The 144,179-nt window shown below is 28.4% G+C and overlaps 10 protein-coding genes and 5 long non-coding RNA genes across 19 annotated transcripts; 10 read left to right on the forward strand and 5 right to left on the reverse strand.

Annotated features, from left to right (window-relative positions):
• Nucleotides 1–653: 653 nt before the first annotated feature.
• On the forward strand, nucleotides 654–1,073 carry LOC114187865. Its single transcript, XR_003605360.1, has 2 exons — nucleotides 654–751; nucleotides 860–1,073. It is a non-coding gene; the product is annotated as an uncharacterized LOC114187865 (long non-coding RNA).
• Nucleotides 1,074–7,967: 6,894 nt separating this feature from the next.
• Nucleotides 7,968–8,595, forward strand: LOC114187862. Its single transcript, XR_003605357.1, has 2 exons — nucleotides 7,968–8,075; nucleotides 8,385–8,595. It is a non-coding gene; the product is annotated as an uncharacterized LOC114187862 (long non-coding RNA).
• Nucleotides 8,596–13,994: 5,399 nt separating this feature from the next.
• LOC114187861 lies at nucleotides 13,995–14,550 on the forward strand. The gene is made up of 2 exons (XR_003605356.1): nucleotides 13,995–14,111; nucleotides 14,343–14,550. It is a non-coding gene; the product is annotated as an uncharacterized LOC114187861 (long non-coding RNA).
• A 3,396-nt stretch (nucleotides 14,551–17,946) lies between these two features.
• LOC114187864 lies at nucleotides 17,947–18,427 on the forward strand. Its single transcript, XR_003605359.1, has 2 exons — nucleotides 17,947–18,056; nucleotides 18,178–18,427. It is a non-coding gene; the product is annotated as an uncharacterized LOC114187864 (long non-coding RNA).
• Nucleotides 18,428–19,651: 1,224 nt separating this feature from the next.
• On the forward strand, nucleotides 19,652–21,625 carry LOC114187857 (ammonium transporter 1 member 3-like). Its single transcript, XM_028076244.1, has one exon. It carries the CDS (start codon nucleotides 19,764–19,766, stop codon nucleotides 21,144–21,146), a length of 1,383 nt encoding a protein of 460 aa, XP_027932045.1. The 5' UTR covers nucleotides 19,652–19,763; the 3' UTR covers nucleotides 21,147–21,625.
• Nucleotides 21,626–21,654: 29 nt separating this feature from the next.
• Nucleotides 21,655–24,237, reverse strand: LOC114187859 (E3 ubiquitin-protein ligase AIRP2). Of its 3 annotated transcripts, XM_028076245.1 has the most exons (6): nucleotides 24,033–24,171; nucleotides 23,683–23,752; nucleotides 23,346–23,496; nucleotides 22,970–23,036; nucleotides 22,595–22,826; nucleotides 21,655–22,094 (listed from the first exon to the last, which is right to left on the reverse strand). In XM_028076245.1, exons 1-6 carry the CDS (start codon nucleotides 24,043–24,045, stop codon nucleotides 21,884–21,886), a joined length of 744 nt encoding a protein of 247 aa, XP_027932046.1. In that variant the 5' UTR covers nucleotides 24,046–24,171; the 3' UTR covers nucleotides 21,655–21,883. The 3 variants fall into 3 exon arrangements, with proteins under 3 accessions (XP_027932046.1, XP_027932047.1, XP_027932048.1); XM_028076246.1 differs by lacking the exon at nucleotides 23,683–23,752 and having other exon boundaries at nucleotides 24,033–24,237; XM_028076247.1 differs by lacking the exon at nucleotides 24,033–24,171 and having other exon boundaries at nucleotides 23,658–23,752.
• Nucleotides 24,238–31,928: 7,691 nt separating this feature from the next.
• Nucleotides 31,929–40,632, forward strand: LOC114187855 (ABC transporter G family member 31-like). Its single transcript, XM_028076242.1, has 23 exons — nucleotides 31,929–32,451; nucleotides 32,686–32,806; nucleotides 33,274–33,362; nucleotides 33,656–33,740; nucleotides 34,158–34,314; nucleotides 34,401–34,477; nucleotides 34,576–34,720; nucleotides 35,127–35,428; nucleotides 35,518–35,799; nucleotides 36,108–36,424; nucleotides 36,514–36,674; nucleotides 36,757–36,860; nucleotides 36,958–37,114; nucleotides 37,260–37,435; nucleotides 37,537–37,869; nucleotides 37,958–38,248; nucleotides 38,337–38,420; nucleotides 38,533–38,666; nucleotides 38,848–39,075; nucleotides 39,179–39,350; nucleotides 39,438–39,525; nucleotides 39,704–39,870; nucleotides 39,973–40,632. The coding sequence occupies exons 1-23, from the start codon at nucleotides 32,114–32,116 to the stop codon at nucleotides 40,252–40,254; spliced, it is 4,290 nt and encodes a 1,429-aa protein (XP_027932043.1). The 5' UTR covers nucleotides 31,929–32,113; the 3' UTR covers nucleotides 40,255–40,632.
• A 745-nt stretch (nucleotides 40,633–41,377) lies between these two features.
• LOC114188875 (iridoid synthase CYC2) lies at nucleotides 41,378–43,091 on the reverse strand. The gene has a single exon (XM_028077532.1). The coding sequence runs from the start codon at nucleotides 42,848–42,850 to the stop codon at nucleotides 41,672–41,674; it is 1,179 nt and encodes a 392-aa protein (XP_027933333.1). The 5' UTR covers nucleotides 42,851–43,091; the 3' UTR covers nucleotides 41,378–41,671.
• A 5,466-nt stretch (nucleotides 43,092–48,557) lies between these two features.
• LOC114187660 (vacuolar cation/proton exchanger 3-like) lies at nucleotides 48,558–51,833 on the reverse strand. Its single transcript, XM_028075967.1, has 11 exons — nucleotides 51,479–51,833; nucleotides 51,260–51,327; nucleotides 51,113–51,141; nucleotides 50,540–50,736; nucleotides 50,221–50,436; nucleotides 49,864–49,980; nucleotides 49,636–49,752; nucleotides 49,492–49,545; nucleotides 49,271–49,387; nucleotides 49,086–49,179; nucleotides 48,558–48,879 (listed from the first exon to the last, which is right to left on the reverse strand). The coding sequence occupies exons 1-11, from the start codon at nucleotides 51,776–51,778 to the stop codon at nucleotides 48,869–48,871; spliced, it is 1,320 nt and encodes a 439-aa protein (XP_027931768.1). The 5' UTR covers nucleotides 51,779–51,833; the 3' UTR covers nucleotides 48,558–48,868.
• Nucleotides 51,834–55,038: 3,205 nt separating this feature from the next.
• LOC114186793 (nudC domain-containing protein 2) lies at nucleotides 55,039–61,881 on the forward strand. 2 transcript variants are annotated; one of them, XM_028074812.1, is made up of 6 exons: nucleotides 55,039–55,207; nucleotides 55,306–55,454; nucleotides 55,555–55,603; nucleotides 56,700–56,842; nucleotides 57,502–57,589; nucleotides 61,546–61,868. In XM_028074812.1, the coding sequence occupies exons 1-5, from the start codon at nucleotides 55,159–55,161 to the stop codon at nucleotides 57,547–57,549; spliced, it is 438 nt and encodes a 145-aa protein (XP_027930613.1). In that variant the 5' UTR covers nucleotides 55,039–55,158; the 3' UTR covers nucleotides 57,550–57,589; nucleotides 61,546–61,868. The 2 variants fall into 2 exon arrangements, with proteins under 2 accessions (XP_027930613.1, XP_027930611.1); XM_028074810.1 differs by lacking the exon at nucleotides 57,502–57,589 and having other exon boundaries at nucleotides 61,546–61,881.
• A 4,913-nt stretch (nucleotides 61,882–66,794) lies between these two features.
• On the forward strand, nucleotides 66,795–74,069 carry LOC114188065 (SMR domain-containing protein At5g58720). 2 transcript variants are annotated; one of them, XM_028076566.1, is made up of 11 exons: nucleotides 66,795–67,575; nucleotides 68,210–68,235; nucleotides 69,186–69,308; nucleotides 69,904–69,989; nucleotides 70,780–71,009; nucleotides 72,514–72,590; nucleotides 72,681–72,737; nucleotides 72,949–73,016; nucleotides 73,101–73,219; nucleotides 73,356–73,426; nucleotides 73,598–74,069. In XM_028076566.1, the coding sequence occupies exons 1-11, from the start codon at nucleotides 66,990–66,992 to the stop codon at nucleotides 73,727–73,729; spliced, it is 1,575 nt and encodes a 524-aa protein (XP_027932367.1). In that variant the 5' UTR covers nucleotides 66,795–66,989; the 3' UTR covers nucleotides 73,730–74,069. The 2 variants fall into 2 exon arrangements, with proteins under 2 accessions (XP_027932367.1, XP_027932368.1); XM_028076567.1 differs by having other exon boundaries at nucleotides 66,796–67,575; nucleotides 73,113–73,219.
• Nucleotides 74,070–75,532: 1,463 nt separating this feature from the next.
• LOC114188927 (peptidyl-prolyl cis-trans isomerase CYP19-4) lies at nucleotides 75,533–78,487 on the reverse strand. The gene is made up of 7 exons (XM_028077599.1): nucleotides 78,337–78,487; nucleotides 78,012–78,090; nucleotides 77,077–77,124; nucleotides 76,972–76,995; nucleotides 76,384–76,566; nucleotides 76,210–76,285; nucleotides 75,533–75,934 (listed from the first exon to the last, which is right to left on the reverse strand). The coding sequence occupies exons 1-7, from the start codon at nucleotides 78,400–78,402 to the stop codon at nucleotides 75,796–75,798; spliced, it is 615 nt and encodes a 204-aa protein (XP_027933400.1). The 5' UTR covers nucleotides 78,403–78,487; the 3' UTR covers nucleotides 75,533–75,795.
• Nucleotides 78,488–85,747: 7,260 nt separating this feature from the next.
• On the forward strand, nucleotides 85,748–92,638 carry LOC114187547. The gene is made up of 3 exons (XR_003605275.1): nucleotides 85,748–86,333; nucleotides 86,767–86,850; nucleotides 92,406–92,638. It is a non-coding gene; the product is annotated as an uncharacterized LOC114187547 (long non-coding RNA).
• Nucleotides 92,639–93,208: 570 nt separating this feature from the next.
• On the forward strand, nucleotides 93,209–97,296 carry LOC114186994 (O-glucosyltransferase rumi homolog). Its single transcript, XM_028075091.1, has 6 exons — nucleotides 93,209–93,684; nucleotides 93,815–94,389; nucleotides 95,308–95,497; nucleotides 95,596–95,660; nucleotides 95,874–96,084; nucleotides 96,790–97,296. The coding sequence occupies exons 1-6, from the start codon at nucleotides 93,583–93,585 to the stop codon at nucleotides 97,042–97,044; spliced, it is 1,398 nt and encodes a 465-aa protein (XP_027930892.1). The 5' UTR covers nucleotides 93,209–93,582; the 3' UTR covers nucleotides 97,045–97,296.
• Nucleotides 97,297–99,946: 2,650 nt separating this feature from the next.
• On the reverse strand, nucleotides 99,947–102,777 carry LOC114187434 (putative serine/threonine-protein kinase-like protein CCR3). The gene has a single exon (XM_028075694.1). It carries the CDS (start codon nucleotides 102,643–102,645, stop codon nucleotides 100,234–100,236), a length of 2,412 nt encoding a protein of 803 aa, XP_027931495.1. The 5' UTR covers nucleotides 102,646–102,777; the 3' UTR covers nucleotides 99,947–100,233.
• Between the last annotated feature and the right edge of the window lie 41,402 nt (nucleotides 102,778–144,179).

The following is a 144,179-nucleotide window of genomic DNA, read 5'->3' on the forward strand; positions in this document are numbered from 1 at the left end:
ACTTTCAACTTTTAAAGAAAAAAAATAATGATACACTAATTAATAATCTGCACTAAATCACGTTAGGTAAACAAGGACAAGAATAAAAAATGAGAATTATAATATATTTTTTATTTTATAATGAATTCATATATATATATATATATATATATATATATATATAATAAATCATATTTTTATTATATTTAATTTTATGTTTTATTATTTATTAACACTAGATATTATATTTTATAAAAAAATAAAAATATCTAATTTAATTTTCACTAAATTTAATATATTACTACCTAATTTAAAAAAATTGAAAATATACATAATTTAAAAAAAAAATTAACACATAAAATTTAAAAAATTTGTGGGGCGGCGCCCCACCTATTCCTTAATGGTAATACATATATTATATTTATGTAATTAATTTTGTTTAATACAATTATGAATTTTTTAAAATAATTGAATAATTATATTAATCTGCATGTTATGATAAAGGATGTAATCAATAAAACTTTTTAAATAATCAATATATTTGTGTCTCAGAATTTAAGGTACTTTATTGTTACAATGGTTATCTTTATAATTTATCTTTATTATTTTATTATTATCAACATTATAAATAATCTTCAGAGACACAAACTCTATAATTTGAAAAATTATTCTAAAAGTCCCTCTAAACACAGAGACACACCAATGGCAAAGGCAAAAGTCTCAGTATTATTTCCTTGTATGATGGTTTTATTTCTCGTAATATTTGCCGCAGGTACGTTGTACTTTTTTTTTTTCTTACACAGTTATCTATATATTTTATTTATTAAGAATTTATGTACGAATCTAAATTTTACTGAATAAAAATGAAAAAAATTTGTAGGTACGGTGAATGGTTGTAACTACCCGTGCCATGGCCCACATGATGGTTGTCCTAATCTGCACTGTCCTGGTTGTGTAAAGAAGTGCGTCAACTCTTGCTGCCTGTGTGACTGCAGTGGAAATCAAAAACCAGAAATAAAGATGTAACAATTTCATGTCTTTGTTAGTGAGATTTATTGGTAATAAATAAGAGAAGTTTAATTCTCCTTCATCCATTGCATTCCATATGACTCATTCTCAAACTGAACTAAAACAAATATAATTTTTCCTCTAATAATTTTATATTGCTTATAGATAAATATACTTATTGAAGTAATTTATTTAAAATAAATCATTAAAGGTGTTATTTAATAATGTAAAAGCATATATTTTACTTGTTGGAACTTTGTAATTTAATCCTTTTGAAATGCTAACACATCTATATATTAACATGCTATAAAATTTTAAAGTTTTGATTATGTATATAAAAATAAATTGTATTTTGACAACGTCAGTAATCGAATAAAATAGTGGAAAATAATTATAAGCAGATCATCAAAATAATCAGATATATTATATTCACAAAATAAATTAAGTTTTATAATAAAGATAATGTTATGTAATATGAAAATTGGTCGGTCAAACATAACATACAACCTTCATTAAATTTAGAGGTATCATGCATATCAAATTTAGAGTATTAATTGTTGAATAATTTTAAAACAGTATTAAATGTTGAAAAGTCAGAGTGTTAAGAGCAACCGCGGATCTTTTAAGGGGTTAGAGGCCATGGCCCCATTTTTTTTTTAATTAATATATTTATAAATTTGAAATTTGTAAAATTCTTTAGAATATTTAAAATATATGTAATATATATATATATATATATATATAAATAAAAAAGTAGCATAAAGTTTATTACTAATAATAATATATTAAAAAAAAGTTAAAGTTATCTTTTCGGGATCACATTCTAAAACATTTCCAAATTCATTATATATATAACTTAGAATATTAAAGAGTTGTTTTTCATTTTTTTCAATTTTTAGATTCTCATAAAGTTTATCAAGTTTATATGACATAGATGTACTTTTTTTATCTTCATTACAAGCCTTCCACTTGAAAAAATTAATTAATTATTTTACTCTTTACCATAATTTTTTTAATATAAATTTGTCACCTCTCACCTATTTAGAAAAATATTAAATTATGAATATCCTAACTTAAATCTTAAAACCAAAAGTCAATATTCTAAAAAAACTAATAACTTCTATATTATTACATTCTCTTACCTTAAAGATTCCTAATTTTGTTCTTTCCTTACACGACTTCAAAGCTTAAAATAGCTTTATCCACACAAAGAAGAGTTTAATCAATAATCAAAGCATGATTTTATGATCTCTAACAGAATGCCTATAGCGTAAAAAAAGGCACATATTGCTTCGGAAAAAAGAAAGTAAAAAATTAATTTACTCAAAAGAAAAAATTGTTGAGTCCAAAATTTTCCTTAACTCCTCAATTTTTTCCTTGTGCACTTTGATTTCAAAATAATAAGAAATTGATGATAAAGATTGAGATGGAAATAAAAAAGAAGAAAGAGATAGAGACACGAAAAAGAAAAACCAAATAAAGAAGTAACAAAAATTACAATAAAAAAGAAAAACATGATTTTTAAATTTAAAAAATATTTTTTAAACTAAATTAATATAAATAAAATAATAAAATATAAAATATTTTTTAAAAATATATAGAAAATTAGAAAAAAAAGTGTTGGGGAGTCATTGCTCTCCTATGTCAACACTATGTTCTGCCTTTATATATATATATATATATATATATATATATATATATATATATATATATATATATATATATATATATATATATATATATATTGCTTCGAAAAAAAAGAGTAAAAAATTAATTTACTCAAAAGAAGAAATTGTTAAGTCCAAAATTTTTCTTAATTCTTCAATTTTTTCCTTGTGCACTTTGATTTTAAAAATAATAAGAAATTGATGATGAAGATTGAGATGGAAATAAAAAAGAAGAAAGAGATGGAGACACGAAAAAAAGAAAAACCAAATAAAGAAGTAAAAAAAATTATAATAAAAAAAAACATGATTTTTAAATTTAAAAAAGGTTTTTCAAACTAAATTAATATAAATAAAATAATAAAATATAAAATATTTTTTAAAAATATATAAAAAATTAGAAAAAAAAGTGTTGGAAGTCATTGCTCCCGTTGGTCAACACTATGTTATGTTCCGCCTTTATATATAACACAATATTTAATAATAAATAATAAAACATAAAATAAAGTATAATAAAGAATAAAAATATTTATTAAAATATTTATTTATTGTTTTATTATGTAATGAGTTTATTATATTTATGCATTTTTTATTCTCACATGATTATTTTTCTTTTCTGAGAAAAAAGTAAGTTAAAGACAAGATCAATACTTTTACTCTGATCTTTGTTTTCTTCCGTTCTTGAAGAAAAATAAAATAATTCTTATTTTTCTCACTTAACAGTAAAGTATTAGTTTAATGTTAGCATTATCTTTTTAAATAATCCCATAAGCCGATGTATATTCATTTTGTATGAATATAAAAGTAAAAATATTATAATGTGTTATTTCATAACCGATATTTAATTGTGGTTTGTTTATCATAAATTTTACTTGTAGTGATTGTCTATTTAGATTTTTTATTTGATTATGATAAATTATTTTTTAATCTTAAACTAAAAAAAATATATTGATGAAAAATAAAATAATAGATTTATTTTTTAAAAGAATATATTCAACCTCTTTATTTATTAGAAAATGTAGCTCTTTCTCTAATGTTCCAAAATTAATTACATGTGAAGATTTTATATTGATTTTTTGGAACGTGATATGAAAAAACCTCTTCAAATATATATTCGTATAATTTTTTTTTGTAGTTACAGTTTTCTTTGGAGGTGTATTTTTTTATTATTATATTAATGACAATAAATAAATATATAAATATTGAGTGTATTATTTTTGACTCTCTTATTATCATTGATGAAGATCTGTCAAGGAATGTCATCACCTCATTCTTATTATTAAATATTAAATACAATAATGTTGCAGAAACATTCATACGTTACATAATTACAAAGACTTATAAATGACAAATAAACTCGTCCATGTAAGTATTATTTAAAAACGTGAAAAAACGTGTTGTGCCTCTACTAGTTTATTTGAACGAGGCCATTTTAGTATTACAATTTAAATAAATATATTTAAGGCTTAATTACTCGGATCATACCCATTTTAGTTTGAAAATTTCAAAATGGTACCCACTTTGAACTTTGTCTCAATTTAGTACCCAATTTTGATTATTGCATCAATGTAGTACCCTTTGTTAAGTCTTCACAAACGGCGTTAACTACCTTGCCACGTGTCAGCCTCTGGATATTTTAATTTTTTTAATTTTTTTTTAATTTTTTTTAATTTTTAAAATTTTTTTTAATTTTTTTAAAATTTTTTTAATTTTTTTTAATTTTTTTTTATTTTTTTTTAATTTTTTTTTGTCACGTGTCAAATCCTTGATGTGACACGTGGCAAGGTATCGCCACGTGTCAAGGTACCTGACAAGTGTCATTGTCTTCATTTCAACTTAGTCCCCACATGTGTCTATTTGTATCAATTTAGTACCCATATATATTTATTGATTTCAATTTAGTACCCAATTTATTTGTTTTAATTTTGTCTGAATATTTTTTTATAAAATAGAGAAATATTATGTATCCCTTAAGACCAAATTTATTATTTATATAAATGTTATATTTATATTTGTTATTAAAAATGACTTACAAATATGTTATTCATGACTTTTATCATTAACTTTAATATAAATTTCAATACTTAATTTTATAACTCACTTTTAGTAATAAATATCAATATAACATTTATATAAATAATAAATTTTGTCTTAAAAGAGATACAATATTTCTCCATTTAAAAAAATATATTTGAATAAAATTCAAACAAATAAATTGGGTACTAAATTGAAACAAATAAACATATATGGGTACTAAATTAAAACAAATAGACACATGTGGGGACTAAGTTGAAATGAAGACAATGACAATTGTCAAGTACCTTGACACGTGGCGATACCTTGCCATGTGTCACTGACAATGCCACGTGTCACATCAAGGATTTAACACGTGGCAATTTTTTTTTTTTTTTAAAAAAATAAAAATTTAAAAAAATTTAAAAAAATTTAAAAAAAATTTAAAAATCCAGAGGCTGACACGTGGCAAGGTAGTTAATGCCGTTTGTGAAGACTTAACGCAGGGTACTACATTGATGTAATAATCAAAATTGGGTACTAAATTGAGATAAAGTTTAAAGTGGGTACTATTTTGAAATTTTCAAACCAAAATAGGTATGATCCGAGTAATTAAACCTATATTTAATGTGGTTAAACATCGGTGTTTTTGTCATCACTTTAATGTTATAAAAGTTGTTTATGAGAATAACAGTGGTGCGCACAAACAGTGTTTTGGTGGTTTTTTTTTTTTTGTAGAAATCCGATGAATGAAACAGTGGTTCTAAAGAAATTTATTGTCTTCAAAGTTTAAAATAACATTTCTTTTAAAAAATTTCTTCAAACTTTATTTTTGACAAATGTAAATAATTTCGAAATATAAAAAGTTATAAGGGTAAAATAAAAAAGTAATAACTTGAGTATTTAGGTGGAGTGATTTAATGTATAAATTCAAAAAAATTATTTTAATATGTATATATAAATTGTAATTAAGTTTGTATACTGATTTGGTCTCAAATGGGAGAAGACAAAATTAGATCGTTTAAAAGATAAAAATACTAAAGTGAACCAAAAATTTAGATAAAAGAATAAATTGAATACAACTATTATCACGTGTCACAATCGTAAACTATCATGTGACATGTGTCATGTACGGATTTTAACTTAATAAAGAAGATCAAATTAAACCTTTTTTAAATAATTGAAGAACTAAATTGAACCAACAAAAAATAAAAAGACCAAATTAACTCAACCAAAAGATTAGATGGCTAAATTAATAATTAAAACTAAAGTTAATATATTATTAAATTAAGAAAAAATTGAAAGGGGAAACTCCAAAACACTGTTACTTTCAATGAAGAATTTTTATAACATTAAAGTGATGACCACAACAGTTTAACCACTAAAAATATTTAAATCGTAGCAGTGAAACGGTGTCGTTCGACGTGGTTCAAATAAGCCAGTGTAGGCACAACACGCTTTCTCAAAGTAGAAAATATAACTCTAAAAGAAAATTTTCAACTTTCTTAACTGGGTATGAAAATGTAAATATCTCCGTTATAATATATGTTTCCCTCATATTTCTATTTTTATTTAAATTATTAAAATATTTATGAGTAATCAAGTAATCTCATATATATATATATATATATATATATATATATATATACACGTTCTATTTTTTTTTCTTCCAATTAATTGGTTTGTCATAAAACTCATTCGCATATCCAATATATTTTCATTTTATTATAACTTTATGTAATTATGTTAAATAATGTATGTCAATTAAAAAAAATCATATTTTACATTTAAATATTTCTATTATTTTTTATATTTTTATTTATATTTTTCTTTCACATGAGAATATTTAATACTCTCAATTTAAGTGTTTAATAACATAAATCTTTCATTTACTAGGTGATATAAATTTTTTTTTACTTATTATTATTAATTTTTGTTTCATTTGAAGATCTATTTTGATTCGCTAAAAAAATTTTCTTTAAATCTCAACTATTGAGTATATATATATATATATATATATATATATATATATATATATATATATATATATATATATATATATATATATATATATATATATATATATATATATATATATATATATATATATATATGTTGATATTTGATAAGTTTTCTTATATCTCTAAGGTATTTTTCATCTTATCATACCCTTAATTATACATTTTTTTCTTTGTGCGATTTCTTTCAATAGTCTCTCAAATTGTTTCTAAGAAACACATTTGTTAATTTTTTAATATTTTTATTTGTTATTTATTTTCATCATGTACAATATATTTCAATATATTTTATCTAATTATTTTTATTTTCTAACTCATTATCAATCATATTGTAATTTTCACTATAATTGTATAAATAACTTTTATTTATTCCAATATAAAAATTTAATGTAATCGTCATGAATATTTTTTTATCACCATCCAACATATATTGGAGTTCAAAAGATACAAGATCTATGTTAAGATTTTATTATTATGTTTATTATTTGTTCTTTGTGTCATTTTGATAAAAGATCTAGTGATGTATTATCAGTGTATAAAAAAAGATTCATTAAATTTTAACAAATTGAAGTAAACAAATATTTAAAATATATTTTAATTAGAATATTTTTTTTCCTTTTATATTTTCTTAAAAATATTTTTAAATTTTATTAACTAGGATTCATTAATGTTGCACTTTGCAAATTTAATAAATGTTTTGATTCTCATGAAATTTTATTTGGTATTTTAATCTAAATATAAATAATTATATTTTATTTCAAATTATTTGATATCGAAGAAACAACTATCCTCCTAATATTGAATATTTGATAATATTATGTTTTCTTTACCGTAATTTTTATTATTTTATAAAAATTAATTGAAATTAATATTGAAGTAGTAAAAATACGGGTACAAATATGAATACGAGATTATATCCATTACCCGATAAGAATGAGGATGAAACAAAAGTTTGTTGCATGTTGAGTTTAGATATAAAGATATAGATAAATTTTTTTCTATGAGGATGAGTATGAGATAACAAAACTTGTTCCCGTCTCGTTGTTATTTATATGTTAGTAAAGAACCGTAATACATATATTATATTTACGTAATTAATTTTGTTTAATACAATTATGAAATGTTTTAATTAATAGAATAGTTATATTAATCTGCATGTCATGATAAAGGATGTAATCAATAAAACTTTTTAAATAATCAACTTTAACGTATATATTTGTGTCTCAGAATTTAAGGTACTTTATTGTTACAATGGTTGTCATTATTATTTTATTATTATCATCATTATAAATAATCTTCATAGAGACAACTCTGTAATTTGAAAATTCAATGACAAGAGTTTCAGTGTTGTTTCCTTGCGTCCTGGTTTTATTTCTTGTAGTATTTGCATCAGGTATCTTCCACTCATTTTCTTTATACAATTATCTGTATTTTTTATTTATTAAGAATTTATGTACGAATCTAAATTTTACTGAATAAAACAGAAAACTAATATTATATAAAAAAATTTATAATCTTTTAATTTTAAGATTTTATATCAGAAGGGACGTATGATAAAAATTAAATAAAAATGTGATTGATGGGAGTTTTGTGAAAAAAATAATGGATAAAACACCAATTTGATTCAGAAAAATGATGAGATCCTTATTATTTTTACTATTTGTATAATTACTAATTGGAGGAAGATGAGAAATTTGTGTAGGTATGGTGAATGGTTGTAACTACCCATGCCATGGCCCACATGATCCTTGTGGTAATCTGCACTGTCCTGGTTGCGTAAAGCAATGCGTGAAGTCATGCTGCCTTTGTAATTGCAATGGAAATGAAACACCAGAAATAAACATGTAAACATTTAATGTCTTTGATGTGAGATTTATGAGTAATAAATAAGAGAAGTTTAATTCTACTTCATCCGTTGCATTTCATATAACTCATTCTCAAACTGAACTAAAACAAATATATTTTTCCTCTAATAATCTCATATTGCTTATAAATTAATCATAATAACAATAATAATAGTAAATATGTTACTTAAAACATTTATTTTCATTTCAACGACTCTTTTGTTTCGTTAATTTTTTTTATTATATATATATATATATATTTTTTTTTTATATTTGATTTTTTTTTTAAATCTCTAAGGTATTTTTCATTTATCATATCCTTAATTATACATTTCGTTTGTGCGATTTCTTTCAATAGTTTCTCAAATTATTTCTAAGACACACATTTGTTAATTTTTTTTATATTTTTATTTGTTGTTTATTTTTATCATGTAGAATACTATTTTGATATATTTTCTAATTTTTTTTTCTGACTCATTGTCAATCATACTGTAATTTTTTCACTATAATTGTATAAAAAAAATTATTTATTATAATATAAAAATTTAATGTAATTACCATGAATATTTTTTTATCACCATCCAACATATATTAGAGTTCAGAAGATACAAGATCTATGTTAAAATTTTATTATTATGTTTATTATTTGTTCTTTGCGTCATTTTGATCAAGGATGGATCAAGTGATGTATTATTAGTGTATAAAAAAGAGATTCATTAAATTTTAACAATTTGAAGTAAATAAACATTTAAAATATATTTTAATTAGAATATTTGTTTTCGTTTTATTTTTTTTTAAATATTTTTAAATTTTATCAATTAGGTTTCATTAATGTTTGCAGTTTGCAAATTTAATAAATGTTTTGGTTCACATGAAATTTTATTTGGTATTTTAATCTAAATATAAATAATTATAATTTATTTCAAAGTATTTCATATCGAATAAACAACTATCCTCCTAATATTAAATATTTGATAATATTATGATTCCTTTGCCATAATTTTTTATTATTTTATAAAATTAATTAAAATTAATAGTAAAAAAACGGGTAGAGGTATGAGTACGAGATTATACTCGTTATCTGATGAGGATGAAGATGAGACAAAAGTTTGTTACACATTGAGTTTGGATATAAAAATGAGAATAAATTTTATCTAAAAAGGTGGATATGAAATAGCGAGACTTGTTCCCATCCTGCTTCGTTACTATTTATATGTGAGTAAAGAGATGTAATACATATATTATATTTATGTAAGTAATTTTGTTTAACACAATTATGAAATGTTTTAATTAATAGAATAGTTATATTAATATGCATGTCATGATAAAGGATGATAAAGGATGCAATAGTTAAAACTTTTTAAACAATCAACTTTAACTTATATCTTTGTGTCTTAGAATTTATGGTACTTTATTGTTACAATGGTTGTCATTATTATTTTATTATTATCATCATTATAAATAATCTTCATAGAGACAACTCTGTAATTTGAAAAATCATTCTGTAATCCCTTTAAACACAGAGACATATCAATGACAAGAGTTTCAGTGTTGTTTCCTTGCGTTCTGGTTTTATTTCTCGTAATATTTGCATCAGGTATCTTCCACTCATTTTTTTTAATACAATTATCTGTATTTTTTTATTTATTAAGAATTTATGTGCGAATCGAAATTTTAATGAATAAAAATGAAAACTAATATTATATAAAAGATTTATAATCTTTTTATTTTAAGATTTTATATCAGAAGGGACGTATGATAAATTAAATCGAAATGTGATTGATGTGAGTTTTGTGAGAAAATAATGGATGAAACACTAATTTTATTCAGGAAAATGATATAATTCTGATATTTTTTTCTGACATTATATAATTTAGTGTGAATTACTCATTTTTTTAAAATAAAAAATAATAATAATACACTAATCAATTATCTACGTTAAATCACGATAAAATGAAAAATTAAAGTTATGAAATACTAGTGTAAACACAGGCGCTATCGCGTCTGTGTGTACGCATTTTTTGAATTATATTAAGAATTGATGATATTGTAATGTTATTAATTTAATAAACAAAATAAAAGTATATTTATAAAAAATAAAATAAAATGTACGAAGAAAATAAGAGAAAAATAACTATTGATGAATAGTAAGAGAAAAAAAGAAAAAAGAGATAAGTAAATAATTTTATAAAAACTTATAAAAATAACCGTTAATTTTTAAAAATTTAATAAATAATTAAATTATAAAGGGTAAAGTTGGAATTATGAAATGTGGACACAAAAGAGGGAATCCCCTTTATATATAGTTATAGATAATATATATTGTATAATTATTGATTGGACGAAGATGAGAAATTTTTGTAGGCATGGTGAATGGTTGTAACTACCCGTGCCGTGGCCCACGTGATCTTTGTCGTAATCTGCACTGTCCTGGTTGCGTAAAGGAATGCGTCAAGTCTTGCTGCCTTTGTAACTGCAATGGAAATGGAAAACCAGAAATAAAGATGTAACAATTTTATGTCTTTGATGTGAGATTTATCAGTAATAAATAAGAGAAGTTTCATATAACTCATTCTCAAACTGAAGTAAAACAAATATATTTCTCCTCTAATAATTTCATATTGCTTAGAGATTAATAATAATAACAACAATAATAATAGTAAATATGTTACTTAAAACATTTTTTCATACATATTAATTTTATTGATTAGCAGCGGAAATGTTTGCTTACGTGTAAGTATATATATATATATATATATATATATATATATATATATATTTATCATGATAAAAGAAAATTATCATATGATTTTTATATTAAAAATATTTAATTGAGTTTAGAAAATATTAATAGAACTTAAAAATAGTGTAATAAAATGAAATATATTAATAGTAAATTTGAGGAAGAGTTGTGTATACTAAAACAACAGTTACAAAATGTTATAAAAGTAAATTAAAAAAATATTTAGAAAATTTAAAAGATAAAATAAAAAAAAAAATTATTATAGACAGAGAACAAAAAACGTATATTGTTATATATAGTTATAGATAAATATCTATGATGCAACGATACTTCAACTTGGGTCACGTATCTAAATCTGTATTGTGTTCGATACTTTAGGATACTTTATCGATACTTATCAATAAAGTATCTAATTTATAAAGTAATAGTATACTACAAGTAAATCTTTGAATAATGAACAATTTTAGTGACAAAAAATAATTAGTCACTATATAGTGATCAAATTAACAACTAAAATAGTTCCAAAAAATTATAATTGATCTCTAGATTGATGATTAAAATAGTTTCAATTATGAATTGGTTTCTAAATTGGTTACTAAAATTAGCTGTCAAATTTTAGCTACCAAAATAATTAGTCTCTAAATTGGTCTCTAGCATATTTTTGATTACTAAAATTGATCATTATATAAGAGTTTTCTTTAAATAGTATTTCTACGATGACAATAATTTGTATTGTTATTTTGACAACTTTAGTATATATAGTTTTAATGTTGATTCACATAAAAACAATCCTATATTTATTATGTTTTTAAGAAATATTGTATATTTTTCAATATTCATATACCACGTATATCTCACGTATCTTATTTTGAAAATAAACGTAACTGACATATCAGATACGTGTCGTATCCAATACACATATAGTATTTGTGCATCATAGATAAATATAATTATTGAAGTAATTTATTTAAAATAAACGATTAAAAGTGTTATTTAATAATATAAAAGCATATATTTTACATGTTGGAACTTTGTAATTTAATCCTTTTGAAATGCTAACGACATCTCTGTATTAACATGCTATAAAATTTAAAATTTTGATTATGCATATAAAAAAAAATTGTATTTTGACAACGTCAATAATCGAATAAAATAGTAGAAAAAATTATAAGCAGATCATCAAAATAATCAGACATATTATATTCACAAAATAAATTAAGTTTTATAATAAAGATAATGTTATGTAATATGAAATTTGGTCAGTCAAACATAACGTACAACCTTCATTAAATTTAGAGTATTAATTGTTGAATAATTTTAAAACAGTATTAAATGTTGAAACTGTAGAATTAATCTTTTAAATTATACATAACCTCCTTTAGGACATTTGGAGTGAAAAAAAATTGAATTTATAGATAAAATTTGTAAAAATATGATGGATGATTCGAATAATATGATAGATAAAAAATAAAATTTTAATATATTAAAGTATAATATTACAATTTTATTCTTATATTTAAAATAAATATTATATTAATATTTTATTTTATTTTTATTATTAACATTATTATTATTTAAAAATATTAGTTATTATATATAAACACAAACCCAATGGAATCGGTTCAACATTATTGGAATCGATTCCTACCACCAAAAACTCAATATTACTATTATTATTATTAATTATTATTATTATTATTATTATTATTATTATTGTACAAACTTTCAAAACCGTGGAATCAGATCTAGTAGACGGGAAATCAGATCCAATTATATTTATTTAATTATTTTTTGTTTCTAGTAATATTATTAATTATTAATATTATAAATTAATTAAGTATTGGTTTTTTATTACTTAATCATATTATCTATAATTACTTTATATATTATTATTTTTCTACTAAATTGTAATTAAAGTTAATATTACTATATAATTAATTTAAAATTTGTTAGTTCACATCGACAATATGATAAAATTATAATATTAAAACATGGTATAATAGAAAGTTAGTGTGTTTAAAGGTCTCCACCTCATTTTTATCATTAAATATTAAATATTGTTGAAAAAAGTTACCCATATACTAAACGGGTACAAAGATTAGTGTAAACAAATAAGGTTATGTATTATTTTTTTGCTTAATTTCAATTATGAAATGTTTTAATTAATAGAGTAATTATATTAACTTGGATGTTATGTAACAATTAAGACTTTATAAATAATCTTCAAAGCTCCAACTTCAACTTTAACCTATATCTTTGTCTCTTATAATTTAATGCACTTTATTATTATTATTATTATTATTATTATTATTATTGTTGTTATAATTATAAATAGGGTTAAATATGGTTTGGTATCTTAATTTTAAGTGAATTTTGAAATTAATTCATTTGAAACTTTGGACCAATTTAATTATTTTTTGAAATACGTGGATTTAGTCATTTTAATCAAATTTTGTTAAGTTTATTTGAAATTTCAAACGCGTTTCACATTAGTATTTGACTTAACATTCAAAAAAATGTATTAAACAATATAAACAACTCAAATACAATCCTGAAATGCGTACCAAAACATCAAATAAACCTAATAAAATTTAATTAAAATGACTAAATCCACGTATTTCAAAAGATGAAAAACTAAATTGGTCCAAACTTTCGAAATAAACTAATTTCCCTGAAGGGACAAAAATATATTTAACTCTTATAAATAATTTAAGACACACACAATTCTCTAACTTGCAAAACTATTCTAAAAATTCCTTCAAACACAGATACACACCAATGACAAGAGCTTCAGTCTTGTTTCCTTATTTAATGATTTTATTTCTCGTAATATTTACCATAAGTATGTTCCATTCTCTTCGTTTATAAAGTTATCTACATTTTATTTTATTTTTATTGAGAATTTATATGTGAATCTAAATTTTATTGTGTAAAAATTAAAACTGAATATTACGTAAAAGAAGGTTATATATTTTTTATTATTATTAGATTTTATATTAGAAGTGATGTATGATGAATTGAATTGATATATGATTGATGTGAGTTTTGTGAAATGGATGAAAATTTTTTGTAGGTTTTGTGAATGGTTGTTACTACCCGTGCCATGGCCTACATGCTTGTGGTAATCTGCACTGCCCTGGTTGCACCAAGCAATGCGTCAACTTTTGCTGTCTCTGTACCTGTAGTGGAAATGAAAAACCTCAATTAAACGTAACAATTTAATGTCTTTCTTGTAAAATTTATCGGTAATAAATAAGAGAAGTTCAATTCTTCTTCATCAATTGCATTCCACATAACTCGTTCTCAAATTGTATAAAACTAAAACAAATATATTTCTTCTCTAATAATTTCATATTATTTATAGATTAATAATAAGAATAATAAGTATGTTATCATTTTTTTATACATATATTAATTTTATTGATTATTAGCGGAAACATGTGCTTACGTTATAATATATATAATGAGATTAGAAGATCATCTAATTATAAAAGAAATAAGTAAAATAGATAAAATAATATATGTTTCTCAAAATAAAAAAAATGTACGTAAAAAATCAACACTTTTTATCATCTCCTCAATCATTCTCTTTCTTTTTTGTAAAATATATTTTTGGTCTTGAATTTTGGAATTAGCCCATCTCCGAAACTTGATACTAATTTAGTCTTTCATCTTTATAAATGTGTGAATTTACACATTTCTAAAAATAAAAGACTAAATTGATAAATTTCGAAAAAAAACTAATTTCAAAATTCACTAAAATTTGATAGACCAAAACATATTTAACCCTTCTTTTTTGTATATGTGTACACGAACACTTAATGAAACCAGTACATCAAATTACCCGTAGGGAACACAATCCCGTTCAAAAATACCTTTGAACTTACAACAATTCAGTTTTTTTTTTTCTTTAGAACTTTGTTTTCTCCCAGGTCTATCTATGTATATGTATATACGAATGTCGGTATCGGTTTATTTTACATTATTTTAATTTAATTTAATTTAATTTATTAAAATTTTATATATCCTATATTATTTTAATTAAATAAAAAATATTTTTGTAATTAACAAATAACATAATTTTAATATATAGTATATAAAAAATATTACACTATAAATCTTTGAATGTTAAAAAAATATGATTGTAAAATGAAATATAATTCCTCTAAAAGTGAATTTGTGAGAAAATATTGTATAATAAAATAGAAGTATTATGTTACTATATATATATATATATATATATATATATATATATATATATATATATATATATATATATTATAACTGTCTTTTTTCGTTTATTTATAATAGCGATGATGTAAAAAAACTCGTTAAATTTTGATGACATGAAAAACATTATTTGGTAATAAAAAATTAAAATTTTAATTTGTTTGATTCTGGTATCATTGGATTCCAAATTTTGAAGCTTCAATAAACATATAATTTGTTGGAATTGTAGTTCTCTACTATTTTTTTACATTTCTTAGAAGTTGAGATATATTTGTTGAAATTTTATAAAAAAACTCCTTATATTAATTTTTGTTTATATTAACTTAAATTTTTATAATTGGATTTATAGTTGTTATTAGAGCACATTATTAGACCCACATTTTCTTCAATACTTAGAGTTCATATAATGCCCAATCGTGCTTAAAATAAGTTGACAAAAATCATTTTTTAAATTTTCAAACTATTTTTATTTTTGTCTTCTCAACTTTTTTTGGTTGTATTTCTGTTTTACAATAATAGATAACTCAACTCAACCTTTGAGGATCAGCGAATGGAAACAAGATTAAACAAATCGAATGGAGTTTTGTACTAATCATTCATCATTCTAAGTTTGTTTTTCTTTTTTCTAATTTTCTTTTTTTTTCTTTGTAATATCACATTGTGTGTCTGAAATTTGAATTCAAATTAGAAATCTAATGAATTTTGATAATTAAATACGAATGAGATGGAATGACATTTAATTTGTATAATCGTTTTATTTGATTAATTATTCATACTTGGATATGAATCTTTAGAGATCTATGAAATTTTGGTTGTTTAATTCTTGCATTTGTTGTTGATCTGTTTTTGTTTTCTACAATTTTCACATTTGATATTTGAATTTGTTTTCCAATTTACATTTTGTCTTTTTCAATCACTAAGCTCTCAAATTTATTTATACCGAAAAAATACAAAAAACTGAATACAATTCTTGGAGAATTAATTTAGTTGTCCTCTATATTGCAAAATTAAAAAAAAAACTTAGTATCTTGAATTTTATTGGACATTGAAAATCACTTTTGTTAGGTCAAGTTGGATTAGACCCATGTTGGTAAAGACTATGTGTATTTGAGTTAATCTAAGGTAAAGATGGACAAGAGTGTATTGGATTGAAGTCAAGTAGATTGATCCCAAGTCAAGATGAATAAGGTTGAGTCACACCTAGATCAAGCCGAATTGAGTTTTTCCTGAGTTGGGATAAGTTAAGTTGGTCTAAGTTCAATTAGATCGAGTCAGACTGGGAGAGGTTGGATTTATACCAAACCAAGTCGAATCAAGGTAAGATAAGCAAGTTAAGACTTTCTTAGGTCAAATGAGTCAAATCAAACCCGAATTAGTCCAAGTCAGGGTTGGGACGAGTTGGGCCAAATTAAAGCCTTGTGTCAAGCTAAGTCAAGTTAGATCAACATCGAGTCGAGTCATATTGTACCAAGTCGAGTTTGTCCCACACTGATTAAGCAGAGTGAAACTTACAATGGGCCACATAAAATTGTGCCATGTTTGACCGAGTAGAGTTGAACTCACCCCAAATGGAGTCAAGTCAAACCCACATTAGGTTGAGTTTAGTTGGACACCAACAGGCTAAGTCAAGTCAAGCTTACCTCGTACCAAGTCTAACAGGGCCTACCTTAAGTCAAGTGAAGTTGGACCCACCTTGTACTAAGATGGGTTTGACCCACCTTAGGTCGAGTTACGTCAAGTCTACATCACACTGAGTCGAATCGAACTCCATGTTGGCTCTAATCGAGTCATAACCATGTAGGGTTGAGTTGTGTTAAGGGTACATCAAGTTGATTAGTTTTGGTTTCATGTTGACCTAGTCAAATCGAATTATCTCGAATCAAATCAAATTAGATCAAGTCAAGGCAGATTCATATTAGACCCAATTCACATTAGCTTATGTTAATTTAGCCTTAGATAGGGTTGATCTAGAAGTTAGATGCAAGTTTGACAATATCACAAGTTAGGTCATATCCAAGTTGAATTAAGTCCATTCGATCAAACAAGTTGACATTAATCCTAACCTTCCAATTAAGTTACAAATAATAAAAATCAATTATGGACCAATTTATAATTGATGTATACTATTTTGTACTTACAAATATTTTAAGGAATCGGTGCACTTTATATGTTAACAATTAATTCTTGATTTTGATTTGTTTTTGTCATATGAAAATTAATGAACTTACACGCTTAATCGGTATTTCTTTCTAATTGTAGTGCTACTGTGATAACACTACCCCATGACTTAATGCATTCCGAAAAGTATACATTTTACCCTTATTGTTATTATTAGTGTACTTAATTTGAAAAGACAAAAAGCTTTTATTATGAAGAATTAATGCACTTGATTATTATTACTATTATAAATAATTCCAATAGACACACAACTCCACAAGTGAGAAAAATTGATTATAAAAAAAAAAATTCCCTTTCAACACAGACTTACACAAAATGGCAAAAGCTTCATTGTTGTTTCCTTGTTTGATAGTTTTATTTCTGATAGCACTTGAAACAGGTATTTTCCTCTTTGTTTTTCTTTGTCTGTGTATACAATTATCTACACTTACGTTATCTGTGTGCTCTCATAAAACATTTTTTTTAATGAAGGTTTTGACAAGGATAAACAAATTTTGCAGGTTTTGTGAATGCATGTCAATTCAACTGCCAAACGGCAAATGATTGCAAAAATTTACGATGCTTTAAGCCTACTTGCAAAAAGTATTGCCTCAATGGATGTTGCATTTGCGGTTGTACCGGACTCGGTGAAAATGGGAATGTTTCATAAATAATTAATGATAATGAAATAAAGTTGAGGTTTAATGTAACAATTTCATGCCTTGTCGTGGAATTTATATAAGAGAAGAAATAAGATCTTGATTCTCTTCATCGATAACATTCCATAAACACTTGTGGAGTTTAATTGAAAATTATAAAAGTTAAAATCTTGAAGTAAAATTTTGAAGAATCAAAATATCTCTGCATCTACTATATTCATATCTTCTTCTATATATAAATCCATAAATTGAGGCATTCCTGTCTATATTTACTTTTTAAAATTAAAATAATTATTTTATTAATTTCTTTTTTCTTTAAATTAAATCATTTTCTAATTTGACTGTCTTATAATTTAAGCCTTTTTTTAATTATAAAATTATCTATAAATTTTTGATTTTATGACTTTTTAATTTTATAATTTTTAAACATTAAAAAACGAATGAATAATCATTTTAACTACATTACTTGAAAAAAAATTTACGTGTTAAGTGTGTTTTTCGCTTAGATTGAATGGAAACATATTAAATGACATAAACAACTTAAATATTATTCTGAGATGTATTTGACATGTAAAATAAAATCAATATAACTGAAAATCTCTTCTAATTATATTCATTTATTTTAAAATTTAAAGACTAAAATATATTAAAATTTTGAATATAAATATATAAACGAATTTGAATTTTACAAAGCATAAATCTTTTATATAAAAATCATGCTTAATACAAGTAAGCAAGTACACAAACTAAAATATATTATACTAGCGTATACACATCACATATGTGTGTATGCATTTTTTAAATATACATGATATTATATTAATAGATGATGATAATATAATATTATTAAGTTAATATATAAAATAAAATTATACTTATTAAAAATAAAGTGAAATATATAAGAAAAGATGAAAAAATAATTATTGATAAATAAAAAAAAGAAAATAAGTAAAATAGATAATTTTATAAAAAATTTTAATAAATAATTATATTTTAAAGAATAAAATTAGTGTTTTGAAATATGGACACAAAAGAAAAAATCTATTTATCTATCTATATATATAATACAGATAATTAAACATTAATTTCGTCTTACTTCCAGATCCTATAGGAAGCACGACATATTTCTTGAAAGTTAACACTCAATTTTCAATTATGATCACTCTTTATCTACGGCTAACTTAACAACCAACACAACACGATTCAAAGTATATATGCATTTTGCGTTTACCAAATAGTTAGGGTGACCTTGTTTAGAGTATATTTTTTAAACCATTAATGATGAAAAAGAAAACGTAAATGAAGTTAGTTATATAACTCAATTTTTAATCATCTCCCTTAGAACGGTTGAGCACAAGGTAGCTACATAACTACCATTCAAAGTTTACACATATCGCATATCTCTATTAATATACCAATTTTCCCATTTCTTAGTGCTTCACTTCACAATGGGGGTTTCATGGGAAGAAAGTGTGACTTATTCCATCAACGCAATCTACCTTCTGTTCTCAGCGTACCTCGTCTTTGTGATGCAAATTGGGTTTGCCATGATATGTGCAGGTTCGGTGCGTGCCAAAAATGCTATGAACATAATGCTCACAAACGTGGTTGATGCAGTGGTTGGTAGCATCTCCTTCTACCTCTTCGGTTTTGCATTTGCATATGGCACTTCCAACGCTTTCATCGGCACTCATTTGTTTGCTCTAGCCCACATTCCAAATGCCACTTACGACTATGCTTTCTTCCTTTACCAATGGGCTTTTGCTATAGCTGTCACAGGCATCACAAGTGGATCCATAGCTGAGAGAACTCAATTCAGTGCCTATCTTGTTTTCTCGTTTTTCCTCAGTGGCTTTGTGTACCCAGTTGCGGTTCATTGGGTGTGGTCATCCAGTGGTTGGCTCAGTCCAAGTTCAACTCACTTGTTGTTGGGCTCAGGAGCCATTGACTTTGCCGGGAGTGGAGTGGTGCATTTGGTTGGTGCAGTTGCCGGGCTTTGGGGGTCCATCATAGAAGGCCCACGGACCGGAAGATTCGATGCTTCGGGCAGGCCCATGCCTCTGAGAGGCCATAGTGCAACACTAGTTGTGCTTGGAACGTTTTTGCTGTGGTTTGGTTGGTTTGGATTCAATCCAGGATCCTTTGACAAGATCCTTGTATCCTATCCCGGCACGTCGGATCAGGGTAATTGGACCTCGGTGGGTCGAACTGCCGTGACAACCATATTAGCTGGTTCGACGGCCGGGATAGTTACCCTGTTTGGTCGACGGTTGTTAGTCGGCCACTGGGATGCGATGGATGTGTGCAATGGCTTGCTTGGTGGGTTTGTTGCCATCACCTCCGGATGCTCTGTTGTTGAGCCGTGGGCCGCCATTATTTGCGGGTTTGTGTCGGCTTGGGTTCTGATTGGGCTGAACATTGTGGCCCTAAAGTTGAACTATGATGATCCATTAGAGGCAGCCCAATTGCATGGAGGGTGTGGCACTTGGGGTTTGTTGTTTACTGGGTTGTTTGCCAAAGAGGAGTTTGTGATTCAAGTGTATAATTCTGGTGAGATTGGGGTTTCAAGACCCTATGGTGTCCTACTTGGAGGTGGTTGGGGATTGTTTGGAGCCCAAGTGATTGAGATTTTGACAATCTTTGGATGGGTAAGTGTAACAATGGGCCCTATATTCTATGCCCTGCACAAGCTTGAGATATTGAGAATTCCTGTTCATGAGGAAGTTACTGGCCTTGACATTTCTTGTCATGGAGGCTATGCTTATGCTCCAGAAAACTATCATCCCAGACTTTATGGAGATTACATGCCTATTCAACATACCCTGTCCTAGTTTCATTTCTGTGTGACATGTCTGTTACTTTTTCCTTGGTTATGTTGTGGATTAGCATTTTTTAATGATTGGAATAATTTTAGATTATTGAATAATATTCATTAAACTCTAGCTCTCAGATAAATTTCCATTTTCTTTTCGGTAAGAACACAGATAGAAGAGTGGCACTACATGTGTTTGGTTCACTCGTTTTGGATGAGACTTTTCACCAGGGAACACGAACAAAAAAGGCATTAACATCAAAGTAGATGATGAGAGGGACAAGTTCAGTTGGGTTCGTGTTATGCTTCAACATGCTTCGAAATATCATGAATAAAAGGAATCTTGTAAGTGAGTGGATCCCACACAATGGATAGACATGATTCTGTCACTTTCACGTCCTTTTCAACAGTCATTTGCTGCATCCGTAGTAATGAGTATCATTGAATTTGGATAAAAAGAATTTGTATCATTGACTTATTAGGCCTAACCGTGTTAAGTACAGTTTATGGTTGAATAAAATTTTGGCTTACCTAAAAAACTAGGAACATTATTATATAATATAACGAGTAAATCACGAAATCATAACAGAATACTGGAACTTGGGTTAGGACTAAATCACCCACTTGAAGCAGGTTGGAACAAAGGCAATTAAATATATACAACTAAATTCTGGTCTAAAATGCATGTACAAGTAAGGTGAACAAACACTGTTTTCCAAAATCCTTGGTGCAGCCCACACAACACATCTCAGAAACTCATCTCAGAAATGGATCATAGAACACGTATCTGGGATCTGGAACAATTAAAGGCAACTTCTCTATGTAAAGAAACAGCCTCTTGCAATTCTCTCTGGAAATTGTCCCAATATCAACAACATCATTCATGTCTGTGTAAATCCAAAGGTCCCCGGAGTTGATTCTCTTCAGGCTATTCCGGCAAAAGGGGCAAGACTGAGACCTCTGACACCTGAATCAACAAGCACAATTGTCATAATATGTCATACCAACTAACTAGTATAATAAGTAAACTAATTTTGGTTGGTGGGGTGTGGTGGGTAAAAAAGAGGATGACATTGATGAAATCAAGGATTTGGTTTTTTATAAAGTAAAAGCAATATGATAACAATTTATGAACTTAACCATTCTCAACCTTTTAGTCAACAATTATTCTGTCTTCAAAAAAGTCGGTGAAGAATTAATGCTCCCCACCTATTTTGACATACAACATTTTCTCATTGATATAATTTTGGTTATAAATTTAGATCACAGAAACATCTGCACCACATGATTTACATCACAGAGGAGACAGACATCCTCTTCTTTTAATGTCACATGTTTCATTCATGAAAAGACTTGGTTTTACCTCAAAAATATAATCAGCAGAAAAATATAGAATATGACTGTAAAGAATATAATATTTGTGAGATTATGAAATTGTGTAATAGAATCAGAACCAGAGAAATTTACCAATCTCTGTAGCACTGCAAACACATATGGTGGCAGCAATCTGGCAACACAACTTTAGCTTTCACCTCTAAGCAAACTCCACATTCCTCTTCTCTTTCAATGTCAATATCAGACAGTGTTCTCTCCGTGAAGCCACTCTTTCCTTTGTACCTAAGAGCCACTTCTTTCTGCTTCCTTTCCTCCAAATCCGTGATGCCTTTCTCAAGTTGCAACAGAGCAGGAAATATAACAGCTGTTTATCATCAAAACAAAAAAACAGAAAAAAAAAATGTTACTTTTATGCTAATCATCAAGAACATATAGCTAGCTGCTCCTAGAGTGAGCAACAAGCATAAAGCTATACAAGTATACATTTTCTTCACAGCATATACTTACTGTAAAATTGTCTGATGCTTGCTTTCCTTTCATATATTGACATTGTATTATTCCCATTTCCATAAGTCTGCACATACATATGTTAAACGAAAATTAAGTCTGCAAACAGATGATGACAATTTCAGAACAAGAAATGAAAAACTAGGAAGGAAACATGAACATCAGGTTAGTGTCAAAACAGGGAAAGTGTTTTAAATTTATCAGAGTATCTCAGATTATACTTCAGGATTAGATTTCATATTTCTGAGCAGCTACCATGATAAGTAAGGGTTAGTGACTCAGTCTTTTCCACAAGCACATCATATTCTTAAACAAAGTTATTATCTTTTTTTTTCTCTCCAAAACCTTGTAACTTCAACATTTAGAACATACATACCACATAAATTAGAACTCTGAGCAAACCCAGAGCACCAGCCAAGCGGTAATCAGCCCACTGAACAAGAAATAGAAAAATTGGAGCTGCTGGACTGTAAGATATCCTCATCTGAAAGCACCCTCCATCTCTTTCCCTTGGATGGTCCAATGCCCTAACAAAGAGAGAACAGCAAAGAGGGGAAAAAGAAGAAGCACATTAAGCACAGACTCACATCAGAAAAGGGCCATAGTCTGCTAAAAGAATCTGTGAGACTGATCCAAGTACAAGCATGTCAATGCTATCAAGTTCCAACAAGGAAATTGGGTTTCATACAAATTCAGAGGTGCAGATCATGAACCTTTTCTTTAAAAAAATCCCAGCTTCAAGGTCCCACTTTACCACCTCAAGAAAAACTGAGTAGCATTCAGCTTCAAATGACAAAAAGGCACAATATTTACATGGATTACAGAAAAGGTGTAAAAAGTGGTAGACGGAACAATCAATTCTTAAAAATCAGATAAAAAAAGTGCTGAACTTCAGTGATTAGCATGAGAGACCCTCAATTATGCAGAGAGAGAGAAAAGAAAAAAGATCAAATTTTGATCTGGGAATAGGAAGAGTATGCATATAAGGTTTTGAAGCTGAACTTCTCACTCAATCAATGAATTGCCCCTAAAGAGAAAGACAAGATAGGAAGAGAGAACATACAGAGTATTAGCATACTGAATATCAGCTTCCAGAGCCTTTAGAGAGTCCTTGAAGGAACACTTTCCCATGGATGTTTTCCAGAAAAAGATTCTGCATGCAACCAAGGATAATCCACAAAGATGATGGTATTATACTATACCAAGATATATATGATACCATCTGCTTATAACACTCTAATAATGGCACTGTTACCCTTTTTAACTGATTAAGGTTAATTCAGTTGGTGAAATATATAAGTTGATATATTTTAAGAATATAAAGTTGACTTTGTTTAACATATTTAAATTGATTTAGTTAGTAAAAAAAACACAAATTCGTTTTTTTAATATATATGGTCGGCTTTTTTGGGTTTTGAGAAATTTACTGGTAACTATCTCTTTACGCGTTTTTTATTTGGATTTTAAGGTCTGTTTTAATTTTAGGTAATACTCCAAAATCTAACTTTTTTTTTAAATATCCTTTTTTGTGTTAATTACTTATGTTTTAGTTTGTGATACTTTTTTCATTCCAAAAAAGTTTAAGAACTTTGCTAATATTAAATACATTTTCTTAAATTCGGGAATCTACGCACTAGCTGACCAATTCACTTAAAATTTTTTTTTTTTTTTTCATTTTAACTACTTTTTTTGGTTAATGAAAGTTACCCATATGAGAGAATTTTGTTACCAAGAATACCATGTTATTTAATGTTAACAACCAAACTAATTAAACCCTCTTTTGACAAAAAAAGTAAAACACTCTTTTTCTGTCTCAACTTATCCTGTTTTAGTTAACTGCATTCATTTTTAAAAGATTTAACATCTTAAACCTTAATTACTTCTACTAATGACCCAACTTGCATGAATAGTTTTCCAAAAGAAAATAATAATAATAATACCATTCAATTCTATGTACTCTTTATAGCCAGTGGTATTGAAAAGTGGGTTACCATGTTGGAGATAGCACATTGCATATTTCAATGAAGCAGAAGACGATTTTGCCCCTGCATATCTTTTTTAAAGGGAAAGAAAAGCCCTTTTGATGAGCTTTGATATAAAAGATTTGATATTTAAAAGTGGGATTGTCTGAAGAGGACCCACATTGAATGAATCTTCTTAGGATAAGATTGTACAAAAGTTATAAGTACAAATGAAAGATATCAGACAGATTTTTTTTTTTTTTTAATGTCAGTTTTTTGTTTCAGAATAAACGGAGGGAAAACCTAGCATTTATTTGAAAGGATAAGGTTTGGTGGTTTTTTTAATATATAGTAACTAGAAACTTCGCTCTCTAGATAATATAAATATTGATAGCCATCATCTATATTATTCCAGAGAATAACCGAAGATACACTGCATTAATATTTTCAATAGGAGATTTTCTTAAGAAAATTTTTTTTCCCAGTTTTAGAGTCAAATTATTTTTAGAGGTTTTTTTAACTTTTATATTCTGTTATTATCTATATTAAAACAAAGTTATAATACTTTTAGGAATATATCAATAACAAAACTAATGTTACATAATCTTATATCCACAATTTTAAAAGAATAAAAAACAAACAATTTACAGAAGAGAAATAGTTATCGTTATTCGTGTGTATATATATATATATATATATATATATATATATATATATATATAACTATTTCTTTTATATACATTCGCTCACATTCATTTATCATAATCTCATATTTCAAGTGGTATAATCAATTTAAGGTAATTTTATCTCAAAATATTTATAAATATTATATATATATATATATAATTATTTCTTTTATATATATATTTGTTCATATTCATTTATCATAATTTCATATTTTAAGTGGTACAATGAATTTAAGATAATTTTATCGCAAGATATTTATAAATATATTATATCACCGAGATAAATTATTTATCTAATTTCTTTTAGTGGTGGTATCAAAGTAAGGGATGTTAAAGTGGATTAGTTCGTCAGTCTCTCAAGAAAAGAACAAGTTGGATTGAAGTTTTCAATCCGTTAACCTGCTTTGGTCCGACTCACTTAATCCATCAATTTGGTGGGTCAAAGACAGGTCAGTTCGTCCTGGTTCATTGGTCCTTTTTTAAATATTTTTATGTTTAAATATTAAAAATAAATAAATTTTTTATATCTTTTTTATAAATGTTAATATACAATACTATTATAATTTAAATCATTGACACTTACAAATCAAGTTCTAATTATTAATGATAATAAAGTAATTTAACATATAAATTTAATAATTAGTTTAATTTATCCAATTAAAGATATTAATCGATCAATTAAAAGCTTAAAAAAATATATATGATTAAATATGCTCTAAATATGTATTTATAAGTATATATGTAAACAAATTTTATAAAAAAAAAATTATAGAAATTAAAAAATAAAAGGTGGCGGGTCAGCCCACTTGGAGCGGGTTGCAATTTTGAACCCGTTTTCCAATAGCAAGCCAGTCTAGCCTAGTCTATTTTAGCAGGCTAAAGGCGAGGAGAGCCAAAATATGACAAATTGACTGGTTTTGCGATTTTTTTGTCAAAGTCACTTAACCAAACTTATATAAATTGACTTATTATTGAGCTGCAAAATGATTCATTTAATTCAGTTTATTTTGATAGATTAAAAATTTTATAATTCAACCTAACCTACCACGTATTAGTAAGTTAATAGTTTGACTTATTTGCAAATATTTTATTTTATATTTATTTATATATTTATTGTAATACTGTAAAAGTTTGTACAAAGTAAGAAACTTATCATTACTTGTTGCATTAAGATATAATCAGTGTGATGTACAATGTCAAAAGTAAACCTGACTCAGAATATTGTATTTAACATAAAAAAAATCTAACGTCAAGTGTAATGAACAATTAGTACATGGTACTGTGGTAAATTTAATTATTTGACATTCAGAAACTGTTCAATATACAATGGTGGTCGAATTGGGTGCACTCTGTGAAATAACTATTGCACAAAATGTTTGACTAATTGAAAATGAAAAAAAAAAGTTCGAAAAATATAGTGAGTATTTTGACTCAAATAAAACCTAAGATCTATTTTATCCATTTATCTTTTATGAGCTACCTCATTTCAGTGCATTGTGGTTAGGACCATGGTTAGTGTCATTGTCCAATGCCACAATTCTAAATTGTTGATGGATGATAATGCACTATAACTAAAAATTCAAGAAACAATTCCCATAATACATTTTTGAAATTCTTTATTTTCTCGTGATTAATAAAGATAACAAAAATAAATATTTTTTAAAATATTTAATATCTACATCACATTTGAAGATGTTTAAATATCTAGTCAAACTGATACTTGTATACTTCTATAAAAATCTAAGGTATAAATACACATTTGGTACCTAAACTTTTTCGAAAAGTTCAATGTGGTACTTGAACTTTAGGAATGTTCAATTTGGTACCCCAATTTTCTAAAGAGGTTCAATTTAGTCCTCTCCGTTAAGTTGAAGTTAACACCATGTCCGTACATGACACGTGTTAAACCATGAATTTTTTTTTTTTTTTTAATTTTTTTTCAAAAAATTTAAAAAACTGCCACGTGTCAGTTTATCATCGTGCCACGTGGCAGCTTACAAGCATGACACGTGGCAGTGTAATAGTTGTTTTCAATTTAGTACCCCAATTTAAATTTTTGGTTCAATTTAGTACCCAAATTTTTTAAAATCATTCAATTTCGTCATTTTCCATTTGAGACCAAATTAGTAAATAAGCTTAATTACAACCTATATATACATGTTACAATAACTTTTTATAATATATATACATCAAATCATTTCACCTAAATACTTAAATTATTTTATTTTTTTCATTTTAACCTTTGTAATTTTTTATACATGAAATTTTTTACACTTGTAAAAAATAAAATAATTTGAATATTTAGGTGTAGTGATTTGATGTATAAATTCAAAACAATTATTTTAACATGTTTATATAAATTATAATTAAGTTTATTTACTAATTTGGTCTCAAATAGGAAAGGACGAAATTGGATCATTTTAAAAAATTTGGGTACTAAATTGAACCAAAAATTTAAATTGGGGTACTAAATTGAAAACAACTATTACACTGCCACGTGTCATGCTTGTAAGCTGCCACGTGGCACGATGATAAACTGACACGTGGTAGTTTTTTAATTTTTTGAAAAAAAAAATAAATTTTTTGAAAAAAAATTAAAAAAAAATAAAATTTTCATGGCTTGACACGTGTCCTGTACGGACACGGTGTTAACTCCAACTTAACGGAGAGGACCAAATTGAACCTCTTTAGAAAATTGGGGTACCAAATTGAACATTTCTAAAGTTCGGGTACCACATTGAACTTTCCGAAAAAGTTTAGATACCAAATGTGTATTTATACCAAAATCTAATAAATTTATTTTAACAAAACAGCATACATTAGTAAAAACACAATCTATTTACTATTCTGATTGTCTAATTTAAATTATATATAAAAACGAACATTAAAAATATTTACCGCATAATAATGTTATTTTAAGAAAATATACATTATTTTTTAAACTATAAAGCCTTGAACACCACCACTAATATTTATTATTTTAAATCTTATTATTTACTATTTACAAATTTACATAAAATAATAATTAATAATTTTATTAAAAATCCTTTTTAAATAAAGAAATAAAAAATTCGTGCTTACACCAAGGCTCTCTGAGACAGGTTTATGATAAAAGGTGGTTTCTATCATATTACTGTATTAGATAGCGGCGCCCCTAAGTTTTGTTGGGCCCAAAATGGTATTATGTGAAAAGACAATACTATCCACCAAACAACTACTTCATTTGTGCCAATTTCACCAAACAATCATTAGTTTATTAATTAATAATTCAAATTTGAAAAATTTAAAATTAAGCCCCTCTAATATATATATATATATATATATATATATATATATATATATATATATATATATATATATATATAATTATAAAAATATTATTTTGATTTTGTTTTATGTTCAATTTTTTTGAAATTATTTAAAATAATAATAATAATAATAATATTATTATTATTATTATTTCGAACCAATTGTATTTTCTTCCATGACAGTAGGCACCGTCACCATTTGTTGCTTCACTATAAATTTCACAAAGCACAATTTAATTTTCTTGTAATTTCTAAGAGTTTTTTATGCATTTAAAATATCGTGTTAATTAATCGGTATAAAATTGGTGACATGTGGTTTAATTCTTACCGTTATAAATAAAGATATCTTGTGAAATGTTTTACTAAAGAGAAAACAAAGGAGATAAATCATCAAATTAATCAATGTCATATTGAAAACTTATATCAATTTACTCTCCCTTAGTTCTTTATTTTAATCATGCTAGTTAATCGTCTTCCTTCACTTATGAGTATTTCCTTGATCATTTAACTCTTTTATTTGAAAACATGAAATATATAGCAAATAAGACTTTTAATAAATATAACATTTGTTTAATTGAAAAAGAGTTGTTTTTATGACCGTTAAAATCAAATCCTATAATAATTTTATAATTAATTAAAAATATACTATGACGGCTTTTATCCAACCATTATAAAAAGTGATGCTCTAACATTTTTTAATTAACTACAATATATATTATGCGGTTCTAAATCCAACCTCCATATAACGATAACATTTTGTAATTAATCACAAAACATATCATAAGGTTCTAAATCCATCGGTCATATAACATTTTTATAATTAATTACAAAATATATTATGATAGTTCTAAATCTAATTGTCAGAGAGTGATACAGTTCTATTTCTTTCTTCTGATTATCCTTCATTCTGGACATTCTTGCGTGAAATTAGCTTTTTATAAACATTTTTTGTATTTTAAATAAAAACACATTTTTGAAAGAGTGACAAAAATTACAAAACTTTTGTTTTTGGTTCTTGAAACATATGGCCATTTCTTAATGGTGAAATTTTTTCAAGAGATAGCGCATGCATCTATCAATTAATATATTTTGAACTTCAAAATAAGTATCGGTCAATATTATTAAAGACGAATTTATATTATATATAAGTAAAAATCCTACTTTTACAAATTTATTTTATGTAATAAAATTAGATTTAAAATTTATTTTTTTGAATTAGATTTAAAGTTTACTTTTTAATAAATATATTTTAAAAGTTTACTAGAAAAACAATACTATGTATTATGCAAAGAGTCTAAAACAAAAGAACTACTTATACATATATTATTTCGGGTTAAATAGGTGTGTGGTCCTTGAACTTTGACCCAAAATTAGAATTCGTCTGTGTCTGAAACTTTGATACATTTTGGTCCCTAAACTTAAAAAATGAATGAATATAATCATTTTAACCCAATTATGTTAACTTTTTTTTAGGTGTCAAATACATTTTTCAATAGATATTGAACCATGAATATGTTAAACAGTGTAAATAACTTCAATACTAACATGAGAAGCATTCGACACGTCAAAAAAAGTAAACATAATTGAGTTAAAATGACTATATTCATTCATTTCTAAAGTTTAGGACCAAAATGCATCAAAATTTTAGACAGACAAATTTCAATTTTAGATCAAAATTCAGAAAGTAAAAACATACTTAATCCTGGTATTTTTGTCGACTAATGGTCACACTTTTAATCAACATTTATGAAAATTTATCTTTAAGCATGACACCCAAACAATTGTATGATTATTTTTACCACACATATTCATAAGTTCATCCTATCTCCAACTACAAGAGTATCATATATAAACTGCTTATGTGGGGTACTTCTTCTTATACCTCGACATTTTGTAAATCCAGATTCTTTAATAATTTTTTTGTGTTATTTTCTGCTGATCAATAAAAATATATTATGTTATTATTTAAAAGAAATTAAAATATTTTAAAATTTTAAAATAGTAAACATCAATGTGTTTTGAACAGAAAATCTAACACAAAAAAACCGGGTAAAGAACCCAAATTTTCTCCTTGCACCTCCATAAGTATAGTGAAAAGTCATTTTTGCGCATATCTTTTTCCTTTCATTCTTTTTCCTCCTCCACGCCATGCACATGGCTCTGCCCCTTCTTCTTCCTCCACCGCCCACCGTCGATGCCGACCCTCGGCCAAATCTCCCAAGCCTCCGCCGTATCCACCCTTTTCACCACCGTCCAAGGCTGAAGTTCACAGCAGCGGCTTGTCTGATCTAGTCCATCGCGTGCAAAGATGGTTCTTGAAGTTCATAGCACTGGCTGCCTGATCTACTCGTCCACGGTGTGTTCTTAAAGTTTACACACATCATGAACATCCATATCATCGTATAATCTTTAATCTTAGATAATGATATTTTGACTACTAAATTTTAACAATTTTTTTTTACAAAATGAGATGACATCTTCTAAATAATTTTGAAATATCGAAAATGAGAAAATACAAAGATGGAAAACTACTTAAAAAATGACATCTAAAATTATTAGAGAAACTTATCAAAATTTAGTCGTCAAAAAATTATTTTCCTATGATCTTAAAGAAAAAAATACAACATATTAAAGAAAAGAGATCATATCCATTTTTATATGTTTCAACCAATATGTATATAATACCTTAAAAATGACAAAAAAGAAAGATGTCATTTATATTATATAAAGTGTGAGTTGAATTAAACCTTCTATCAAGAAGATTAATTAAAAACTGAATATTGTTAGGATAATAAGTGTGAGGAAAGGTTTTTTACAAAATTGCATTACAATTGTACAAGCATTATTTGTATCCACGAAAGGAAACAGACTAATGTTACGCTAACTTTTTTTTCTTGGAAACAAAAACCGTTGCATGCATATGACTCGGTCCCTCCCTCCTCTCGTCATGCATATAAATACCTAATCTCAAAACTTTAATCTTTGCATTCATTTTTCCCCTTAAAACTCTTCCTTATTTTTTTAACATTTCTCTTTTTTCCCCATGTGTTTTCTCTGATAGAGAAATAACTTAGTAGGAAGTAGTGTTCTTCCTCCTCTTTTCGGAGGTTCTTTCTTTGTTAAAGAGAAAGAAATCTGAAGAAAAGAGGAGGAAAGAGGAGGGGACTTTCTTAGGAAAAAGAGAAAAAGATGGCCATAGCAGGTTTTAGTTTCGACATGTCCTCGGAACCGGGGAAGGAGTCGTTTGCTAAGGCTTCAAATGCAGAATGGGTGGAGGAGGACGAGGAGGAGCTTCAAATGGCGGCGCTGCTGCGGTTGCCGTCGCAGAAGCGTGTCAACACGGCGTTGATAAGGAGAGCATCTTCCAGAGTTAACGATGAAGGGGAGAAAAAAGGCAAGGGTTTGGAGCAAGTTGATGTCAGGAAGCTGGATCGCTTCAACCGTGAACGCGTCGTCAAGGATGCTTTGGCTACCAACGAACAAGACAATTACAAGCTTCTTTCTGCCATCAAGGAACGCTATAACAAGTAAAACACTTTCTCATCTTCTATGTTAGATCAAATAGTTATCAGATTAAGAACTACACTTTTTCTTGCGAAATATATGAGAAAAAGTTCATACTGACACTTTCAGAAAATTAATATAAGCACCAGAAAACTAAATTCATACTGAGGCTTGTTTTTGAACATTATTATACACATGCATGAAAAGTTGTACATATGATTTTGCTTTTAAATTATTTGTGTTGCTGAATGCAAAAGGGTTGGATTGGATGTTCCAAGCATCGAGGTGAGATACAGAAACTTGACAATCGGAGCTGAGGTTCAGATAGGTTCAAGAGCTCTGCCAACTTTGATCAATCACACACGGGATTTGTTTGAGGTTAATACCTTTTACTCACTCTCATACAATATATATATAGATACACACACATACACATTCAAGATAAAAGCATTTACTATCAAATTACTTTTTTAAGAAAATACTGATTATGTTCTATATATGTTTAATAACATTAGTTCAATTATATAACTCTTTAGAATCAGTCTTGTAATAGAAGAATTTGAACAGCATGCATAAGATCATAACTTCCAACAGCAGTGTTTCTTTATAAGTACTTGTGCATAAAGAATGTTAATAAGAAAAGTGAAACAAGCTTTTCTGAAAACTGTGAAACACTATTATCATATTATCGTATACAAAAGTTATTTTAATGTATAGATAACTTACTTTAAGTTTATAAGATGAATTTATTTATGTTTTTTCTTATTGTTCTATCCGATATTGTTAGTGATTAGTGAAAAAACTTACAATGCAAACTGATTTATATTGGTGATAATGGCATCCAGGGTATGCTAGCCGGCATAGGGATAGGTCGACCTCAGAGACATTCCTTGACCATCTTGAATAACATCAGTGGTGTTATCAAGCCTGGAAGGTAATGTTTTTTCTGTTATGTTACATTATTTATGTATTTTCTTCATGGAAGTATATATATACTAATCTAGCTTCACCTCATTGTGTAGAAATGAAAAAACAAAGTACTTAAATTTAGCTAAAAAAAATGCAGCGGGCTAGTGAATTGAGTCGATTAGTATAATAATGTATGAAGCATATACTGTTTCTAATGAGAAGTGTTTTATAATAGTTTTTTAAATGTGGAGAAATTCCAGTTTCATATATGCTTGCATTGTGATGAAAATGAAGCTTAATGTTATGTGTTGTTTGTAGGATGACGTTGTTGTTAGGACCTCCTGGATCGGGCAAAACTACCTTACTTTTGGCTCTTTCGGGAAAGCTTGATAGCAATCTCAAGGTAGTACAAATTCTATATATATACACACACATAAATATATATATTACTCTACATTTTGTAATTTCTAATGTTTTTTATTTTGTGAAGTATTATAGTTACAGTGTGGTTCTTTGAAATAAATACTACTAAACTATTATGCAGCACAACCTAACTTGGTCAAATTTTTTATATATATAGGATTTCTTCAAAAACTGGTGTCTATAGTAACCATTTTGTCTGTGTACTCCAATTATTGTACAGCAAAAAGGAAAGTATGAAACCAATGTGTTATAATCATTATACCATTGGTTCGGTTTGTATAGCCTTTATCTAACTGGAATGAGCCAAATTCTGAATTTTGAGACGTTAAATCATTTTCAAAATTTCATTCTCATCTTAGAATTATATTACAACTTTGTTTTTGTAATACCTTTGCAGAAAAGTGGAAGTATCACATACAATGGCCATGAGCAAAGCGAGTTTTGCGTTCAAAGGGCTTCTGCATACACTGGCCAAACTGATAATCACATTGCAGAACTGACAGTGAGAGAAACTTTTGATTTTGCTAACAGATGTCAAGGTTCCAGTGATGCAGGTATGTGTATGATGTACTAATTTCATTATTTTTATTTTCCATTTCACAGTTCTAATACTAATTTACTTGTCTAATGTCACAAACAGAAATTGTGAAAAATCTGGAACGCTTGGAGAAGGAAAAGAACATCATGCCAAGTCCAGAAATTGATGCTTTCATGAAGGTCGTCTCATCTTAAATAATATGTGAAAAATCATGCATATACTCAAGTTCATGGATGTTCTCTAATTCGTGTCTTTTGAAACGGATTTTACTCAACAGGCATCACTTGTTGGTGGGAAAAGGCACAATGTGATGACAGATTATGTTTTGAAAGTGCTTGGTCTTGATGTATGTTCAGATACTGTAGTGGGAAATGAAATGTTAAGGGGTGTCTCTGGTGGCCAAAAAAGGAGAGTTACAACAGGTGATCTCTCACCCCTGTCTTGGAATTTATTGCAATTTTCTTTGGAATTTGACTCTTGTGGTGATATATCCTTATGTTAAATCTAACTGGATTAGCTCTTTGATATTACATGCAAAAAGGGTCCAATTTCAGTCCCTATATTTTTTGGATGAAGTTAATTCTTTCCACTTTTAATGTAAAAGGTATAGCTTTGACTGAATCAATTGCAACTTTGCTTTTTATTCGTAAGATAGAGCACTAATATATAATGGAACAGAGAAACTAACACATCAGGAATTTGAATCCATGTTCGTTTTGACTGTTTATATACATACCAGAAGATTAAGGCATTACCAGAGGCACCAATTGAAGCTGAAAATTGTAGCTAGCAATGACAAACTTTTTGGTTTTCAAATTTTTTCTTCAGGAGAAATGATTGTTGGACCTCGAAAGGCTCTATTTTTGGACGAAATATCAACTGGACTTGATAGCTCTACAACATTCCAGATTGTTAAATGCATAAGAAATTTTGTTCATCAAATGGAAGCTACTGTAGTCGTGGCTCTACTTCAGCCTGCACCAGAAACATTTGAGCTCTTTGATGATCTTTTGCTTCTGTCAGATGGATATGTGGTATATCAAGGTCCCAGAGAAGATGTGCTGGAGTTCTTTGAATCATTAGGTTTTAAACTTCCACCCCGCAAGGGAGTTGCAGATTTTCTTCAGGAGGTATTTGTAAATTTTTTGGTTTTTAACTTTCAAACTCAAATGCTTTAAGAAGTTATTATTGCTTAAAACTTGGTATTTTCCTATGTCAGGTGACCTCCAAGAAAGATCAAGCTCAATACTGGGCTGATCCTTCAAAGCCCTATAAATTTATCTCAGTGCCAGAGATTGCAGAAGCCTTTAACAACTCTAGATTTGGAAAGTCTGTGGAATCCATGGTTACTGCACCCTTTGATAAATCAAAGAGTCATCCTTCAGCTTTGCCCACATCTAGATTTGCTGTGCCAAAATGGGAGCTCTTTAAGGCTTGTTTGTCACGAGAGTTGACCTTGCTCAACGGACACAAGTTTCTTTACATTTTCAGGACCTGCCAGGTATATACAAACCCAATTAAATTGTGATCCACTGCTTCTATTAATAGTTTTTTCAATTCTTAATTTTATCCAAGTTATAAAGGCTCCAACCATTAATTTCTTACAACTTAAAAGTATATTTCATATTTAAATGTAGATTATAGATTATCTCCAACACATTTCCAATCAAGCAATTCAACATGGAAAACATATAAACAAGCTGATCATTAGTTTACAGTTCAAAATACACTATACACAAACAGAGTTCTTAATCATTGTTTGAAGGCAACTCATAATTTTAAATTTGACAAATTCTCTTGCTGTAAAAGGTCACATTTGTTGGACTTGTCACATGCACAATGTTCTTACAAACAAGGTTTCATGAAAAGGATGAGACTTATGGCAATCTCTATCAATCCGCACTATTTTTTGGACTGGTGCACATGATGTTTAATGGATATTCTGAGTTGTCACTCATGATAGCTCGGCTACCAGTCTTCTACAAACAAAGAGGCAATTTATTTTACCCTGGATGGGCATGGTCTTTGGCCACTTGGATTCTTGGGGTACCATATTCCCTTGTTGAAGCTGTTGTATGGACTTGTGTTGTGTACTACTCTGTTGGATTTGCCCCAGCTCCTGGAAGGTACTTATCTTTACACCCTTTGTTGGGAATTTTTTTCATTTAGAAAATATTCAAGACTAATACCCTTTGCATTCTGATTACTATTTCAGGTTTTTCCGCTACATGCTTCTCCTACTTATGCTTCACCAAATGGCACTAGGTCTCTTCCGGTTCATGGCTGCTCTTGCACGTGACATGGTCATTGCTAATACATTTGGATCAGCTGCATTGATGATCATCTTCTTGCTGGGAGGATTTATTATCCCAAAAGGTAGGCTGCAGCCACAACCATTAAATAAAAGGCAGATATTAAGGCAGTTTTGTTGTTAATGATTTGATTGTTACTCTTTCAGCTATGATTAAGCCATGGTGGATTTGGGGTTACTGGTTGTCACCTCTTACCTATGGACAAAGAGCAATTTCAGTCAATGAGTTTACTGCTACTAGATGGATGCAGGTATTTCATACATGCTAATTAATTTATTCTAGCTTCTCCATCCTTATTGCTAGTGGTTTTGTAGAAGATTTATGTAACTATGAAAACTGTGTTCTAGCATTCTGCTTTTGGGGGAGACACAGTTGGTCACAATATTCTCAACGGATACAGCTTACCATCTGATGATTACTGGTATTGGATTGGTTTTGGAGTCTTAACACTCTACACAATTATTTTCAACTGCTTGGTCACGTGGGGCTTGAGCTATCTAAATCGTAAGTTTAGAACAGTTTTTCTCATCTTTCTATTCACATTTTCATCAATGGAGTTTCTTTTTGTATGCAATGGTTGATTTCCAAAGACTATCATTTTCTCCAGTCAAATACCAGTTTAATAATCTTGTTGCTTTGCTTGCCACAGCACTCCAAAAAGCACGATCTATTCTTCTAGCTGATGAAGATGACTCACAAAAGAGTTCTGATAAAAATGGATCCAAATCTAGTGGTGATGAAGGAAAAGCCTCGGGAATGATTCTTCCTTTTGAACCTATGACAATGACATTCCATGGTGTCAATTATTACGTTGATATGCCACAGGTGGGGGCATTTCAGTTTCAGTTTCATGAATGCAGCGTTTTCAAAGACAAGTAGAAGTTGTTTCATGATTAACTTTTTCTGAATAAACTTGCTTTCACCAGGAGATTGCAAAACAAGGCGTAGGAGAAACTAGGCTGAAGCTCTTGTCAAACGTGAGCGGCGTTTTTGCACCTGGTGTCCTTACAGCTTTGATGGGATCAAGTGGAGCTGGAAAGACCACTTTGATGGATGTTCTTGCTGGAAGGAAAACAGGAGGATATATTGAGGGTGAAATTAAAATATCTGGCCATCCCAAAGTGCAACAAACGTTTGCCAGAATTTCAGGATATGTTGAACAAAATGACATACATTCTCCTCAGCTTACAGTTGAGGAGTCCTTGTGGTTTTCTGCCTCATTAAGGCTTCCAAAGGAAGTAAGCATGGAGAAAAAGCTTGTAAGTTCCTCACTGAACCAGTGACAATAATGAATAGCTTAGCATGCCTAATTATGATCGATCATTGACATGGTGATCTCTTCTTCAGGAATTTGTTGAACAAGTAATGAAACTGGTGGAGCTTGATAGTTTAAGGAATGCTTTGGTTGGAATGCCTGGTAGTTCTGGCTTATCAACAGAGCAGAGAAAGAGACTGACAATTGCAGTGGAGCTTGTAGCAAACCCTTCCATAATCTTCATGGATGAACCTACATCTGGACTTGATGCACGTGCAGCAGCCATTGTTATGAGAACTGTTCGCAATACAGTTGATACTGGTAGAACAGTGGTGTGCACCATCCATCAGCCAAGTATTGATATCTTTGAAGCATTTGATGAGGTTAGTTGTTCAATTACTATCTCCAGTCAATTTACCATTGTTATAACTAATGATTAGGTAGGTCTAAACTTTGATTCTTCATTCTCAGTTACTTCTGATGAAACGTGGAGGACGAGTCATCTATGGAGGAAAGATTGGTAAGCAATCAGATGTCATGATAAAATATTTCCAGGTAACACTCTCTTCAATCATTTCTTATATATTTTCACATTCCATTCCTACTTTTATCTTGTTGAGTTTATTATTTCTTAAAGTGTTAAATTCCATTCCTATTTGTTCTGCAGTCCCTTGAAGGAATCACTCCAATCCCCAATGGCTACAATCCAGCTACATGGATGCTTGAGGTTACCACACCAGCTATTGAACAGAAACTTGGTGTAGACTTTGCCGAAGTTTACGATAATTCCGAACAATTCAGGTTCTTATTTATTTTCTTGTGTGCTAATGGCGTGATCTCCCTTACAATTTTTGTATTTGAGGAATAGATAAGGTCTATGAATATGATCAACAATAACCATAATAACACTTTTAATAACAAAAGCTCACAGAAAGATTGTTTTCCATGTGGGATAAATGATTCTGACACATCTTTACCTCAGGGGGGTGTTATCTTCCATTAAGGAACATGGTCAACCTCCTCCTGGCTCACAACCTTTGAAGTTTGACACACTATACTCCCAAGACACAATGGCACAATTTTTCAAGTGTTTATGGAAGCAGAATATAGTATACTGGAGGAGTCCACCCTACAATGCAATGAGAATATTCTTTACAATAATATGCGCCCTGATATTTGGTACTGTATTTTGGGACATCGGCACAAAGAGGTATGCATTCGTCATAATCTCATTTGCCATCAGAAAAAGTATCTTATCAATGAAAACAGAAGCAAAAGTATTTATGATAACTATGTCACTGAATGTTCTGCAGGGGAACAACACATGAAGTGTATGTAATTATGGGTGCACTCTTTTCTGCATGCCTTTTCCTTGGAGTAAACAATGCATCCTCTGTACAACCTGTTGTTTCAATAGAAAGGACAGTGTTTTATAGAGAGAAAGCAGCTGGAATGTACTCTCCAATCTCATATGCAATGGCCCAGGTAAGTGCCATTTTACCAGGAATGATTTTCAGGACTATATTTCATTTTCAGATTGCATATTTCACAGTTACTTTATCTTATTATCAGGGACTGGTGGAGATCCCATACGTTGCTGTTCAGACAATAGTATTTGGTGTAATCACATACTACATGGTCAATTTTGAAAGGGATGCTGGTAAGATCTCAAGTTTCCATATTGATATAAGATGTTCAACATGAATAAAATCGGTGGTCCCAGCTGCCAAATGCTGAGAAATTTTCTACCTACATATTTATATTTTCTCATGTTGGATTCCTAAATTTGTCCTCAGACAAACTCTAACACAAGACTACGGCTTTATTCTCGAATGCAGGAAAGTTTTTGCTCTATCTTGTGTTCTTGTTCCTTACATTCATGTACTTCACCTTCTACGGTATGATGGCTGTTGGAATTACACCTACCCAACACTTTGCAGCAGTTATTTCTTCTGCATTTTACTCTCTATGGAATCTTGTATCCGGGTTTCTTATTCCAAAATCTGTGAGTAAAACAACAGCCTATATAACTTTGTACATTAGATGTATCTTAACATTTTTTTTTTTGTGTCTTGGCCTAATATCAACGAGTCTTGCAATGTTCCAGCATATTCCTGTATGGTGGATTTGGTTCCATTATCTCTGCCCAGTTTCATGGACACTTCGTGGCATTATCACATCTCAGCTTGGCGATGTGGAAGAAATGATTCAGGGTCCTGGATTCCAAGGCACTGTGAAAGAGTATATTTCTGTTACTCTTGGATATGACCAAACCATTAATGGAATGTCATCAGTGTTGCTCTCAGTCATTGTGCTTATTTGTTTCAACATCCTCTTCTTTGGTTCCTTTGCCGTGTCAGTTAAAGTCTTGAACTTCCAAAAGAGGTGATTCAAGAATTTAGAAAGTTCAAGATCAGAGAAGACACTGCTAAACATCAATGATTGATGATTTTTGCATTATTGGACAATCTTCAAATAAAGTCATCAGGAACTAAACATGAATTTCAGTTTATTATGGGGATCAAATCGTGCCATCGACCCTATTCTTGTTTAGCCTGGTCCTTTCTCAATCAATTCTTGTAGAAGCTCCAATTTCTGTTCTTATTTTACCTAGATTTTATCCTTGTAAGCCAGCAATTAGGAAGAGTTATCATTAAAAATGAATGTCAATCCTTTTCTGAGGGTATTCTTACCTGATCATCTGTTAAATTTCAGCTATGTACATGAAGTTATTAGTTATAAATATACATCATGTTGAGCTGAGTTTTTTTTCTTTTACTATCAATTTAATACTGCATAATATAGTCAGAAAAAGATTCATATGATATAAAAGAGTTAAGCAAAATTGTATAAATATTCATAATACAAAATCAGAATACTTGCAATGTGTAATTGATTTATCCAAGAGATATCAAGGACTCTTAGAACACATGGTTGTTGGCATTCTAGCACTGTCATAAGGAAAAAGGAAAGAATGGAAATTTTGGGGAAGAATCAGTCTTCACCATTACTTTAAATAATTTATCTAAAATTATCAGTGCACTACAAAGAACTGAAATTTCTCATAATATTCTCTTATAGATCTTCCTTGTCACTAAATGTAAAAGATTTGAATGTTTTTTATACTTAAGATGTTTAGAGAAATATTCAAGGGAAAAACTAAAAAGGAAAAATGAGTTAGATTTTTCTGATGATGTAAAATCCAATGTTATAGAAAAAAAAAACTTTTTTCATTTAACTACTCTTAAAACTAAGACACTAAATTAATTTTAGCTTGTGAAACAGCTCCACACCTTTTTCTTCTTCTTTTTTTTCCTTAAAATGTTCTTTTTAAACAAAAGGCTAAATAAATCAAGTACTCAAGTTAACATGGTCTCAAATATGATCAGAAGAAAGGACTCAAAAGAGAACTACCTGAAAATTTGATAAACTGATCTGAGAACTTATATTAAAATTTTCTTTTAATCAGTTTTACTGCAAAATCTGAAAAAAAAAATGTGGAAAGTGATTACAGAGACTAAAACCAAAGATAGGGTTAGTTAATGTCAATGGATGAAGACAAAGCAACTCCTCCACCTGTATCAATACATAAGTGACACAAAGGGACATTGATCTAGAAAATAAGTTATATACATTATTAAATCGGATCTTCCATCTGTATATAAACTAGTAAACTATGCAGAAATAAAGGGTCTGGTCAACTATCACATGCAAAACCAAACCCTGCCACTAAACTCCATATTCTGGTGCTCCATAAACTTCTGTTACCAAAAACTTAAAAGTTGAAGTCAAAGCCACCAAGAAGCCTAGGGAATCAGCTTCTCATCTTTCATGCAATCAATCCAATACATTATTGAATCCACTGTCTTATACCTTTCACCAAAACCAAGTCTATCAACTTTGTCTCTGCTCCCCAAGAGTTTGAAAGGTAAACGAAACAATGCATCTAAAAACTCCCAGTTGGCCAAATTCTCCACAGTTGTATGAACCAACCCATTTTCTTCCACAATCTCTTCCCAAACTTTCTGCTTCCCAGCCATGGCTTTTGAGAACCAAAAGTTTTCCACAAGCATGTCTTGTGGAACCTGCACCCCCAATTTCTTCCCAACAATAGGCCAAACCTCTTTCCAAGTGAAAGTTGAGCCATTGATTGAGTTGAAGGCTTGGCCATTGGTGGAAACTATGTCACTGTTTGTTGCTGCCCAAATGTGCTGATCAGCCACAAGCCTAGCATCTGATCCATCAATATAAGCCTCCTCCCAGCATTTCCTTGTGCCCCCAAACACAAAGGGTAGCCTTAAATGTTTACAAATAGCCCCATAAACACACAAGCTCCCCATGAAGTTATAAGTTGATCTGACAGAACTTCCCAACAATAAACCAGGTCTGTGCACAGACCAACACACCTTACCACTGAGTTTCTCAATGAGCAAATCTTCCAGGGCATAGTAGAAATTAAGGGATCTACTCATTCTGGGGAACTCTTCATGGTAGCAGTAACAATGGAGCTTCTCTTCATCAAAGGGGGGATGCAGTGACACATAGTGCTTAGTTCCTGTCTGAAGGGAAACATGCTTTAGATTGTTAGGTATTGAAAGCATAGAGTTCAAAGCATTGGACATCATGGCCTTGTTCTGGTCCCAACTTTCTTGAGTCTCTAACTGGAACTGGCTAGCCCATGTGACCCAGAACACATGAGTCACATCTTGTAAAGCAGAGAGCTTCTTCTGGGTCTCCAAAGGGTTCAGCAAATTGCAAGAGATGAAATGGTAACAAGGGCTTATAAGGGTTTGTGGGGTTTCAGGCTTTCTAGCTATACCATAAACCTTCCAAGAAGGTTCCAAGAGTAGCAACCTCTTAGCCAATTCTCTCCCAACAAGTCCAGTGACCCCAAAGATGATAGCAACATGGTTTGTGTCCTCTGTTGTTGCCATTGCCATATGGGGGACTCTAGATGCTGACCCTTCTTCCCAAATTGAAAGCATTTTATACTAATGAATGTGGTGCCTCATTGTGTGGATTTGGAAACTTGGGTTGCAATAATGTGGACTTTCTAACTGCCCTAACACCCATCAACTTGTTTATATTGCTCTTCTTTTGAGGAGTGTTTCTGGGCTGGCATTGTTGTGGCTTGTAAGGTAGAGAGGTTTGAGTTTAAAATTCCAAGTAAGATAGATGCTGGTTGTTGCCAAGATAAGAGACATGAATGTGTTATTTTATAGAGCTCTTCAAATATGGCTACAAATATGTACTTTATCACCAACAACCACATTATTATATTATACTAGTTAATACCATTGCTTCAAACTACTTCTAGCTTCTGTTAATGTTTGGCATAAAATTTGTTAGACACAAAAAATAATAGCAAGTATGGAGTTTATGATTGAATAAAATTTGACCAAAGCCACTTGGTAATTGAAAATAGGTGGAGGAATCAAGGAGTGCTGAGTTCCAAACTCTACCGGCAGGTTATGCCAATGCCGTTGCAATGTTGGCTTTGCGGTCCCAAGCAAGTTATATATATATATATATATATATATATATATATATATATTAATAAACTCATAGTCGCACATTATTATCTATTGATATCTCATATATGTTAAAAGTACACGGTATGTTTATAATCTCTAGAATTTTAATATATTTTGGTCATCAAATTTTGATGGATATAATATTTTTAATTTAATTACGCTAAATTTTCATAATATATCAAATACATTTTATGTTAGCATTGAGTTGTTTATACAATTTGACAAATTTTCTCTTTAATGTCATAAAAAACGTATTTGATACCTCAACAAAATTTAATGTGTAATTAAGTTCAAAGAACTATATCCATTTATTTTAAAAGTTTGAACATTAAAATGCATCAAGCTTTCGAACAATGACAAATTCCAATTTTATATCAAATTTCATGGACGAAAAACATATTCAATTTTTTTAATTGGTTACATGTTAAAAAGTGTGAGATTTTGTTATGAAATAAAACAATATTCTCATGACTGTAAAACTATGTGACTTGTATTCATGTTGGATAACAAATTAGATACTTCATTCGTCATTACTTACTGTTATAATGAAAATAATAAAAAGTGAATTGATAATATCATTTTATATTAATTACAAAATCCGAAACAATATGACAATCACTTGATGTTAACAAAAAATTAAAAATTGAAGATAAAAGTTCAATAAAATAATATAAACTTTTAATACATAATAAATAAATAAAATAATAGAAACTCAATTAAAAATATTAAAATTTATGAAAAACTTAAATCTTAATTAAGTCTAGTAATAATAATATAGAGATATTTATTCGAGTTGTATATAATCTTTTTAATTTTTTTTACTAATTGAAAATAATATATATATATATATATATATATATATATATACTCATTTATTTATTTATTAATTTACATAAACTATTTTTTATAGTTGCTTTACATTTTTATTTTTGTTACTTTCCAGTATCACAAAATTATATAAAATGGAACAATGACGGTAGCATATCAGAATTAACCTAGTATAGTTATCCAAAATATACTGAATTAAAAGTACGAAGACACAAAACAATGTCATTAGACATAACTTAAACATAAAACAATCTAATAAACATAAATAACATTGTTCTTCGAGAGGAGCTCAACTTAGAGCAAGATCTAACGTTTCTAACTAAACCGGAGCATTTCCATCACCATGGTGATCACTAGGAGTCCCACATCTGCTCACACCAAGTATTTGGTGATCATTGCAAAAAGGAAAATCATACAAAAATATACACAGAGGGAAATGGTAAGTTAGATAAAAAAAAATAATGTTTTTGAACATATGAATTAGTAAGTAGATTATAAACAAATGAATCAGTAAGCATACAAGACATGTGATGACAAACAATATAAGACCCTCTAACTAAATTATTTGGATACATGTAAAATGATCAGATTCATTATATGTTTGCACTTGTGGTGACCTCTATTGCTCTGCAAAGTCATTGCCAATGAATGAGTTTCACCCTACCACGCACAAAGTTAGTCCATGATCATCTAAGGCCATTATCCTATCAAAGACTAGGACCTCCTACTACTTTCACCACTTGAATCAGTCTGCTCTATGTGAGTCCGACTAATTCTTTAGAGTGTCAGGCTGCAACCTTGCTTGAATCCTTATCTAATTACATATACTACAACACCATCATAAGGTCTTCCCAAGAGATTCATGGAATTACGTCTAGCCCATACCACATACATGTTCTCACACCAAATTCACATATTATCACAAAGCATTATAATCTCATGCCAATGTACAACCAACCAACCAACCAATTCATGTTTCATTTCATACCAAGCACAACAATTCCTATTCATAAAATCTCATAATACATGCATAGTCATATACTTCATGCTTTCTCAAGATATATAGCCAACCACATATTAAATAAGAGAATTGAAAACAAGTCTGCATCATTCTCGCTCAAGCTTGAGCGAGTTTCTGCTACTCTCGTGTAGGCGAGAGCTGCTCGCTTGAGCGAGAATAACAGCTTTCTCACATGCTCACGCATGCACAGCCAGAATCCAAAATCAAACCACAGATTGTTCATTCTCATACACACACAAGCATCATCCAAGCATTTTAAATAGGAAATAGAACCAAAAACAAGCAAGATAGTTCAAAAATGTTAAAATCCTAACTTCCCTTACCTTGACAGGTGTTAAGCAAGCAAACAAGCTCCAACAGCAGAGCATCGTAGCACGACTACTACTCAAGGAGGTGACAACCAAAAGCAAGAAAGGAACAGTGAGACCATGACCACAAACAGAATCAGGCCAAAACTTCGGAACAGAGATAAAACGAAAAAAGGGACGGAGGTTTTGTTCAACTTACATGGAGGAAGAGCGTTCAGTATGCTCGAAAGATGTCGTAGCTCAAGTCCTAGCAGAGTTCCTGTTTCAGAAGAGGGGAAAGTGAGTTGTTTTAGTTTCAGGAGACAGGTGAGAAAGTGAGTGGCTGAAAGAAGTCTTGGAGTTAACAAGTGAACTGACTATATATCCTCTAATAAAACAAAAGGAGACTCAAAACTTTTTAAAATATAAAGTGGGTCTCACAAATTTAATATATACATAAACTAATTTTAGATTAAAAGAAATTTTTTCATATATTTCTTTGTAGTGTAAGTTTCCTACGAAATGCCCAATCGAACTACTTTAATAAATATGTAGTCACGTCTTATATGAAGTCTTATATGAAGTAAGTCGTCGTTTTCATTGTTTGGAAATTATTTAAAAAATAAATGGAGTTGCAGGATAAATCTTTGAAGCTTATGAACAGAGTGGAGAAAGGTGAAATCAATATAAATTATTTTATACTTTTTAACAAGTTTTAAATCGAAAATTCCTTGCAAGAAATAAACTAGTTTGGTTTATAAGTATATAAAAAATATGGACGAGAGGATTTCAAAAAACAAAATATGCAAATTAGTTCTAATATGTAACGTTTGATTTAGTCTATTTTTTAGTTATTTTTATACATATTAATTAAAAATCTATTTATATTAAGTTAGCCCTACCACTATGTAGTGCACCTTAAGAAAAATGTTTGAATATATATAGCGTTTATGATTCCAAGGGTTGAATCATTATTATTATTATTATTAATTTGGAGGAAACGGTGTTCCCTCGTTCTGTGGGAATAATAGTGATAATATGTAATAGTGGTGGGTCTAAAGTTCAACGTTTCCATTTTGGAGGGTAAAAAGAAATTATACACATCCTAAAATTAAAAGTTGTAATTATTAACAGTATATACCCTTTTTACTAAAAAGTTAAATAACTATGAGAAATTAATAATCAGTCAAGTAATAAGTGATATCTTCACTAATGAATCCATTATTTTTTTAAATTATTCTTATAACTATTTTTTATGAACTTATAAAAATTGAAACCCAATTTTTTGAACATTTAAAAATTAAGATTTTTTTTTTACCATAACATTATTGTGAACTATATGTTATTTTTGTTGATGTTTAATGAAATAAAATTTTACTATCATTTAAAATCAACGACATATTACTAATTAGTATTTAAAATAAAAGAGTAATTATTCTTTTATAGATTGTTTAATTTAATAGTAGTGCTTCTTTTAGGAAGGAAAAAACAATAGGTTAGTAGAACCATTATGATATAGTCGCGTTAGTTGAGGATTAGTTAAATCAGCTATTTTAGTTAGATGCACATGTGATTAATTATGTTCTTAGTCTTTCTTTTCTTTTGTAATGAATTTTTCTAAGTCTATTAAGTCAAAACGTTAGTTGTACTAATTTTATTTGCTTATTTGCGATAATTTGATTAATAAGAAAAAGGTTAATGTTAATAATTACTGTATGCGTGCATAATAATTTTACTTTAGTTCATCAAACACTTCTATTCATTAAATTAAATTCATGATTTTCGGAGGAAACTTTTCCTTGAACTTTTTTGTGTTTTATATTCGAAACTTGAGAAAATTTTATTTGCAACAGGCTAAGGCAGAGAAGAATCTCGTCTCTTTGAAATAAACTATATATGTTAATTTTAAAAAAGAAAATTTAAGTATAAATATGATTTATAAAAAAATATTTAAAAATATTTGTGCATAATGTTCTATAAATAAGTTTAATTTTACGTGATATTTATATAGTTTTTCTACATTATATATCAATAATAAATCACATAAGTTTGATTTTTAATAAATTTACCATAAGTTGCTTGAGTGATAGTTCCACTATGTATACCTTATTTGCACTTTATTAGTTAAAATTTTATTAAATATTTTATTGTTTAACTTTCATTTCACTCAATTTTTTTGCTATCATATTTTAATTTTTGCTTAAATACATCAATATATTAAATTTATAACAGTTTTATTTTTTTTCTTATCATATTTTTAATTGTTGTTTATTATATTAAATGTATAATAATTTTATCACTCAGTTTTACTATCATATTTAACTCATACTTTATCACGATACACAACAACATTAACATTTTTTGCAAAAAACAAAAGTAATTACCATATCATTCTTTTATTTTGTTTATGACACGTTAACAAGTCGTTAGATATTTATGTATTTATAACAATATATAATTTTTTTTTTCAAATTTTATTTTTTTAGTTATATTCTTAATTATTATTTTAATAATTAATTATTTTATAAATAATTTATTTTTAATTTTTATTTTAAAAATTCTTTTTATCTTTAAAAGTTATTTTAAAAATTTATTTTATATATATATTTTATTTTTTTAATTTTATATTTAATAACTATTTTAAAAATTAATTATATATTTTTTTATTAATTTTAATTCAAAATTTTATGAAAAATATAAAAAAATTGTGAACATCGACATACTATCTCACCTGTATTTTCGGTAGTTAATTGATAAAAGTGGTATTGATTTACAGATTCATTTCTGACGACAATTATGTTAAATATGAAATAAATTATATTGGGGAGAATAAATGTTAAAAAAATATAATGTAATTATTTATTTATATATATGACAAAATGTACACAAAAAAAAGTAATAAATGTGTGGTTAAGTTTAAATCAAAATAATCATGATTTGTTTCCATTAATAAATAAAAAAAAAATAGTAATGAGAAACTTTGGAAAGAGAGTTTGTGTATAAAGGCAAGAAATAAGGAAACATGATACTTTATTTACTGATTAACTATTTTCTACATTGAGTGAAGAAAGATGTGATTATGGAGTAACCGGGAAACATGGAAAAGGAGAAGAAAAGAGAAAAGGGGTTTCAAATTATCACCCTAAATTTCACACTGTTATGTGTATATACCTTATTATTATCATAGGGAAACAAACATCAAAAGCTATGTTCTATGGTTTTCTGACATTCTGGTGGACCTTCAAGCTTTAGTTTCACAGACACAACCATCCACCTAAAAGGGCATGCACCTCTCATCCCAATTCATGGTCTACCTCAGAATTTCACCCTACTCTATGCTTCATCTGTAACACAGATAATTAACACAGTCAAATCCACCATCATTTCATGTCAACATGGTAAAACTCATTATTTCTTTCTGTCCTTTTATTTTATTCTCCTTCTATCTAATGTACTATATTCTGCTTCAGCTTTGAAATTGGAGCCTGATAAATAAAGATGAACAAAGTAATGTAGCTTCATGCATTGGATTAGACAGATTTATACTTACTAATTAGTGGGGTTTTGAGAACAAAAAAGCATGCAGCAATGATGATGTAGCACAGGAAAAGAACCACTCCTTTCATGTAGTGTGAAGTTCCATCCTATATGAGATCATGTTAGAAAAAAACAAAGAAAAGAAAGAAAAAGTGATCAAATATATATGCAGAATGTGTTATGTTATGCATAGTTTACCTGCAGAGTGAATGCTGTAACAATGATTGTAAAAGCAAGACACCCAGTTTCAAGGAGATTGAAATCCAAGTCCATTTCTATACCCATTATCCATGCAACAACCACACTCAATGGAATCTGTCATTCATAATTAGTTCATCAAAATTTGGTGTCATCACATTATGTATTTTCCACATTCATACCTTGCATTGTGCACAATATTAACAATAGTTTAGCCTCACCACAAACATAGAAATTTGAGTTGCAGATCCCATTGCAACACCCAATGATATGTCCTGCATTAAGTTAAACACAGTTGACAAGCTTAACCTTATATGAAAAATTGTAAGTTATGCTTAGCAAAATAATTGATGTGGAAACCATACCAACTTGTTCTTGAAAGCAAAAATGATTGAGCCAGCATGCTCTGCAGCATTCCCCACAATTGGTAGCAAAATTATGCTAATGAAGCTAACAGAAATGCCCCAAGAATCTGAAGCAGCCTGGTTAAGCATGAAAGGATCTATAACTCATTAATCTAAGTTCAAGCCTTTGAAATTTCTGAACATATACACTTCAAGAATAAGATAGTGAAAATACTTATTCATATGTACCTCAATGGTTGCAACAACGTATTCAGAAAGCAGAGATATGATAAGTGTCATACCAACCAACCAAGTAAATGCACTCCAAAATCCTATCACAGCCTTCTCTTCTTCGTTTTCATCTTCCTGTGATCAAGTCACATGCTTAATTATCACTGTATCCAAAATCTTACTCTTACGTCAAAAAACAAAGAGTTTTTAACCAGACCAAGTTATTCTATGAAATATAAAATGTCAAAGCTTGTTTTACATCCTAAATAAGTCAAAATTAGTGTCATTTATTGAGGAATTGTTGGTTTTTTTATTGCAAAAATGTTGGAGTAGTGCTGATCAAATGTGCTGAATCAGGGGCAAAATATCAATCACCTCTTGTGCATCAAAAAATTGTCGATGTGTTTTTAATTGAAAGAAGATGTATCCGGCATATGCTAGAAGCATAACAATGCTGCTTGCTCTGGATAACTGTAGAGTGTTAGTGGCTATTGAATGATATTCTCCTGCTAAGGCATATCTGAACATTAATGGCAGCAAATGGCACAGCAACCCCAGCAACAAGACCAGTGAGTTTACATCAGCTTGTTTCTACTCATTTGATCACCAAATAACAAAACACATTGAGGGTCAATATTAAACAGTGAAAATCTTCAAACTGAAATAAAATGATAAGAAGCATTGTGTATTGTACTCTGTCATATATTTGCTCCTTCCTTAGGTTGGCTAAGCCTCCACAAAGGAGTGAACTTCCAAGAACTAATAGAAGGTTTGAGAGAATGGAACCCAGCAGAGAGAACTTCACAACATTTACTTTGTTTTGGTAAAGTGCTAGCAAAGATATGATCATCTCAGTTGCATTACCACAGGTTGCATTTAGAAGCCCTCCAACTGAAAAATATTCAATCACTTTTCATTCTCACAATGTTATTTACAAAAATTTACTGCTGCATTTTTTCTTCGATTTGAAAAGAAAAAATTAAGGCTTTTTATTCAAACATGTTAGATTGAAATCCTTGTAATTGGTTGAAACTCAACTCGATGTAATGTCACATAATTTCTCACATGTTAGGTGATTGGCTTTTGTAAGAAAATTTCAGCTTAATTAACCTTTTTAAAGTAGAACTTTGTAGATTTAGAGAATCAAAGTTAAAAAAAGCACATTAACCTTTTAGTTATCATTATCCTGTACTTAATTACCTAACTCACTATTTAAATTTCAATTGCATGTAGATGACGATAGATAACATGGTTTATAAACTTTTACCTGTGGGCCCAGTGTAATACGCAATTTGCCTTCCATTATGAACGAAAAATCAAACAGATTCAGAGAATTAGAAACATGAACATCAAGATAATTTATTTGCAGTAACTACTAAATAATCTTCACATAGGAAGTGACATGCAAACTCACTCAGTAAGGAAGCTGACACGTTCAGCTAGAGGAGCGAGTCCAAGCAGGCTCAGAGCAAAAATCCAAGGCTACATATAGTAGAAAATTAATCAAACACTTTCATGTTAATAAACCATTCTTAGGTAGACTAATTAACATTATGGTATCTATGGAAGAAGTAATAACTTGAAAATGATGGAACATTTTGCTTCATGTATATAAATATATGTATATACTTACCCTTCCAAGGCCATAAAAATCTGCAACAACAGCTAAAGGGACAGCAGGAAAAAGCACTGCAAGCTTAGTGCCAAAAACAACCACTTTCAAATTTGCTGTGAAACTCCTAAGCATTTGGCAGTGAAATTTGGTGACCAGAAATGGACACTTCTTTGTGACAGTTGAAGATGTGAGGCTGTTCTGTTCCTGTGGTGGTGGTGCTGTCTTTGCACATGTTGTTGCATTGCTGTTGTTACAAGGCTCGGTGTTCATCTCCAAGATGTTCAAGTTCAAGTCCTCCTCCATGGTGTGGTGTGCCATTTTTATGGAACCAAACCAAGACTTGTCAATTCTCTATAGTGAATATGTGAATTGAATCAGGTAAAATATGTATATATCCTCTATTGTTGAGTTGAATGGTTATAGTGAGAAATGCATTGTGCAGACCCCTATTATTCGCACGTACAATGTAGCTTCCATGTACAATTAATGAAGCTCTTTTGAAGAACTTTGAAGTTTCGAGGAATTTTCAGCTCTTGCTAGCTAGCATGAGTGTTTTTTACACTGGAGAGTGTTGAATGCTTCACTATTGGATGTTAGTAGTGAATATGAGGTGCTTAACTTTTGCAGTGTAAATGATTATTACTATTACTACTGTTACTAATGATAATAACAGTAATAATAATTATAATTTATAATATTTGAAAGAAACAATGCATTTGATTCCATTGTTAACTAGCACTAATATATATGTTTCTGCTGTGACGTAAATTAAGCATTAAAATCCGTAAGTAAAATTCTGGTGTTTATGCAGAGAAACAACGAATTGGAACTTGGACTATGTAGCAGTTAGCTTCTTCTTAAAGACTCGCTAAAGGGACGAAGTTTCCTTCTATATAGTACTCTATATACATATGTGCTACGTATCTTGATAAAAAAACAATTATTGACGATAATTTGTATTGTTTAGATTTAAATTTAACATAGTAAATCATGTAATTGAAATTCAATCACGTTTCTATAACAAAAATAATATTTACTGCAAAAAGAAATAATATGCGTTGCAATATAAAAATTGTAAAGATTGTCCAAGTAGGAAACTATACAGTTTTAATGCTAATTAATAATTAAAATTCTTAATTTCAAGTAATTATGGGATGGGTGAACTGTGGCAACATTTCTTCAAAAATTATTCTAGAAATTTGTTAGTTTAACATTTATTTTCATAACTTAGTTGTTTGAGAGATTCTTTATTATTTCTCACATATATAATGGAAAGTTTTGGGCCGACGGCCGCTATTTTTTTTTTTTTCTTTTTATGTCTTTTCTTTTTCTCTTGCGTCCCTTTCTTTATCTTTTTTTTCTCTTTAACTATCATTTGGTTTTTCATCTGTTTCGATATACAGTACGAGATAACTAATTACAGGACATTTTTTCAATCATAATTAAATTTAAAATAAGTTTAATTTTCCTTTTAAAAAAATTGCTTTTAATTATTTAGCTTTATCTGTAAGTGTCTTGGTGTTTTATTGTTCCTGTAATTGAGAAATAATATTCTCTCAACTATTTCATTTTATATTTGAGTTTTAGTTGTTTTTCATGATTGTTATCATATATCTAGCTATTTTAGTGCAATTTTCGCTCCCTATAATCGAACACTTAAAACAAACAATTATCGAGTAAAGGGAAAATTTTATAAATGATTTGTTGATTCTAATTGATTCAGTGTATTACCGCTTAAGTGTTGTAGCCAAAACAATTTCATATTGAAATTGTAGCCAAAATAAAAATTATAGTTATGATAAAGAAAACAAGTGTTATTAAATGAGTTAGAATTACATTTCAATATGAAAAACTTTAATTTGAAAAATGTTTTTGAAAATTTGAACAAATTGTTATTTTGTATAACTCGTTTAAGTGTTAAGTTTTTCATGTTAAGTTTGTCAAGATGTTGTTCAAACGATAAATATTATTATTTGAACAACTGAGTGCAATGACACATTTTATGGTATCTTATTGCACTTATTATTGTTTGAAATGTCAACTAAATTAAAAAAATTTGACTTAAATGATTAAATTTATACATTTTTAAAGACAATGGATTAAATTAGTTTAAGGTTTACAAGATGACTAATTCTAATTTTCATTAAAAATTGAATGTTCAAAATATATTTAACTACGTTTTTTTAATGTGGACCAGCGAACTTTCGCGGGCTCAATACCTGTTTCGCATTTTTTTGGCGGTCCTACAAGTCGACCAGTTGGGTCAAACTCAAATTGTCATCCCCCATATATATATATATATATATATATATATATATATATATATATATATATATATATATATAACTAAACATGGATAAAACAAAAAAAAGAAATATGCACACAAAACTAAGGATACGAAAAAATCAATAATTCACACAAAATCACATAAAAAATAAATATGAAAATAAAAAAATGGTAGTCATAATATCATTTTTCTTGAACTTGTTTATATTTTACAATTCAGATAGCATTTATAATTGATGTTTCAATCTTTAACACACCTTATAATTTTAAAAGTATTAAAAATTATGAATATTAATTTTAATTTCGCTTAGAATATGAAACTTACATTCATATACAAATTAAAAATTAAGACACGAAAGTTTCGATATACAAATTATTTATAATTATTAATAAGAGAATTTATTTTAGTAACAATTTATTAAGTATTTTTTATATATAAATTTTATTATCAATTTTACTTTTATTAATAGATAAATTAGTTTTCTATTTTATTTTTAAATTTAGAATTATTTTTAAAAAATGAATGAATTATTTATAATAAAATTATAAAGTTATTTATTTTCTATTTCATTTTTGTTAATAATTATGACACAAAGTTACTTTTTCTGTTATCATAATTTGGATTCACTTACGTCTAAACACATATGTGACTAGTGTATTAAATAAAGAAATTACAATTATAAATTAAAATGCCTTTTTTTTCTGCTTTTACTTCTTATGTTTTTTTTTTTGTTTTTATTAATTTTCAAGTAAATCTAGCATGACTACCACATTACCGTGTCACACGTATCACTACGTTATCACTTGTAAAAGATCAAATTTAAACATTAAGACTATGGATAATTGTAAAATATAGATACCGAATTTATAATTGTGATGATAAAATTATGTAAATGCTAACTTTAATCTGAATAATAATTAATGGAAACACGTGAATAAAACAAAAACAAAGTTTAAGAAATTGGAAAAGCCGTTATCATAACAGATTTTTTTCAGTTCTCAGTTCCTATAAAAAAACTGTTTTCTCTCAGCTTTTCTTTAAACATAATACACTCAAATACATTATAAGTTTATAACACGATAAAGATATTAATGCACTCAAATACAATATAAGTTTAAAACACAATAAAGATATTGTCATAATTTTATGATGATAAAATTGTAGAAAAAGGTAGCAGTTATAAAAATATATTTATTATTTTTGTGTTGATAAAATATTTCATTTTAGATTTTAAGAATTTAAGAAAATATATACAAATATATATATCTCTTTGATCAGAGATTATAAACTGCAGATTTTACAGTTACCAAAAATAATAACAAAGGAAACAGCGCGAACAAAGGGGAAAGCAGAAGAACTGAATAAGAATCAGAAAGAAGAAGAAAGAGTGCAGAAAACCCTAAGAACTAAAATGGCGGAAAAATTAGCCCCCGAAAAACGTCACAGCTTTATCCACAACGGTACCTTTTAATTTCTCCATGTTTTGTTCTCTTCTGTTGTGATTTTTCGTCAATTGAATCCGAATCAAACAAAGTCGTGTGTGTGTGTGTGATTCTAGGTGAAAAGGTGTTCGAGTGGGATCAAACCCTCGACGAGGTCAATATTTACATAAATCTTCCTCCCAACGTCCATTCCAAGCAATTCTACTGTAAGATTCAGTCCAAGCACCTCGAACTTGGCATCAAAGGCAATCCTCCCTATCTCAACGTAAGCCTAATTTTCCTTCACTTCATATCCTTTCTCAATTTTGTTGTTGCTTTTTTTATTTTATTTTATTTTCCCCTTATTTATCTGTGTTATTTCTCAGCATGATCTCACTTGCCCGGTGAAGACAGATTCTTCTTTTTGGACCCTAGGTAAAGGTTTAATCAATCCCTAATTTTTTTCCCCTTCGCCCCAAATTGATTTGTATATATATTTTTAAAATTTTTGAATTAATCATATATATGCTCTTATGGTGTAAAACTCAGTGTTGTTTATTGTGATCTAATCAGAAATACGAGGAAGCCCAGATACTTAGTATGGCATGGGTACAATACCACATGGAATACGACAGGATATGTTAAAAAAATTTATAAAATATTACGTAGATGTAGAATAATGAGAATTAAAGAGACATTGATAATTTTCTATTTATTCAGAACTATGATGATCACAATTTACTAAAATACATTTGTCATAGTAACAAAAAAGTATAGTTTTTTCTGTACCATAGTCGATGCTTGCTAAGTGGATGAACAAAAACATTATTGTAGAACTAAAAGTAAATATTGACTCTACTCAATAGCTTACAATTCAGAAGCATTGCTAAATTTAAATTTCTATCTAAGGTTAATTGTATGAATCTTCTCTCCTCCGTTACTATCATCTGGAAAAAGCATAACTTTTAAGTTTAGTTCATCAAGAGAGAATTTTACTTGTTCATACAAATTTTGGTTCTCTTCAAAGAATGAATGAAGAAGTATTTACGCCAATTTCTCTCATAACATGCAAAGAATATGATTGTTCAAGAAGTTTTAAGACACTTTTTCGGATGCTATTGGGAATCATCCAAATCATATCCTTAAAAAAATCAAATGAAAAATAATTGGATACACACCTAAAAGTATCCCAGATGTATGTTAGAAAAGAAATATAAAAATAAATAAATAAAGTTCAATGCTTTTTCTATACGTATTTGAAAGCATCTGAGCAGTATAAGTGTCTGACACACGTGCTACACAGATACACTCCCAGCTTTGAAGTATCTAGACTTCATAGAAGAAATAGATATGTGTTATAAATTTGTTGATTTTCATATTAATCTTGTAATTTATTGAAATGGTGATTTTTAATTGGCTGGCGGTGTTTGGCTTTGGAATGAAACGAGGAAGATTTTTTCTTTCAAAATCAGTGATGAAATAGATTTGGTTAAGTTTGTCAGTGATGCTGATTTTGGAGTTTGACCTGCAGAGGATGATATAATGCATATAACACTGCAGAAGAGAGATAAAGGCCAGACATGGGCTTCTCCAATATTAGGTCAGGGTCAGTTGGACCCTTACTCTACTGATCTTGAACAGAAGCGTCTCATGCTTCAGAGATTTCAAGAGGAGGTAAGTTTTGCTTTCATCACAATTGTTTTCCTGGTGTTTCAATTTGGAATTTATTTGCTCAATCCCATGACATGTGTAGCATGTGCTTCTCAGTGTCCTTTGTTTTTATGGTCTGAAATTTTAGTAATTCATTTTCAGTCTTCTACATGAAAAATTATACTATGATATTCTTTCTTTTTTATTATTCTCTTATTCCTTGCAATTCATCTTTACCTCTCATTTTTTGTTTTGTGTTTGTTTGAAAGAGAGGTTCATTCTTTTATCATGATAATAGCTCACTCTACTGCATTTGCCCAAGGGTTGGGAGATGGTAATTTAAAATCATGCAATTATTTTTGTGAAAGCATTCAAAGCACTTTTATGGCAGTACCTGAAGGCTTCAGCGTGTAACATTGCATGGTCATGTGTTTTTCCAGTTTTTACTTAATGAGGAAGTTTAGAATTGATTAATTTGGGTCTCAAATACATGGGGATGTCTTATGATTATTGCTTTTTATGTTATTAATTATGGCTTAATTAGTAATTTGTTTCCTATATTTAGGTCTTTGATTCAATTTGACCTTTATAATTTTTTTTATTCAATTGAGTCCTTATTTTTTTTAAATATTCAATGTAGTTTCTTTCGTTAAATTAACATTGGTGTTAACGTCATTTGGAAGGTGTTGCTGTCAAAATTTGGGTCATCTTCATCCTTGGAAACCCTCTAATTTCTTTTTCCTCCCTCCACCTACCTCCTTGTTGTTTGAGGTTTGGAATTCAATTACAAGTTGCTGAATTCAATCGTTTGGGGCTTTTCTAATTTAGGGTTTATTAAAGCGAAATAAGTCACGTGACACCTGTTATTTGGAAGTTTCCACAAGTCAATTTCATTTAAAAAATCGGAGAACCCATTGAGTCTTTTTAAAAAAATAGGGATTGGGTAAAACAATATAGGGACTAAAATGAATCAAAGGCCTAAATAAAAGGCCTAAATATAGGGATTAAATTACTAAATAAGCCTATTAATTATTGGCATATAAGCCTTTTTTCCGAGTATTTAACCTTTGCCATTCCAACTTTTACCATACCATTTTAAGATAAAAAAACTACTTATTGCTATTTTTAATATAGTTATGTTGCCCTCGAGTTTTGGTACTGTTCACGTATCAAAGCACCAAAAGTTCAGTCGTTGTCAAAGTTTATTGTTTCTCTGTATTGGATACATGGAATATTACTTTTATACAATAGCTAATTTCCTAACTACTGATACTAAGAAGCAATTATCAACATGGATTCTGGGATATTAATTCTAATTATTTGATGTCACTTGTATACTTAAAAATGTTGTGTATTCTACACTTTAAAAAACAATGAATTTTATTATGTTTGTTTCTTGTCCTACTAGTTGATGGGTTATTATGATTGCCTTCATATGTTTCATCTGTTGGGTTTACCCATCTAGCTGTTAGGTTGTGTTCCTCCATTTCCAAAGTGTGTTCTTTCGTTGATACTGTTTTTTGGCCTAAGTAAACATTGAGAAGAGGATCTAATAATTAGCAGGTATTATTCATTGCTGCGTACTACTTATTTGTGGCTATCTAATGTGGATAAAATTGATGTTAAGATGAAACTTGTAGTTTTTAAGATTGCTGACTACCAACACTTGATACTTTATTTGTAGATGATAAACTCCCATTTTAGTGTTTGTTTATCCTCTCCAGCAAATGTCAAGTTTGTCTGAACAGTTGGCATGAGTTCACCTAGAAACATACTTGCCCTGCTCACATTAGACTTTCTCAACGATATTCTTGAACTTGGAAGATACTTTCATTTTTTGGTGCACTGCTTATATTTTATGTGCGTACATCATATTTAAGATATTTGGAAGTTTCTTGCTAGAGGGTATCCGGAACTCTGAATCAAGATTTTACATTCTTTTTTGGCTAACGCGGATTATTCTGCTCCTGAATTGATTATGTTGACACTGCCCCTAAGCAAAAATGGAATTAAGTATAATGAGATATAAAGTTCACGACTTGTGCACTTCAACTTTTATAGAAGTTCTCTCAGCTAATGTTGCACATTAGCTGATTTTAATTTATTGCAGAAGTATGATTTATTTTACCTTCTACTTTCTAAGTGCTTCCCGGAGTCTTGGCCTCTAGCTAATTGCTTGTAGTTTCCTCACTCTATCCTTCCAACCCCCTCCCTCCTCCTTTAATAGATATTATTGCCATAACTTATGTAGAATACTACCCTGTCATCAGATGCATATTATCCTATCATAACGGAATACATCTTTTCCCTCTGTATGAGTGTTAAAAAATCTGAATCAAACTGAATTGTGTGAAAACTGAACCAAACGGGAAAACCAGTTTAATTGAACTGAAATATTAAACAGTTTGCCCAAACGAAATTGAATGTTTTAACTATTATCTCAAATTTGAACTGTTTTTATGGTTCGGTTGTGTTTAGAGATGGCAAATAAACCCGTCCCCGTGGGTATTGCCCGAACCCGTCCCCGTTTTGACGGGGAATCCCCGCATTGACTGGGTATGGGTATGGGTATGAGGAATCCCCGACTTTTTCAGTTGGGTATGAGGATGGGTATGGGGATGGGTATGGGGATGTACATATACCCGCCATAATACCCGTCCCCGCCATATCTTCATTCTCGTTTAAATTATTAAAATATTCACAATTAATCAAGTAACCCATATATATATATATATATATATATATATATATATTCTATTTTTTATTTCTTTTAATTATTTCATTTGTCATTAAACTCATTCTCATCTCCAATATATTTTTTATCTTATCATAACCTTTATGTAATTATGTTAAAATAATGTATGTTAATAAAAAAAATTATGCCTTACATTTGAATATTTATATTATTTTTTAATATTTTTATTTATTATAAATTTTCCTTTCACATGAGAATGTTTATACTCTCAATTTAAGGTAATATAAAAAAAATTCTTTACTTATTATTATTATTATTATTATTAATTTTTGTTTAATTTGAAGAACTTTTTTGTTTCATTAAAGTAATTTTCGTTATTTTTCAACCATTAAGTATATATGTTGAGATTTGAAAAGTTTTCTTAGTTCTCTGAGATATTTTTCGTCTTATCATACTTTAGTTATACATTTGATTTCCTTTGTGTGATTTTTTTCGATAGTCTCTCAAATTATTTCTAAAACACAGATTTGTTAGTTTTTTAATATTTTTATTTATTGTTTATTTTCATCATGTAGAATAAAATATTTCGATATATTCTATCTAATTATTTGTTATTTTATAACTCACTATTAATCATACTGTAATTTTTTTTACTTTAATTGTATAAATAACTTTTATTTACTACAATATAAAAATTTAATGTAATTTCTATGAATATTTTTTTGTCACTATGCAACATATATTGAAGTTCAAAAGATACAAAATCTATGTCAAAATTTTATTATTATGTTTATTATTTGTTTTTTGTGTTATTTTGATCAAGTGATGTATTATAACTTTTTATTAGTGTATAAAAAAGAGATTCATTATAATTTAAAAAATTGAAGTAAACAAATATTTAAAATATATTTTAATTTGAATATTTGTTCTTTGTGTCATTTTGATCAAGTGATATATTATAACTTTTATTAGTGTATAAAAAAGAGATTCATTAGAATTTAAAAAATTGAAGTAAACAAACATTTAAAATATATTTTAATTTGAATATTTGTTTTCCTTTTATACTTTTTTGAAATATTTTTTAATTTTATCAACTAAGTTCATTAATGTTGTAGTTTGCAAATTTAATAAATGTTTTGGTTCACATGAAATTTTATTTGGTATTCTAATATAAAATATAAACAATTATAATTTATTTTAATGTATTTGGCATCGAAGAAAATCCTCCTAATATTGAATATTTCATAATATTATGTTTTCTTTACCGTAATTTTTTTTCTTTTATAAAAATTAATATTGAAGTAGTTAGAACATGGGTACGGGTATGGGTACGAGATTATACCCGTTACCCGGTAGGGATGGGGATGGGAAAAAAGTTTGATACCCGTTGGGTTTGGGTATGGGGATGGGGATGAATTTTTTATGCGGGGATGGGTATGGGATAGTGAAACCCGTCCCCGCCCCGCCCCGCCCCGTTGCCATCCCTAGTTGTGTTCAGTGTAATTATAAATTCAGTTCAGTTTTTAAATTTTGGTCGGGTTTGGTTCTTAACCGTCTTTTTTTTTTTCTCTGAAACCCCTTCCTGGGTTAGTAGAACTCATAGACATTGTCTATATAAATACAATGGAATTCACCGACATAGTCAACAAGATAAGGTTTTTCCAATTCTGAAATATCTCTTCTAAATCATAGTGCCTGTGGCAGCTGGTTCATTGCTGATTCCTGAACTTTTGCATCTTGGACAGACAAAGTGATTTAAAAATTAACTTGATGATTATTAAATTGCCATTTGGTAAGGTTCAAGAACTGTCTGTTGCGCCAGTTAAAGATTGTGGTACACTATTGTAGCCTTAGCCATTAATAACATTATTTGATTTAGTTTATAGTGGAACAATCTTTCTGCCTCAAAGCACCATTCCCTATGTTTGTATGTTGTTTCTTGTGTGGAATCCAGAGTTTAATAGTTCAGATGATGATGATCTTATTGCCTTATTCAAACCACTACTCATGATTCTGTTGTGCCCTCCTGCAGAATCCTGGTTTTGATTTTTCACAAGCCCAATTTTCTGGAAACTGTCCTGATCCAAGGACCTTCATGGGTGGAATCCGATCAGATTGATGATCTTAGATGCTGTAATGTGTATTTGTCTGCTCTAAGATGATGATCAGATGGTAATAATATGTGATATTTGTCTCCTCATTTGATGTCATGTAATTGAGGCAGTCTTGATGCACTTCCTCTAATGAATGATGACTAACTGTATTGAGTCGTGGTGACTCTTGGGCATATAAGTATGTATATAAAACATGGAGCATTTTTATAACTGATGGTATTTAAAAGTCTTCTGTGGATCACCAAACCATTGAGGAAGAGTTGGTAGCCATATATTGTCGACTTTTAGTGCATGTTTGATTTTACATCAAATTGATGTAGAATGGATTTTTTATTGTAAAATCAGTACGTCTTTAGTTTTTAAAATTAATTAAAAAGTAAAAAAATCAACTTGAATAAAAATCGACTATTTATTGTTTATGTATTGGAGAATTGATCCAAACCAAACACACTCTTAGATTTGATAATACACAATTGATTCTACCTTCTACAATCATATAGACACTACGAAATAATTATTTGTTGGTTTCAGTTTTACTGTTAAATGAGGTGAAAAATAACTAGGAACAAATTCATTTTGTTTGAACAATAAATGAGATTTTTTTGCTGTTTTAGGAGTTTTGGTTTTAAAAAAAATTGTAAATTATAGCCATAATAATCTATTTATAGAATTAGAATTCAATACGCCTTATCTCAAAGATGAATGTAGCATTTTCTTATTGAAAATATTTACATTATCCTCATCCATACAATCAAACATATAACATTTCATTTTAAACTCATCCATCATTCACATTATAACAACATATATGCATAAAATAAAGCATGAAAACATAAATCCAATACAAATAGAGGGTGGGTGACTGAGAAAAATCATAGGTGCCCAACACTATGAGTCCCCTAGTGACACCCAATGAAAGAAAAAGGTGTATAGCGCCAGACTCCCTAAGACTCGCTAAATATCTTAAATCACTGACTGGAATTCACAGACTTGTGAGTTCCTAACAATATTAGAGTTGTGCTCAACGTCTGAACCATTAAAGCTCACTAACTTGAGGCCTGCAAGTGGTGCCTAATAGTTTTGTGGTACTGTCATACACTATTTAGCTTCTAATTTGACTTAAATAAATTGTCCAACTTAACTATCTATGCAATTCTAGCTCTTAGTTTATAACACCTTGTTATAGTTCAAAATAACCCATATATAGATTAAATTGGATAATCCTATCTTAATCAAATAAAATCCACATACAACAATACCAATTTAATCCAGAGACAACCGTCTAAATAATAAAATCACATTTCAATTCCATCATCTTACTCAATTCATTGACTTAAAAACAATTCAGTCATTATACATAAAGTAGTATTCCTTGTCTTATATGAAGAGTCTTTTCTCACATAGACTCCACACAGATCAAAACTATCATATAGTTCTAACTACACAAAGAATGTTCAAATTAATGATTTAAACACATCCTCGTGATTCAAAAAGAATAGAAAACCAACTAGAATCATCTAAAACCACATGAAAAGTCCTTAGAGATAATGTGCAACAAGATCTAAAATTGAGTCATGAAAAGAAAAAAAAAAAAACTTACTCCATAGTTAACTTTGTTCAGACAAAATTGCTGTTCTTGACACCATAAGTCCTAAGATAGGTTCAAATATTTTAAAGAGATAAAATAAAATGTTAGAATCTTATAAATAAAGTAGAAGAGATTCAGAGAAATTGTTTTTCGAAAAATAAGATTTTTTATAAAATAAAACTCAAATAAAATTATATTTATGATTCAACTTTTTAATAATAAAATATACGAATATCATATTTTATCTGATTTTCTAAGACAAATAAACACTTTATTATAAATACAAGAAACACAAATATCATTGAAGTAAAAATAGTAAAAAGGTGAATATCCTTTAAAATTTAGAAAGATATAAATATTATTTGGCATAATTTAGAGAAGGTAAGTATAATTTTCTCTAATATATTTTAAAAGATATATTAAAATAGCGTATTGCATTATATATAAAATATTTCTCTAGACGTTTAACTTTTTTTCATAGAAATCAAAACTTTTTCAGCTTATGTTTGAATATATTAAAATTTGATAATTGAACTTCTTTTGAAAAGGAAAAGGACAAAATAAAACTGTTGCCAAAGAATTGAAAACCTTTTTCCTCAACACTTTAAAACTCTTTTATTTTTGCCAGTTTAATTCGTTGATCAATTTTCTAATACTTTGAATGAAGAATGTTGACTTTTTAATCAAATTTTAGAAAATACTAAACATTAATATTTTATTACTTGTGCTCGGAAACACAGTTTGACTACTAAGATAATTATTTGGTTGTGAAAATCAAATCTGTTACTGTAATATTATGCAGAATAACACCACATTCAGATCGGAACATCAAATAAACAAGCTGTGTAACTCTTTTATTTAAATGCATCTTAATTATGTTCATTCTCACAACTAATAAAAAGAATCATTATCTACCAAAAAAACACTCTACAATGAGTAACTTTTTTTAAAAATATTGTGGTAAAATATGTGAAAAAAATGATAAAATTCACAAATAAAGATAATTAAGTGGTGATATAATTAATTATTCGTAAATAGGGATAACTCTAGTTTTTTTTTTTAAAAAAAAAAGAATATTTACGCTCATTCGTTTTAAAAATATTATTTCATCATTTTCTAACAGCATATACACTCTATTAACTTTTTAAACATTACACTTACATCTGTAATAAATAAGCAGCACCATAGTTTTTGTGAAAAAAATATAAATGGAAATATCATTTAAGAAAATATCAATTTAATTTACTCTGAAAAAAACTTTACTATAATTGTGAAAGATTTTGCGATTGTAATACAAATAGAACAATTTATATATATATATATATATATATATATATATATATATATATATATATATATATATATATATATATATATATATATATATAGCTATCAAAACGGGTCACCCGATCCAATCCGGCTCGGTCTGCGACGGGTTGACCACTTAGTGGGTCAACCCAACCCGACTCACTTATTAGCGAACCAACAAAATTAGAACCCGATCCGATCCGACCCACCATGGGTTGACGGGTTAAACGGGTTGGCTCACTGGCTCAATTAAAAAAAACACATTTTTCTTTAATCTCAAGAAAACTAAATTATAATTTCGATTAATATATAAATAAACTTCAATACAATCCAAATAAAATCCCAAATTATGTTAAACTCCAAATACAAACCAAAATCACAAAAATATAAATTACTATCTAACATCAAATCATTCTTATTACTTATCAAACTATAGTATTAGAGTCTTGAATGGATAAGTCCACAATATTTTCATCTCTTGAAGCATCTTCTTTATTCTCATCTACAATAAAACAAGAAAAAATTAATGTTAACTAATAATATTAAAAGATTAAATATTAAATAATTAAATTAATTTTACAGTAATAACAATAATGTTACCTGTTAATTCAAAACTATATATATATATAATATAGTATATAATATATAATATTTAATATATATATATATATATATATATATATATTAATTTAATATTTAAAATTTATTAGCAGGTTGGTGAGTCAACCTGGTTCATCACAAGTTTAATTCGAATGAGCCAGATTCTTAATGGATTGAGTTCATTTTTAATCCGTATTAAAATTAGTAATTTTTTTTCAATCCAATCCGACCCGAACCCGTGATAAGTCGAGTTAGTTCGCAGGTTATAACCCATTGACGATTATAGGGGTGAGCGGCAATGGGGTTGGATCGGGTTCAGGTTCAATATGCTCAATCCAGCATAACCCAAATTTAATATTTTAAAATCCAATCCGACCATTTTTGTTGTTGGGTTATTTGGATATGGATAATATCGATTGTGGTTAAATACGGTCGGGTTGTTTGGATTTAATTTTAATTTGTATAAATAATAAAAAAATTATTGGATTTAAATAAATATGTTGACTGAATTTATAAAGTTTAATAGATTTTGTAAGTTTATCAATCATTGATAAAATAATGAACCTCCAATTACAAAAGAAAGAACATACATGCTTGGAATTTGTAGAGCAAGCCAAAAGTAAAACACTTACCAAACCAAACAAATAATGAGGGGTTCTTTCTTTACTATGTGTGAAATAGGAAATAAAAAAGTTACTTTTTTTGAACTTGAAATGGGAACCATGAGTGAAGAAGGGGAGGGGTTATGGTATGTGGTAGCGTGAAAGTTCAATAAAAGTACAGTAATAGTATGCAGTAACGTGATGATGGTTTGTGGTAATGTGAGACACAGTGAAATAAATAAATCAGTAAAATTGGATTGGACTTTTTACTTTTAACATAAAAGTATAACATATTTAATGATCGGATCAGATATCTTTTAAAAAATAAATTTATACCCAAATTCGACCATATATATCCGTTGAATATGTTTTTTTTATCCATTTTAATTTGTATCCATTAAAATTCGACCCATATCCAATTTTATTTTTCAATTTTTTCGGTCTCTCACATTTTGCTCCTAGAGGATTATATAGATATAGATATATACCATCAACCAATCAAAACTAATAGAACCAACTAGTAATTTATTTTTGTGATGTTGAATTGAGTCCTGTCACGTCAAGTATTACGATTAACTGTAAGAATATTAGTTTACCGTACAAATATTACGATTGTAAAGTATTTATATATATATATATATATATATATATATATATATATATAAATAAGTATATATATATATAAGTACTAAAAGTATATTTATATTATCAGAAAAAATTAACCAATTTTTCTATCAATAATATGATTGATTGTGTGAGAATATTCTACCTTATAATGTGTAAACTACCGACTCTTGTGAGAATTTCTATATATCGTATCATATCACTATCAAGAAAAAGATTGTATCAAATAAAAAATGATAGTAATCATATTATTAACAAGAAAAAGATTGTTATCAATAAAAAATGACAGTTGATTTGACTGATGTTGTTAAAAACTTTACACAATTTGACCTAACCCATTCTATCTATCTTTTATTTATCTGCAGCAGAGAAAAATAATTAATTTCTTATTATCCATTTAATAATATATAAATATTATTACTTATTATTTTTCTTGTCATCAAAAAAATAATTTTTGTCTCATGCTATTGGTTTTCTTCACAAACTGTGAGATTCTGCCATGCCGTTCCGCCTTCTACACCCATCAACCATTCCCTCTCCAAAATCTCTCCTTTCACCCTCCCAACGAATATTCGACCCCGTTTTCGTCTGAAATTCCGTTCCTTCGGCAGGACCCAGATCCGTTTCGTCCTGTTCGGATATGAAGAGCCCGAGGAAGAAGAAGAGACCGAAGCCCCCGAAGAAGGGCGAGGAGAGAAAAGGAGCAGAAGGGGTTGTGGAGGGAGAAGAAGAGGAGAGAAAGAAAAGGGTTTTGGAGGCATTGGTGGACGCTTTCTCCTTGTCTTCAATAAGGGAGGCTTCCATAGCGTATGACATTGCAGGGTGTGATCTCGAAAGGGCTTCGGAGATCCTGAGGAAGGGGTTGTCGGAGGATTCGTTTTCGTGTTGCTCTTCTTCGTGCAGTGGTGGAAGCAGTGGCGGTGGAACTTCTTCTTCTTCTTCTTCGGGGATGGATTTGGGGTCGAAGGAGGAGGCGGAACGGAATTGTGGGGAGGGAGTTGTTGTGGGCGGTTTCAAAGGGGGGAAGCAGAAGAAAAAGGTGGTTGCTTCAACTGGCACTGTTTCAACGGTTTTGGGGAAGGAGTATGTGAGGAGGAACAAGGGAAGCAACAAAGGGTTTAGTGCTAATGATGAAGTTTTTGACATGGAGAAGGCAGAGCAGTTCCTCTGCTCTATGCTTGGGGAGGATTGTGATCTTAACTTGGCTGTTGTTAGAGACGTTCTTTGTAAGTAAATTGCCCTTTTTGATGTTTTTTGCTTTTCATTTTTAGATTTTGTATATTGAAACCTGATGAGGAATTCAGCATGGATGCGGGATTTGTTGGCTGTGAAAATAAATGACTAAATGTTAAACTTTATTTTTTGAAGTTTTGATTTCAATTCTGTAATAGGTCTAAGTCTCTATACCTGAATATGTTATTTGGCATATAAGTGCTAAAGCTATTTTAAAAAAGTATGCATAGCAATTAAAGTAAATAATTTATTGTGTAGAGGCTAAATAAAAAGTAAAGATAGTATATCTATAAGAACTAAATGAGTAATGAAACCAAAATTTTATTAGATTCAAACATTTGATGTGATTCTAAAAGGAAACTTAGATGGTCTCTTGAGTTTAAATAGAAGTAAACTATTCCTCTTCCTTAAAGTGATTTGATGTTGCTTTTAGACTTTTTGTCTTTGCTTGTGCGTTATAGCAAGCAAGAATTTGTCTTTGCATAGTTATTTATTTAAAGCTGGCAAGCAATCTTATTGAAGAAATTGTATACTAATTTCTATGAGGCGGTTTTGATATTTTTGTGTAGTAGACTAGTTTCTTTTGGTTTATTATTTATGGCCTGACTTTGGAATTTGTGTTTGCAGGTCAGTGCGGATATGATATTGAAAGGGTAATGGTGGCAATTTGAGATTGTAAAATTTTGTCCTTGGCACTTGATGTTCTTGTTTATTATTTTTTCAATATGGCACTTATTACTTTTAGTCAGTTAATTGTTGTCTCTGTACTAAAAAAAAATTATTTTTTTTGTTCTCTTTTTGTTTGTTCTCCTTTTGTTGTTTTTGTGGTGGATATATTTAAAGCAGATGGTGATATCCTCAGGCTCAGCTTGTCAGCTGTGTTTCTGGGGATCTCTTATGGGTGCAGGTTGATTAGAAAGTTTTTTTTGTCGTAAGTCTTTTAGATTTTGAGTTTACTTAATACATATATATCTGAACTGAATCAAATTTGAGAAATAGGAAACAGAGTGAAAACACAGGTACATTTTTGTAGACATAATCTATTGTTTTTCTTTCTTATTTGGTATAAGTACACACTTTCAAAATGATAGCAATGACGTGTCATAACTGTTTCTTGTATGTATCCATGTTGGACATTGCATATCTGTACAATTTTTTTACTTTTATTTTTAAAATTTTATCCCAATACGGTATAATACCAAAATAATCAGATAAATTTATTCGTTATGTATACATAAGGACTTGTACTTTCTCTTGTGGTTTAGTTTTTTAATGTCAATTTTATGTGTTGTTGTAGCCGTATTAATTTATGATTTTTATACTTTGAGGTATTCCCATGCAATATTGTGTCATGTGCATACAATGTTGTATCAATGTTTCTTTGGTTTGTATGGCACCACTTTTTTAGTTTGAGTTTGTTGGCCACTATTTGGGGCTATTCTAGTTGTATTTCCTTTTAATTCTGTGGACATTTTTGTGTGAATGGATAGTAGTGGTGTTGCAGTATCTACTTTCACATCTCTACAAGAGTTTTAGGGAGCCATTCAGATCAAGTAAAGTTATGCTAGTTTTGTAACACGATTAGCTTTGAATGATTTTCCAGGCTTCAAATGTATTGCTTGATTTAGCTGGATCTACAATTGAGAAATCCAGTACTGGTAGACACCCTAACTACAGAGTAGACAACGTAGATGATGGGAGAGTCTTTGTTGACCCCAATGACAGTGTAAGTGGCAGAAATGAATTGTGTTTAATTCTATTTTCAAATTTGCGCTTGTTTTATTTTTGAACTGGTCTTGTGTTCTCAAAAACTCAGTAATGTTCCTATTTCTTAAGCTACTGCAATTACACTACATCATATAGTTTTTATATTATTTGTCTATTCAACTCTAATTAGTTGTAAATTGTTTATTTTGGAGGTATTTTTAACTTCAATATCTGCACCCTTACTGTTCATTTATGATACATGAGTACGATACATGTATCAGATACGACACGTATCTTATATACTCCGATACGTTTATTTTGAAAATAATAGGATATAATATGTGATATATGCATATTAAGAAATTTTAATTTTTTTTTGAAAACATGATAAATATATGATTGCTATTGTGTGAATCCAAATTAAAATCAAATGTACTAAACTTGTCAAAATAAAATTTTTTAAATTTTAGTCATCATAAAAGTATTATTGTTTTATAAATTAAATACTTCATTGATAAGTATCAATAAAGTATCCTAAAGTATCGGATATGGATACATTACACAAATAGGGTGTCATAGCTGTACATAGTATTAATTGCAGTTTTTTGTAACAGTTGATAGAGAGGAGATCAGAGTCCACATCTATTTCTTCAGATGGTGATATGTCGGATAATATATGGTCTCTTGGATCCTTTGGAAGGTAAATTATATCAATGTACTATTTGCTACTTCATGGTATAGGCTCAATAAATTGTAGCTTTTTCTGTTTCTATCTCATGATGCCCCTCCTTCCAAACAAAAAAATGAAACTCAAAGGATCTATCAATGATAAAGAAACATCTTTTGACCTGTTTCATCAAATCATTATATTTAGCTATAGAAGTAACCTGGTAAGTAAAATCATTGTAGGTAGTTGGCAATTGAATTTCCGATAAATATCTCTTAATGCATAATATTGCAATTGTATCTTTACATATACATTTTTGCTCTTTAAAGTGTTAGAAGTTTATAGATTTACTCAGGGTACATTCATTTTGATGAAATTCTGTTACATCCACTAGGATTGTAATTATACTAAGCAGGTCAAATATTATCATTCTCAACTCATTGCATTAAACTGTAGTAAATTCAATCTTGAACCTGAGGTAAATGTTGGCCGAATTCCTGAGAGTCAGGCATTTAGATATTACACGTGCCTCTTTTGTACTGATTGAATTAGTGATATAATATTGGGCTGGAGAAGAAGACAGCTGGGGTAGTTTGCATGTTGGTTCAGCACTCTCAAGACAACTATAGTACCAAATTAAATAAGAACTCTATATAACTTATTATTTTTAATTTGGTTTGCCTGTTACTTTAATCTCGTATTCTATCATTTATGCTTAGCCCTTGCAACTTCCTGCATTCAAATCTCAACATCCTCTTAAAAAATGATCTTGGTATTCGGAACCTACCTTAACTCCACTAGCTTAGTTTTTTCTTGGTTTTAGGAAATATGCGGAGGTCCTCTCTAATTCTATGGTTGATTCATCTATTAGCTCAGAATGTGCGAAGTCTGACATTCCTCAGAAAGTGTTGGAATCTTTGTTTAACTTTCCCAAAAGCGCTGAACATGACAAAGATAGCATGAATTGGAGAAACGTAGTAAAGAAAATTCAGTCTTTGGGACCCGGGTTCAATGTTTCCCCACTTGTTGCAGAATCTCAGCAACGTACATATGGTACATAATGGCAATTTTGAAATACTTGCAACTGCTGGCTTATCTTGAACAGTATTTGTCGATTACTGCTTTTGTGGTTCCATTTTACTATTCTAAACTAGTTGGCTGATTTTCAGTAATTGCAAATACTTTTATGATCTGTTGCCTGCTTCCTTCTCCTTGTCTTTTACTTTTTATTATGATTTTTGAAATGGGTCTTTGTTGGTTGTTTTATTGAGTATGTTGGATTGAAATTCACTCATTTTAAGGATTAATGAAATTAATATGGTTGAGTTACCTCTCTCTATGTGGTGTGGCCAGGTGGCTTGGGGGCCTGCCATCCTAGGCAACCTGAGTCAGAGCAAGGAGGATACATCATGCATTTTTGGCAAGATTACCTCTGGCTACATTGGTACAGTTTGTTAGAAAAGGTTGGATCTTGAATATTGTCAGAAAATGTGAAATGGGGTTCTTCTCAAACACATTTTTCTTTGTCTTGATCTCGTTCAATTGGTAGAAGCAGCACAAGCATTCAAGCAATGCTTGTGGTATGTTGTCTTCAATGATTTTCTTCAGAAAAAAATAGGAATTAATATAGGGTAAAATAGAAAATAAATTTATTCTTAAAAAATATAAAAGGTTAAAATAATTGGAGGAAAGTTGGGTGATATATTATTGTTAAATGGAAATGAAATCCCAATGATAAATTAGGAAACAAATATAGTTAGGCTTGCACTTTTGGTTTCTGGAGTTTTATAATTGTACGATTTTGTCCACCTTGGTTTCAATTGTGCAAATTGAATCTTCTGGTCAAGTATCTTGATTGTGCGATTTTGATCCCTCCATTGATACTGTTAAGTATGTAGCTTTGTGGATGTGTCACTGGATGATGGCATGGTAACTGATGTGTTGCCTGACATATACGCTGACATGACTTAATTGCTCTTTTGGTCTTCCATGATTAACCAAAGGTGTAATATAGCCATGATAACATATGTATGAGGCAACATGTTAGGTGTCACCTTATAATCCAATATCACATTAACAGAATTTGTGAAATATTTAACTGAAGACTAACAGGGGACCAAAGTTGCGCAATTTTAATACATACCAAAAGGACCTAATCATGCAATTAGAGTCTGATATACCAAAACCACACAATTGCCATATCTAAGGAACCAAATGTGCAATTAAACCAAATAGTTATATATAAGAAAGTAAAATACGTTTTATTAGAATTAGTTATCAGAATAATTTTTAAAATTGTCCTAACAATCTCTACTTGTTTAAAATGCTACCCTTTGGTAGCCTATCCAATAAGAACACTTTCTTATTGTAGAAATAAAAGGAGGAAAAGAGAAGTGAAAAGCTATCCAACTATAAAAGTTCAATTACTCCAATCTTATTGTGTATTTAGTCATTTTGATTGTCTTATTTTTGTATGCTTCAATTTGATGGTTTACTTGATGATGTTGAATTTGAACCACGGTAGCTCATTTGATTCTTTTGCTTTTCTCATTTGTAGCTAAGAGAGATGAATATCATGTGTTTAGGGAAGATTCAAACCAGCAGTGGGATTCAGTGAAATCTTATTATAAGAAAGTAGGGAATATTTCATTGTGATCTTTAAGCCAGTTTGCTATTGAGCTCAAATGTCAGTTGATAACATACAAGGGTCATATTATTTTGTAGGCTGCAACAGCGTACAGCAAAGGAGATCGATCTTATGCTGCTTATCTTTCTGATCAGGTCTATTCTTCTTTGAAAAGAACAGCAGAATTTGTGTGGAAAATATGACTCTTATCTTTCTTCGAGATGTATATTTATAATAATCTGTGAAATTTTATCTTTTCACCATTTGAAACTGGATTCATTAACCTTGACATTAACTGTATTTTGTCCGAACCTTTACTATGGGTTGCTTTGTTATATGATGTTAACTATTTCTATGTCTGTCTAGGGTAAAGAACAAACTAAAAAAGCTCAGAAAGCAGACACTAGGGCCAGCCATGATATATTCGTAGCTAGGTTCGTGGATTTATTTAAAATCTAAAGCCAGAGAACTTTCCTTTTAACAATCGCCTCATGTTGCTCGTATTAAGCTACTGTTAGTGATATATGCAGAAACAAGGGCATAGAAAACGTGATAACTATTGATTTACATGGGCAGCACGTGAAACCAGCAATGAGAATGCTGAAACTCCACCTTCTCTTTGGATCATATGTTCCCTGTAAGCATTTCTGAGGACCTAGGTTCTCACATGTTCTCAAGACTTTAAGACTAAACCAACATTGCTTTATTGAATTGCATTTATATTTACATCTATATATTTATCTGATTGCCTTTGTTTCATATATCTGCTTCAGCTGTGCAGAGACTAAGGGTCATCACTGGATGTGGATCTCATGGTTTTGGAAAGTCTAAGCTGAAACAATCAGTATGGTTTGATCCACCCTCTTCCATCTTATCTTCTATTCTCTTACATATAGAGTGAAACAGTTTTCAATGTATTTACATATTGGTCAACATTTTGAAACTTGGTCATTAAAAAGGAAATTGAGTTGTTTCTAAAGGGTGGTTTATTTTTCTTGTGATTTTGTCATCACAGGTGATAGAGCTTTTGCAGAGAGAAGCAATTGAATGGAGGGAAGAGAACCAGGGAACTGTGTTGATTAAGCTCAGCGGATGGAGAGAGTATAGGTTTGTGGACACCAACAGTGACAGTGATAGCACTGATTGATTAAAACATGATGCATAAGTTATGTGTATGAACTTGTTGTACCATATTAGATCATTAGCCTGGCCAAAATAAATAAATTAGAGATGTTACTTTGACATGTACATTATATGTTAGCCAAGCTAGATCTTGGGACGTTTTGGTCTATCCTATCATGTATAACCTGTAGCTCAATGGAGTTTGGTTGTACGAGTCTGAATTGCATTTCCAGAGTAGGCTAATTACTCAGCGGTGTGAATATGTAATCATATTTTACTTAATTTTCAGGGATTTTGCATTCAACTTTGTATTTTTATGCTGTTAGTTGACTCAAAAAGGCATGACTGTTAAACTCAAGAGTTAACAATTCCAAGTGTAGAAGCTGAATGACATCGTTTTTTTGGTGAAGTCTGGTAAACTTCTTGGAGCTAACAAGTTAACTTTTTTTTTTATATATATATATATATATACTTGTAGAAATTGATTACATAAGCTATCACAACCAACATTGCTTTACCATTAAAAATATTATTATCCAAACCAAAATAGTGGTGTTTGTGAGTAAAAAGAGTGAGCCTTTAAGCTATAAACTTTTATCTCCTATCCTCAGAGTGAAAATTAGTAATTGTTCCATATTGTAACAAGGACCTCTAAAATTGATTACAACAATATGTGGTGCATAATGATTTTAACAATTATATATATATATAATTTCATACTATCATAGTATTGATTATATTTATATCAGGATGGTAACTATTTGTTGGCTAGTAGAGCTGTTGATTTTTGACCTGGCTCACTTAGTATGGGGAGTCGGGTTGGTTCACCAACCTGCACATAAAGGGTTGCATAAGTGTTTGTTTTTAAGTTGAGATTTGTATTTGGGTCATGTTTGTTTTTTTAGCCGACACAAGTAATTTGTAATTTTGTGATTTTAGTTTGTATTTGGATTTATTGAAGTTTATTTAGATTTTAATTAGAATTATAATTTAATTTTGACTGAAAATTAAAAAAATTATATTTAAATTTTATTGGCTCAGTGAGTCGGGTTGAGTTGACTCACTAAATGATCAATCTTTAGTGAATAGAGTCAGGTCGGACCAGAATATCCATTTTGACGACTCTAACTTATACACAAATCATGTTTATCGAAAGTCCTGTGGTGGGAATGAACATTGAGTCTTCGGGCCATGGATATTCCCTGCAACTAGTAAACTTAAAAGAAAGAAAAAAATGAAAAAGGAAGATTTAGAAGAAGACAATCCTTTCTTTTAATGGTTTTGGTAAGAAACAAGACTGCTTGATTGAACCCCTTAGGCTTGAGGGGACAGGTTAGTGCCAAGATCGAGATTTTACATGAACGATAATTTAGAAGAAAAAAAAATACCATGTTTTTCAATTAAAACAATTTCACAAATATACTTTCTACGAAGTTTAGTTTTTAAAAGAAGTTTAACCTTTGCCTTGAGTAGAAAATTAGGACCAATTAAAAAAAAAAAAACTAGTTTTCTCAACAATTGCAGAACAAACAATTCTTAGGATCGAAACAAAGTTACTAGCACTCCATCTCATTTGTCAAAAACAATCTTAATCACACAATTATACTTTATTGAGTTTTGTTTTCTTAACTCCAAACTTAATTGTGTATTTAAAATTAAATATTAAAAGAAATTTTAGTAAATTTAAATATAAACAAATTTCAAATTTAGTGCTCATATTTTAAAAGTTACTCTCATACATCACTATGATTGAAGATAATTTAAAAGATTTACTTTATTTTAGGAAATCAAGAACATCAAACGACTTTAACACTAAATTAAGTATTTATAAACAAAGTTAAGATTCTCCAAACTATGAAATGCTATTTATCTTGGACAGTCATGTTCACAAACTTTTCTCCATAAATTTCACTTCAAAAATGCTATTTCCCATTCTATAATTAGGAGAAAAGTTCATCTACTAAGTTCCACAAACACAAATAACCATAAACCTATGAGCATATATGCTTATGAAAAGTTAAGTGATCCGTACACAGAATAAAAACTGGAAACACCTTCAACAAGTCCTGGTTGAGAATTGACGTGTACATTTTATAGAGGAAGTTCACCGCTGTCAGCAATCACAACCTTGCTCTTGGGAGTGCCACTTTGCCTTCCTTCAGCTTCAATCTTGTAAACAACATCCATTCCAGAAAGAACTTTTCCAAAAACAACATGCCTTCCGTCCAACCTATCAAATACATATATACATTAATAGTTAGTAAATTCTTAATGCATGGCCACGACGTAATTCACCAATGAAAAATAAAAAAAAGCTCGGGTTATATATCTGAAGTAACACTACACAATCTGCACAAATGGTTACAGGAAGGAAATACAGCCTTCACAGATTGATGCTTAAGATCACAGCAGATTCAAAGCATTATGCACAATACAAATATAAAACATACAAAAGATTTTGATATTTGTTTTCTTCCAGAAACTTTTTGATCTAGATTGAATTACCAGCTTGTTGTCACAGTTGTGATGAAAAATTGTGAACCGTTGGTATCAGGGCCTGCGTTTGCCATTGACAGAATCCCTGTTCATACATAAAATAACAAAAAGGCTTAATACCATCATAGGTTCGTTTGAATTTTGGTTTAACAACAAACAACTATAACAATACAAGAATATTACCTGGTCCAGTATGCTTTAACTTGAAGTTCTCATCAGCAAACTTCTCTCCGTAAATTGATTCTCCGCCCATTCCATTGCCATGTGTAAAATCACCTCCTTGGATCATAAAGCTAGGAATAATTCTGTGGAATGTGCTACCTTTGTAATGGAGAGGCTTTCCACTCTTACCAATTCCCTTTTCCCCTAATAATTTGGACAAAATGTAAATTTAATATATAATGTATTTTAATTTGTAAGATGAACATGTGCACATTATAAATTCAAGCAGTGATATCATTATCTAATATTATTTAAGGGAAGAGGAAATGATATTAAACTCATATATCGGTGAAAAGAACCATGACACGAAATAAAGAACAATCCACTTTCACTCTAAGAACTCAACTACGTCTTCCTATTAAAGCTGTCCTCAATTTGTTCTAATGAGCAGTCTAATTACAGCTCCATTTTTACTCATCATTTCTTACGTTGAATGAATTTATTTATTATAACACGACTGAATTTGAAACTCAATAAAAGGATGGAAACAAGTTCTCTAACTATTATATGATCAACACCAATACATGGAAGAAGCAGAAACAAGCTCACCTGTGCAAAGAGCTCGGAAGTTTTCTGCAGAAACGGAAATAAAAACAAGGCTTCAGTTAACATTAAAAATGATAATTGATAATGCAGAGAATTTAGAAACCGAACCTGCAGTTTTTGGAACTGCCTTCCCGTAAAGACCGATTTCAATACGACCTGGAAAGTCAATCATCATATAGCATAAATACCAACGGTCAAAGTTTCATACTCAAAATTATGGGGAAGATGAATGATGAAACATCAACTCAGCGTTATCCATGATAGATAGTGGAAGGACAACAATCGCAACATATAATCTAACATTATGTTGCTGAGATAGCGTGCCTCCCTTTACATACTATGGCGGTTGGAAAAAAATCTGCCATGGAAGCCATGGTGTATCTAATAACAGTGGAATAACTTATCTATATCAACTATAGTACAAGTGGATTGTGACCCCAGGTGAATTTTATTTGTAAAATGAGTTGCCATTCCGGGGAGGATTTTTCCTAAACCGGCTAATTTTACAGGTTTAGCTATGAGTATACCTGATCAAGGACAAAAAAAAATATACCTCTAAATACAAAAAGTTCTCCCTAGACTCTAGCAACCAAATTTACACACAGCGAATTCTGATAATTTAGAATTGTATAAGGATTCATTATTCATTATTAAGCAAAAAATCGACACCCTCCCAGTTCCACGTACATCACCAAAACATCCAAAATCACTTCCACAATCCAAATATTAATGAAACTTATTTAACCAATATTTTACCTATCATGAATTACTATTCCTTCATTATAGGTAGATAGTTGGTAAAATAAGTTTGTTTAATATTTGCTCATGGGAAATGATTTGTGTTAAGGTGTGTGTAACATTACTTATATTTGCTCATGGGAAATGACTTGTGTTAAAGTGTGCGTGACATTACTCAATTATAATTTTAGAAGGAATCTTTAGTCATCTATCATCTCATTTCACTTCGAATCAAATCAATGAAAGCAAAACAAGGACATAACAGACAGAGAATAAAAGGCATAAAAAGAATCAAGCTAAGAGACCTGCAGCTTTTCCATCGATCTCAACATCAAAGAAAACCTTGTTGGTCACTTCCTTCAATTCCTCCTTTGATTTCTTCGCCTGTGAACCCACACATTAACCAATAAATTCAAAATAAAAGATAAAGTAAGCAGAATTGAAGTAGGCGTCAAACACAATTGCAGTTCAAATATTTCTATGGCACGGAATTTCATTCTAGATTGAGATGATATAGTGATTGATTTCCCCCCTAATAAAATAGAGTCTCGATCTCAAGCTCCACAGTTAACCCATTCCTTTGATCCCAGAGAAAGCGACTAATCTAATGTTGAATAAGAAAATTGAGACCTGGGCGAGAGCTAGGGTTCCGAAGAGGAGCACCGTACAGAGCAGCAACAACGTCGTTTTCGCCATCTGTGATCTCAGTTTCGCCGCTACTACTACGACAGTGAGTGAGTAACCATGAGGTTGGGGATCGTACCTTTATATGGGAATTCCACGTTTGTTATTTGTCATCTCAGCCAATAGGAATTTGACACGTGATCTTTTTTTGGAAATTGTTTGATCCAATCAGCTATCTAGATGGGCCTTCATTGATTTGGTCCATTATTTGTACTCGGCACTTCATTACCGGCTATTGCTTCCTGCACTTCAAATTTACTATTTGTAGTCCATAATAAGAGGAAAATACTCCAACACTTTTCATCATTACAACACACAAATGTTGTCTCTTCTATCATCATCCCTCTTGTAGAGAAAGAAGGAAAGAAACAGAACAAGAGGAAGAAGAAGAGAGAAAATGCGGAAAAAACAAGTTTTGAAAAATTTATTTCAATAACACATTTCATTTAGGGATATATCGAAAAACTAATTTCAGAAGATATTATATACATTTCCCAAATCTTGTTTCGAAACACATCTTATTTTGAAAATTTAATTCCAAAAATTTCATTTTAAAAATCTTATTCTAAAAATTCCGAAAACCTTATTCCAAACTATAATACATAAATCATTTTTATGGAGTGTACAAAGAAATTGTGGAGGTGCAGGAAGTAAAAGCCCTCATCACCCCACTCCCATAGTTTCTTCTAACACCAACAAAGTTGTTTGGGAAACACCAACTCAGTTTCTTCTTACACCCTATAGCTGTTGCAAAATTTGTGTTGTTAAGACATTCTATTTTTAGTTAAATACTAAGTTTAACCTCATAATGTCATTTTTATCTTTAAAACTACTTTCAAATATTTAACTAGGTCTTATATTGAATATAAATTATTAGTATATATTATAGTAAATATTCGCTTAATATGCATTCACCTGAAGGCATTTAATTTTATATTCTTATATATATATATATATATATATATATATATATATATATATATATATATATATATATTATATATCTTATAGTATTTTATATTGTAGTTACATGATTTAATTTATATTGTAATATAACTCTTAAAATTTTATAAGTTTGTATCCCAATTAAATTCACATTAAACTCTAAAAATAAAAATTTGAATTTAAGCAAATGTGTACAGTAAATATGAAAATTCGAATTTAAGCGAATGTCTAACTTAGTGTCATTCTTTTATATTCGTTGTGATTAACGTAGATTTTAGTATTATGTTTAAATAGGAACAATCTAACTCACTAATACATGATGATGGATCGAAATTGTTATAAAATTTTTGGTTAAATTAACACATTTTCATATTAATTCATAATAAGTGATCTCATGTAAGTTATATTGAACAACTTTTTGATCGAATGTCTCCAAATTTTTCTTATTATACAGGTTAAATTCTTCTTATAAATGAGTTAGAACATTTCACATATACTTTTCTATAATTATTTTATTCTTTGTTGATAAAATAAAAAAATATTAAATCACTTTAATAATATTGAACTAAAGACTTTCTTAAAAATTATTCTCTATTATACCTAAAAAATAGAATATTCCCAATATTTTAAAATTCACTAAAGTAGTGAAATCCCTGAAAGAATTATTAATATATATATATATATATAACTTAAACTTGAATTCACTTAAACAATAAATTGACTCAATTAATCTCGGATTCACCGATTCACTGATGCAACTATATTAACTAGATTAATCTGAATGGTTTCTTTATCAAAATTTAATTGGTTTAAAAAAATTGAGGTCAAATATATTTCTTCTTATTTCTTGTATCTTAAATGAAGGTAGCCTTTTAATTATTTTTTATCAAATTGTTTCGACCACCATAAAAAAAATCAAGTTTTTGAAACATTATTTATATGTGAGAGAAATATTTTAAGAACAGGGTTGATTATAGAGTTCAAATTTTCTATCGCATTTTTTTGTGATATCATCTACTAAGCATTGTATTAATACTTTAAAAATATTTTAGTATATTTTAAAAAATTTTAAATTATTAATTATCGTGTTTTGAAGGCCCAACATTTTAAAAGTTTTAAATTATTAATTATCGTGTTTTGAAAGCACAACAATAAAATAATATAAAAAAGTGAATTTAGATTCTTTATTAATTTTTATGTGTGTTGTTTCTATATTATGTTTTCAAAAAAATTTAATTGTCACTAATTTTAAAAATTTAAAATATATTAAAAAATATTTAACGTACTAAAGTAATGCATTTTTAGTATAATATAAAAAAAACTAAGTAAAAATTCTGACCTAAAAAAACTAACAAAAAAAATATAAATTAATTGATTGTCTCTAAAATGAATAAGCTATGGTGAAACATTATTTTCACCAATTAAAAAAATCACTGATTAAAACTAACACTATTTTAAAGTTGAACCCCGCCAAAAGCTATGCCGGAAGTAAAGTGGATTCCATTTGATTTAATTGGACCTCATTATATTCAAATGCCGCAATGAAATACGTGCAAAAGTAAAAAAGATTATGAGTGATAATCAGAAAAGGAAAAAGTAAAAGATGATATGCAATTACTTTATTTCCCTTTTCTTTTTACAACTTCCCATGGTGAAATTATTTTATGTCCCACTAATTCAAATAGAGTCTAATTCATTGATTTAAGAGAGAAAATGATGTTGAAGAATGGAGGAAGAACCATGTGCTCACTCTCATGAAGAGGAAACCAACCATGAAGGTTCCTTCAAATCATGATATCAGAAGGTCTTATCAAACACAAGCTCAACAATGGCTGCCACATGGGTATGGTTGGTTATATTCTGAGCTTCTTCATTCTTCTCTCCATTATCTTATGTACTTTTCATAAGCTCCCACTTCACCTAATAGTGTGTGTTTGGATTTTTAAGAGGATTGTAATTTGTTTAGAAGAGAATTTAAAATGTTTTACGATGAAATATATTATTTGGATAATTTTTTAAGATAAATTAAAATTATAACATTTTATTAAAGATATTAGATTAAAAAAAATTTAAATTCCACTTAAATATAAAAGTTTGAAAATTGTCATATATTTAAATTCACATTTTGTATTTTATATATTTTAATAAGTTTAACTTGACTAAACTCAAGACATTGTTGGAATTACTTTGTAATTAATGTTAATTTGGATTTTTCTATTGACGTTAATAAAATTTATTTCGTGGTTTAAGTTGTTAGAAATTTTTTAGATTACTATTAATTTTGTTCAACATTAACCAGCACTATAAGGAAATCATATATTATAGACAAACACAATCTTATGTATAATAATAAAAATTTGTCAAAAAATTGAGTTTTATCGACGAACTACAAATGATTCCGCGTCATTGACATGTCTCTACATCATTGTCGAGTCATTATCACATCACTATCGATCCACCAATGTGTACCAATACTTCACCGTTGTGTCACCATCAAGCTGTCGATAACTCACTGTAGAGTCTCCACCTCATCCTCCTTCTCATCCTCTTCTCACACATCTTCCTTTAATATATAAAAAAACTCCAACAAAATAGACAATAAATTTGCCATTCAAATTGTCCATGAATTTATTAACAGAATTATAATTTATTTACGGATTCACAGACAAATTTGTCACCAATGAAAATGCCCGTGGATTAAATTATGAAATCCGTCGAAAAAATTATCAATAAATTTGAATTTATTGATAGATCTACAATTGTCAGTAATTACGAAAATACTTGTAGTTTTGATTTTTTTTCTACTAATGTTGAGAAGACTTTCTTTACGATTGTGAATTAATTTTTTTTTCACTTGATGTTTATTATGATTATTTTTGTTATATTTGGAGTAATTGTTTTATCAATAAATATGTTATTTTTGTCAATAATTTGTTAATTTTTTTCTTCTAACACTCATGACAAAGCTTTTTGTCAAAATTAATTAAAACTGTTTTTTATTAATGTGATCTCGAAAACATTTTTCAGTTGACTTGACATTAATAAAAATAGTTAGCAAACATTCCGAAGTATCATAAAAATAGTCTTGGATCAATTAAAAACAATATTGGTTAAGAAAAAGAATTATACATATATCAGTGAAAACAAATCTTAACAAAGAGAATAACATCGATCAAGATCGATTATAAAAAAAATTAATTTTGTATTTTTAATAATTTTTTAGTATTTAAACATTTTTTATTTAGTGGTAATTAAAATATTTTATTGAAATAAGATAATTAAAATTTATTAAATTTAAATTTTTTTTACCTAAACAAAATATTTGAAAAATAAAACAATTTAAATATCAATTCAGATTTAATTATTTGAACGTCTTTGTGAAATTCTGTATCTAAACACAACATAAAAAAATTAGAATGTCAGCATTCCATTTTCTTCCAAATAGTAAATAAAGAAAAGTTTCAAGTGTTTTTCTTCTCTCTCCAGCCACGATTTATTTTCACTATATCCTTTTTTTAGTCATTAAAGAACATGTAATGGAATGAGTTACAAATCTACCATTACTTTTTTTATTGATAATAATAAAGGTTTCAACCTCAGCATTATAATAAAATCCTTTGCTTTTACGTTTTGCTTTGCTTTCGCTTTAGAAAGCATGATAGCGTTGAATTATTATGCTCATCACTTTTTGATTCTTAATAGACTAAAATCAGTGACTTTATTTTTTTATTTTCAAAATTTATGTAAATACATTAAAAAATGAGGTGAATTTTTATTTGAGTAAACTAAAAGAGACATTGTTGGAAAATTTCGAATATATCTAGAGCTGTCAAAACGGATAATCCAGCTTGACACACCATAAGTTGATAATTTAGTGAGTCAATTAATTCAACCTGACTCATTTATTAACGAGCCAAAAATTTCAACTCAATCCGTAATAAGGCAGATTGACTCGCAAATTTTAATCCATTCTGACAGTTCTAGATATATCAATTAATAACTATTTTTAATACGATAGTATCGAGTTTTTGTTAATTTTTTTATCCTTTATTAAACATTAAAAATACAATATATATTGAGAATCCAAATTCGTGTTTGGCAACAAAACCTATAACCAAGCAAGTAAAAACAAAAGTTATATATTACAAAATCAATATAAACACATCTGTTTCCTTCATCATTAATCATGTCATGCACTTACAAATCTCTCCTTAAAAAATCGAGGAACGTTGACTAAAATTAAATTAGTAGCGTTACAAATTTAATTAATTTTGGAAATTCCCATGTTGTCTGTGCAGTTTCGAAACCATTTTGTCTCCATCACAGCATTTTCTTAGCTTGCATGTTGAAATTGAAATGATATTCACATTTTTTTTTGTTCAGTTAACCCTGCACGATTCCATTCTTACTATAATTTCAAAAGGTTGAATGTGATCTCAACACGCAATATGATTCCATTTTCTTTGCTTCTGGTTCTTACACTAATCTTATTTTACTTAAAATAATTATTATTCATAACACGTAATTTTTTAATTAAAATTACTATATTAATGAGTTGTATATTGCAACAACAGGCAAACATGGATCATTCTGATTATTTAAAGTGTTTTTTTTCAATATGAAAAATTTAAATGTGAGTCTAAGTCTCATATTGATTATAAATGAAAAAATAAAATTATATAAGAATAAAGATCCATAAACTCATTATCTTAAAGTTTTGGATTGGAAGTAATGTTAATAATTTTATGTGGTTAAGCTTAAGTCTTATTGGTGCTTATTCTCCCTAATAAAACTTTCTTTATAACCCTAACAGAGAATAACAAGAAATGGGTTCTTCGTAACATACAAAATTCATTTTTAAAACGACTTTTCTATACAGTTTCTTATGATTTTTGAGACTATGTATAATCATAAAATTAAACACAAATAAATATTATTATTGGAATATAAAAATCTTTTGAAACAAAATAAAATTCCACTTCTTTTGAGTTTTTTGTTCATACATAAACTTTTTTTTTTAAATGACGCTAATAACTCTCCCAAATTTTATTTACATAAACTTGCTTAATGTTCCCATATCATTTGATTTCTGCAAAGCCGAATTCAAATTTGTAAACAGTGGTTTTCGCTGAATACTGCATAACTTTTCTTAATTAAGATAAATAAATTTTTTATATGTCAGAATTCAAGTTTGACCTGTAAATAATAAATGAGTGTATTTGTGTAAATAAATTTGGAATGATTTATTTGTGAAGTTTTGATAGAAAATTAGATTTACTTTGGATAAAAAATTATTTTACGATGACACATGGTCTATTATACTATGAGTTTTTGCCTAAATTTAGTATCTGCTTGTATTAAAACTTATTGGTTAAAATATAAAGTCAAATACTTGAGTAATTTAAGACAGAAAAATAAAATAATGAAAATGAAGTGAATAACATAATGATTACAAGCTGTTGCATGAAAAGGAGAACTATAATAGATTGTAAATAAAGTTTGTGCAGAGTTTCACGTATCCAACAACCCAGCAATGCTTAGCTTCAAAGTTTTCTAACGAAAGAAAAAAAAAATCAAAGTAAAACAAAAAAGAAAATAGCGTGCCATCATTCTCATAATGAAAGTGTGAAAGTATTGTTGATCTTCCGTTTGACTTTTATTACATGATAATATAATAATGACATGATTTAAATTAAAAATTTTATAAAAGTTATTGAATACTTTTTTTTTCTGATTCTGATGAGTTTATTGTTTTTGTTTGGTCTTTTGTCATTATTTATTTTTCTAATTAATAATTTACAATCATTGTATATAGACAACATGTGGAGTGATGGTTGGAGACTTTTTATCATATGAATAAAATAAATTTATAATATAGACGAATGTATGTAAATCTTACTTTGTCAATTTTATAAAATTAAATTAGATTACACTTTTTAATTTAATATTAACATCTGTTAAGCTACCCATAAATATTTAATTTTATGGTACATATATATCTTCTCATAAAGGAATATGTATTACAAATTCTATTTATTTGGGATGACTTTGTAAAAATTAAATTTAGATTTAAAATCCACTTTTTTTATAATAATTGAAATTTTTTTTCTTTCATCATATTATATTTTGAGAAAAAGAAAAATCAAAGAAAATAAATATTAATGAAGATAGTTATTATTATTTTTATATACAACGAAAACAAGAAAGAAAAAGCATGGGCAAACAGAATATATACAAAGAAATGAGTATCATTATTCTTAAACTTATTCTAATGAAGAAAGAAAAACATATAAAGATTAAGTCATCGGAGAAAAAGAGAGAGAGAAGAACAATATAACATGTCCAAATACACCAAAAGGGTGATCATTATTTAATATTTGTTATTATTAATTAAATAAAAGAATAAGTTTCATCTAAGTTTCAACTCTTATAACATTTGTGTGCACAACAACTAGCAGTCACATGAAAAGAGAAAAAATAAAATAAAACCGAGACTTGTGGTTGTTGACACACAGATATAAAACCTAAGCTTATGAACCTAAGAGATTACATTTTGCAAGTACAATGAATTCATTAGAATCTCTCCACAATGTTGAGAGAGATGTTTTCTATAAGCAATTATCATTCCATACTTTCATGTTTCTCAGAAGAAGAGAGGTTCAGATAACTATATATTTCATTATTATTATTCTTCGGTTATCATCAAACTTTTGAATCAGGTTCAGGAGTGGAAGAAGAATCATTCATGACCTGATTCTTCTTCTTCTTCTTCCATCTTCCTCCATTTCTTCACCAAAGCAGAGACCACGAAGGAGAAAACAATGGAATCCAACAAAACCAGCTACAAGTTTATTGCATCAGTATTCCATTATCATTGATGAACTTCTTCTTCTGCAGAATCTCCACAAGGGATTATGATCTTGTTTTAAGTTTTCAGCAAATTCAAAGACTGGGAATGTCTTCCATTTTCTTCTTCATTGTAAAGTGTAAAAGAAAAAGTAATTTCCAAGTTTCTCTGTGTTTTTTTTTTCCACAGTTTTTTCGTTGTATACTTCTGCATAATTAGTGTAAATCTCCTGATATCAAATTTTATATATACTAATATTTATTAATTATTTAAAAAATCTTACATTGAAACCGTTTATACATTCCACTTGCACTTGTTATCCAAAAAACACTACATGTGCACATCTATTTAAGAGATTGGATGAAAAGTTACAGAAACATCAGAACATGTTCAATCTGAATAAATATTCTAGGTTGTGATTGGATGAGAGGAATTTAAAATTTTAAGGAAAAATTTGTCTTATATTTCTATGTTATGAAGTCCTTTTGTTAATTATTGTGTTGTTGTTCTGTATTAATCTTATGTATGATTCATTATTGTGTTGTTGTTCTATGTTCCTGATGATGCTCCATCTCATGCTGCAGGAATACTGAACAAAGATTCCCAGTTGGATGTCTTTTACTGTGTTGGGTCTCTATTAGCATCTTTGTTCCTCGTAATTGTCAAAGGTGCTTTCTACTTTCTTTCTTTCTTTTTATCTCGCACAAGTTGCAGTTCATTATAGTTCCAATCTAGATAGATAGTCCAACAATATTAACTTTGTACAGATAGTATAACTTTCCTATTTTATATAATCATTCAATTAGAATATATATTATTATTGTATTTCAAAATTTTATTTCTATTTACTTTTATTATTTGAATATAACATTTTATTATTTAAAAAGGTTGTCAAGTGATTTAAAAATAATAATGTCAAACAATAATTTTTCAATAATTCTATATATACTTTTCTATAATTGACTATTCTTTAGATCTTATTGTGTAACAACTATTATTTATAAATATAATATTTTATCTTTTAAAAAAGTTGTCAATAAGAATCACAAATAAACTTTCTCCGTGAATATTGTCCGAATACGTCTCCGTTTTGATGAGGAATCTCCACATTGACTAAATATGAGTATGGGTATGGAGAATCCCCGACTTTTTCAATTGGATATGAGGATGAGTATGAGAATGTACATATCCACTCTCTTTCCGTCCTATACTGGTCATTATATCGTCTTCACCATATCCTCATCTCCGTTTAAATTATTAAAATATTCATAGTCAATTAAGTAGTTCACATGAGAATATTAACATTTTCACTTAAGTGTTCAATAACATAAATCATTCATTTACTAGATAATATAATTTTTTTTACTCTATTATTATTATTATTATTATTTTCATTTGAAGAACTATTTTTTGTCGCTAAAATAACTTTCACTATTTCTCAACCATTGACTATGTTGATATTTGTAAAGTTTTCTTAGATTTCTAAAGTATTTTTCATTTTATCATACCCTTGATTATACTTTTTTTTTTGTGCAATTTCATTCAACTCTAATTATACATTGCTTTTATTTGTGCAATTTCATTCAATAGTAACTCGTTTCTAAGGCACATATTTTATAAATTTTTAATATTTTTATTTATTGTTTATTTTTATCATGTAGAATACTATTTTGATATATTTTATATAATTATTTTTTATTTTCTAACTCATTATCCTACTGTAATTTTGTCACTAGAATTGTATAAATAAATTTTATTTACTATAATATAAAAATTTAATGTAATTGTCATGAATTTCTTTTTATCACCATCCAACATATATTAAACTTCAAAAGATACAAGATTTATGCTAAAATTTTATTATTATTAGTTTAATCTTTGTTTTTTTTTGCGTGATTTTTAATCAAATGATGTATTATAATTTTTATTAGTATATAAAAAAGAGATTCATTATAATTTAAAAAATTGAAGTAAACAGACCTTTAAAATTTAATTTTATTTGAATATTTATTTTCCTTTTATATTTTTTTAAAAATATTTTTAAATTTTATCAACTAGGTTTCCTTAATATTTACAAATTTAATAAAAAAAATTATTTTCGTGAAATTTTATTTTGTATTCTAGTTTAAAAATGTATATAATTATAATTTCTTTCTAAATATTTGTTATTAAAGAAACAATTCTCTTCTGTTTGACAATATTATGTTTCCTTAAGTGTAATTTTTTATGATTTTATAAAAATTAATTAATATTGAAACAATATGAAAGCGGGTATGAATATACGTACAACTATATACTCGTTATTTGATGGGACAAAGATGAGACAAAAGTTTGATACCCGTTGAGTTTGAGTATGAGGATGATGATAAATTTTTTCAATGAAGATGAATATGAAAAAACGAAACTCGTCCCGTTCCGCCCGTTACCCGCAGCAGTTTAAAAAGATGTGATCTGTAATCGATCATTTTATTATTGTAATTTTATTTTATATAATAGGAAAACTTGTCTTATGATTTTACAACTACTATTTCTAGAATGCTTCTCTTCTTGAAATTTGTAGTTTTAAAATCTTTCTTTACATAATGAGAAATCTGTCTAGCGTATTTCTCCCCACCTAATTTTAAATTGGTTCCTCTAAATTTGATTAAATATATATTACTAACTAATCTAATAAAACATGAAAAAAAATATAAGGCCTTAATTGAAAAAATGACTCATTATTCCTCGATGTAACATTGTATTGAAATACTATGTAAAACAATTCAAGTACAATATATTAAAAGTAGGATTACCGATGGACAAAATTTTTAGAATAAACCAAATTTGTTGGTAATAATAAAATTTCATTCATGGATAAAAAATATTATTGAAAATATTATGATTAAAATTTCGTTAGTAAAATGTTAATTAGTAATTTGTACTGATGGTTAGAAAAAATTTATCAATAATTATCGATGATTAAAATTTGTCAATAATTATTGATGGTAAAAATATGTCGATAATTATTTATCAGTAAATATCTCCATTATTAATTAACTATCTACAAATTTTGACCGTTGATAAATAATGCGATTTGATTATTATTTCTTCTTCTTCTTCTTCCTCTTCGTATTCGTTTTCTTCTTCTTCTTCATCTCCTCTTTCTCCTTTCCTCCTTCTACTTATCATCAGACTCAACCACTATCTCCTCTGTCACCTCCAACCCTTCCTCCTCTTCCTCCAATTCCAACTCTATCATTATCATCATTGCCTCCTCTATTATCGTTGTGAGTTCCATTGCTACCGATAAGAATTAATCTTACTAATTTTAAGGACAACGTGTTGGTGTTTAAGTGGATTAAGAAAGTCTAAAGAAAATCCTTACTAGGCATTAAGATAACAATGTTATGTAAATGTATAACTTCATTTCATAAAGATTCCAAAAAAAAAGACGGTGGATTCAAATTAACAAAAAGAAGAACACAATAAGTGAAGGTAACAAGCTAAAAATTGAAGTAAAAGATGAAAAGAGAAGGGATGAAAGAATAAAGGAAGGAAACACACCACTTTCGGGGATGGACCAAACTCAAAGATGAGTGGTGGTGCCACCACTTGAACCTTAGTTCAAGATGAGAATTAAGGAGTTCAAGAACACTCAAAGGAACACTCTCTCAACTCTCACCAATGGTTGAAACAATTACTTTTCTAATTCAATGTTCAACTACATACGAGAGGAGAGAATGTTATCTAAAATACAAAGATGGGTACTACCCGACAAAGTTACAAAATATCTTCTAAAAATCACAATGATGAGGTAGAGGGGAGAATATTTTCCAATTATTGCAAAATTGTCAAAAAATTGCATTCTCTCTCTCCAAAAGTATATGCCTCCCAACATGTGGTCATGTGGTCATCGTTCCAAAGATACTTTCATTTTCCACTTTCAAGGGTGTCTTTAGAAAAACTAGAATTGTAATGAGTACACTCCCTTGAGCTATACTTCTCCTAAACCCTTCATTCCTCTATAAATGTGACAACCTCAAAAGGGGAGGTATCATTAACAAACCTACAAAACAAACGCACAAGATTAGATGTTAAACACAAAGAGAAATGATAAATGCATTTAAAGAAGGTTAGGAAGATGTCTCCCTTTAGTCTTGCTCCTAGTGATTCTCTTAAGAAGAATACTTCTAGCCTTGTGAGGAGTCATGGACTTATCACCTAGAGTCATTGACTCCACCACTGCCTTCGACTCCTTTCCTCCCATTTTCCCTTCTCTTCTACTTTTTTTCTTCTTCCCACTTATCTCCAATTAATGTATAGGACATATAATGTCGTATTTGATGGTAAATTTGACCTCATTTTATTTACATATTAAAAAAAAATCAATTATCAATAAATTTTACTATAAAATTATAAAAACTCAAAGTCAAAACTTTGACATTTTACTAATAGATATTTTAATTCTAAAAGAAATTCTAAATTATCAAAAAAATTTAATAATAGCTACACTAACGACAAAAATATTTATCAAAACTAAACATTACAATTTTCCAACAAAATAATTACCGATAATAATATTAATTGATCATAAAAATTTTAAAATTTGTCCTTTGTTGAGTTTATTTTTTTACAAATTTTATTTCAAAGTGTTTGTTAAAGAAAAGTTTAATGTAAATTTATCTTATGCACAATTAATGGTGTTAAGGAAAATTAATGGTGTTAATGAAAGTGAACTTAATACCTAAAAACATATAATATAATGTGTTCAAATGAGCCATATTCATCACAATTATATAGACAAAAACTAAAAAATGTTCAGAAAATAATTAAAAAGATACTATTATAAAATTGAAAATACTTTTAATAAAGTACATATGTTTGTGATACAATATATTATATCATAAATCTATATATTTTATTAAATACTAATCAATACAATCTTTCAAAGTGTTAGTGTGAATGTAAATTCTAATAAATCAAATATATCATATCATTTGGAACGTGTAAGAATAAATTATCTTCCACATTTTTTTTTTGTAATTTGCTTTGAAGCTTAATGGAATTGATTTTTTCTCCCATGCATGGGCATTTTGCAGTATTATTTGCTTGTGGAGGCAACCCATTTACTTTTATATTTATTTTATCTTTTCACTGCTAAAAAAATTTATATTTTCTGTTAATTTTGTTTTAAATTTTTTTGTAGAAAATACTTTCACAACAAATTTTGTAAAAAATACTTGTGAATTTTATAATTTTGTAAAAAATAATTATTCATGAAAGAATGACTTGTCAATCAAGATTTTTAGAAAAAATATAAAAAAAGTCTTTTCTTATAAATCTTTTAACAAATTTGCAAGAAAAAATCTTAGGTAATATAAAAATTTTTAGCCATGTTACAAAATAATAACAATTAAATAAAAAAACAATATATTAAAATATCTTCTAACTTGCATAAATGTATATGAGAAATATTGAATAAAAATAATATATTACATACATAAAAGCCATACGTTTTTAATCTGAAAAACCTTCCAATGTAAGGATAAAAAATTTATAAATCGTTGAAACCAAATAAACATATTTATTGAGAGAGATTCTAAGAACAGTAAACAAAGTTTACAATATCAATTAAAGCAAACAAAGTATGAAACAATAAAAAATGAAAACCTATTACAAATTAATCTTTCTCTGCCTAAATCTTTAATTGAGATTGAATTGATGAAAAAGGATTAATCATCTCTAGTAAACGTACTTTTCAATAATAAATACGGTAAACAAATTCGTAGCTTTGATTCAAAATCCATAATTAGATAGATATTTACAATGATTATTCATCTTATCTTTTCTTTCATTGTAGATTTGCTGTTTATATTTAGTAATGAGTCTTTCTTTTTGTATCCTAATCTAACTTTTCTCCACCTAAACAAAGTAGAGCATAACCATCTTATATTTAAAGCTATTTTCATAATAAAAAAAAGTCAAAACCTCAACATTATCATTATATTTCTTTCCATAATACTAAAATTACGTGTACATATATTAAGTTCAACAAATCTTTGTAGCCAATAAATTTTATCTTTCCAAAAATCTGTAAATTTATTTTATCATTGATATATCTCAGTGCCAATTAGCGTACATTAAACAGTAATCTACCAGTAATTTTTTTTATTTATGGTAGAAATTTTATTAACATTAATCTTGAGTTTAACACTTATAATTGCATTTTGTGGAATTGTTGAAGAAGATTGCACATGTCCCAAATGGCAAAGGAAATTCAAGAAAGTTAAAGAAAATTCCACGGTTTAATTTTAGACGTGTGGAAACTGTATCATACAAAATCACATGAATACATATAAGAACTTTAGTTTAATTTAACTTCTCATACACAAACATTGTATCAACGAATTAAAAACAAAATTCTCTTCATTCTAAAAGTCACATTTTTTTCCCGTAACGGATACATCTGATAATATTAACTGCTGTAAGATAATAGATTATTTTGATAATTCTTTTCGGCTTTGATTTTGTTTGCTATTTTTACGTATGAGAAACGAATTTGACCATATTTATAGATAACTATATATTCATTTCCAAGCTTTGACCAAATTCAAGCCCAACATAAATCTAAAAGCTTTTTCGTTTTTAAAAATATTTAAATAATATGAAAGAATTAAGTGGTTGATTTTTTTAAAGCATATATTTTAAAGTTAAAAATATTTCATATTATTTTGACTTTATTTTAACAATACTTATCTTGGACTAATGAAAATAAACTCTTGACACGAAAAAAGTTGAATACATTTTTATATAGTACTACTGAGATGATTTTTTAACTGTGATAAGTAAACCTTTTAAACTAATTTGAATTCATTTGAAGATGCCTTGGTAGTGTAAAGTTTGAAGAAAGGTCCAAAGATCATAACTTGAAGCGATGATTTGTGTTTAAAGTTTGAAGAAGCGTCCAAATGTAATAACTCCATACAGTGACAACTAGAGTTTCGGTGCGGCATAACTTGTCCCCCATGTGTTTGTGAAAATTTTAAAACGAGAGTGTCTCCAAATTTTCTCTGTCATGCAATCATGCATCACCAGACAAAAGTCAGAAAAACAAAGAAAAGCCAAAATATCTCATTTCACCCACGTGTCCTCTGCACCTGACTTCTGTGGCATTTCATGCAAATGAGCAGAGGGACCCTTCACCACCACGAGAAAAAAGAGAAACAAAAACTAACCAAAAAGACTAAAGAGCTTCTCAAAATAGGACCCCGCCTTTTCCACAACTAATTGCATGCACCACTCAACACCCCAACAAACAATGCACCAAAACAACTCTCTTTCTTCTTCTTCTTCTTCTGCTTCTACTTCTTCTTTCTTATTGTGCTTCTTCTTCGCCATTCTCAATTTTTTCTTCTTGTAACATGGTACTCCGTTCCAAACACACCCCTCGTTCCCCCTCGTACTTACTTCCCTGTGTTCTTGCTCTCTCCCTTTTCTCCCTCACCGGCCTTCTCCTCTACAAGGTCCTTAATTTCATCAACCCCATGTTTTTTTCTTCTCTGCCCACTTCCCATTTCCCTTTCCTTATTTGCTCTGTAACTTTTTTTCACGCTTTTAGTGACTTTGCCTTCTCTGGGTAATTTCGTTGGACAGGTTGACGACGTCATTTCACGGACCGGAACGGTGGTGGGTCACAACCTAGAACCGACGCCGTGGCACGTTTTCCCTCACAAGCCCTTTGACGAGGAGACTCGCCAGCAGCGTGCGTACAAAATCCTGCAGTGCTCCTACTTGACGTGCCGTTATGCGGCCGCAGACAGCGGTGAAGCACGGCGGAAGTTCCCCGGCGGCGGGGGGGAGTGTCCGGACTTTTTCGGAGCGATCCGGAGGGACCTGGAGCCGTGGATGGAGAGCCGAATCACGGAGGGGCACGTGGCGGGGGCGCAGCGGCTCGCGGCGTTCAGAGTAGTGATTGTTGACGGGAAGATGTTTGTGGATTGGTACTATGCGTGTGTGCAGAGTAGGGCGATGTTCACTCTGTGGGGTTTGTTGCAGCTTATGAAGAGATACCCTGGAAAGGTTCCTGATGTGGATATGATGTTTGATTGCATGGATAAGCCAACTGTTAACAGGATTGAATACCAAGGAATGCCTGTGCCTCTCTTTCGGTATTGCACCACAAAGGAACACTTTGACATCCCTTTTCCGGATTGGTCTTTCTGGGGTTGGTAAGATTTTCAACGGGGTTGTGCAAAAATGCCACCTTTTTCTTGTTGCTTTGTGTGGGTCATTCAATTCAACGCCTTTGATTTTTCATCCACTTGGTTATTGTGTAAGGGGTATTTTTAAAGATATTCTATCCATCTTTAACTTCAAGACTATGGTATGGTTGATAAATAATTGTATCTCTTAACTTTCTCCCAATTTTGTGTGGAATGAAATAATATCTATTGAAAAGTAGACAATTCTGTAATGGATCTGGGTATCTCGAGCTATCAGTACCTGACTTGGGATACCTCAATTCACTCCAAAAAAAAAAAAACCAAACTCATCTTTTAGATGAATGTACATTGCACTTTTTGGTCTTAAAATTTAACGACATGTGCATTGTTATTTGTGTGTGTTTGCAGACAAACCCTGGAAAGCAATGTTCTGTTTCAAGAAATTGGGACGGGACTAGGACTAATTTGAATTAAACTATGTCCCTCTTGTTTTTTTCTCTGTGTAATTCCTGCTGTTGTCTATTATAATATGAGTGTTACCATACCATAACTTTAATGAATATTATTTTGATTTAGAAAATTTTATTAGTTAATACATCATATGTGTGTATTTTAAGGATAAAAGTTTTGTTTTTTCTTACTCCAGAAAGTAGTGGAGAGCTTGTCTTTAAAAAGATAATCTCTTTTCTTTTTCCAAATGTTTAGAATACTTTTGAAATGTAACAAGATCACTTTGTTGAGTGAGGAAAATTGTCAACTGAGAAAGTGAAGATAATCTCTAAAAGAAACAGAACATAACATACGATTAACGTAAATTAACTATGTTGATGTTCTATGGTCTAGTGAGAAGGTGCAAATAGCTTGATCATTTTGGTGTGTTAGTTTTGACCTGAACCATGAATCTGTTGAACATTTGTTGCTCAGGTCAGAGATAAACATACGACCCTGGAATGAAGAGTTCCCAGATATTAAGAGAGGTTCTCAAAGGATTAGTTGGAGAAATAGGGTACCACGGGCATACTGGAAAGGAAACCCAGATGTTTCATCTCCTATTCGTGTTGAGTTACTAAGCTGTAATCATTCTAGGAAATGGGGAGCACAAATTATGCGTCAGGTTCGATTAAATGAGGACCTTAATTGTGTTTGGTAATTTCAATTTTCTATGCTCACCATTTTTATCATATCCGATGTGTATTTTGATCTGCATTGCAGGATTGGGATGAAGCAGCTAGGGATGGCTTTAAGGAGTCAAGACTTGCTGATCAGTGTCATCACCGGTGAGCATTACATGGGTCACAAAGCACACTAAACAAAAAATGGATTCTTTTGAACAGTTAATGGTGCACATTGTAGAAGAGCCTGTAGTGGTTTCTTCATTTGAGCAAGAACATTAAAAATAAAAAGTTGCACAAAATTTGGATATCCTTTGGCTATATTGTGCTGCCCAATTTTCCCTTTTCGTCACCTTCTTGTATGCCTTTTTCCTACAGGTATAAGATCTATGCTGAAGGGTATGCATGGTCTGTGAGTTTGAAATATATTCTGGCTTGTGATTCTGTTGCATTACTTATAGCACCCCAGTATGAAGATTTTTTCAGCCGTGGCCTTGTTCCAGAGCATAACTTTTGGCCTGTTGATCCCTTAAAACTATGTCCATCTATAAAGTATGCCGTAGAATGGGGAAATCAACACTTAGAAGAGGTATTTATTTATTCATTGTTCATTATTTCTGCATTTAAGTTTTGATTCTGCATTATCTCTCCAACTGATTTTTAAAAAGAATCATTTTTCCCTCCCATATATTTTGTGTTCACTGTAAAATTTCAGCCTCTGTATTATGAAAAACTACCTTCAAGACTCTGGAACTCATAAAAAATCTTCAATTAAAAATGTTAAGAAAAAAATCCATGTCTCCAACACATGGAGGTTGAGATAAAAAAGGACAGAGCACATGCTTAGGATTATATGTTGAGATAAACTATGATTGTCCTCTTTGTGTAGTTAAATTTTCAAATTCAAATGGTTGGAAATTGAAATGAAGGTTCAATTTAACTGCTCAAAATGAATGTGATCACTATTCTTTTTACCTCTGAAAATCACAAGACCATGATTATTAGGAAAGAGGATTGTCTCATACCAGTAAAGAACATGATATTATCATGTTATAAATTAATAGACCCTACACAACTAATGGAAGTCCCTACCATAATTATCTGGTGTCTTTTTCTCTGATAACGTGATATTGTCATGCTACTTACCAACATGAAACGATTCAAAAGCATTTTGGTACAACAATTACCCGTGAGTTTTGTGATACCTTAATTATCGAAGTGGTAAAATGTTTGTGTAAGAAACTGTATCCAAATGAACTTGATGATTCTCATGGTTGATTATGTATTGTTGCAGGCAGAGGCTATAGGGAGAAGAGGACAGGAATTTATGGAAAGCTTGACCATTGATCGAATTTATGAATACATGTTCCACCTTATTTATGAGTACTCAAAACTTCAAGACTTCAAGCCTACTCCACCACCAACTTCGCTGGAAGTTTGTGAAGAATCTCTGCTTTGCTTTGCTGATGAGAAGCAGAGGGCGTTTCTCCGTAGATCAACTGCATCCCCTGCGCCAACCCCTCCCTGCAATCTCAAGCCTCCTCCATAGGGTTATCTCATCTATAGTTTACCACCACCAAAATACTAAGGATGTGCAATATCCAACAACAGGGAATCATGGTTCCTGACATCACAACAAACTGCACATTTTTAATTATTGTAAAAATATAGTGCCTTGTAGTTATAATTTACAAGATTTAGTTTAGAGATAGGTCATCCTTTCATTCTTTTCTTGCACTTTTCTTTCTTTTTGTAAATTTCTTAAATCACAATCAAAATAAGATGAATCAGTTTGAGCCAATATACAATATTGTATATTTAGTATTGAATTTTTTTTACACACACACACACACTTTAACTGGGCTAATTCAAAATTCGATTTACCAAATTCTGAGCATGATTTTGCATTAGCATACTTTTTGAACAGAAATACCAAAAAGATGTTCCGAATTTGGTTTTCGAAACCGAATTCTGAACTAATACCGTGAAAATGTGTTGTTTAGGTAAATAAAATTACTATATATTATTTTGGTAAAAAAAAATTGCCTCTAAAAAAATGTAAAATTTCAGCTAGGATTGATTAGCTGTGAATGTTTTTGTGATGTGAATACTAACTTTTTGTCGTAATGAAAATAGTCATAGGTTAAGGAGATTATTTCGAATAAATTAAGATTTTATTAGAAAAAATAAAAAGAAAGGAAAAATATGAGATCATATCAAATTTATAATAAAACTACATTTTAGACAAAAATTACTTATTATGGGGAAAAAAACAAAATAAAATAAATGGAAGGAATCTGGTTATATTGTTCTTTATGATTTCCTTTCAAACTTTGATATTAATATATTTTGTAAAAGTTTTTTCTCTAGAAGATTTGGTATTATTTTTTTCATGATACTTTTCATGAATGACAGCGATATTTATGAGAGATAGGTATAACTTTTTATTATATATTATGTATTCTAATAATTCTATATAAAAAATGAACTTTGTTAATCAAACTATTAAATTATAAATTTTCATTTCGTATTATTATAATTATAGATGTCAGATTGTATTAAAACTAAAACTGAATAGCAGTGCACATTTATGGCAGTAATGATAGTAATAACAATTAAAAAAAAAAAATACTATCCCATATTTACTGTAATAAAATCTTTTTTTTTTTATTTTAACCTTTAAAAAAATGCCAGTTATTCTGCATTTCGCATACTTGTGCTGTCATTTTCTGTTATGATATGTGCCACTGTTTGATATTGATAAGTAAATTTTGGATAAGATATTTGGTTGAGGATAGAATGTGGTTTGTTGTTTAAAGGTTTAACGGGTTGGATTGTATTCATTTTTATTTAAATTTATTTTGATGTGTCAGATTGGTACCTATTTTTAAAAAAATGTTAATTAAATTTTAATTTTTAAAAATATGTCTCAACCAAGTTATTTTTAGCAAAAACTTATTAATATCGTTAACAGTATTGATATTTAAAATTACTTATAAAATTACGTATTGATATTTATATTAAAATTTAATTGTAAAAATCATAAATTAAATTAACAGCTTTAATAATTTTTGTTTAAAATGAACTTGATTAAGATACTTTTTCAAAAATTTGAATTAGATTGACACATATTTAAAAGCAGGTACCAAATCGACACATATGAAAAAAATAAGTATTAACTGAGTAGTTAAATCTTTTATTTGATTTTTTTTTTTCATTTGCATTATCTCACAACAGTTGCACACATGATGGAGTAAATGGTTTCGCCACTGCTAAAGGAGGAGAACGTGGTATCATGCAGTGGATGAATGTTGAATTTCTGTGAACTTCAAAATTCTTGAAACAGGTGACTCTAGTGAATTTCCGTGTACAATTTTCTTAGAAGGCACTCAAGTTTTTTGTATATATTAATGCACATTCCATCACAAAATCTATAGCTGAATGGATTCATGCCACTATAAACAACACGGTTTACGTAACCAAAATAATGAAAACTTCTGAAAATATCGTACATTGAGTTGTAGCAGCATCTCCTAATCTAACAAGTAATGCATAAAAAAAAGAAATGAACTAAAAATCAAAAACGTTTGGGCCATTAACCATAATGGGGAAGTTTCCAAGACCAAGCAATGCCACAAACACTTTTTGAGTCCACAGAAACCCACCAAAACAACGTCACTCTATGTTCAACTATCAACAAAATTTAACAATTTAACATTATATTAATCATGCCGGTGTTAATATGCTAATGTCACCATAAATATAATAATAATTTTTTTAATCAAATAATCATTGTACTAATAATCAATCAAAACCAGTCAACTCGTGTCACACACTTGACAGCTATCTGAATCCGAGATCAAAATTCTGAATCAAATATATTATTAGTGGTCAAAATTGATCTTGACCAGAATTTCCTAGTTAATTGGGAAAGTTCCCAGGCACTAGCTTTGGATAATACATATCATGAGTTCTAGTTATTTATCCAAAAACACATTCATAGTTAGACAAAATTCAGATAAGAAAAACGTATCAGATTTTGCATCAGAGTTACTTGTCCGTATCATTTTCTCAAGTCAAAAGGCTTAATCTTCTCAGCAAATGTATAAATGAAAACCAAATCTAAGAAAAGTGATTTTAGTTTCTCCACAAAATTTGTTATAACTGATGAAGAAGTTGTGCAAAAATATGAATTCCATTGATCTAGGACACATCAGCATCTGTTGCGTGTAAGCATGAAGATCGCTGGTTGCGTTGAAAACGGGCTTAAAAAATCAATGTGCCACCACCAACGTGGTTTTGATCTCAAATTTGGCAGCATTTGACTTACCTTAACACTAATTAATTCTGCATGCCCCATGCCTCCATGGCCAGCAATTAAACTAAGCAAAAGATTATGACAGAACCATTCATTAATTAAATCTATTCAAAACTGTTACCTTCTGAATGGCCAGTTCTTTTGGCTGGCCTCACTCAGTAACTAACTCCAACACCTACCTCATTATTTCATACACATACACACAGTTATACCAAAATCATGTAATCAATTGCTAACTACTCACTTTGAAATAGTTAATTGTGAGGATTTTCTTTTGTTTTCTCTATACCTCATATCAGAAATTCTTGTCATGCTTTCCCCTAAAAAGTTCATAGGTGTACAATCCAAAGAATAATTTTGTAAAAGGTAAAGGAAAAAAATAAATAAAAGAATTTGATGAATGAATCAGAAGATGAGGTTTCATTCAAGAGGGGCAGAGAAGGAAGCAAGGGAGATGCTGGTAGGGCTACCTTCAATGAAAGCCAATGCCCTCTCCAAGTTAGCAACTATGTCAGTCATTTCTGGCCTTTCTTTTCCTTCCATGTTCACACAGTGCATAGCAGTGTAAGCCATGATCTCAAGGGACTCAACCTCATTCACTTCTGGTTGTCCAACTCTGTAATCCAACACACTCCAAAGCTCTCCTGATGCTATCTTTGGCCCTGTGTGTTCCACTACTCCTATAGGACTTGAATCATCTTCACTTTTGAACACTGCTCTTTTTCCTGTCAGAAGCTCCAGCATCACCACTCCCAAACCATACACATCACTCTTTGTGGTTAGCACATTCAACACATAGTACTCAGGGTCTATGTACCCTACAGTTCCTACTGCCTTGGTGGACATCAATTCTTGCTCACTCTCTTGCCAGATTAGTGACAATCCAAAATCAGATACTCTGGCATTCCAGTTTGAGTCCAAAAGTATATTTGATGACTTGATATCCCTGTGAATAATGGGTGGCACAGCATAGTTGTGAATGTACTCAATTCCCCTAGCAGCACCCAATGCAACCTTGATCCTCATCTTCCAAGAATTTAAGATGCTGCTACTCTTCTCAGTATTGCTTTTGTCATGCAAATGGTCATAAAGTGAGCCATTGCTCATGTACTCATACACCAGAAGCCTCTCCTCATTCTCCTCGCAGAACCCAATTAGCCTCACCAAATGCTTGTGGTGAAGCCGTGACAGCATGGCCAATTCAGAATCAAAAGCAGTTTCTTTCTCCTGAAATTTCTTCTTCACAGTACTAGTATCTCCTCTTTTAATGGCCACTTCACGACCATCTCCTAGAGTGCCTTTGTAAACACTGCCGAAGCTACCAGCACCTATCTTATTGTACATTGAGAAATTGTCTGTGGCTGTTGCCAGTTCACGCAATGAGAAACTCTCAGTCCTGTCCACATGCTTCGATGATGAACCACTCCTATGCCTCCTCAATCTTCTTGACCCGTGGCTTTTGCTAGAAAAAGTTCTGAAGGTTGTTCCATTGGATCCAACATTAGGCATTGGGATTATATCCACATACGCATCACTCTCTGAGCTTGTAGGCTTCACAGAACTGTTACTTAATTCTCTCCTCACCAAAACCCTCTTTGCACCAAACCAAAGGAAATAAACAATAGCACATAGACCCGCAAAAGCCCCAACTGATCCAACAACCAGAAACACCAAAAACTCTTTCAAGTTTCTTCCTTCATGTGATGAAGGCACTTGTGATGATGATGATGATGATGATGGTGGTGGTGGAAACAATGGCACAGCCAGTGGAACCTCCGTTTGGCAAGCATAACAAATACTCCCAGACCCATGACAAAGAGCATCAGAATCAGGATATGTGCTACAAGAGCTACCACATCCACCCTCAACACAAGGAGCTGGGAGAATCTCTCCCAATGGAATCTCATTAGCCACACCCTTACCACCCCAACAAACCACAGACAAATTCCCAGTCATCAACCCACAAACATAATCCAAACCAGCAACAAGAGACTCAAAAGAAACACCCTTCACCACGTCACTGTCAAAATCATTACCCCAACACACAACAACCCCATTCCTCCGCCTAATACCACACGTGAAACCCTCTCCCAAAGCAAGACCCGAAAAATCCAAAGAACCTAAAAAAACACTGTTTCCAAGTTGACCTGAACCGTTGTTCCCTCCACAAACCAAAGCCCCGTGAAGAGTCAAACCACATGCATGAGACACCCCAGCAACCAAACTCGACATAGAAAAATTCTCGAACTTTCTTTGAATTTCATCGCTGATATATGCACCCTCTTCACCACCACCACCACCACCCCAACACACAACCCTCCCGCTCTCTCTCAATATCCCACATGAAAAACCACGACCACATGTGACACTCCGAAACCTTAAGCTCTCCGAGGGAGAAACAAATTCGACCCTCCCGTTTCCTCTCCAGCACCTCACCACACCGGAGTGCACCTCCCTCGCGCACACCTGGGAATCACCTACTGCCACGTCGGCCAACTGCACCACGTCGCTGTGGAAGACCCTCTTCGGCCAGAGCGAACCGTCTGCGGCAGCAGTGTCCCAGCAGTGGAGGCTCCGGCCGCCGGAGCGCAGCCCGCAGAAGAAGCTCCTGCCGCCGGAGATGGCCTCGAAGGAGGAGTTGGGGAGTGTAAGAGGGACGCGCCTCCCGTCCCTGGAGCACTGAATGCGGTGGTGAAGCTCCCCGGCGACGATGCCGCACACCGTGGCGGTGCCGTATGTGATGGCCACGGTGGCGGCTGAGCCGAGGCCGTGCACGGCGGTTATAGAAAAAACGGCGAAGAGGGAGAGGAAGAGAGTGAAGGGTGGTGTCATTGGGAAGGTGTGAGTTTCTTCTTCTTCATTTGAGAGGGAAAATATTGTGACGAGTTTGAAGGTGACAACATTTGCGAGAGAGAATTGAAGCAAAATTGAGAGTGTCTCAGAAAATAAATGCAAACGGTAAACATTAACTGTCGTATTAATATTATTTTATATTTATTTGTTGAAAAATATAATTGTTAAATTAGTATGGTTGCTCTTTTGTTAATAAATTAATAACATTTTTTATTTCTCCCTCGAGGACCAGGAAATATTATTATTTAATTATTTTTAAATAATTAGAAAGAAGATAATAAAAAGAATAAGGTGATAACTTCACTTGTTCAGGTAAAAGGTAATTTTTATAGAAATAACTTAATTTTCTAGCGAATTTAATAACAGTTAAATAACTTTCCAAATTATATTGTGAGATAAAGATGGAAATAATTATAATAATAATAATATTAGTGTTATGTTATTTTTATAATGAATATTAATTAAAAATAAAAATATTTAAAATACAATGTTTAGAGTTATTAATATATTTTTAGATAAAACATTTTTTACTTATAATTTTTATGTTCATATCTTCAAATATATTGACTTTCTTCTAAAAGAAGGTCTTGTACATGATAGCTATTTTTGTAAATCAAGAAATAAATTATGAACTACGGGGATCACATGTGAAAACAAGTAAGAAAGCAAAAGGATTCTTTTTAAAGTTAACTATCTTATTTAAATGGTGTAAAAACATATTAACGGCTTAATTTGTTTTTTACAAATTTTATATATATATATATATATATATATATATATATATAGAGGATTTTCTGATTGTTATCTCTTTAATTATTAAAATTATTTTATATTTACATATAACTTTATGGTTATAAATGTTTAAAATAATTAAAATTGCGTAATATAAAAATATGATTGAAGAGAGAGTGTTTAAGATAATATTATCATTGTTTTAAAGATATATACGTAAACTTTATTAAAAAAATAAACTAATTATTATGGGAGATAGTATAACTAATATTAATAGTAATTTTGAATCAGAAAATATTTTATACGGTCAACATCGTGTAGTATTTTTTTTCTATAATTTTAAATTTTTAAATCAATAGGTATTTTAAACTTTTTTTCTTATATTTTAATAATTTATTGTTTTCATCAAAATATTGTTTCCATGTCTTTTATCTCTCTTATTTATTATTTAAAACTTGTAATATAGTAATATTTGTTTCTTACTTTGACAAACTTATAATTAAAAATGATAATTAATATTATTTTGGAATAGCTTGCATTCAAACAAAACGTTTCTCAGTCAAACGAAACGTTTATTTGACTGAATATAACTTCACATATTTTTAAAATATTTTTTTTTTTACTAAATTTAAACCGTTATATATTTTAATATTTTTAGAAATTTAGAATAGTTGTTACTATTATTCTTGTGTTTATAACAGATTGAATGCGTTGCAGTCGAGGACAGTGTGGTCCTCAAATGTCCTCAAAATATTGGAAAACTCGTGATGTCGTAATGGTAATAAATGGTCGCGTTCCTCGCAATTGTTCTTTTTAGAAAAAAAAAAAACTAATTAAGTTACTATTTTCTTTTTTTATTCTCTTATTTCTTTAAATAAAAGTTGTATAAATTAGATTCAGCAACTCATCAACATTAGAGATGGCAAATAAACTCGTCCCCGTGGGTATTACCCGAACCCGTCCCCGTTTTGACGGGGAATCCCCGCATTGATTGGGTATGGGTATGGGGAATCCCCGCCTTTTTCAGTTGGGTATGGGGATGTACATATACCCGCCATAATACCTGTCCCCGTCATATCTCTATTCTCGTTTAAATTATTAAAATATTCACAATTAATCAAGTCACCCCTATATATATATATATATATATATATTCTATTTTTTATTTCTTTTAATTATTTTATTTGTCATGAACCTCATTCTCATCTCTAATATATTTTTTGTCTTATCATAACCTTTATGTAATTATATTAAAATGATGTATGTTAATAAAAAAAAATTATGCCTCACATTTGAATATTTATATTACTTTTAATATTTTTATTTATTATAAATTTTCCTTTCACATGAGAATGTTTATACTCTCAATTTAAGGTAATATAAAAAAAATTCTTTACTTATTATTATTATTAATTTTTGTTTAATTTGAAGAACTCTTTTGTTTCATTAAAATAATTATCGTTATTTTTCAACCATTAGGTATATATGTTGATATTTGAAAAGTTTTCTTAGTTCTCTAAGATATTTTTCGTCTTATCATACCTTAGCTATACATTTGATTTCCTTTGTGTGATTTTTTTCGATAGTCTCTCAAATTATTTCTAAAACACACATTTGTTAGTTTTTTAATATTTTTATTTATTGTTTTTATTTTCATCATGTAGAATAATATTTCGTTATATTCTATCTAATTATTTTTTATTTTATAACTCTTTATTAATCATAATGTAATTTTTTCACTTTAAATTCTATTTGAAGTGGTTAAAATTATATATATATATATATATATATATATATATATAATGATATTTAGGAATAATATATGATAATTCACTACAAGAAAAACATGAAATGGTGACTGATTTAGTCAGTAACCCATATCAGTCACTAATTTTCATCGTTGGTGGTAGTAGTTGATTTATTATATGAATCAATGACTAAATTAGTGACCGATTCAATGATCGAATCGGTACTTGATTTAGTGACCAATTTAATTACTAATTTATTTGTAATTTAATGACAAATTTTTTGGTCACTAATGATATTTCTATTTAATTTTAACCACTTCAAACATAATTTAATAATTAGTTCTCTAAGGTATTTTTCATTTTATCATACCTTAATTATACATTTGATTTCTCTTGTGCGATTTCTTTCGATAGTCTCTCAAATTATTTCTAAAACACACATTTGTTAGTTTTTTAATATTTTTATTTATTGTTTATTTTCATCATGTAGAATAATATTTCGATATATTCTATCTAATTATTTGTTATTTTATAACTCACTATTAATCATACTGTAATTTTTTCCACTTTAATTGTATAAATAACTTTTATTTACTACAATATAAAAATTTAATGTAATTTCTATGAATATTTTTTGTCACTATCCAACATATAATGAAGTTCAAAAGATACAAAATCTATGTCAAAATTTTATTATTATGTTTATTATTTGTTCTTTGTGTCATTTTGATCAAGTGATGTATTATAACTTTTATTAGTGTATAAAAAAGAGATTCATTATAATTTAAAAAATTGAAGTAAACAAACATTTAAAATATATTTTAATTTGAATATTTGTTTTCCTTTTATTATTATGTTTATTATTTGTTCTTTGTGTCATTTTGATCAAGTGATATATTATAACTTTTATTAGTGTATAAAAAATAGATTCATTAGAATTTAAAAAATTGAAGTAAACAAACATTTAAAATATATTTTAATTTGAATATTTGTTTTCCTTTTATATTTTTTTGAAATATTTTTTAATTTTATCAACTAAGTCCATCAATGTTGTAGTTTGCAAATTTAATAAATGTTTTGGTTCACATGAAATTTTATTTGGTATTCTAATATAAAATGTAAACAATTATAATTTATTTTAAGGTATTTGACATCGAAGAAAATCCTCCTAATATTGAATATTTCATAATATTATGTTTTCTTTACCGTAATTTTTTTTTCTTTTATAAAAATTAATATTGAAGTAGTTAGAACGCGGGTACGGGTATGGGTACGAGATTATACCCGTTACCCGGTGGGGATGAAGATGGGAAAAAAGTTTGATACCCGTTGGGTTTGGGTATGGGGATGGGGATGAGTTTTTTATGCAGGGATGGGTATGGAATAGCGAAACCCGTCCCCGTCCCGCCCCGTTGCCATCCCTAATCAACATCAGGTAAGAACTTTAAACTATATAAATGACATATTTATGAACTATTCTCTATATTTTTTAAGTGATGTATTTGAGGAAGATTTTTATTTTATTGTTACTTTTAAATTTTAAAATAATTTTAATTACTTTTTATGTTTTTTTTATGTTTTTACATTTCACCTAATCTTGGTTTAGTTTGCATGTATATATTTATGATAAAATAGAAAATATTGTGAATATTTCATTAAACTTAAAAAAAATATTACATTTATTTTCTTCACAACAAATTACACTTAAAAAGATAAATAAAAAAATATTCATTGACAAAATATTTACATCGTAATATCTCATTTAATAATTTTAAATTATTAAATAAAATATTATATAATCATAAAACAAAATAAATAGTAAAAAATAAATATAAAAATATTAATAATTATCCCAAATTAACTAATATATATATATATATATATATATATATATATATATATATATAAAAGCTGCAATCCAAGAATAAAAAGTTTTTTAACTTTAAATTAAATATGAGTTGTTTTATTTTATTCTATTCACACAATAAAGTGATCATTGTAAAAGATATAACAATAAACAAGCACACAAAGTATATAAAGAGGATAATTAATGTAAGCAATGAACATTCATATGAAAACTATAATCATGTTACAAGATAACACAAGTAGGTTATGCATATAAACATAAACGTAGTTAACACAAAACTTGATTATCCGGATACATACATTTTATATTGGACTCATCGGTGATGTGTACTATGGACCTATGGTAGTTTTCAAACTCTGAAGAGTTTTACCTCAAGGAGTTATCATTCAATCATTCACAGGGTAATTTTAACACAAACTAATTTCCAAATTAAAAAAAAAAAAGTTATTTAATATTTTTTGTTTCAAAGGTTCTGCTATTGAAAGAGTATGGCGACAATACATCGATGGTTTTAAATTTTGAATACTGTTGTAGAAGTACTCTGGGGAGTTTAAGATTCACTTATTAATACCCTTTCCGAATTTATTTTATAGTTAACACTAATAAATGTGCATCTAACAATTTCATTGTGTCTATCTAACACAAGAAGCTCCCTTTATTATTGAACCAAAATTAAAGATTTCTTTATTTCTTCCATCTCTAATTTTAATATTTTATTATATTGAATAGTCTCAAATTACTGAATTGAAATAAAAAGTAATTTAAATATTTTTTTAATTCTTGAAAATATTTTTAAAAATAAAATTATAACAAAATTTCAGAACAAATAATACTTCATGTATACTAATTGATCTTAATAATATTATCTAAACGAATTTATAATCGAAAGAATAAGTTTGGAGCATTTTTACTTAATTTCTGTAACATTTTCTTATCCAATCAGTTTCACACAAATGATAACCCAATTTGATCTGAATTTTTAAATTGATTTTTGAAGAAATTAATGAGTTCATGAAAGTCAACCTTAATCCATCATCACCCTTTAGAAACCAAACACAGCTTTTGATGCATTGTGACACCATAGTGCACACTGTACTAAGATGTCATCTTTCTTTAGCAATTGGAACATTCTACGCCATTTGAAATTTTATAATCACACACTTCAAATGCTCTTTGTTTTAAGAAATGTTTTTTTATGGAGTAGCATCATATAAATACCTACCCTTATTAAAACAATTTTTTTGAGGATAGAACAATCATGCAACATTGACATAAATCACATGAGTTAGTTGTTTATGTGACATGTGAACCTCTTCACATATTTAATTTGAAAGAAAAGAGAGTCTTGACTTTATGCATATGCTATATTTTGCAATTTGGTTTGGCAGGTTAAAAAATTAACTCTCCAACACAAAAGTGAGTTGTCATCAAACTTGTGAGAATATTAATTAATTTCTTGCACCTTCCCTTCGGTTCAAGGAAAACAAAAGAAAAATAAATTAAGAATTATGTGTGGGGATTTCTCTCCACACACTACTAAGGATCCAAGTTGTGTATTTGGTTTGTTTAGCTGGGATTGGTACATAGCATTAATTGTTAAGAGTTAAGTGTCAAGTTGACCTAATTTACATGCCATTAATTTTCAATTTGAGAAGAGAGTAGTATCAAAGTTGGAGGACACACCAAACCTATGTATTTTCCTAGTGGGATTGATTCTATAGATTTTAGATTTTTCATTGAATTTTTTTTTGTATTGTCATCTGTTAAACATTAAAAATACACCGTGTTAGTATTTTAAATATTTTTTTAATATATTTTAAAATATCAAAATTAGTGATAATTGATGTATTATAAAGATACAGTAGAAAAACAACACACAAAAACTCAATAGAGAATCCAAATTTGATTTTATATCTTCCCAAGTAAACTACCTTGCATCCTATGTATACCTTTCTGTACAAAATTTACATGAATGTTCTTTAGTTTAATAATACAAAATGACTCTTTACATAGTTTAAAAGTAGATGAACATTTAATATTATTTGTAACAATCTCTATATAATAATCCAATGCAGGGTCTTGTATGTGCTGAGGAAGGGAAGTCCACTTGCAAAAGTTTGTGACGGAGAAAAGTTTAAAACTTTTATACGCTTTAATCGATAATCGTGGATGAAAAATATGAAAATAATATAATTAAATATATATTTAGTTCCTGAATTTATATGTAAAATTGAAATTAGTTTATGTCTCAAATTTTGATATATTTTGATCTTTAAATTTGAAAAACAAACAGATATAATTCTTCTAACTCAACTACTTTAAATTTTGTTTTACGTATCAAATGTCTTCTAGGATGACACTTGAATAGTTTGTATTATTTTGATACATTCCAACTCAAGTGTTAAACTGAAACAACATTTAACAAGTTTAAACAAATAAACATAACTAAATTAAAAATATTATATTTATTGATTTTTAAAATTTACGAATTAAAATGTATCAAAGTTTGATAGAGAAACAAAACACAATTTTGTACGTGTTGGGTTATATATATGTTTCATATGGGTTATAGGGTTGTAGTCATTGAAATATTGTGGTTCTATATGATTATATGACATTAGTCTTACACATATAAGGATTTGACACTACTTTTACACTAAAACTTTAAGACAATGATGTTATGGGTCTTTGATCTTATATAATGTTTAACTTTGTCTATTTTATCCAAATCCAATGTGAAATTTTTTACTTCCACTTGGACTATTCCCAACCATCTCCCCTCAAAGATGAGTTCCTTATTTTTTTATATGGTATAATATATTTCTGGTGTATGAGTGACCTCCACTTCATTAAGGTTAGATAGAATCCATTAACAAATTCCATTAATATCTTAAATAATAACTAAAATATACATATAACATTAGTATTTTCTAATATTTTAACGATAATTTTAATAGTGAATCTATTATTATTTTTAGATCTATAAACGATATTGGATCGAATTAGGTCGATATGTACAATAAATAAATAAATAAATTTATATATATTAAATTGATATTTATTAATAGTGGACGTGGATGACCAACCTGTTGAGTCAAATTAGTTATATTTTGGTTGTGTATTGGGTAAGTGCCAAGTGTTTATTCGGTGTGTGTCGAAGATATTTGTTGTGTGTGTTACTGAAAATTTTTAAGGTCAGTATCTATATCCAACATCATTGCCTAACAACCGTGTGCAACATTATTAAATTTTCTTGTTTGACCCTTTCTATGTTTGCTTCCAAATAAATGAAATTCCATTATCTCAAAATAAAAAAGAAAAAAAAAATATATGAATTTTGATTTGACTTTTTGAGTATTGGGACTGAGGAAGAACCTTACTTACTCATCAACTACCACACAATTAAGATACCTTTTAATTTGGAACTTCTAACACTTTCCAAGGTCACACCTGAATGTCAAATACATATTATCTAACACGTTTTTTAATATCTTTGCATGTTTCTTTTACTATTTTTCTACATTTTTTTTTTATCTTTGTAACTTTGTATTCTTAATTCTTTACTCATATTTACACATTCGAATAAAGTTGTTTTAACTAACATTTTTATTTTTAATACTTAATATATATTTCATCTATTAAAATTTTATATGTAGAATCATAATGAAAATTCTATAAACATGAAATACTAGAAGAATTTCTATAACTAACGTTTTTTTTTTTACAATTTTAAGATAATATTTAGGGTTAATCAAAATTTCTTAACTAAATTTAATAGTGTTAACAAATCATCAAAATTTAATTAAAAGAACTAAATCTACGTATTTCAGAAAATGAAAGATTAAATTGGTCTAAAGTTTCGAAATGAACTAATTTTAAAATTCACAGAGTTAAAAAATTAAAAACATATTTAACTCTTTGTTCATGCATCTACAAATTTTGAATGACATTTAAGTTTTGGTAAGAGTGAGTTTTGAATTACATGTGTAAGAAAATTTTCAAAATAAGATTTCCAAAATTTTCGGACTAAGATTTTCAAAATGAAATTTATACAACAGAAGTTCTAAAATGCATGAAATACGTTTTAAAATAATTATAAAAAAACAAATTTTTTGGAATACATATAATATTTTCCAAAAGCAGTTTTTTTTTTTTAAGTGCTTTCCGAAATAAACTTTTCAAAACACCTTAAATATGTTCCTGGAAAATCTTTGCAAAACAAACTTTTTTTCATTGTTCTTCTTTCTCTACAAGCATATTTTAATATTTTTAGTGTGGGAGTGCAGAAAGCAATGAACCTATATAATAAGGTCCAACTTTATGTTCCTAGGCCCAAATGACTAAATTGTGTGCAAGGCGATCTCCTATTCAATTATAAACTGGGTTTAATAAGCCCGGTTTGTCTTGATTTCCACAAAAGTGTTAAATATCGCCATCATGTATTCTTCCGTGAATTATTTATCCTTTATCATTATCACCATTAAAAATATATAAAAAAAGAATTACACCAAAAGATGGAAAAATTACTGTTGTTGTATTGGTCAAATAGAAAACAGAAACATGCTTTGTATTTTGTATGGCATTTTCGTTAAAATAAATTAGTATTAATACATGTATTACTACGTATATGTGTCCACTTTTATCTCATGAATATAAATGTATAAAAAAATATGAAATGAATATTTTTGTAATTTTATTATAAAAAGTAGTTATTGAATTTAAAACAATAATTTCAAAATAAAACAATAAAATTATTTATATTAATAAGAATAAAATTTACAGTGAAATTATTTTTATAAATCATTAAAAAAATAAATTCCTTTATAATAATTATAGATAGTACCACAAACTTAGGTAGTTTTAGTATAACTAACCGGGGTGCTAATAGCAAGGTCTTTTAGTTATCTTTTTGCTGAGTCTTGGATTTTTTAGTTACCTTTCTTGCTGAGTCATAGGCTTTTTCAGTTATCTTTAACATAATATAAAGTCAAAGCCAAATGATTTTGCATGTTTTTTTTTAAATAAAGTCAAATATATATATATATATATATATATATATATATATATATATATATATTTAAATGAGTATAAACTTAAATGAATGTTTAGTGTACTTATTGATACTAGTCTAAAATTAAAGATAAAAATTATCAACAAGAAGATGATATAGTGCAACAAGAGGAATAAAGAAAGTTTGAGATGAAAAATGGAACTTCTTAAAATGTATTTCTAAATTGTAAAATAGAATGTCACACAAATAACAAATAATTTAGCTCTTTTAATTATGAGTAGAAGCTTCAACTATGGCTGAAAATGAGTTAAATAGATCCAAACTCGACTTTATAAATTTTTTTGAAAGAATGGTTCATAGCTTCTGTGGTGATAAATTGGTAACAAGACTCTACTCCTCTAAAGTTAAATAAATTAATTCACTTTAGAAAATAAAGTTAAATAATGCAATTAAAATTCACACATATAACAGAATAAATAATGTAAATATTAAATCTTAACTGTTAATTTTAAATCAACAATTACAATTTATCATTTTATTAATTAAAACAAATTTCACACTCAAGTACAGGGGAGTATTCGTTTGTTTCATTATTAGTGTATAGGTTGTTCTCATTTTTTTATACACGTGTAAAGAATTTGCGATTAAAAAATTATTCAGACATATATTTATCAATAAGTTTATCTTCAAATTACATAGTAAGATTAAGTTCTTTGAATATATAATGACACTTTTTTTTTTGTGGGTGTATATAATATTTACTATGACTCAAACAAAATATGTCAACAAAAAGCACCCGTTTATTAATATTTTAATTCAAGATATCTATTTTAATTATTATCGAGAAAAAAGTGTTAGTGTATGCGCAATAATACTTTTTTTTTACCCAAATTCACCTGTAGGAAAGGAGGAAAAAAGATTCTTTTTTAAAATGCACTAACTTTTTTACTTTTATTTACTTTCAATAAGTAAACTAGTGAAAATTTATATTTAAGAGGAAAATAAAGATGAAATAGATTTTTGTATATGCTTTATATTTAGTTTTTTTTCTATGAATTCATTTTTTTTAAGTTAAGAACTTCCATGAAAAAGTTTCTTTTTTCTTTTAAAAATATTTACGACATTAAAAAATTCTTAAAACATTCTAATATTCTTCTTGTATCACTCTTTCCCCTTTCTCTTCTTCCCACTTTGATGGATCCAAAGTATAAATAAAACCAACCTTTTGTAGTACTTTTCTTTTTTACCATTTCTATGATATCATCACACACCTTAAAGTAGCAATAGTGGAGAAACATGCATGACACATTTGATTGAAAAAGATAAATTATCCAACTTTGAAAACAATGTAATGTTTTTGAAATGATGGAAGGAAGAAAAGGAATTTGCATGGGCTAGGTAACCTAGTTGGTGTTAAGTCTATCACAACAATAGTATATACTTAATGCCAAAAGAAAATGATAAGGAAGCAAGTAAGAAATTTGACATATGCTTTATCATCACTTATATAAATTTTTAAAAATTCAAACAATATACAAGATAAGAGTGGAACCTAACTTATGCAAAATTCAAGTGGGTTATCGCCTATGGAGTGAGTCATGTTTATCAACATTTTTATTTAGTTTTGATCTTTTAAACCTCTTCGTGAGTGTGTCTTATTGTTGGTTTATTAAAGATCAACACTTTTGTTAAGCATGCTTCATTGTTTGTTTGTTTTAATATGTTTCCAAAAAATATTCATTATATAAGATATTTTAAGTTTTTTTTTTTTGTTATTATATAAAGGTACTTGATTATGTAGTTATATCTAAGCATTCAATATAGAACCGTTTATAAATAGAAAATTAAACACAAAATTTACTAATGAGAGATTAAAAAGAATAGTTTGTAAAGAGAAACTAGAACAATGACACTAAAAAAATTAGAAGAAATCTAAACATTGTATAAACTAAACTGAATTTTTTTAATCAAATGAGTAAATTAAAATGTTTTAACCATATTTATTTTTTAAACAAAAGAATCATTTCTCACACAACATGGTTATGAATCAATATATTTTTTAAGTTTAAACTGTATGGAATGTTTTCAACCAAAATGGTTAAGTCGTGAAAATTAGATTTCATTACGAAGAACTCGTGCTAATTTGGTATGACTTCAATGTGTTAAATTTTTTTAAAACAAAATTAATTAAAGGCGTGTCAATTTGGTGCTACTTTAGTGTATTGTGATATAAACTGAAATCATATCAGTTTTATACGACTTCAGTTTGTTGTAATTTTTGTTTATTTTTAATCAAAGTTGTGTCATCTTGGTATAAATTCAGTGTATATTGTGATATAAATTGAAGTTGTGTCAACTTAGTATGAGTTAAATGTATTGTGATTTTTTTTTTTGCTTAAATTAATATGAAAATGGTACCAGCTTGACAAGTTAGCACGACTTCTTCACAATAAAATCGTACCAAATTAGCATGACTTTTACAATTTTAAAATTACATTATTTCAATAATTTTGAAAGATAATTGCACCATTTTAGTACTTTTGCAGACTATAAGTATTAGATAGATACGTGTGAATAAACAAGATGATTGTGACTTATTTTTATTCCATATTTTCTATATCTTTCTCACTTTCACATTAAGAAAGTAGACACATCAAACCAAAAACCCTATCTTATCACCAAACTTTCCAAAGTTCCTAATGGCATACACACTAAGACTAACCATTGGTTCATCCTTTAGTCATTGGACTTTAATTGGATGCATAATCACACATTGTTTTGGAGATTGTTCAACTTTTTCTTTAAATGTGAACTTTCTAAAATAGTGAAGAAACAAATCACTAACATTATGCTAGGGAAAAGATGCACAACCAATTACTATAAGCCTTGTCTCTCTTCAAAGCCTTTAATCAACACCAACTTTCATACCATGTCTATTTATTTGTCAACAATACATAAAAAACATTTAATATTAATAGTAAATGATGTATTAGTCTCAAATATCCAACTCCAGTTTAATATTACTTTCTTGGGGTTTTGTAAATGATGATCATAATTATCTAAACAAATACTGTTTTAGTTTGAGTATTACATGAGATAGATATTTATCTGTATGTAGTTATAATAATAATAATTTATAATAAACAACTGTTTAAAATGTATACGTATATATTTGAGATTTATAATAAATAATTTAATTTATGATATTATATTTTTGACATGCATGTAACAATAAGGAAAATAGTTTGGAAGTTAAAAAATACTCATTGCCGAAGATAGTATGTAAAATGCACTTTGTCATAAGGAAAATAAAAGGAGTGATATAAATCTCTAGTTAAGAGAATGTAGAGATTTTTTTTTTAATATATAGCACAAAACTGTATTATTTTTTTTTCAAAGCAAAAGATATTTTCATGCAGTCAATTCATTCTTATTTGTTTTCGTATGTAAATGTTTTGTGGATGATAATAGTTTTCAAAATTGATTCTGGGTTCATATGACCACAGTGTTGTCGATTTACTCACTTCACGATCTTTTAAGTACTAAATTCAAGATTCAAATTTAAATTTTAGGTGAATGAAACTTTAAAAAGGATTAAAATTATTTATTTAATAAGAAACATACACAAAAATCTAAATAATTTTTATATGGACAAATTATTTATTTTAATATGGACAAATTAACGTGACTAATGATGATAAACATATAAATCAATTGACTTGTGAAGCTTCATCACTTCCCATATCTCTCTCTTTCTACCTCACTCATTCTTTTTCATTCATTACTATCTACTATTGTTTTTCCATTTGCCCATGTTTGTCAAGCGAAACTTTAATTTATTACCTTCATAAATTACATCTCTTTTAGTTCCTCCAAATTCAATATCTCACATAAAGTGTTTTCACAAATAAGAAATTGTTTTTGTTATGTTTATAATTATACTAAAAACAACTCTATCAACAATATTCAATATTAAATCTCACGTTTTGCTAAAAGAACATATTCCTTAAGTCAACAAAGTCTTTTCTATAGTCACACTACAAGAAAGAAAACTATCAAGTAGTAACATAATTGTTGTTTCCAAAGATAATAATGTAACTGGTTCCACCACCTATTCCACCATTTGCAATTTATGTGACACGACATGGCATATAGGATTGATGTGTTACAGAAAGAATGGAATTCCTATGCAAGATGAAAAAACCTATAAAGGAACCAATACCAAGAAACTTTGTACACATTGTGGTAGGACTAACCATGTCATTGAGGTCTATTACAAAAAACATGGTTACCCATCAAGCTACAAGTTCTATAATGGAAAACAATCTCAGGTCAACAACAACACCACTCAAGAAATCAACATAGTGAGAAAGAAAAGAATATTATCGACTCACATGATATACGTCTAACACCTCAACAATACCGGCTCTTAGAAGATCTCTTCAAACACACCCACATCGACAATTATCAACCTCAAATTAACCATGCTGATTCTGTCTTCGTTAGTCACTGCTCTCATGGTAATATCAAATTTGTTTTCACCAAAATGAATTTTAAAACTTTAAGGATACTTGATTATGGAGCTATACTGATAATATATGTGTTTCTCTTAGTCTTTTCACCACATATAATTGCATCAAGCCAATTTGCTTTAATTTTCCCAATTGTCATATTGTCACAACCAATTATTGTGGACGTCCAAAGAGAAGACTGGTTCAATTAGTGTAAAAGGTGACTTGTATGTTTTTTTTTCTAATGTTGCTATAAAGAACAATACTTGTGCAATTGTTGATTCCTTCGTTAAAGTTTGTAACCTATGACACCTAAGAATGGGACACCCCTTTAATGATAAATTGCATGTTTTGAAAGCAAAATACTCATATGGTACTACAAACCATAGTCATGTCCGTGATACTTGTCATTATGCTAAATAGAAAAAGCTACATTTATGTCATAGTACAAATAGCTCTAATAAAATCTTTAATCTTTTGCATATAAATATTTGGGGGCCTTGCAATTTTCTATCTATAAGAGGTTACAAATATTTTCTAATCATAGTAGATGATTTTTCACGTTTCACTTAGACCATCCCCATGTCTAACAAATCTGTTGTGTGAAAACAAATCATTGATTTTTTTTTTCAATTACATTGAAAATCAGTTTGGAACTAGAGTTAAAACTATTTGAACTGATAATGGAGTTAAATTTTCTATGAATGAGGAAGTCTACATGAAACCTCCCCCTGGTTTACAAATCCAAACTCCCAAATTGGTATGCAAGCTACAAACATCCCTACATGGACTGAAATAGGCTAGGAGACAATGGTATGCAAAAATTTCGCAATTTCTTATCTCTCATAATTTTAAATCTTCTTTTTTGACCACTCTTATTTCTGAAACATGAAACTGACTCCATCACAACCATTCTCATTTACGTGGATGACATTGTTATCACTGGAAATGTCATCTTCCTACACAACCTCACTACTCTTCAACTAAAGGCCTACAACGACCTGGACTGAGCCACTTTTCCTGACACAAGACGCTTAATCACTTGGAGATCAAAGGAAACAACAAACTATTTCATACAGTTCCTATGAAGCAGAATACTGTGTCATAGCGCTATCGCATGTGAACTCCAATGGTTAATATACATCATACAAGACCTTTGTCCCGCTTTTATTCAACCATATCTTGTTTATTGTGATAATCAATCAACTATACAAATTGCTTCAAATCAAGTCTTCCACAAGTATAACAAACACATTGAAATTGATTATCATGTTGTTTGTGAGAAAATCAACATCTTCTTTCTCTCGTTCTTCTCCCTCTAACGATTTTTTGTGTCTTACACTTGCACCTTTATATAACGTCGTTATGATCTTCTTGAAGTGTGAGGAAAAGTCGCAATAACAATAATAAAAAATGTGTTCATAAGTTTAATGAGGATTTTGTCTCTATATTTTCAATAATGATTGATTTCTTTTTTTCTATTCTTTTAAATCAATGTAATATATATATATATATATATATATATATATATATATATATATATATATATATATATATATAAAAGGATTCAACACATACTCTTTTAAGAGTTTATTGATTGTAGAGATAAAATGAGAAAAGTACGTTAACATTAAATTAACATATAACTTTGAATCATTATTACGAATATATAAAAAAAATACTGTTAAATCTATATTTATTTTTAGTGGATGTAAAGCTTTTGAATGTATGGGAGGTAGTTTATTGTAAGAGTTTTTAATCGTGAAACATGATGAGCTTAGGCTCACAATAGAGAGCTAATGAATGTTTGTAGGAATGTGAAGTTTTGAGGCAAAATATTTTCCATTTGCACTCAATTAAACTTATGTTGGTCACTATAAACGATGAAGGAGGATTCCACGCCCAACACCCTACCCTCATTGCAAAACATGTTGGAGGGTCCACTCATCACTCACCAAGGAATTCACTTCCTCTTTGCCTTCTTTTACTTTCTTTCAAAAAGATACCTTTCCAATGGAAATAAAAACAGGGAAATATATATATATATATTGAAGAAGAAAGCTATGTGAACTTGAGAAAAAAAGTAATGAGTGAAATGATAGAGACTAATTATTTTTTAGTTAAAACATTCATTGAGACTAGTTTAAATTTAAATTTATAAATTAGTTATAAATATTTATTTATAATAAAAACTATTTTAAATATTAATAATTTTTAATTTATAAATTAGTATCTAAATTAATTACCAAAAAAATCACATTAAGTCACACATGTAATTTCACGCTACCGACTCAACTTAATTCTCACTTACAAATTGATCTCTTAAGTGACTAATCAATAAACACAAATTTCATGACACTATATATAAAATATAATTACAATTTATAAAATACTAATTAAACTTCAAATGTTATATATATATATATATATAATATTTACTTTAAATTTTTATAATTATATTATAATTTTCTAACACCGTGGTCTTATTTATGAAGTGTTTAGAATTCAAGTGTGAGTCTAAATCCTACATTGAGTAAGAATGAGAAGTTGAGTATCATCCCTATAAGGATCAAGACCCATAAATTAACCGTTTTAAAATTTTGAATTAAAAGTGGTGTCAATTTTTTATATGTGAGTTGAATTCATATTTCATTGATATTGTATCTCTCCGATAAACCTATTTGATTTTGGGTAAATCTCTCTCGAAAAGGTCCAACATGATTCATAGTTATAAAAATCTATTTATCAAACTTAATTACACATAGTTATAAAAATCTATTTATCAAACTTAATTACACGATTAGGATTTGTAAAATTTGGATTTCTAAATTGTTAATACCTTCTTCTATTTAGAATCTAAAGAAGACAAAAAGAGAAGTTGATTTTTTTTTTTTAAAGAAAACACAACTATATACTTACTTTAATAAAACGTTTACTGGAACTACCTTGATATATTAGAAGCCATCCCGCCATAACCATATTTTGAATACAATAACTCATTAATGTGTGAAAAGAGTTTAAATAATATAATTATAGAAAATTAAAATTTTTAATGAAATAAAAAATATACTATTATGATTTTTATAAAATTTTAATTTTCTTATCTGTTAGACCTTACACAACTTTTCACGTCCCAAAGAGTTCTCTATATTTCATCCGTATATAAGATTTTAGCGTTAATAATTTCTTAGAACTAATTTATTTATAAAGTAAGAGAGAAATCACATAGAGATGATACTTATTCAATCAAATCATCAATTGATAAAGAAAAGGATGATAAATGACATGACGTTTAGGTTTAAAAAAGACACTGATTTGAAAGAAAGTTCACTTTAATATTACAATATTCAATGATATTTCCATATTAAACTTTCTTGATGTAAATGACATAAGGGAACGGTATCATATATGCTTTAAAAAAGAAACTGGACGGTGTTACAGTTAAAATCTGAGATATATTTGAAAAAACAAATTTATTTTAAATTTAAAGAATTGAAAACGTATTCAAACATGACAATTAATTGTTAAAGTTGAATTTAATATGACTTTCTAGGAATAAAAATGCCAAAAAATGAATGGGAAGAGAAAGAAGAATAAAAGAAGGAAGGAAGAAGTTAAGATGAACTTTTGAATCACTAAATGCACCTCACCAACTAACAAGTTCACCGTTTTTTCATTTGAGTTTGTATGATTCGGTCCAAACCTCAAAGGCGCAAACTTATTTACTGTTTACACCCCTCAGAACTATTATTCTCATCTCCCAACCTAAACATAACTATTAGTATCATCCTCTAAAATTTAAGACTAACCACATACACACATCTTGAATACATAGTTAATTATATTAAATATTTTAAATATAAATTAAACATAATTATCAATTTTCAATTATTTCACCCGCATTTATATTAGCACGAAAAAAAGTGCGTATATTAGCAAAATATTCTTACCTATCATTTATTTTTTTTTTTTACGTGTGACTTTCGATTTATATTTATATTTTAACAAATTTTATACAAAATAAATAAATTCACAACCAGCCATGTGAGGTAACAAAGGATGATGATGTGTGAATGAAAATAAATGTAAAAATGGAAAAGGATAATATTTTAGTCTCCTTTTTTATATATTTTGGGGTTAAATATGTTTTTAGTCTCTCAACTTTCAATAAAATTTAAAATTAGTCTCTCTTCAAAATCTTTAACCAATTTAGTTATTAATTTTTAAAAATGCGTGAATTTAGTTCTTTTAACCAAATTTTATTAAGTTTATCTACGTTTTAAACACATTTCATGATAGTATTTGAATTATTTACATTATTTGACATATTTTTGTTTCAATCACTCAAATATTATAATAAAATGCGTTTAAAATAATAAATTTAACAAAATTTGGTAAAAATAATTAAATTCATACATTTCTAAAAATTAAAGACTAAATTAATATAAAATTTAAAATAAAAAAAATTAAAACTGACTGTGAAACTTGAAGGACCAAACAAATATTTAACATTATGTTTGTTTTGTGATTAATTTTGAAAGTTTGGAGGAGGAGAAAGGTTAGAAAAGAGAAGTGTATGAGAAAGGCAACGAAAGTTGGAAAACAGCGCTGTCTCACGTTGGTTGTCTTCTGGTCTGGTCTAAAAATAGACACCAACTGCTTTTTGCAGGACCAATAACTGGTAAAAGTAGTTGCAGTTGCAAAACCAACTTCTTTTAACCATTTTCATCTTTTGCATGCTTTTCCACTTTTTTCTTTTTTACGTCACTACATACTATTATTAGTATTATTATTATTATTTCAAAATTATATTATTATTATTATTGACATACCACTCTCTTCATAATCATTGACATGCTTTTTTTTTTTAATTATTCTCTAGTTGTCTTTATAAGCTAATATGTTGAAAAACATTGAAAGTATAATTTTTGTTGAAGAAAAATTTGACTGAACTTTTTTATTATTTTCAGTGTGAAGTTGAAGGGGTTTGATGAGAAAAGAATATGCCATGAATGTAATATTAGAGAAAGATTCCAAATATAGAAAAAAAGGGTACTTTTTGCAGAAAGCGAGTGAGGGTGTGTGAGATTGAGCAGTGCGTAGTGTAGTGTGTGGCATAAGAAATATCTTCCACCACACTATTTTCTTCTGCGTTGTGGCCCCCCAATCATAACCACGCGCACTCACTCACTCACCTTTCAAACCCCATTCATTGGGAGGTGTCATGCACTCACACACTCGCCACTATATTTCTCTTCCCATTTTGCTTCACCTAATCGACACGTGGATACTTCCCAACTTACATTTTTTAAATCTTTTTTTATTTATGTATTACGCTTATGTGTAATTTATGTCTTCAATTATTCATTTATTTTAATTTTATTGTTTTTCATTTTTAATCTAAAATCTTTAGATAATTTTTTTATAACTTATTCAACTTTCTCGCATTGAAAAGAAATTAATATTATAATTTTTCATGTAAATTAATTTAAGATACATTGATTTGAGATAAAAAAATAAATAAATAAAAAGAATTTGGATGATAAATTTGCAATGAAGGATGGTAGGGTTTGAGCTTGGTTGCAGTGGCCCCTCTTGAGGCCTAATCTTGGTTGATAGTGATACAAAGATTGGGCTTTGGCAATTCCAATTTTCATAGGTCTACTTTCCCATCAAACTTTGGTGTATTATAGGAGAGAGAATAACCCACACTTCCATCAATTAGTCAACATTTTCTTTATATATATGCTCTCACTTATGGAATCAAATGACTATGATTGATATTTATTACCATTCTTCTTCATCACCAAAAAGTTTTAAGATATCATCATATCCTATTCATCACTAAAAAGTTTAAAGATATCAAGATCAACTCTTGCACCTTCTTTCTTTTTATCAAAAAGTTTACATCATTTAGACCACTATTTCGTATCAGAGCTCCTTATTAATTAAAATACGTTGTTTTTAAAATTAAATGGAATAATTTTTATAATTTTTTATTTTAAGAATTCTTATTATAAATTTACATCCAGGATACTTTAGTATAAATTAATTTATTTATATTACAGTAATGCAAAAATTATGCAAAAATTGTACTTAATTACGCATATATGCTACGGTTTTAATAAAAATGTAGCTTATTGAAATGCATTGACATTTTTGTAAATTCTGAAAAATATATGCTATAGTTCAATTAAAAACGTAAAGTATATGTTACGATTTTATAGAAAATCATAGCTTATACCATTTTGAATAAGGTTAATTTTAACACTTTTTACTTAGTAGATGCGTAACATTGTAACCTCTTGCCACAGCGAACGCCTTCCATTACAACAAATTAGATATTACCAATTGAATCTGTCGAAAAATTAATATTGTTGGTAAACATGATTTTTTTATGGATTACCGACATGCAAAAATTCAGTAGTAAAAGAATCATAAGTAATATTTATCGACAAATTTTGCCTTTCAATAATTACTAATGGATGTGTCTTTCAGCAATTACTGACAAATTTATTCATCGATAATATCATGTGTCAGGTGTTGAATTTTTCTGACAGATTTTGTGATGGATATATGTGTCGGTAAATTAAATTTAATTTTCCTATGCAATTCCAACATCCCAATCTCAAATAAAACAATATACCATTAAACTTGTAATCTCATGCAAATCTACAATTAAACCTGCCAATCTTTTAAGTAATCTTAGCCAGATAATTCAAACAAATATCTTACAATATGTCTGCATATATACCACAAACATCAATTACAATATGTCTGCATATGAAAGTAAAAGCAATCCAAACAAACATCAATCATAGTATATGATCTCCAAGTAATGTATCCATACATAATAAAAAAACACGTAATAAGTAATAAAGGTACGTAATAAAAATCCTAATAATCTACATAATCATTTGAATTATTTTCTTCTTCTTGAGGGTTTTATTGCTGTTAGGATTATAGTTGGACTGCGGTGGGTTGGACTGCGATGGTTTAGACTATGGTGGGTTGAACTGAAGTGGGCTATTGTTGGGGTGGTATTGGACTGGACTAATGTTGTTGAAGATGAGTGTGGGCATTAAGAAGTAGATAGGCCATGACTAAATTTTAGAGGCTTTGAACAGTCATATTGTTCTTAAACTAATTTCCTGGGTTCACACATAACCCTCCACCAGCAGCCCTTAATTAGTCCTTTACTATTTTTTTCATGAATTTTTCATTTGAATTATTTATTACTTCTAATATTAATGTTGATAATTTGATTATTTTAAAATTATAAAATGTTGTTCACTATTATTGAAATAGTTTGAATATTTAATTTTTATTTGGCATGTAGGTTGACATTTTAATTTTCATCTATTTTATTTGTAGTAATGTTTGGTGAGATGGGTGAAGACGATTATGAAAAAAATGAATAAAGACAATACACCACCATAATAAATATATAAAATAAATTTAAAGAATAAAATATTATTAAATGATACATTTCACTAATCGTGTTGAAAGTCTCACATCGACTAGAGATAAGGTCAATTCACAATATATAAGTGGGTGCAATCCTCACCTTACAAGTCAGTTTTGTGGAGTTGAGTTAGGCTTTAAATCCACTTCTAACATGGTATTAGAGCCAAGTTAGAGCCTATCCTAGCGAACTTTCTTTGACATTTTGTTTCACCTGATATCGGATCGTTAACGAACCACCCACTAATCTCTTGTCTCATGCACGATATGAATGTACTTCGATGTGAGGGGGTGTGTTGAAAATCTCACATCGACTAGAGATAAGGTCAATTTACAATATATAAATAGGTACAATTCTCATATTACAAGCTAATTTTGTGGAGTTAAGTTAAGCTTTAAACCCACTTATAACAAACTGACTAACTCGTTGGGTAAATATGATTATAAAATTTATAATTGACAAAAAATAAGTCACTTAACTTATTTTTAGCTTAACCCGTGATGAGTCAATATGGGTAAATAAGACCAGCTCACTTTGATACTTTTATAATTTTATATTTTATATAATTTTTATTAATGTAAATAATAAAAACCACAAATATCAAATTAAGAGTAAATAAAAAAATCTAAAATCAGTTTAAGTTAATAATAAAATACAACACTTACCTACCCCATTTAATTTCTAATAATAAAAATATGCGATTCTTAGATTAATATATGAATACTAAATTAATATAATGAAAGCTTTAATATATCTTTAAATTGTTATAATTGGAAAATGAGAGCCACAATGAATTGCTATAACCAGCTTTTTGACCGAAGCTCTATGCCCAAAGTTGAACAATATTATTATTCATCCTTTTTCCACTTGCACTCTTTTTCTGAAGTAGTTCTGTAGATGGAAAGATAGCTGAGTTTGTGTAACATGTTTAAAACGCAGAGAAAGAGAAAGAGTATAATATATTTCTTGCCCTTAGTTGTCGACAGAAAATATTGCATGAAATGAAATAGAGTTTGAAGAAGATTGAGTTGACAGAAAAGAAAAAAGAAAAAAGAAAAAGAAGTTGGAAATATTGATCTGGTGTTGTTGATCTGTGATATGGTGAGGGATTTAAATCAATCAAATGGTGGGTGTTTGTCCATAATAAGATTGGAATACCCTGCATATATATATGCATCACTTTTCCATCAATTCACACTGTCTTTTCCAATCACTCACATCGATTACTCAAACAACAAGTTTACAGCTAGGACTCAGATTCCTTTCAACGTGCTCTTGCCTCTCTGCATATCTATGCTTCCATTTAACCTAATTAACTTTAATTTCGTTATACTAAAAAAACTTATGCTAAATTTCAACTTAATATTCTTATGTTATGTGCATAATCAAAATTTAGGAAGTTACTTTAACTATCAAAACCAAACCAATTAAGATTTATCAAGTATCTTTAAATTTCCTATTCATAAAGTAATTTTATGATTAAAAAATCACTTTAAACTATAATTTTACATTCATTCATCAAATCAACAAAAGAATTTCTCAAAAGCAAATAATAAAACAACATACTAAGTTCACCCACTTATATTAAAAGGTATAATTCTCATTTGGTACTCCAATTTTTTGTTAAGTTCAATTTGGTCCCCATACTTTTAGTTTGTTCAATATAGTACTCCAATTATCTAAAATGATTCAATTTGATCATCTCCGTCAAGTTGGAATTAACACCGTGTCCGTACAGGACACATGTCAAGCCGTGAAATTTTTAATTTTTAATTTTTATTTTTTGTAAAAATTTATAAACTGCTACATGTCAGTTAACCGTCGTGCCACGTGACAACTTACAATCATGACACGTGGCAATGGTAATAGTTGTTTACAATTTAGTCTTCTATTTAAATTTTTAGTTCAATTTAGTCCTCTATTTTGAAAACAATTATTATCATTGCCATGTGTCATAATTGTAAGTTGTCACGTGGCACGACAGTAAACTGACACGTGATAGTTTTAAATTTTTTTGAAAAGAAATTAAAAAATTAAAATTAAAATTTTTTTAAAATTAAAAATTTCACAGCGGACATGGTGTTAACTCAAACTTAACAGAGAAAACCAAATTGAATCCTTTTAAATAATTGAGTTACTAAATTGAACAAACCAAAAAACATGGAAACCAAATTGAACTTAACTACAAAAATCGGATACCAAATCAGTAATTATATCTATATTAAATTACAAACAATAAGTTCTTACAATGATAAAATTATGATATTGTTGTGTTTAATATTAGCTAATTATTATAACAATTTCATTAGTATCATTTTTTATCACACTTGAACCATTAAACTTTGAACCAATATTATTTATCTCTGATTTCATTTATACACATATTATGCTCAAACTTGTTACTGGTACAATAACTTCATGGATAAACAACATAAACAACATAGTTAAATATTTCCTCATACCATTTTAAGTTATGAGGCTAGAAAATCTCAATCTAAACAAACTAAATATTTTATTACTCGAGTTATAAGATTTGAAAGTCTTAACACTAGTTCAACAAAAGAATGTGATAGAGTTATTTTCAAAGTTAAACTACAATTAATGAATCATAATATATATATATATATATATATATATATATATATATATATATATATATATATATATATATATGCATAGTAAAAAAGAGTGTGTTATAAATTACGGTTGAAAATTGTAATCTATAATATATAATAGACTATGATTCTTAAAAAAATCGAAGCCTACATGTTTAAAAAATATTTAAAAATAATAATAACATGCTACAGTTGATGAAAAAATGTAACTTTTTTATGAATATAGACTACAGTTCGTTAATAATCATAGCCTATACTTATGAATAGGCTACAATTTTTTCATTTAACTATAGCATATTATAGAATTTAAAAAAATATACATATATTTTCATTTTAGTAAACTTTTACGCTCTATTAAAAAACCTGAAAAACTAAATCAAGATTTAACAACATCAGGTAACATGGTTGAGCCAGAAACTTGTCACATAAAAATTTAGTTTTTACCACTAGTAATGATTTTGAAAAATTCACTAAATTTGTTTGTAGAGTGTGTAAATTGCACATATTTTTCACAAGTTGTGTTTTGGCAAGATTTGGTCGATAAAAAGGTTGAAATGATCATAACTTTTGTTGTGAATCTCAAATGAAGAAGTGTTGAAATGGAAAGTTGTTGGAAACTATGATTTCTTGTGGCTGATGTTGGGTGGCGCTTAAGTACCACCAAATGTTTTACATTTACATTTTTAATATTTCCAAAAAATATTGTAAGTTTAAAATAGGAAATTTTTATTAAAATTAAAAATGAAAAAAATAAAATTAATTCAATAATTAGGTAAAGTGATTTGATGTATAAATTCTAAAAGTTTATTTTAACACGTGTGTATATATATATATATATATATATATATATATATATATATATATATATATATATATATATATATATATATATATATATATATAAGTTAATTAGGTTTAATCACTAATTTGGTTTCATTACGGAGAGAGTCAACATTGCTCCATTTTAAAACAATTAAACTCAATTGAATCAATTTCAAATATAGAAACTAAATTGAATTTAAAACATTGTCATGTAGAACTGACATTAACATATAACACTAACGCATGTCACGTGACATTGACATTGTCATGTGTCAAGCAAAAAATCAAAACATAAATAAATAAAAATAAAAAAAATAAGAAAAATGAAATCATCATAAACTAAAATGTGCATTGTATTAAATTGACATTAATGGCAATGTAATGATAAAAATCTAATTGAATTGTTCTAACCAAGTTAGAACTTGATTAAACAAAATAAATAAATAAATAATGGATGAAATTGAATTGAATTAAATTAAAATTAAAATGAAATGAGAAATTTAGCCTAAATCAACCAAACCAAATACACACTATCATCCAAATACTTGAAAAAAAAAAAAAATCACACATACTAAATTGTAATGCCTCTAATTTGAAGTTACATTGCTGCTACTCGCTTTACTAGTTATCTCACATTTAGCATATAATTCATATAAATATAATTGTGTTTACATTCCTACTCTAAATAAAATTTTTCAAAATAAAATTACATATCATCAAGAGAAATATAAACACATACTATAAATATATACATACACAAAATTATATTTATCGTTAAACTCTCTTCAATTTTCTAACTGACGAGTACTTCTACCTACAACTTTTCTTTTTGTAACATGTTACTTTTTCTTTTTTAGTATATGTAGTGGAATTCATTAAAATCTTTTTCATTTTTAATATATGTAGTGGAATTCATTGAAATCATATCGATAATATTTTAAGAAGTGGATTTAAATTCATTTCATTTTAAAAAATTAATTTTTCTTTTATATCGAAACATATGTGTATGAAACTAAATACTTTATACAAAATTGATCTGCCAATTGAAAATAGTCTTGACTTATTTGTGGAATCTTCAACAACTTCCAAAACAATAATGGTACACATATGTATATATATACATAAAAAGTGTTGAAACCAACATACCAACACATTATCAATGTCATTTAAGAGAAGAATTAACACATAGCAGTACATGTTTTGTAGTTTGTGTGGTACCTTATAATTAAGAAGCTTTCCCTATCAATGGTTGTGAAGAAAGAGATTACTACAAAAGCTGAATGAAAGGGACATGAATATGTATATATGAATAAATGAAGATGTTAAACGGAGAAAGAGATTGGAGGACCACAAGATAGTATTATTAGGTGAGTGCATGATGAGTCGTTGGTAGGTGTTTGATTTATGTGATGAAAGAAAAAAAGAAAACAAAGACGTGCATGTGCAGGAACTAAGATATACCTCTGGGGTTGGTTTCATGTATTAAGAAGCAAATGAAAATTGAATTTATTTCCCCTAAAAGCAAACCAAAGTGTCCTTGTAAGTGTCCAACAAACACATCCCTTTCTACCTTTCTCATCACATACAAGTGGCAGATATGCATATATTTGCATAAAGTAAAAGAGACTGAAAGGGATCACGATTGTCCACTTATAGAGGGAGAAAACGATAGGCTATATGCAATAAAATTCAACTTTCTTTTCAATTTAACCAAGTTTTAATTAGGTTAGAAGTCTCTTCGATTAGAAATAAATAAGACAATTTTTATATTATATAAGTGAAGTGCAAACCTCATCTTAGAAGCTGATCTTATAGTGTTGAGTTAGATTTAAAATTCATTTCTAACATGATATCAAAATTATTATTTAAAAAAAAATCATTTCTAATAAATTAGACTTGAACATCACCTCACATAAATTTATTTTTATTTTCTATTATATATATAATTATATCAAATATTCAGAGGAATTTTTTTATCGTTTATTGTAATCTTTATGGATAGAATTACTTTTTGTAAGGGTAATTATATGCTTTCTGATAAGAGAAAACATTAATTGCATATGCAGCATTATATTTTTTGTGATATTTCAAGAAAATAAAAGTAGTCATTTGAATGGGTGGTGAAGTAGTATTTTAATAATAGTTAAAATAAACTTGTAAAGATGATTACAGATTGTTGTTAATAAAATTGTTGTTGTAAGTTTTACATTACAACAATAGTTTAAACTATAGTTAACAATAAGGTTTTAAACGTTTAAACATAGAATCGTTGTTTTAAGTAAATTAATAACGACTATTAAATTATCAACTGAAAGAAAAAAAATGAATAGAATAAAGCAGAAACACAAGGACCCGTCAGGTTTGAACTGTCATTAGAATCCCTTAAAACAATGATAGTTGATAATATAATGGTCGTTAAAACCGTCCAAACAACAACAATTGAAATTATAATTTTCGTCGTATGTGATATTTTTTTATTTTATTTTATATAGTTTGTTTATATTTGACAACATTGTAATCAGACAAATATATTGGCACAAACCCTTATGCCTTTTGCTATTTTAATCAGATAATTAAATCCACAAACTAAATATATATATATATATATATAGAACATATTTAGTAAATTTAAACAATGTTTTAAAAAAATTTCTATAAATACCGGTCTATCATATGTCATAATGTGTTGTTAATGTTTAAAAAATATTTTGTTTAGGTTGTTCTGACATATTTTAATGCTTTTTAGTCAAATATTATTTTCAATGAAAATATTATATTGTGGTATTTAAGTTATGTATTAGAATTAGGACTTTGAAGTAGACGGTCTCTTTCACTGTACTACGTTGTTCTTCTTGCACCGGTGACCATTTGAAATCTCACGAATCCTTTGCGAGCAGTCCATCCCGTGATGTTGTTTGAAATTTTTTAATGACATTTAAAACTTAAAATTGTTGTTGTTTTGAAACAACAATTAAAAACCATCTTTAACGCAGTGTTCATTTCATGCGATTGTACTGTTTAAGTACATTTGCGATAACAGATTTTATATAATTTTACTGTGTTCCTTTGCAGCGATATGATATAAAATATGAGTGCGAATTTGCGGGATGAAGAGTTTAATCCATTCACTCCAAACTGAGATGATTTAAGAATACTTCGTGTAACATTATGAAATTGTCTTTTGTTTTAAACACGTGAGTTGCTCCATCCACCGTGTTGTTTAATTTGTTCGAAGGTGAGTGATGATGTTACTTCACTATAACAACATAAATAGATGTGAGGTGTGTATGAATTGAATACACCAGTGTGTAGTGTGGACTTGTGAGTAGTGCAAAGATATGGGGCTGTGGTGGGTGGTGGGGGAGGAAGATGGTGGTCGTGGTGGGGTGTGGTGTGGTGTGGTGGGGGAGTAATGTCGTAGATGTGGTGGAGGAACATGGTGGTGGATGTGGGCTCATGGAAGGGATGCGCACCAGTTACATAATCGATGTGGTGCATTGTGTGTGTGTTATGTAACCGGTGTCTGTGCAAAGAGGAGAGTAACACCGGTTACGTAATCGGTATCGTGTGTGTTGTTTTTTTAAACTTCTTTTGTATAACTTTGTTTAAAATTTAATTGTATAACTTTTTTAAAATTTAATTGTATAAATTTTTTTACATTCGTAAAAATTTAAATTTTTTAATTTTAAAATTTCATATAATTTTAATATTTTCTTAATTCATATTAATTATTTGTAATTATTTTTATAACATCAAATTACAAAACCATTTTGTTTTTTCATCAAGGGCATTTTGGTAACTTTCTAATTCTATCTATTTTTACAATTTATCTATTAAATCAATCAATTCTTTTACTAATTTTCATAAAACTTATCTCCAAATCTACTCACTTTACCCTCTAAATCTACTCAAAAAAACAGGTAAATTCATTCACTCAAATTCACACAAATTCATCTTCACATTCTTTCCTAAATTCATATCCCCAAAGGAACACACCCTAAAGGTCTTATTGACGATCGTTAAAAGTCTTTTTTACAATAATGTCAAAAGGAAAATGAGCAGAGAAAACTCATTTAAGTTTTCTCCTACTCCAAATTAGTGTTATACTTTTGATCATTCTAAGATAAAATTACTAAAAGCTCAATAATGGAAGAGAATTTGAAAAGAAAAAAAGTGGAGTGAGAAGTTGAGGATGGAAAAAGAGCAAAGATTTGTCTCATGGTGGTTTTTCCTTTTTTTTTTGGTTAAATATGTTATTAGTCCTTCAACTTTTAGTGAAAAATTAAAATTAGTTTATTTTGGAAACCTTAAACCAATTTAGTACCTTAACTCTATAAATGTATGGATTTATTCCTTTTAACTAAATTTTATTACGTTTATTTGATGTTTCAAACACATTTCATCATAGTATTTTAGTTTGCTTACACTGTTTTGTTGCAAGTGGCATCAATTGTCCCGTGGCAGGGACCAAGTGGGCCGGATCACAATTAAATCGTGACGTTTGGATTCTTACACTCTTAAGTAAAATGAGTTGCACCGCGCCTTGACTATTAACTATATCTTTTGGCCTAATAGTAAACACTCAATTCTAACAATTAGTATCCACTAACTAAAAGAGTTTGTCTAGTGTCCACACCTTCATTTCATACCCCATATCTTAAAAGAAAATATTATTCAATTTACAACCATAGTTCATACATACCATATAAAAATGCTTTGAAAACTTAATATTAATACTAATTTGTATGCTCTGTCTCTCAAGATATAAATAGAAATACTTTTCAAATTTATTTAAAAATACACATCTTTCTCTGTGATTTCATTGTGTGAAAATGTCATCACTAATATATTAGGTAGGAAAACAAAAACATATTCCGATTGCAATATACCTATCCAAAAATATGTTCACATGATTAATAACATTGAAAAGTGAAATAAAGATTTTAGTATAATTTCTATCGTTTGATTTTTTTTTTGATAGGTGATATCACTGATATTTTGCTTTATCATTTTTTTTTTCTTTTTGTCTATTTGTTAAAAACGTGTAAGATATATTATGATTAATGAATAATATAAATCATTAATTATTTTACATTAATAACAAAATCTCACGTGAATAAAAAAAGAAGATACAAGCCATATCTACATACTTAATAAAAAATTGTAAACAGAAAAAACTCAGTTGAAATATATAAAATTTTAAATACTTAATAAAAGAAACTCTTAAAAGCTTAAGATATAAGCCATGACAATGGATTCTGCTTGTTTGAAACTGATTCTCGTGATGTGTGGGTGTGGTGTCTGGATGTGGAGGTGGTGAAAGAGGTTGAATACGTGGTAGTTAAGGATGAAGAAACTGAAAAAAGTGTAGCTTGATTGTTCCCTATGAATGTTGAAGTTGTGGATGGTTGAAGATGTGCTCGTCGATAAATAAGGATTAAATATGTTATTGATAATATAATTTTTTTTATTAGTTATAAAATTTTAGTGATCAAAAGTTGTTAGTCACTCTAATAATTAATTTATATAAATTTATAAAATAAATACTTAATATTAAAATAGTCACTATTGTTTTAGTTAGTAAAGGAAATTGGTCATTGAACATTAATTACCATTATTTTTCTACTAAAGGAGTTGATTTCTAAATTTGTCTATAATTAATTAGTTATCAATTTAGTGATTACTATACTTTTTTATTCGTAATAGAGATTATTTTAGTAACAAATAGTTTTTTATTTTGTAAACTGGTCACTATAGTGACTAACAACATTTAGTCACTAAAATTGGTTGTTAATAAAATATTTTTATGTAATTTTAGTAAAAATTGAAAAATAATCTATCTTTGAAACTTTGACACAATTTTAGTCCTACAACTCTAGAAATACGTATATTTAGTTCTTTTAATCAAATTTTGTTAAGTTATTTAACGTGTTTAAAACATATTTCATGGTAACATTTAAGTTACATATTTTCTCTTTAATGTTAGTTAAAAAATGTGTTTGAAATAAAAATTAAACTTAACAAATTTTGATTAAAATAACTAAATTTACATATTTTTAGAGATAAAAAATTAAAATGATCCAAAATTTCAAAAATATACTAATTTTAATTTTCACTTAAAGATAAGTGACAAAAAAATATATTTAATCCTAATAATAAAAGTAATAAGATGAAAAAAATAATATACATATATATATATATATTAATTTTAATCATAAGAATAAAATTATAATTTTTCATTTTAATCTTTTAAAATTATTTTTTATCTATTATATATATATATATATATATATATATATATATATATATATATATATCGAATTGTTCATAAACTCTCAGATTCTATCTCAAAATTTTTTTACTTATCTTCAAATCCTTTAAAACAAATAAAATAAACTTTATCTTCAAATTTTCTAAGATCATGTAATATATTGACTTTATCCGACTGTAACACCTCTGAGATCAGCTCCACAAAATATCTCACATGACAAGGAAAAAAAAATGTTTTACTGTGGGAGGCTTTTTCGTGTGCATGTTATGTTACTTTACTTTTCATAATAATAATAATAATAATAATAATAATAATAATAATAATAATAATAAAAAAGTTAAAAATATTTGAGAGGCGTCACATCAGCAACTTTTTTCTGTATGTATGTCTGTCATGTGGGTGTGCAGGTCGAAGTCCTATGTACTAAGTTGTAAAATAACCAGTGGCTGTGGCTACAGATCCTCGCTGTTACCATCGAATTAACCACACCAACAGAATAATTGGATAAGATCTTTATCACTCATGTCAATTTTTTTCGTACTCATCCAAAGTAAAAAGTTTCGATGCTTCACAATTTTTTAAATTTTCTTTTACATCAACTTTAATTCTCTACAGCTTCCTCTGAATTTAATTTACATAACTAAAAAGTTTATCTAAAACCCATCTATAGCTGGTTAAAGACACGATTGAAAATTTGGAAAACATCACTATATTAGAGTTTGTTTAAAACACATGGATAATTATTTTACGTGATATTAATTGTTCTGTGATGAATATTAGATATGATGAGTCATAATTGAATCGTGATATTTGAACTATTACATTCTTAAATGAAAAGAGTTGTGTCCTGATTAATAATTATAGTTTTTGGTCAAGTAATAAATGTTAGAAATCTAAGTGTGAGTGTAAATTTCATATTATTTATAAATGAGAAAGTAAAATATTATATAAAAATAAAGATCCATAAACTCATTACCTTAAATTCATTGTATTAAGATTTTAGATTAAAAGTAGTGTCAATGTCTTATATAATCTAATTAGACTCAGATCTCTACGTGTTCTGTGCATATAAAGTGTTTGACTTAATTTGAATGATTGGGTTAATCCTTAAAGATTAAGAAAGTTTGTTGAAGAAAAGTTTATAGAAAGATGCGTGGACAGTTGGAAATGGTATTGGTGGGAGGGAACGAAGAGAATGATGATGATGATTAGATGAAAGGTGTCGAATAGGGTTTGGCGATGGAGAAATAATTAATAAAATGGGAAAACAATAAAAAAAAAATTAAATGCCATGGATGAAGCTTGAAGTGACATGGTCGAATAAGGTACACAAATGAGGGGTCCCCATTATCAAATTATTCAACGTCATTAAAAAGGTGGGGTTTGTTTCCATAACCTTTCTTCTTACATTCTTATCCCATTATACACTACACACTCGCCAAAATATCCAACTTTGCTTTCTTCTTTTAATAATGTCCCATAAATTTCAAAAACTCAACAACTGGTTAATTCATCTTATTTCATAAATAAATACGTATTTCTTTGTTTTTATTTAAAATAATCCAGTTATAGTTATTTGAATCTTAGTTTCATTATTTTTACTCTGAATCAACTCGATCGATAATTCATTTAATTATTTTTAAAACTTTAAAATTAGTATATTTTAAGTTAGGCCGCAAAACTCTCAATGAGACCTTAGCTCAACCACGTAAGAAATTAATATCATTCTCAATTTCAAAACCTTAAGACAATGGATTTATGGGTCTTTATTCTTATATAGTGCTCTACTTTCTCATTTCTAGCCAATGAGACTTAGACTCACACTCACACACTTGAAAAAGAGATTGTTGAGAATCCAAGTGTGAGTGTAAGTCCCACATTAAGAAAAAATGAGAAAATTGAGCATCATATAAGAGATTAAGACCCATAAACCAATTGTCTTGGTTGGACTCATGCTCATTGATGTTAAATCTTCCTATTGGTCCTCTCTCAAAAAATCCAACAGTAATATTAGAACTTGGGTTCATGTGGTGATCATCACCTTAAGGTTTTAGGTTAAGTATTGTAATATCATTTTTAGCCTCTCTAAATTATTTTATTTGAAAAAAAAATAAAATAAAATTTTTCTCAATTATTGATATTTAAAACTTTTTTGTATTAGATTATGTATTTATATAACTTCTTTTCACCTACATTGACAAGGATGAGATTGAGGAAACAAAAGGTTGGGATTTGGTCCCAACAAGACCCACAATATAACAACAATGTACCAATCTATATAAAATATTTATGAAAGCAAAAACATTGATGATGTTATGGTTCATCGAATAAAGATTACGATATACAGACTAAACCAAAAGGCAAGTTCATACTAATACATGGTCTTATTTGAAAATTAATGTTACCATATCTAAATGGATCAATGGATGCATGTAGAAAAAGAATGCAAATAATGATACTATTTTGATTAGTTTTTTTTATCCTTACTTAATCCGAGAGTAAGTAACATAATGTTTGTTTATGAATACAGGTTTCATACTCCACTAGTTGACACAGGGAATCGTCCCCACACAGAGACCATGGTTCAGTTTATCTTTTATAGCCAACACTTTGCAGCTTGGAAAGTCATTGCATGACCCCAAATAAATAATGTACGAGGTTCAATGTCTCTTCTCTATACGAGGTTCGTCGTTTAAGGTTTAGTGAGATCATCTAAATTCCAATATTAATTCACGATCGTGTAATCACATGGTCATTAACACCCGATACAAAATAACTAAATGTGTGTGTTTTTTTTAATAAAGGCTTTATCTTTAAATGTGTATTTACTCGATATTTTATTTTAATTGTATCTCTCCGGTGAAATTCTTCCTCTGCAAAATCTGACAAATTTAATCTTAAATAAGCTGGATTTTTTTCTTTAGAATGAAGATTATATAAGTAATTAAATTGAGTTGAGTGAATCAAATTATTAAATCTAACATTGCAAAAAGAATGGGGTAACTAAAAACATGTTGCATGCATGTAGGGCAAAGTAATAATAGATCGAGAAGAAATGCACAAAGTGGGTTGGATTTTAATATTTGGTTGGGCAGAGAGAGAATAGTTCCGAAAATGCATTGCTTTTTTGGGCAGAAGAGGATGGTCCTTCCTTTAGCTATCGATTACTTTTTAAAGTTTTTTCCTCGCAATTTCTCTGATTGTCGTCACATAGAAGCCATGAAAGAAGCAAAACACAAGAATACGTTGGTATCAGACATCAACACTTGAGGACCCATCACCATCCATCAACCACCTTTCTATCTTTGCATCTTAACATCTGCACTAAAATTGAACAACCAATATCAATTTCACTTTATCATATTTTTTTGACAAATCTCACTTTAAACTCAAAAGGAAATCAGAAACTTTCTCCATTATCACCATCTTTCTTTTTATGGGTTGGTTTTTCTTGTTCGGCTTTATTATCTATTCAAGGTGTTTTACGTTGTGTTTATTGTAAATGGGCATGTCTAATGAGTATTTTTCTTCTTTAATTTTATGTTGATTATTTTAGAAATGGTAATTCGTATGCAAAAGGTTATTTTTCTTAAACTTGTTTATTATTTTTATTATAGTCATTGCAATCTCACCAATAATGTATTTGTGGAAAGTGTCGGAAATCATACAAAGATCAGAGATAAAATTAATTTAGAGTATATATGTGGGTATAAACCTTACCTTTCAAACCGGTTTTATAAAGTTCAATTAAGTTTAAAGTCAACATTTTAATATGATGTCAGCGTCATTGTTAAAGTCTATCTAAGCAAAATTTATTGCATTTGTTGTTTCACCCACTATTGGGTCACTATCAGACCACCTGATAACGTCTAGTTTCATGTACGATATGTATATACCTCGGTGTGATGGGGAGAATGTGTTGGAAGTCTCACATTGACTAGAGATAAAACTAATTTATAGTATATATGTGGGTGCAAACATCACCTTACAAGCTAATTTTGTGAAATTGAAGTCTTACATTGATAAAAAAATAAAATTAGTTTATAATATATATAACTTATCTTAAATTTAAACCTAATTTTATAAAATTAAGTTAGACTCGTTAAAACTTACTCTTTAATAATATTTGTTGTTATGATTTTTTTTTGTTATATTTTCTTTATCATAATTATTTTCACCGTTACTATATTGTTATGTTTGTTGACATAATTATTAATGTTATGGTCTATTATTGATTTTTTATAATTATTATATCATTTTCGTTATGCTTTTTAAAATTAAAATTGGTATAATCATTCATGGTTTAGTTTAGAGCAAATAATAACTTAAATTAAATTAAAATATTATATTATATATGTGAATATATATATATATATATATATATATATATATATATATATATATATATATATATATATATATATGGTATTAATGTGGTGTTTTATGTGTTAGTAATTATTAAGGATGTACTATTGAGATGTATAAGCATTGAGTTAAGGAAATAATTAGGATCTTTAAAAAATTGTACATTCAACTAAATAGACACATAGTAAATAATCCACGAATGTTTTGTACACAAAATTAAAAAAATAAGAGTCATCAATATTCAACTAAAAACATAAAAAATTGCTATTGGAGTTTGTCCAAAGGTTTTATACCATCATATAGATTGTTAGCCATATCAAATTATTGAAAAGACGTGGTCTTTTTGTCAAACTAATTAATGCTGACTTTTAGAAATAACTAAATTGTTTGTTCATTTGATTTAATGTCCGAACTTAGTACTAATTTTTTTAGAAAGAATAACTGCTACTTATTTTGATGTCGGTTGTGATAAGAAATTGCTCTCATTCATATATTTAGTTGTTTATATGTTTAATAAAAACAATAGCCTGTCATTTTTTTGTTTTTTATGTTTCTAATTTGTTTCTGGTATTTATGTTAGGATAAGAAGAAGTTAGTAACCGATTATGAAAACATACATACGCATACCATAAGTTTGTAATATTTAGTTAGATTTATATAATATCTTTTAGGATGTTACACATTTACAAATTCACTAAATCAAGAATGGTTTCCCTACCTCAAATCCTAATTTGTTCTCATAAATTTCGATACACAATATATCACTACAAATCTATACTAATATACTTCATTCTTTTTTTTAACCGAGATAAATAAGCACAAATATTCACATTAGTGCAGAGAAAGAATTTGATATTGGTTATTTTCGTATTTCTACTTTGGTGCTCAATCGAAGCACATTCAGACGAGGTAAAAAGGACGAGGCTTTAGATTTCAGTTCTTAACTGAAGCATATTCTTCATTAATATGTTTCGTATCTAAAAGAAATTAAAGTCTATATGTGAAGTAAAACAAATAGTTTGAATTTTTTAAATGCAGAAATGGCGATGAATTATTTAATAATTTGAAAGAATATGTGAAATTATTTAAATGTAACGACAAGTAGATGAGAACAACATTTGCGTGACAAAGACTGGGAAGAAAGTGTGGCGGTGACGAATTTGCGTTTCACAATTACAGAGGAATGGTTAGGAGAAGACGTTGGCAGTGACCAAGTTAGGTAATGGTCAAGTAGAGCAATGCGTCTAAAGTGAAGAACCTAGACACTAAATGCTTGCATTAGGAACTTACAAAACAACATAAAAAAAATACAAAGATGAGAGAACGAACCTCTCGCGAGAAAAGATACAGTGCAATGACATTTGCGTCGTAGTAGCAAGAGAAGGGAGTTATATGTTTTATATTTTAAATAGATAAAATGTTTCAAATAAATGAAAAAAGAATTTACTATATATATATATATATATATATATATATATAACTTTTAATAGAAAATATGAATTGTCCATTTAACTTCAACTCTTTTTTAAATTTATAAAACATTTCCCTACATTCTTTATCTTTTAAAAATAGAACAACATTTAAAAAAAAAGTGAAGAGAAATTCTATTAATAGTTTAGACAATAATAATAATAAAAAAGAAAGACAACTCCTATTCTAGAGTTGTGAAATTCATTTATTTAAGATAAAAATAAATTAAAATTTACAGCAAGTAGCATAAAATCCCATATAAAAAAGAAAAAAAAGTTTAATAAGTGCAAACATGTTATGTATTAATAACGAAGGTTCTCTACAATTGTTAATCAATTAAAATCTTACACGCGTAATTCATATCGTAAAACGTCATTGTTTTAATGACAAGATTGGAGATAAAAATGTTCAACAAAATCATACAATATCATGATAAGTCTAACTTCCGTAATACATAATCTTAAAATCCTACTCATAATATTATTTCCTATTCAAAATCTTAAAAGTAACGATTTCATAATTTGATTTTACATATTATTCTTTTTAAGTTTGATTTAGCCTGAGAGTTATTCTTAAAATGTGAGATTATGGAGAAGATGTCATAATCAAAGTGTGATGAGAAGCTTAGGTGTAAGATTAATAAATGAAAAAAAGGTGGCAACAGCGACCAAACACTGTTAAGATTGATTCGATGGAGGAAATGTATGATTAGGAAAAATGTGTGTACCTTAGAAGCAGTCATCGATGGTACCTTATCAAGAACAGTTAGATTTATGCACAGCTTTGTCAACTAAGAACACGATTTTGTTATTCACTTTTCAGATCCCCTTTCAATTTCAATCCTTATATTTCAACTTCATCACAACTTGCATAGTTTCTAAAACCCTATCACAATGTAATCTCATCATTTTTTGGTAAAGGGATTCAACACTTTACATTTTTAAATCAGTCTCTATCTGTCTTCTGCACTCTTCAAATTTACAACAAGAGAAAGATAAGCACGAGAAAAAATTCAGAATATCTTATAAACTATTTTCAGCAACTTGTAAGAAAAATTAAAAAGTTCAAACATGCTTATCCATTATTTCTCCTTCTAAAAAAATTTCAATATAAAAAATACACAACTTTGAAAATCGTTGGATGAGCTTTTTATTATTTATGGTTGAGAAAAGCTTTACCATTTTCATTATTTTTGTGGTTTGAAAATATTCAGTTATTTATGTTTTTACTGTAAAATAAATAAAAAAAATATTAAACTGCATTATCCAAACCTTTCACAATTGTTGTAAAAAAAATGTCACAAAACCACAAAATCTTAATTCGATAAATTATAATTCGGGATCACAATACTTTTATCTAACAAAATCCATCCTAAATATTAAGATAAATTTATTTAATATTTTAAAAAATAATTTCAAATAAATTACATTATACAATATTAAATCTTAAGAAAACAATATTTTTAAAAACAGCTTTAATTTCATAATTCATATACTCACATAATCATTTTAACCATGAAAATAACTGTTACATACATTTTTTAATCGGTTATCTGTCTCACACTAAAAAAATGAAAAAGACTCAAAGTAAATATTAAATTAAAGTTATCTAAAACAGGAAAGAAAAACACAAAATAAACGTGTGATGTCTATACTTTCTAAAACCCATCTTACACCTATGGTGTACTCTTTGTACTTTTCTTCTACCCTTTTACCGAGACATTTTACTCCTTTATCTAGTTTTTTCGACTTTGTAGTCTATCTTTGTACACTTATTCTGATTTTCTCAAACTTTACTACGCTGTCTTTGGTATAATATTAGATATGCTAAAATTAGTTGAACTTATACAACGGAGCTTCCACATAAGTTGATATCATTTCATATATATGTGTTTGGGAAAAAACTCTTGTGGTAATATCGTGAATATTATCCTTTAAAATGTCTTTTTCTAGTCGATTTTCAATGGTAGAATCAATAATGTTCAGTTCGGAAGAAATTTGAAAAATATGTTAATTCGTTGTTCACATTATATAACTTTAAAGGAAATCATAAGAGGTTATTCTTTAATTTGAATCGCAATCAATCTTCTTTCATTCAAATGATTGACATAAAGATATCTAAACTTTACTTCATCATCATTTCTACCTGTATTAAATTGTGCAAATTGTATAAATTCGTTTACTTCTATCTTATACCCAATACTAATACGTCATGAATTAATGCAATCTCTATCCATTAATATATATATATATATATATATATATATATATATATATATATATATATATATATATATATATATATATATATATATATATATATATATATATATATATATATATATACTGAAACTATGTGAACAATTTCAGTAATATTTAAATGAATGATCACCTCACTTTTGTATTCAACGTGCGACCTTATCCTATTTAAGCAGATTCTATTTTTTTATTGGTATATATCAATTTTAAACAACTTATATTAAATTTCACGAAATTTTGTCAACATTTTGAATTGATCTAAGGTTATACAAAATGAAAGTAATTATCAACCACAATCAAATATGCACATAAAGATTAATACAAAATACTGTAAACAAATATTCATGAATTTAAAGATATGTATATTAAAATATATATACACTAATAAAATATGAAAAAAATGTTGAATCTTCTTAAACTATCCGATCAGCCATTCAAGACTCAATACATATAAATTATTAGTATTGTCTCTTCTTATATTAATTTAAAAAAAAAAAACATACAATTTGATATTGAATATCAAATAAACAAAATTTAAACATATAAGTAACTATTCCTAAATAAATAAACAAAATTTAAAAATAATGAAAGTTTGAACATTCTCAATAATTTCAAAAATATTACCGCTTATTAATAGGTTTCATTTTTCTTAAATCCTATACGTATTTCGCGAAGTTATATGAACTTTTTCATCAGTTTCTATTTAATTAATCATTTTAAACACTAATTATTATTATTTTTCTTAATTTATTTTGTTGGTGAGTAGTGTTTTATCACAAAATAGAAAGTAAAGATAAAAAAAAATATAGAAAATAACGCGAATATTTTTTTTTTCTTTTCTTTATCATTGCATGTTTAGGATTGACAACAAAATATTTACATTTGAGTATACATTAATAAAATCTATAATGATATTAAATGAATAAATTTTATGGATATCCATAGGTACATATTTTTACTACTCACTTGATAATGGTATCAACACGCCCATATAGTAAGCCAGTAATAATTATTAGTAAGATTTATTTAAATATATATTTTTTAAATTAAATGATCAAAATAAATTTATTAATAAAGAAGTAGTTCTCATTAAACAATTGATTAGAATTTGATTTTATATATTTCTACTTTTTTCTTTGAACAAAATTGAAGTTACTTTTAGAAAAAAGTTTAATTTTAAAAAAATGTATATATTGATACTTGTTTTCTAGAAAGACAAACATCATTTTGTATTAATATTTTAGTATGCAATTTTATTTGCATTGGAATCAAGAATTAACTTTTTAATGTAAGTTTGTATTTATATAGTTGTTTTTAAATAATTTTATTTAAAATTTAAAGCATAAATTTTATAGCTGGATAATATCTACATAAATGTAGAGATGACAAGTAATTTTATTATCGTGAGTATTACTAGAACATGTGTTACATATATGTAAAGATGACAAATAAATTCGTTCCCGTATTACCAGAACTTGTCCTTGTTTTGATATAAAATTCCTACAATGATTAGGTACAAGAATGGATATAAGTAATACTTGACTTTTTTAATTAGGTATGGAAACGAGGATATATATGTATGTCACGTTTCCGTCCACATACCTATCACAATATTCATCTTCGTTCTCATTTAAATTATTAAAATACTTAATTTATTAAATAACCTTATATATATATATATATATATATATATATTACACATTTTTTATTTTTTATTTTTTTAATTGTTTGACTTCTCATAAAAATCATTCACATCTCCTAAATATTTTTTCTCTTATCACAATCTTATGCAATTATGTTTAAGTGATGTATGTTGATTAAATTTTTTTTATGTCTCACATTTGAAAATTTATGCTCTTTTTTAATATTTTTTATTATATATTTTCTTTTCACATGAAAATGTTTAACACTCTCAATTTAAGTGTTCAATAACATAAACTTTGCATTTATTAGATAATATAAAAAATTTATCTTTTTTATTTTATTTTTAATATTTTTTTTCATTTGAAAAACTCTTTTGTTCCAATAAAACAATTTTGTTATCTCTCAATCGTTTAACTAGGTTGATATTTGAAATTTTTTCTTAAATATCTAAAGTATTTTTTTACTTTTTATTTATCATACCTTTAATTATACATTTGTTTTCTTTTGTGCGATTTTATCTAATGTTCTGTCAAATTATTTCTAAAACACACTTTTGATAACTTTTTTAAAGTTTTTTATTTTTATCATCTAGGATATTGTTTTGATATTTTTTATATATTTTTTTCTAAATAATTATTATACGTGTAATTTTATCACTATAATTATATAAATAAATTTTATTTGCTACAATATAATAATTTTATCTAATTGTCATGAATTTTTTATCACTGTTT

The sequence above is a fragment of the Vigna unguiculata genome, chromosome 6, assembly GCF_004118075.2.
Source record: "Vigna unguiculata cultivar IT97K-499-35 chromosome 6, ASM411807v1, whole genome shotgun sequence".
NCBI lineage: Eukaryota > Viridiplantae > Streptophyta > Magnoliopsida > Fabales > Fabaceae > Vigna > Vigna unguiculata.

Coding starts and splice junctions, on each gene's coding strand:
- LOC114187857 (XM_028076244.1), top strand. CDS start 19,764: ATGGGGGTTTCATGGGAAGAAAGTGTGACTTATTCCATCAACGCAATC.
- LOC114187859 (XM_028076245.1), bottom strand. Junction 23,037..23,345: donor TCAGAGTTCTAATTTATGTG/GTATGTATGTTC, acceptor ATGTATGTGCAG/ACTTATGGAAATGGGAATAA. Junction 22,827..22,969: donor AAGCATCAGACAATTTTACA/GTAAGTATATGC, acceptor GATGATAAACAG/CTGTTATATTTCCTGCTCTG.
- LOC114187855 (XM_028076242.1), top strand. CDS start 32,114: ATGGCCATAGCAGGTTTTAGTTTCGACATGTCCTCGGAACCGGGGAAG. Junction 32,807..33,273: donor ACACACGGGATTTGTTTGAG/GTTAATACCTTT, acceptor AATGGCATCCAG/GGTATGCTAGCCGGCATAGG. Junction 38,421..38,532: donor TCATGATAAAATATTTCCAG/GTAACACTCTCT, acceptor TTTGTTCTGCAG/TCCCTTGAAGGAATCACTCC.
- LOC114188875 (XM_028077532.1), bottom strand. CDS start 42,850: ATGCTTTCAATTTGGGAAGAAGGGTCAGCATCTAGAGTCCCCCATATG.
- LOC114187660 (XM_028075967.1), bottom strand. CDS start 51,778: ATGGCACACCACACCATGGAGGAGGACTTGAACTTGAACATCTTGGAG. Junction 50,437..50,539: donor AGGAGCAAATATATGACAGA/GTACAATACACA, acceptor TCAAATGAGTAG/AAACAAGCTGATGTAAACTC. Junction 49,388..49,491: donor CTCAAATTTCTATGTTTGTG/GTGAGGCTAAAC, acceptor TATGAATGACAG/ATTCCATTGAGTGTGGTTGT.
- LOC114186793 (XM_028074810.1), top strand. CDS start 55,159: ATGGCGGAAAAATTAGCCCCCGAAAAACGTCACAGCTTTATCCACAAC. Junction 55,455..55,554: donor GCAATCCTCCCTATCTCAAC/GTAAGCCTAATT, acceptor GTTATTTCTCAG/CATGATCTCACTTGCCCGGT. Junction 55,604..56,699: donor TTCTTCTTTTTGGACCCTAG/GTAAAGGTTTAA, acceptor TTTGACCTGCAG/AGGATGATATAATGCATATA.
- LOC114188065 (XM_028076566.1), top strand. CDS start 66,990: ATGAAGAGCCCGAGGAAGAAGAAGAGACCGAAGCCCCCGAAGAAGGGC. Junction 73,220..73,355: donor CTTTGGATCATATGTTCCCT/GTAAGCATTTCT, acceptor TATCTGCTTCAG/CTGTGCAGAGACTAAGGGTC. Junction 73,427..73,597: donor AGTCTAAGCTGAAACAATCA/GTATGGTTTGAT, acceptor TTGTCATCACAG/GTGATAGAGCTTTTGCAGAG.
- LOC114188927 (XM_028077599.1), bottom strand. CDS start 78,402: ATGGCGAAAACGACGTTGTTGCTGCTCTGTACGGTGCTCCTCTTCGGA. Junction 76,567..76,971: donor CTTCCGAGCTCTTTGCACAG/GTGAGCTTGTTT, acceptor CCAAATTATTAG/GGGAAAAGGGAATTGGTAAG. Junction 76,286..76,383: donor GTTAAAGCATACTGGACCAG/GTAATATTCTTG, acceptor ATGTATGAACAG/GGATTCTGTCAATGGCAAAC.
- LOC114186994 (XM_028075091.1), top strand. CDS start 93,583: ATGGTACTCCGTTCCAAACACACCCCTCGTTCCCCCTCGTACTTACTT. Junction 94,390..95,307: donor GATTGGTCTTTCTGGGGTTG/GTAAGATTTTCA, acceptor TTTGTTGCTCAG/GTCAGAGATAAACATACGAC. Junction 95,661..95,873: donor GCTGATCAGTGTCATCACCG/GTGAGCATTACA, acceptor TTTTTCCTACAG/GTATAAGATCTATGCTGAAG.
- LOC114187434 (XM_028075694.1), bottom strand. CDS start 102,645: ATGACACCACCCTTCACTCTCTTCCTCTCCCTCTTCGCCGTTTTTTCT.